The 144179-nt window shown below is 43.6% G+C and overlaps 1 protein-coding gene across 1 annotated transcript; it reads left to right on the top strand.

Annotated features, from left to right (window-relative positions):
- The first annotated feature begins 49627 nt into the window (after positions 1-49627).
- Positions 49628-139958, top strand: EPB41L3 (erythrocyte membrane protein band 4.1 like 3). The gene is made up of 22 exons (XM_052660501.1): positions 49628-49813; positions 53418-53615; positions 83232-83336; positions 84820-84862; positions 91695-91770; positions 93914-94132; positions 94727-94814; positions 100457-100609; positions 106421-106518; positions 107520-107695; positions 112022-112242; positions 115776-116339; positions 121419-121472; positions 123676-123711; positions 124448-124639; positions 134359-134481; positions 135067-135450; positions 136239-136370; positions 137647-137745; positions 138173-138253; positions 138523-138639; positions 139823-139958. Exons 1-21 carry the CDS (start codon positions 49628-49630, stop codon positions 138631-138633), a joined length of 3339 nt encoding a protein of 1112 aa, XP_052516461.1. The 3' UTR covers positions 138634-138639; positions 139823-139958.
- The last annotated feature ends 4221 nt before the right edge of the window (positions 139959-144179 follow it).

Raw genomic sequence — 144179 nt, 5'->3', positions numbered from 1 at the left:
GTGGGAGAGACCAGAAGGAACTAAGACCTGGGCTGGAGTCATGGCATGGGGTCATTCTTGCCCCACGTTTCATGGATTATTTCAGCATTTCCTGTATGAACACAGAAAGTCTGGAATCTGAATTCTCATGCCAAATCTGCATTCACTCTGGGACTGTATGAAAGGCATTTCTTTGACCCAAGAACTACTTTTCTGTAACCCATTGAAGCAGCACCATGAGGGGTCTTACACAGACAAGAATATCAAATTCTCTGGGGGTAGAGTGGCTTTATTTTTGATAGCTGGAGGGAGGCAGAGTGTTTATTAGTGTTTTATGAATAGCATCACCTTACCTTCTTTTTGCTTTCCCCTTCTCTTTTCCAGGTGGAAGAGCTCCTTATTTTATTTCCGAAAGAGAGTTATAATTCCTAAGTGTAATCTTTACATTATTGTTTTTACTCAGCAGGTGTTAATATCTGATGGCTCAGTGGTAAAGACCATGCAGGAGACATGGGTTTGATCTCTGGGTTGGGAAATGGCAACCCACTCCAGTATTCTTGCCAGGACAGAGGAGCCTGGTGGGCTATAGTCCATGGGGTCACAAAAGAGTCAGATACTAAACAACATTAATATGTGATAGCGTCTTTTTATTTTGTGGAACCCTATTGTCCACCTCATGCGAAGAGTTGACTCATTGGAAAAGACTCTGATGCTGGGAGGGATTGGGAGCAGGAGGAGAAGGGGACAACAGAGGATGAGATGGCTGGATGGCATCACTGACTCGATGGACGTAAATCTGAGTGAACTCCGGGAGTTGGTGATGGACAGGGAGGCCTGGCGTGCTGCGATTCATGGGGTCGCAAAGAGTCAAACACGACTGAGCGACTGAACTGAAGTGCTTTTGAAACATAAGCATTTTGGAAATAGTCCTTTATTTGTGAGGAAAAAGAACCGTCCAAGTGACAACTTAGTTCTTTATTCCATGTCCATTTATTCATTTAGCAAGTGTTCACTGCTTGCTTGCAATGTACCCAGTGAGGCACTGTGGGGAGACAGATGACTAGCAGCGGCTTTGGCATGATATTCACAAGGTAGAAAGAAGAGTGTTTATTACAGAGATACAAGCAAGTACTGATGAGCTAGCTCTGTGATGCTCCTGAATTTTTGTTTGGCCTTTCTTTTTCTCCACATGTGTGCTAGGAAAAACAAAGAAGAATACCATAGAGCCTTGGTCAAGCCCAAACAGTTTCATAATAATCGCTTCCCAGGTTAACTATTAAACTATGAAGCAGTATGGTTTTTACTCCAAATTTTGAATTCATGCAGTATTAGGAAGAATAGTTAGGTACTTCTAACTTTTAAAACTAATGTTTAGTATTTGAACATTTTCTCCCAAGAAAATAGACCTTCATACACTATTGCTGATTTTTTCCATCACTAGAAAGATCCAAGATTCATCAGTCAGGGAGAAAGCAGTTCACTTTCAATTAAAAAAAAATAGCAAAAATACTGCAATAAAATGAATGAAAATATGAAACCATCTGTATCTCCAGTGATAACGCCAATGCAGTGTATACTGTAAACAATACAATTTGTTCAAGTCCACTTTAAAGGAAAGTGGTTTAGTGTGCATATATAAAATAGGAAAAGAAATCCTTTCTTTATTCACAGATCTCATATGCAACACACACCACCATATATGCACAGATGTTACATATATGTGTATATATATCTCTGAACACTCTTGTGGCCCCCATAGGAAATGAACACAGGTCATCACCAAACACAACCAGTGTTTGAACTGTCACCTTTGTCACTTAAAAGACAGTTCAGGTCTTTATCTCTGGTCCTTGGAACAATGCCATACTCACCTCCTGTCTGCCCATCCTTTCTAGTATTTGCAGTGTTATCAGAATGTTTTTCCTGTGACATGACTCAAGTCACATTTTCTTCCTCAAAATTTCCCAAAGCTGCAAACCTATAGAATGCAGGCCCATAAACTCCACAGAAACACAGGAACCACAGTTTTCCAACTCTTGTCTCTAATACAGTCTGAAAAATGCCCCTCCCTTTTATTCTTTTCCATCAGGTTTATTACAGGACATTGAATATGGTTCCCTGCACTGTATAGCCCTCTCCCCTTTCTATTGCCATCTTCCCTGTCCTGGAAACACCGGGTCACGGAGAGACCCGGTTCCGAAGCTCTGCCGCAGCCATTTAACTGTGCACCACGTATCTGGCACTCGATAGTAAACGCAGTACTTGTGTTCATCCATTTTTTCCCTCCCTGAATGAGTCGGTGAGCTCCCAGAAAGGTGACTAGGAGTATTTGGAGAAGCCCTTTAACATTTTAATAAATGTGCCTTGGTTACTTGGCTAGGGCTGTGATACTGCGAGACAAATAGAATAATTTCTTTCGCCTGCAAACCACTCCCCCCCGCCCCAACCCCGCGCCATTTCAGTGGGAAGCGTTATCAATTATGACTTCCCATTAGGCCGGGAAGACCACCTGTAACTGCAGCTTTACGTTGGGGATGGGGAGACGGTGGGGAGCAAGAGGCTGCCTGAAAAACAGGAAACCTCCCTCAACCTCTAATTCAGATGTTCTCCATTAACTTAGTCTTTCTGGGACACCTACCCGATGCAAAATGCCGCCAATTTGATTTTTTTTTTTTTTTCCTTTCAAAAAGGTGTGTGTGGGGGGGGGGGGGGACGTGCAGTCCCCAAGCCAGTAAATAACTCACCTGAAGGTCAGGTACGCCCTCCCCCCACTCTCCCGGGGGTGTCTGGGAGGGGTGGGGGTGGGGGGCGGATAGAGAGCCCGGCAGGGATCGCAGTAGAAACCCGGAGGCTCAGGCGATTGGCAGCGGTCTGGGAGGCGTCCTCCCCAGCCCGACCCTGCGCCGGGATGGAGAAGGCGGAGGCGGCGGCACAACGGCCCTGAAGTCCCCAGCGCCCCCTCCCCGCGGCCGAGCCAGGCCGGGCGCGTCCCTGGGCGTGTGCCCCGCCGCAGCCCGCGGAGCCTCCCGAGTCTCCTGCCAGGGGGGCGGGGAGCGCGGCGAGCGCCCGCGTCTGCGGCTGCCTCCCCACGCCCGAGCCTCCGCGCCGCGCCGCGCCGAGGACGCGCGCCCCAGCCGGTCCCCCCGCCGCCGCCGCCGCGCGCCCGGGCCCCCCGGCCCAGCCCAGGTAACTTTTCTGCCTGCGGGGCCGCGGGGTCCGAGGGAGGTGCAGGGTCGCCGGGGGCGCAGGGCTGGCCGGAGGCCGGGGGCAGGCGCATGGCTGCAGCGCCGCTCAGCCGCGCGAATCGCGGGAGCCGGCACCCTCCCCGCGGGACCCCCGCGCGGACCCCCTCCCAATAGCCTGGCCGAGCCGGGGCGCCGCGCCGGGGGACGTGCCCACTTCGCCCGCCCTGCGCTGCAGCATCGCGGGGCGGGCGCGCGGCCCGAGCCCTGGCCTCCGGCCCCGGGGGCCTCCCCCGGAGCCCCGGCCGAGAGGGGCGGCTGGCCCCTGCTCCGTCAGTTTCCGAGCCCTCCCCCCGTCCCGGGCGCCATGTTTTGAGTTACCCCTCGGGGTGGGGTGGGGGCGGGGGCGACACTGCGGCGCCGCCCGGGGCGCGGGGAACGCTGCGCGCGGCGGCGGAGGGTCTGCGCGGGGCTCGGCAGGCGCGGGGCGGGTAAGGTGCGCTCGCACAAAAGCATCTGCGCTCCAAGCGGCCGCCGCTTTTATGTAACTTGTCCGCTTCGCCGAAGTGGGGCGGGCGGCGGCCCCCGGACGGCGGCGGAGGCTGCAGCGGGGTGGCCGGGGAGGGGGAGGAGGCAGCGTCCTCCTAACGGAGTGCGCAGTTGGGGTAGGGGGTGCTCGGGCACCTGCGGGGCCGGGGACCCGGGGGCGGCGCAGCTCACCTGGCGTCCGTGAGGCTGCGCTGCCCCGGGAGGCGTGTGCGCGGGCGGCGCTGCGGCGGCTGGGGGCGGGGAGGCCGGGGCGCGGGGCTCGGGACCCCGGGAGTCGGGGTCTCCGCCAGTTCCAGGCGAGTGTTTCCCGGCTCCTGCCGCGGGCCCCCCCGCTGTCTGGGGTCTCCCCTCTTCTCTCGCCCTCCTTCCCCTCCTCCCCACCCCGCAAGTTCACGGCTTCTGCAATGCGGTGGGTGTGGTTACCTATTCCATTGCCCCTGTGGTCCTTCGCCGCGGGAGCGGTCTCTCCTCGGTTTCCAGATTTCCGGATCCCAAGTTGTCTAGGGTTTTTTTTCTCCTTCAGTCCCAGCCCAGGGTTAAAGTTGAGATGGTTGCAGAACACATAGAAAGATAAAGAGAACATGTGTTGTTAATTACGCCTGGAGGCCGGCCTGAGAAATCCTGAGAGGGCCAGGCAGCCCTGTCACGCGTCGCTTGCATTTCGGGTTTAACTTGGTGTTTCAGCTTTTTTTTTTTTTTTTTTTAACCTCAGTCTGGCGGAATTGTTTTTGCAGATATCCCGCTCGTCCTTTTTTTTTTGGGGGGGGGGGTCCATTTTAGGGTCTCTGGGGCGGCCAGGTGTGCGTTGGAGTTTATCCTGGTAGCAATAACTTTCCTAGTAGAAGAGCCATCAGATCAGACCAAGCACTAAAAAGTCTTTTTGAATTTTACACTGATTTTTAATGTCTCAAACAAAAATGGTAAACCTCCATTTATCATCTGGGAACCCTAGACGCAGTAATTATACAGCAAATTGAGCAGAAAAGCCCTATTAAGGAAAAAGAGCGCATCGAGTTTGAGTAAACTCTGGGGAATGGGAGGTGATTCGTATCTTGGATCAAACAGCGTTTTTTAAAAATGCACGTTAATTTTGGTATCAGACTTTCAAAACTTTAGTTGGAGTAATAAAGTCATTTCGAGAGGAAATGAATTCCATATTGAGAAGCCTGACTTTAATTTGTTAATTTCAGAAGGCATTGATGAAAATAAAATAGCTGAATACTAAATAGTCTCATTTGCATTATGATTTTCTAGTGGTTTAGAAAAGCAACGTACCAGATGCACCAGTTACTGCAGTTTATCGAGCTAATACACTTTAGGCAAATAATTTTGGCAGCGCAGAATGTGTTTTCTGAATGATTTCTCAGTAGGAAAGAGTGGCCGCTTTATTTGTAAACCCCTTGGAGCTGAAGGATTGAGAAGATGGAGGTCAAAGGTCAGTATCTCAGTGAGCTGTTTACATTTCATTTTTAAGTCATTTCTTCTGTACCAATGCTATTTAGGTTAAAAGCAGGTTTTGTCAATTCTTGTACAGTGCTTGGACTTGGGCCAACTTTGAATTTTGTTGAAATAGGAGACCTGGGATTTTTTTTTTTTTTACTTGATCAGAAGCTCTCTTGTCCATACCTTGATCTTAAAACATTGGTCAAATGCATTAAGGGGCTGCCGAAGGAGAAGGGAGGCAACTGTTCATGGACCAAGAGATGTTATGATGTCAGTATTTTGTGAATCCTTCCTTGATTTACAGTTTGTTGGATTATTATGGCAGGGACATACTTTCCAGGGTATTTAAGTTAGTGATTTTTTGAAAAAAAAAAAAAAAAAAAAAGCCTTAAAATTCACAAAATAGAATTCATGTTCTCTCCAGTAAAATAGAACTCCAAGAGTGAGCTGAAAAATAAAGACATGTTTCTTTTCCTTGAGAATTTGACTCTCATGGAGAGAGATTACTTAAGTCCTGGAGTTCCTTGGTCATCTTTCCTCCCCAGCCTCTTCTAAGGATCCAGCCATTGTTTTCCTGTGAACGTCAGCTTTATCGTGAAATAGAGACTTACTATGGAAAACCATGACTCAGGTTTATCTCTGGCACCGCTTCCTTTAGAGAGATCTCTGATGGTATCACTGCAGCATCTTTCTTTTGGAAGGCTACACAGCTGCTAGCTTGTTGAGAATTCGGCAGGCACTCCTGGAGAGCTCTGCTCTCATTTGATTCCTCTTGGCTGCAGAGAATTGTGTGCTCAGAAGCAGGGACTGGAGCCGTGAAGTCACTGCCCTGCCCTGTCTGGTGTTGTGACATCACTATGGCTCAAAGGAAACAAGGGTGGGGCAGGCAACACCAGACGGTCTGAAGCATCTGCCGGCGTTAACTTTGCCTGATCCATGAATGAGGCTCTCCTTTCTCAACTTGAACTGCACCATAAGGTATCGTTTGAAGCATGAGATATGGATGCCAGCCTGCATGGGAAAGTGTGTTTCAGAGATTAAGGAAGCAGAGCGTTTGTGTGTGTGTGTGTGCAGTAGTAGAAATGATTGACTCTTCCTCCTATTAAGGAAAATATTGTTAGTTTTTTAGGAGGGCCATTGAGAAATCATACTTAATTAACGAGTATCTATCATTGCAGAGAATAGAGCCAGTATATTTCTTACTCTTTTTGTACCTAAGTAGCATTCTTGCTAAATTCTTTGTGTAGGTGGTTAGTCTTGTCTTTCAAAAGTGTGTGGTGTGGTGTCTGTCGAGATACAATCTCTTTCTGGGTAGACAGTGTTCTATCTGATGTATTTTCCAGTGATGTGTTTGCAATTGGAAATTAGAAAAAAAAAATGGGGAAAAGAAAGCAAGAGGTTTCACAAGTGTAGAAAATAACCTGCAGTGATTTGGGGTCATTGATTTCTATGTAAGTTTTTGGTTTATGTGTAGACGATTTTATAATTTATCACTTTTGAATTCTCTGAACTGAGCATTCTAGTGCAGAGATGATCCCAGACAGGCCGCACCCGAATTTGTAATAAATCAGTTTCCTGTTGTGATTCCTGACTTGAATGTGATGCGAGCATTAAAGGAGACCCACAGAACAGCTGCAGCCTGGGGTCTTCTTGCCACCTCTTCAGTAAGATGACTGACCTTTTCTCATGTGAGAATATTATGTACGTGGGACCTGTGAGCAGTTCTCATTTAACCATGTCACTGTCCAGAACACATTGCCAACGCAAAAGGGAAGGAAACCCCCCCCCCAAAAAAAGGAAGGATAGCCCAAATAGAGAAGTTGAAATTAAGTACCAGAACTGCAGCTCAATTCGTTGAAACGTCTTTGGTGTTGCATTTTTAGACTTAACCATGATTGGCTAAATTGCACACTTCACAGTTGTAAGCTTCTATTAGCGCCAAACCCCTAATTCTTTGGTAATTTGCAGTACAGAGGAAAAAGCTGACAACTTAATTTTTAGATGGCTGACATTTTGATGCACTGTTCTTATAACCCTTCCTTACAGACTTGAAAAAAGAAAAGAAAAAGCAGAAAGGTTTGTATTTAATCTAGAGAACAGTTGGGATACTTCCTCTGCCTCATGCACTGTTTTTTTCTCTCCACTTAAACTGAATGAATGCCTGTTCTTTGAAGGGACTAATTTTCCTTTTGCTCGGAGTTTCATTCCCAGACCAGCACAGGTCTAAACTCGTAGGGTATTGAGTAAATATTTATGGAATTGGATTAAGAAGTGAGGCCACATGTGACTTATGCTTCACTATTAAAAAATAGTCGACAAGGCTTAAAAAGCATGGCCACTTCCTTAAAAATGAGAATATTCAGGCTCTTGTATGCAATTGTTTCTAACCACACGGTCCTCTTCCTAACGAGTTTGCTGCTCTGGCCACAGCTCAGATTAGGTAGGTTCTAGAGGTTTTGTCTGATCCAAGAAGAGAATACTGCAGGTACCGTGAGAAAAAAGGACGGCTTCTTTGAGAGAAAATGGGCAGGCAGCCTGCTTCCCTTCCTGCCATCTCTAATTGGTGTCATGGGGACATCAGTAGAGCAGATGTACTCAGAAGAAGGGGAGAAGGATCAGATGGAGGGAGACAAAAGCTGAATGAGGGCTGGGCCATGATATTGATCTTCATGTTGAACTAAGAAGAGAAAAACTATTTTCTCCTTAAAAATTTTTTATTTTAATGTTTTTATTGGAATATAATTGCCCTAAGATGTTGTGTTAGTTTCTGCTGTACAGTGAAAAGAATCAGCCATATGCATACACATCCCCTCCCTTTTGAGGGGTTATATACATACATATATCCCCTCCCTTTTGAGTCTGCCTCCCACCCCACTCCCCCATCGACACCCTTCTAGGTCGTCACAGAGCCCTGAGCTGAGCTTCCTGAGCTTTATAACAGCTTCCCATTAGCCATCTATGTAGATCTCTCTTCTTTGGTCATTTTTTTATAAATGTTGTATTTACATTCTCCAGTAGTGACTTTCTCTGTGTTTTAGTCAAACCCCACATTTCATCCTTTCTCTAAAACAAACCTTTTTTTTTTTTTTTTCACATTTGCACATCTCTGAAATTGAGATATGTCTTACAGTTGCTCTCAGCCATATGGCAGAAAGAAAACTGGCAACTGAATTCATTGATAAAGACGCAGACATCAAAAATTGGAGATTGGGTGTCAGTTGATTGGAAGGAAATCTTGGAGACATAATGGAGCATGCATAAGAAATAGCGCATCACCCATGAAGAAACATAGGTGGTATTTACTGTGTAAAGGCATAGACCATGGTAACTGAATCAGCATGCAATTTGAGAAAGTTGGATTTTGACCTATAATAGAATTTTTTTGAATACGTTGGCTAGTTTATTTTGTTTCTCTTTGTGCATGCAGAGAATATGTAATTAAGTGTAAAAGAGTTATCTAAATAACTAGAAAATTAAAATTCCAACATATGAGTCACCACTTAATTGGCAGAGTGCTACGTATTGTGTTATTTCTTGGAATTAACGGTGTCATGAATTTTATCAAGTAGGGTTTGTCACTTGACTACGCTAATTTAAAAAATACTCTGTGATGTTCAGTGCTTATTCACATGCCCCCTTCTATGTATTTGGTAACTGAGGTGCATCCCATTGTAGGAAAAATCTATTGACCGGTCTTCATTTTCAAGTTTGGCTTTTCCATTTGGGTCCTTGGAAGATAGTTGGACTTTGACTAGTCATTGAGAAGACATTCCAGATAGAACACTCTGAAAGTTAGGAGGCCTCAAGGTAACTGGAATGTAGTCTTTACCCTGCGGAGTAATAGGAGATGAGTCTCAGGAGAGTGTGTGGCCTTACAGTGAATATGAGACTAAGGAACATTTTGCACTTTGCTAGGTACTAGGGAGCCATTGAGAGTAGTGGAGTAGGAAAGACAGTGTTCATCTGGTGATCAATGTAGGGTGTATTGGAAGAACAGGGGTCTGGAGACAGATGACCTTTTGTTAAAAGAGTAATCCAGAAAATTTCAGAAATTGTATGTAATGCTAGTTCCTTCAGCGATTGGTATTTTGGCAACTCACGACATATTTTTTGTGATCATATGTAGTCGAAGCTTAATTATTACTTTTGGACTGATTAGGGTGGAAAATGAAATGTTCAGAAGATGGAATGATTTTCATTCCTATTTATCCTTCCAGTTAAAACCTCTCTGTTATTTCAGGTATTAAGAACAATGCATACTCCCGGTAAAATATTTTCTAATAATATTGAAAGACAAGCAGAAGAAACTGCACTGTCTAGAGGCTACTGTTAATAGTTGTGCTCAGTTGCTCGGTCGTGTGCTCCTCTTTGTGGCCTCATGAACTGTAGCCCGCCTGGCTCCTCTGTCCGTGAAGTTTTTCTGGCAAGAATACTGGAGTGGGTTGACATTTCCTTCTCCAGGAGATCTTCCTGACCCAGGGACTGAACCCTCTTCTCTTGTGTCTTCTGCACTGGCAGGCGGATTCTTTACTGCTGGCTCCACCTGGGAAGTGACTAAAACAACAGCAATAACAGTGTGTGTCTTGGAATCTGACAGCCCTGGGATGGGCTCCTCGGCTTGCTGGGTGGTTACTGTGTGACGTAGGTCAAGTCTCTTAACTTCTTGACTCTATTTGATCACTTGCAAAATGGCCATAATGTTTAGATCCCGAGGTTGCTGCTGCTGCTGCTAAGTCACTTCAGTCGTGTCTGACTCTGTGCAACCCCATAGATGGCAGCCCACCAGGCTCCCCCGTCTATGTAATTTTCATTTCAGTTCAGTTCAGTCGCTAAGTCGTGTCCGACCCTCAGTGACCCCATGGACTGCAGCCTTCCAGGCTCCTCCGTCCATGGGACTTGCCAGGCAAGAGTACTGGAGTGGGGTGCCATTGCCTTCTCCGAGATCCCACGGTTATGAGGGTTAAACGATGCAGTACGCGCAAAGCACTGCACATAATACCTGGTACATCACAAGTGTCTAGTTAACAGACAGAGACTCCTGTCATTGTTTAGCTGATGAGTCATGTCCGACTCTTTGCAACCCAATGGACTGTAGCCCGCCAGGCTCCTCTGTCCATGGGACTTCCCAGGCAAGAATACTGAAGTGGGTTGCCATTTTCTTCTCCAGGGGATCTGCCCAACCCAGGGCTCAAACCTGGGTCTCCTGCACTGCAGGCGAATTCTTCACCACTGAGCCACCAGGGAAACCCTATTGGCTAGTGTCTTAATAAAGATAATACACTGGAAATAAATAGTCCTAATGATTGTGAGAATGCTTAGTGTGGAGGAAAGACCCTTGTCTGGGTTTCTCTATGGCTGATCCATCACTTACCACTTTTGTAGCCCTAGGAAACTAATATAAAATTTAAAACGTTAAGGAAGTAAGATTAAGGGTTAGTTTTCTTATCTGTTAAGTAGGGATGATAATCATGTAGTGTAGTGGTCTGGAGTATGAAATGAGTGTCTAATTGAAAATATGTGGCTCTTTAATACATCTTCAGTTGAGGTTAGTTTTCTCTCCTTATGATGAATAATAGAAAAATGGAGTGAAGTCAGTGAAGCAGAGATGCTTCTATGAGAAAATGTGATCTGATCAAAATCAGGCTGAGTACTTTGGGTCTTAGAGATATTTTCAAGATATTGTGAGATTCTTAACTTTCATATGGGGACAACAAAACAAGGCATCAATTTAATAGGATCTGAAAATGAATTCATTGACTCAGCAGACATGAATTTGAGCAAATTCGGGGAGATAGTGAAGGACGGAGGAGCCTGGTGGGCTACAGTCCATGGGGTTGCAAAGAGTTGGATACAGCTGAGTGACTCAACAACGAAAGCAACAGCAAAGAAAAATGAACTCAAGAGGGAGCTTCCAGGGGACTTCCCTGGTGATCCAGTGGCTAAGACTCGGCGTTCCCAGTGTAGGGGCCCGGGTTTGATCCCTACTCAGGGAACTAGATACCACATGCCACAACTAAGAGTTTGCATGCTGCAGCTAAAGCTCCTGTATGCTGCAGTTAAGACCTGGCACAGTCAAATTAAAAAAAAAAAAAGAGGGAGCTTCCAGTCCTTGGACCTACAGTTGCGATGCAGCCTAAGGGTCTTCAGAAGCTTGTCTGACACTATGGCCCAGTCTCAGTAGAGACCCAGCAGGTCGCCGCCCCCATCAGATAGCCTTTCAGTTCTCACTGTGCCTTCTGCAGGTGCCTTCGGACAGCATCTTGGAGTCACCTCTGCTCTCCTGGATGTGTATTTCAAGCTGGGGGACCAGCAATACACAAATAGGATTTCAGATTGGGATGAAAGTTCTGAAGTAGAACCAGGTCACAGTGTTGATGGGTGTAGAGGACTGCTTCAGATACTGTCGCTTGGGGATGGTTAACATTTAGTTAAGTCCTTCCTTCTTGTTTGCACCCTTCCTCTGCAAGTGAGACATCAACCCTTAGGTAGTGATCGGTGCCAGGCAAGAATCACATCTTCCATCAGCTGTGTGTCTTTGGGCCTCGTACAGCACCTGGCTATGGTCCCATGCAGGCTCCTCTGTCCATGATTTTCTCCAGGCAAGAACAGTGGAGTGGGTTGCCATTCCCTTCTCCAGAGGATCTTCCCAACCCAGGTATTGAGCTCAGGTCTCCTACATTGCAGGCAGACTGTTAACCATCTGAGCCACCAGGAAAGACTAGCTACTGAACACATAGATTTTATACTCACCAAGCCCTCTTTCTTGTACCTTACCTTTCTTGTGATATGATTTTTACCGAGACCATGTATTCTTTTCTTTCTCTTAAGTTTGATTTCTTGAACCTTCCCACTCAGTGTGGGCTTAACCATGCATGAAACTAATGGAGCCTATACTTAAGTTTAAATTCAAACTATATCATCTTATTCTTAGAGAAGGTTTCCCAAATTTGTGTAAGTGTCAGCGTTTATGAAACCTACACCTGCCTCTGATCTCAATCTGTATTAAATCCCCCCTTTTCTGAATTATTATTGCAACTGTGGTTCACCCGAACCCAGAACTTTACTGTGTCCCAGTTCATCTTCTCGTGGGTGCACACAAAAGGTGTCCAAAGACTTGGATTTGTGATTTGACTAAAAAGCTTCTGGACCTCTCAGAGATGTAAATTCTCATGTAGGAGAGTAGAACAACCCTTCCTTGCTGTGGAATCACCCTCATGTTGTTCAGTAGCTCAGTTGTGTTTGATTCCTTGCAACCCCGTGGACTGCAGCATGCCAGGCTTCCCTGCCTGTCCTTCACTGTCTCCCGGAGTTTGCTTAAACTCATGTCCATTGAGTTAGTGATGCCATCCAACCATCTCATCCTCTGTTGCCTCCTTCTGCTTTCTATCTTACCCAGCATCAGGGTCTTTTCCAATGAGTCGGCTCTTCGCATCAGGTGGCCAAAGTGTTGGAGCTTCAGCTTCAGCATCAGTCCTTCCAATGAATATTCAGGGTTGATGTCCTTTAGGATTGACTTGATTGATCTCCTTGCAGTCCAAGGGACTCTCCAGAGTCTTCTCTAGCACCACGATTCGAAAGCATCAGTTCTTCAGCACTCAGCCTTCTTTATGGTCCAGCTCTCACATCTGTACATGACTACTGGGAAAAGCGTAGCTTAGACCAGATGGACCTTTGTCGGCAAAGTAGCGTCTCTGCTTTTATCACCGTCATGAGCCAGTGGGGATTTTCCATTGACCCAATCCAATTTTCAAGCTGTAAGATGTAGAATATGATGATAATCAGTGGGTTTTCTTTTAGTGAGTTAGGGTAGCAGACTTTAGTTGAAGGAACATCTTGGATTTCTTCCATGCTTTGCTCCCAGCATCCTGTGCCTTCATTCCTTCTCCTGATGATGAAATACATCCTGAGGACTTTGCATTAGCACTGTGCCAGTGTCAGCGACAGAGCAAAAAGGAAAATAAGCAGCAGCCACTCGCTGGGCTCCCCCAGGGCACAGAGCTGTCACTGCCTGTGAAAGGGGCATCAGGCTCCAAGTTCTCCCCAAGAAGCTCACCACCCAGACTTGGGATGTGGTCCTGGCAGAAGGGAGTGAGGTCTGACCTGGACCTGGACAGTGGCCAAGAGTCAGCATGTGGCGGAGAAGAAGGGAGGGTCTGGTAGGATCCAGAGTGGACTAGAGAGAGGCTGTTTGTGGGGTGACTGACCAGCAGGTACAAAGGCCAAGGGGGAAAGGATGCTTAGTCAGACATGGCACAGGACTAAGGGATGAGACTGGATCCAGGAAGAACCCTGGGGAGGTGACGGTGTTGCAGAGGTCCATGGGGTCCTCAGGACATGCAGGGAGAGATGTCCGGTAGCCTTCACGCCAGAGCGGTCCAGCTTCTGGATCAAGATGGGGACTCATTAAAAAAGGATGCTATTAATGCCTAGGAAGCTGAGGCCCGGGAGAGGGTGAGTGAATAGGGTGGGCGGAGGAGGAGGGAGATAGGGGACAGACACACCTGGAAGCGTGTTTAGAAGGAGCAGTGCTCAGGGCTCCTGGGCACCCAGGAGCACCAAGGCAGTCTTGTGCCTGCGACAGCTTTGGTTCAGCTGCTGTGACATTGGTGCCTCCTCACAGGGACTCAGAGAGCAGGACTCATCTCCTCTGGGAGCACCTGGTGTTTCTACTTCCTTGCTTTCCTTGGTTTGGAGGATGGAGCGAACTGCTGGAGGTAGAGGTCGGGGTGGGGGCAGCAGGAATTGGGGGAGCCCATGCCCCCAGGAATCTTTGCCACATACAGGTGAGGTATGAATTACACACCTGTATATGTGAGGTCCTGTTATCCACAGTGTTTTATTTATTTTTTTAAAGAAGTATATTGAGAAGCAAAGGTGACATTGCTAAAAATGCCCGCCTCCTACGTGGATGAGGGGCTGTGTCTAAGGTGATACTGGTGACGGTTTAAAGCATTGAACATAGATTTGCCCTCTTCTATGCAGCCCTTGTCTGTGGACCCTAAAAGGCTCTGATGTGTCGTTTGAGAGCTAGGAAAGTGATGGCAGCTTTTCCAGTCCCTTAATTTGTTTCCTGGCTCCTCGTACCAGAAACGTTTCCACCAGTGGTAAAATATTGTTGATCACAGCAAATTAGAAATACTGGACCGCCTTGTCCATTATGTAGAGATGCATGTCAGGATGACCCATGGATGGGTCTTAACTCAGATCTCAGAGAACGTCGAGATGGGGTGACGATCTCTCTTAGAAATAGTGTGTGATATTTCTAATACCTGAAAAAGTTGAATAGTAGATACAGTGACCACCTCTGTATCCCACATCCAGTTTGAAGAGAGAAAGCATTATCCCAGATTGCTTACTTTCCCTGTGTTCTGCTCTGCAGTTGTACCTGCCTCCCTCCTAGGAGCAGCCGTTTTCTGTGGCATCACTAAATTATTTGTGGTGGTGTTCACATTTAAGCAGCTTTAAACAGCGTCTTGCACCTGTCGCTCTGCAGCTTTGTCCATCCTGTCGGCTCCATGACTTCCAGGAGCCCATGGTGTAGTTCTTGGGGGTGAAAACTGATGCTTTAACCAGTGTTCATGGCTTCCTCCCCAGGCCTTGAACAGGATTGTGCTTCCCACCTCAGAACATGGTACAACCCTGTATCTTCATGCTCTGTATCCCCGGATTCAGCCAACCATAGATTGAAAAACACTTTTTCAGAATGCTCTAGAAAGTTCAAAAAAAGCAAAATGTAAATTTGTCCCCAGCAGCTATTTACATAGTACTTGCATTGTATTTACAACTATTTACATAGTATTTCCACTGTTAGGTGTTACTGAAAAATATTTTTTAAGAATGTTCCAGAAAATTCCAAAAATCAAAACTTGAATTTGCCCCCAACAACTATTTACATAGCATTTGCATTGTATTTACAACTATTTACCGAGTATTTCCGTTGTGTTAGGCATTGTAAGTAATCTGCATGCTCAGTCACTTCAATAGTGTCTGACTCTTTGAGACCCTATGGATTGTAGGATCTGCTAGGCTCCTCTGTCCATGGGATTTCCCAGGCAATACTGGAGTGGGTGGCCATTTTCCTCCTCCAGGGATCTTCCTGAACCAGGGAATGAACCTGTGTCTCCTACATTGCAGGCAGATTCTTTACCTGCAGAGCCATCAGGGAATCCCATAAGTAATCTAGAGATGATTTAAAGTCTGTGGGAAGATGTGCAGGGGTTAAGCAAATACTGTGCCATTTTACAGGCTTCCCAGGTAACGCAGTGGTGAAGACCCACCTGCCAGTGCAGGAGATGAGGGTTTGATCCTCGGGTCAGGAAGATCCCCTGGAGGAGGGCGTGGCAACCCACCCCAGTATTCTTGCCTGGAGAATCCCATGGACAGAGGAGCCTGGCAGTCTACAGTCCATGAGGTAGCAAGAGTCAGGCGTGACTGAGTGACCGAGCGTATGCCATTTTACATAAGAGACTTGAGCTTCTGTGGAATTTGGTATCCGAGTGTGTCCTGGAATCAATCACCCCTCCCCAAAACAGACACCGAGGGACGAGTGTCCTTGCTGCCCATCAGCCTGGGACATCCTGCCCAGCAGGTCTACACAGCTGCCTCTGCACCTGCGCCCCATCACCCCTCACCCCACCCAGCACTGACTCCCTGCTCTGCTTCCATTTTCTTCATATGAGTACATGTTTTACTTGTTTGTGTCTGCCGTGCGCCTCCCCCAACCAGAGCATCTGCTTCATCTGTTCTAGGACTTAACATCTCTTCTGTTCACCATGGACCCCAGCTTTGAGAACAGTGCTGCTCAGTACCCAGCTAACTGAAGGAGTCTTTCAAGATACGATGTGTTAGGAATTTGCCACGTTTTTATTGTGGACTTTTTAGTTGTGGTGGTTTGTCTGTTATGAATAAACCTACATTGTACATACGTGCAGAATTCTTTTCTTTTTTTTTTTAGAAAACAAACACATTTCATTATCAATCCAAAAATAAAAGAAGATGTGAGCTTATGAAGGAAAATTTTTTATTGATCCATCTTTAGCCTTTGATCTAGTGGATACGGTTGTGTTCAGAGTGATTTAATGCTGAATTGTAAATATAGCTTCAGTAAGTGAGGCCCCCTGATGGGAAAAGCTGGCCTGTGTGGCCCAAGGGATCTTGCCAAGAGGTGAAGGAGCCGGTATGTGTGCACCAGGTCGAGACCATCCTGCTCTGAGCTGTGAGTTCAGCCATGGTTCCCAGGGCGACAGTTGGGTTCCAGTCATTTTCAATTAATTTGGACTTGCAGTTCTTTATGCTCATTAGAGTATCGTAATTTTCCCCCTTCTCAAGAATTAGCACTTCCACAATCACCTGTACCATCTCAGACATGCCATCTGGCCTGCCCCCTTCTTTCCCTTCCATTATTAGCACAGTCGAAGGTAAACACGTTTTTTTTTTTTTTCCCCTCTTCCTTACCAATGAATATTCCATTTTCTTGTAATTTGGAAGATAATTCGTACACCACTCATTTTCACTCTTTGTATTCAGTGCTGGAAAACCAAAGCGTGCTTGGTTTCCTGGGCTCTTTAATGAAGCATCAAGTCGATAGTGAGGTTTTATTTATTTATTTTATTTTACTTAACAATACTGTATTGGTTTTGCCATACATTGACATAAATCCGCCATGGGTGTACATGAGTTCCCAATCCTGAACCCCTCTCCCGCCTCCCTCCCCATATAATCTCTCTGGGTCATCCCAGTGCACCAGCCCCAAGCATCCTGTATCCTGTATCGAACCAAGACTGGCGATTCATTTCTTACATGATAGTATACATGTCTCAATGCCATTCTCCCAAATCATCCTACCCTCTCCCTCTGATAGTGAGGTTTTGATTAGATGTGCATTCTAATTAAAAACATAAATTTCCACTTGGACTGCCATAGAAAATGATTCCAACATATAAGGATAGATAGTCATGGTATCCTATCAGCAAAATCATTTATAACTTGGTTTTGAAGAATTTCTTATCCAAAAGAAAGCTTTCATGACTGTCCTTTTCTCTGCTTCTTTTATTGACAGTATTTTTCTCTGAATCTGTGTATCATGTCTAGTCTTGCGGAGGGTGGAGACCTGGAATTTCTCTATCCAGGTATTCCAGAAGTGTTGGTGAGATGGAATGGTCTCCCTCCATTGGGAAATTTGTTTTCCGTTATGTTCCTTTCTTCTTGATGCCAGCAATGACATGTTCTTGGATGAGCCTTTGAGTTCAGGATGGTGAGTTGAGTGTGCCTGGTTGATAAAGGGGAGCTGACTGAGTGGTAAAGCAGATCAGTTCAGTTCAGTCGCTCAGTCGTGTCCAACTCTTCGTGACCCCATGAACCGCAGCACGCCAGGGCTCCCTGTCTGTCACCAACTCCCAGAGTCCACCCAAACCCATGTCCATTGAGTTGGTGATGCCATCCAGCCATCTCATCCTCTGTCGTCCCCTTCTCCTCCTGCCCTCAATCTTTCCCAGCATCAGGGTCTTTTCAGATGAGTCAGCTCTTCACATCAGGTGGCCAAAGTATTGGAGTTTCAGCTTCAGCATCAGTCCTACCAGTGAACACCCAGGACTGATCTCCTTTAGGATGGACTGGTTGGATCTCCATGTAGTCCAAGGGACTCTCAAGAGTCTTCTCCAGCACCACAGTTCAAAAGCATCAATTCTTCAGTGCTAAGCTTGCTTTATAGTACAGTTCTCACACCCATACACGACCACTGGAAAAACCATAGCCTTAGCTAGACGGACCTTTGTTGGCAAAGTAATGTCTCTGCTTTTGAATATGCTGTCTAGTTGGCCATAACTTTCCTTCCAAGGAGTAAGCGTCTTTTAATTTCATGGCCACAATCACCATCTGCAGTGATTTTGGAGCCCAGAAAGATAAAGTCAGCCACTGTTTCCACTGTTTCCCCATCTATTTGCCATGAAGTGATGGGACCAGATGCCATGATCTTCGTTTTCTGAGTGTTGAGCTTTAAGCCAACTTTTTCACTCTCCTCTTTCACTTTCATCAAGAGGCTCTTTAGTTCTCCTTCACTTTCTGCCATAAGGGTGGTGTCATCTGCATAACAGGTTATTGGTATTTCTCCTAGCAATCTTGATTCCAGCTTGTGTTTCTTCCAGTCCTGCGTTTCTCATGATATACTCTGCATAGAAGTTAAATAAGCAGGGTGACAATATACAGCCTTGACGTACTCCTTTTCCTATTTGGAACCAGTCTGTTGTTCCATGTCTAGTTCTAACTGTTGCTTCCTGACCTGCATACAGGTTTCTCAAGAGGCAGGTTAGGTGGTCTGGTATTCCCATCTCTTTCAGAATTTTCCACAGTTTATTGTGATCCACACAGTCAAAGGCTTTGGTATAGTCAGTAAAGCAGAAATAGATGTTTTTCTGGATAGCAGCTTAGGTATTCTCTGATGACTGCGGGCGTGGCTAGCTTGCATCCCCCACCCCCATCAGCCCCCATCGTCATTCCTCCTGACGTGCATCCATGCATGACCACACGATAGTTCTCAGCAGGACGCACAGGTGCCCTGCCTCTGGTTTCTCTAGTTTTAGGCGGTCTGATAACAGCCATTACTCAATTTGAAGCCATCATTTCTCAGCATAGGCAGTCTGGATTCTGTCTCAGACCCAGATTAGCAAGTTGGATGCTCTGAAACTGCTTTAAAGAGTTTGCTAATCATTGTTATGGCTTTATAAAAAGTGAAATGGAATTACCTGATAGACCAGTCTTGTTTCTTGGCATTCTTTTATCTGATACTGGAAAGAGGATGATGTTGAAATCCCGTTCAGTAGAAACAGCATCACCACAGTCCTCAGAAGTGTTAAATGTGCATTGACTGTTTCTCCTATGGAAGGAATCTTCTTGGGAGATGTGCTGAGGACAGTGTGGTTATTTAAATGCATTTGTTTCATTTAGGGTCGGTGATTCTGTGGCACTTGCTGCTGTGGTTGTTCAGTCGCTCAGTCGTGTCTGACTCTTTGCAACCCCATGGATCACAGCACACTAGGCTTCCCTGACCTTCACTGTCCCCAGAATTTGCTCAAACTCATGTCTGTTGAGTTGGTGATGCCATCCATCCATCTCGACTTCTGTCGTCCCCTTCTCCTCTTGCCCTCTATCTTTCCCAGCATCAGAGTCTTTTCCAGTGAGTCGGCTCTTTGCATCAGGTCACCGAAGTATTGGAGTTTCAGCTTTAGCATCAGTCCTTCCAGTGACTATTCAGGGTTGATTTCCTTTAGGATTCACTGGTTTGATCTTGCTGTTTTAACCTATTTATCATTAATTGGGTTTCACATGACCAATGTTTAGATAGTTCCTTTTTAAAGAGCACTTTGATCGTGGAAACATTGGGTTTGAATTCCTGGAAGATACTGTACGTGGAAGAACAATTTTATTATTTGTCTTATTTGATGGGCAGTGACCTTGATAACAAATAATACTCTGATGGAAAATGAATTCTTATACTTGGGCCTTTTCTAACCACAACAGTTTAACTCCTGGGAGGTGCTTAACCACTCTGACCTGGCTCCATCCTTGCCCTTGTGAGGCAAGCAATTAGCTTGATTGTCTTCCGTGATTAATGCTCTGTGACTCAGAAACATATCCAACTTTTTCAGCTCAGAAATAAATCTGCTGACCTAGTTTATTAGGCCTCGATTGCTCACTCCTTGATTTGAAGCATCTTTCTTTGGGGGGCATCTCTGGTTTGACACATTTGAAACGTCATTGGTTACTACCTGTTGCTAGTGTGTCGGGACACCCAGCAGGAAGTAGGAAGTGCAGCTGAAGAGCCGGGACAGGAAGGACCTTGACTTACCGCAAAAGATGAAGCAATCTCGTTCCTGAGCTGTGCTTGAGGCTTTCATCCCTGAGGACATTGTAGGTTGGGCTATGCTCATTTATGACACTTGGGGAGCACAGTGAAAGGGGTGAAACCCTCCCTCCCGGTGTTTCCCTGAAGCCCAAAGAGCAAAGCTGGGGGATAACTAGCCACGGGAGGAAGGGACCAGGTATGCTCAGCTGAATCCCCCTCAATGCAGGGGAAGAAGGGTGAGTCCTTTCTAAGGAAAAACAAAAACCATCCTGTGTGTTGGATGGACCTCATGGTTGAAGCTAGGACGATCCCACGGTCAAGTGCAGCAGTGGTCCTGCAGGAACTCAGCGAGGAGGCACCTGCGGAGGCCTCCTCCGACGTGGGATGTCCCCAGTGCTCTGCAGAGCCTCCTTAGGGACCTTGAGCAGGGGAGACACAGCTGGTGGCTTCAGTGCCTTCTCTTGACAAAGCCAGGCAGAGGCCCCACCCTCTGCTCTTAAACATACGGGGCATTGGATTTGTTGTCTCACAGTTCTTGGTTGTAAATGCTAAGTGACTCTTTTGCCTGAGAATTTTTGAAAAGGAAAAACATGGGAAACAGCCTGACGTATCAGGAGTCCCTGAGATGTAGGGTGGATAGGAGAACAGGGCTAAAGAGGAAACGGTTTCTTCCTCAGCAGTCTCCCCGTCTTTACTGGGAGTTCCGGGCTGTGTCACCATCTTCCCAAGGGCTTCCCACAGTCATCTACCTCTGCAGACGGGTCAGGCTGCCACGTGGACGGGCTTTCCTAGGCAATGAGCTGTGTGCTTTCACCAAAAAACAAAAACAACTGTTGAGGGTTTGTTGTTGTTTCTGCCCTGTTTTCCTCTCTCAAAGCCTAGTGTGAGTGGTTCTCCCTGCAATTTTTCTCTCTGATCAACCCTATAATTTTATTGTAATAATTCTCCGCGGGCTGTCACTCGACACACATCCAAGCAAACACGTTGCCTGCTCGATTGCCCAACAAATGGGTTCAGACACTTGAGCCTCCTCTTACTCGTGTCAGCTTTTGAGATATTTGTACCAAAAGGAAAAGCTCAACTCTTTTCGTTTTAATCCTCATTTTTTATTTGCAAATGCGTGTCCGTGTAGAAGGGTGTGTGTTTGTATTCTTTCTAAGTAGTGAAAGAATGTTGTTGTTCAGTCTCTCTTCTCAGCCCCGTGGACTGCAGCACATCAGGCTTCCTAGCCCCTCACCATCTCTCAGAATTTGCCCCGGTTCACGTCCAGTGAATCGGTGATGCCATCCAATGATCTCAGCTTCCTTCGCCCTCTTCTCTTGCCCTCAATCTTTTCCAGCATCATCAGGGTCTTGTCCAATGAGTCAACTTTTCAGATCAAGTGACCAAAGTATTGGAAGTTCAGCTTCAGCATCCGTCCTGCCAATGAATATTCAGGATTGATTGCCTTAAGGATTCACTGGTTTGATTTCCTTGTTGTTTTAACCTGTTTTATCATTAATTGGATTTCACATGACCAGTTTTTAAATATTTCCTTCTTAAAGAACATTTTAATCATGGAAACACTGAATTTGAATTCCTGGAAGATATTGTAAGTAGAAGTATTGAAGCTTCAGCATCAGTCCTTCCAGTGAATATTCAGGATTGATTTCCTTTAGTGAAACAATGGAGAGACCCTAAAAGGTCCTTTCAGAGGGGACTAATTGCATAAATGCTCACTCTCCTAGGCTAGGGTAACAGGCAGTATCAAATACAAGGAGATCATTTTCTCCACCTAATAAGGAAGCTGTTAAGCGATAGTATTCAAAACATGTTGCTTATTCGTTATTTCATTCAACAAAGATTTACCAAGTGCCTATCATTGAGTGCCAGGCGTTTTTCTGGGAACCAAAGATAGAAATAGAAACAAGCCAAGAAAAAAAAATCCTTGGTGTCCTGCAAGTTATACTCTAGAGGTGAGAAGTAGAAAATAAACCATAAATTTGTTGGTGATCAGTTGCTCAATCTTGTCCAGCTCTTTGTGACCCCATAGACTGCCGCCTGCCAGTCTTCCCTGTCCTTCACCGTCTCCTGGAGTTTGCTCAAACTCACGGTGATTCAGTGATGCTACTTATCCATCTCATCCTCTGCCACCCCCTTCTTCTTTTGCCTTCAGTCTTTGCCAACATTAGGGTCTTTTCCGCTGAGTCAGCTCTTCTCATCAGGTTGCCAAACTATTGGAGCTTCAGCATCAGTCCTTCCAATGAATATTCATGGTTAATTTCCTTTAGGATTGACTCGCTTGGTCTCCTTGCTGCCCAAGGGACTCTCAAGAGTCTTCTCCAGCACCACAATTTGAAAGCATCAGTTCTTCAGTGCTCAGCCTTCTTTCTGATCCAACTCTCACATCTGTATATTACTACTGGAAAAACCATAGCTTTGACTATATGGACCTTTGTTGGCAAAGTGATGTCTCTCCTTTTTAATATGCTGTCTAGCTTTGTCATAGCTTTTCCCCCAAGGAGCAAGTGTCTTTTAATTTCATGGCTGCAGTCACTGACCGCAATGATTTGGGAGCCCAAGAAAATAAAATCTGTCACCGTTACCATTTTTTCCTCTTCTGTTTGCCATGGATGCCGTAAATTGCAATACTGTAGGATATTCAAGGGCTGATGAGTGTTTTGGACATAACAGGGGAGAGAAGGCAGGGGGTGGGAGGTGGACCGGCAGTTTTGAGAGCATGTAGCACTCTGGGAAGCCTTCAGGGAAAGATGCAGTTGAGCAAAGCCTGAAAGGGGAGTGGGGCATGGAAGCCGATGGTGTGGAGGAAAGAACATCCCAGGATGCGTACGCTCCTCATAGACTGACTGTTGCTGGAGAAGAGCAGAGCTTGTCCAAGCATGAGCCCTACGGCTCCCCAGGGTCTGCAGACCACTGAGCAGTCAGAGGGGAAGGAGAGACCGGGAGCCTGGGGCCAGGAATCCTAGAGGAGCCACTGTTTGGGGGGTGGCAAGACGGGGCAAGGGGGAGTGACGGCTGTTCTCTGCGTGGGCAGTGGAGACAGTGCAGTGCCGAGTTGTGTGTCCAAGGTGCTTCCGTTTTGTTTAAAGGCAGGAGTTGGCATCCATGTCGGTGTTTGATTCTGCCTGGGGCACTTCTGGGGAAGTACCCAAAACACTTGATATGTGTCTTCCGGGGAGGCCAACCCCCTGGGGCTCCAGTCAGGGGAAAAGGAGACTTTTTCAGTTTAAAAAGAATCAGTTTTTAAGCTGTTTCCATTATGAGAATATTTGAATGGACAGCAAGCCTTGCCTTTCCCTCCTTGGCTCTGCTTTGAGGGGTTCTTCTTGTTGGATCGTGCCAGACCCTCACGTGTCACACTCTGGGGTGTAGCGGGTGCCTCCTCTCATTCATTCATTGCCTCATTCATTCATTTACTCACTCACATGTGCCAAGGACTGCTTCACATGTGTGGTCGTGGTGTTTAGTCACTCAGTTGTTTCGGACTCTTTGTGACCACAGGGACTGAAGCCCACTAGGCTCCACTGTCCATGGAATTTCCCAGGTAAGAATCCTGACATGAGCTGCCATTTCATTCTCCAGACATGTTTGGCGATGGAGCCATAAACCAGAGACAAAGCCACAGTGTTTGTCTTGAGAGCAGTACCCAGACCTCCTCCCTACGCTCATTCCCACTGAGTTTAAGGAGTCCGAGGGCCCTTTGGGATTCCACTAAAAATGTTCTCGTGCTTATTCTGCTTTCAAACTTTTATAGGCAGTCCTTAAAGCCTGACTATAATTTAGGGTACTAGTATCTGTGTGGAAAAGGTTCCCGGGTGGCGCTAGTAGTAAAGAGCCTGCCTGCCAATGCCGGTGACTTGAGAGGCAGCTTCAATCCCTGGGTCACGGAAGATCCCCTGGAGGAGGGCACAGCAACTCACTCCAGTATTCTTGCTAAGAGAATCCCATAGACAGAGGAGCCTGGTGGGCTACGGTCCATAGGGTCAAAAAGAGTTAAACGCAACTGAAGTGGCAGCACACACGCATGCATCTGTGTGGAAAATGGGATTGGGGGCTTTCAACAACCAGTTTACAGGTTCCATTTTGGAATGTGACAAATTGGCTGTGGGCAACTGCCCATACACTGGTTTTAACTATTCCAATCAGCAGATTTTGTTAAACAGTCTACTCTTGGTGATCTCTGCCTATGGACATTTGTAGTAGTGTGAATATATGAATTTTGATGGCTGAATTAAAAAAAATAAAATCTATCATTCATTTTTTTGCTTAGGCAAATCTTTCATTGTTATTAGAGTACAGTTGCTTTATAATGTTGAGTTCAGTTCAGTTCAGTCACTCAGTCGTGTCCGACTCTTTGCCACTCTATGAATTGCAGCACACCAGACCTCCCTGTCCATCACCAACTCCCAGAGTTCACCCAAACTCATGTCCATCGAGTCCGTGATGCCATCCAGCCATCTCATCCTCTGTCATCCCCTTCTCCTCCTGCCCCCAATCCCTCCCAGCATCAGGGTCTTTTCCAGTGAGTCAACTGTTCACATCAGGTGGCCAAAGTATTGGAGTTTCAGCTTCAGCATCAGTCCTTCCAATGAATACCCAGGACTGATCTCCTTTAGAATGGACTGGTTGGATCTCCTTGCAGTCCAAGGGACTCTCAAGAGTCTTCTCCAACACCACAGTTCAAAAGCATGAATTCTTCGGCGCTCAGCCTTCTTCACAGTCCAACTCTCACATCCATACATGGCCACTGGAAAAACCATAGCCTTGGCTAGACAGACCTTTGTTGGCAAAGTAATGTCTCTGCTTTTGAATATGCTATCTAGGTTGCTCATAACTTTCCTTCCAAGGAGTAAGTGTCTTTTAATTTCATGGCCACAATCACCATCTGCAGTGATTTTGGAGCCCAAAAAAATAAAGTCTGTCACTGTTTCCACTGTTTCCCCATCTATTTCCCATGAAGTGATGGAACTGGATGCCATGATCTTCGTTTTCTGAATGTTGAGCTTTAAGCCAACTTTTTTGCTCTCCTCTTTTACTTTCATCAAGAGGCTTTTTAGCTCCTCTTCACTTTCTGCCATAAGGGTGGTGTCATCTGCATATCTGAGGTTATTGATATTTCTCCCGGCAATCTTGATTCCAGCTTGTGCTTCTTCCAGCCCAGCGTTTCTCATGATGTACTCTGCATGTAAGTTAAATAAGCAGGGTGACAATATACAGCCTTGACGTACTCCTTTTCCTATTTGGAACCAGTCTATTTCTACTATACAGCAAAGTGAATCAGTTATACATATACATTTGTTGTTATTCAGTCGCCAAGTAGTGTCCAACTCTTTGCGACCCCATAGACTGCAGAACACCAGGCCTCCCTGTCCCTCACCATCTCTTGGAGTTTGCCTAAGTTTATGTCCATTGAATTGGTGATGCCATCCAAGCATACATATATCCCTTTCTTTAGATTTCCTTCCCATTTGGGTCCACAGAGCATTGAGTAGCATTCCTTGTGCCCTACAGAAGGTTCTGATTAGTTAGGCAAATCTTGAAATGAATTTACATTCCCTGGCTTCACAGGGCTTCCCAGGTGGCGGTTGTGGTAAAGAATCTGCCGGCAATGCAGGAGACGCAAGAGACGCGGGTTCCATCCCTGGATTGGGAAGATCTGCTGGAGAAGGAAACAGCAATCCACTCCAGTATTCTTGCCTGGGAAATCCCATGGACAGAGGAGCCTGGTGGGCTACAGTTATTGAAGTTGCAGAGAGTCGGAGATGACTGAGAACACACACACAAATTCACAGGCTCTGATACCCAGGACGATAGTCTAGTCACATGCTGTGGAAAGCGGTTCCTGGCTGTGCTGCTGCTGCTAAGTCACTTCAGTTGTATCTGACTCTGTGCGACCCCATAGACGGCAGCCCACCAGGCTTCCCGTCCCTGGGATTCTCCAGGCAAGAACACTGGAGTTGGTTGCCATTTCCTTCCCCGGTGCATGAAAGTGAAACGTGAAAGTGAAGTTGCTTAGTCATGTCCGACTCTTAGTGACCCCATGGACTGCAGCCCACCAGGCTCCTCCATCCATGGGGTTTTCCAGGCAAGAGTACTAGAGTGGGGTGCCATTGCCTTCTCCTTCCTGGCTGTGCAGTGATGAGCATTTCTGGTTTAGGGAGCCATGGAGTGTGAGGAACACTAACAGTTATTTCCATCAAGGATGGTTTTAGACCTCTTTTGGGAGACTGGAAAGAAAGAGCCTCAGTTTATAGAAACATTCATGTGGGAAGCAGCTGATAGTGTCAGAAACCAGCACAGACTTCCTAGTGCCTCCTTGACTGCGTGACTTCTGGTCAATAAAGTGAGAACAGGAGTCCCCAGGAGCCCCTACCCTTCCTAGAACACGGGTGGTCAGCAGGGTCCTTGATTGCATGGGAGGGCTGGTCCTCACGTCCATTCCTTCAGTATCTCCTTAAAGTATCGTCTTAATTTTGTCTGGCATTTCAGAAGCCCACAGTGTGGCTGAACCTTTGGTCTTAGCTGTGGTCTTGAGCTTTCAATTTGAAGAAGCTGGTGGCAAGTCCAGTTCTCAGCTGTGGCCAGGTATCAGTCGCCCAGGAGGAGAGCATCCATAGACTGTGTGAATATCCACCCCAAAAGTGGGGCTCCGGTGTGGTCCACAGACCAGAGGCACCTGCAGCATCCAAGATGTTTGTTAGTCGGGAGCATCTCGTTGCCCTGAGGACCCTGCCTGTACCAGCTATCAGCTTTGGGGGCATCTCACTTTTTATGGGCACTTGAGTTCCAGTCCATTATAACAGTACTTTCTCTAGGCAAGGAAATAATGGTTTTCAGGAGTCTGAGGATGACCCTGGACACAGGCTTCCCCCTGCCAGGACAGCAGGTTCTTCTCCTTTGGGAAAATCTGCTTCTGTGCCTTTGTTTCCTATGAATATTGGACCAGATCAGAGGGTTGGTGGATGGTCCTCTGTGTTTGGAAAAAGTTACTTATTTTCTTGAGAATTAGGCTGCTTTTTGTTTCAAAGACTCACTCCAGTGTAAAGCTTGCTCCCTCTTTGACTTTTTGACTTAATATTCTCGTTTCTGAGACAGTGAACCCGGATGATTTTGAAATAGGGTGGGATTTTCATCTCCCTTCTCTTAGTTCCTCCTTGCTGTGCTGTGTTGGTTCATCTTGACGATGGTTCCTGGAAAGGAAAATTATATAGAAGGCCATGGGAGCTGTGGTATCGGCTCCAGTGCTGATGCTCTCTGCAGCTTTGAATCGGAAGATCTCTCCTATGGTTTTGCACTTCCCCATTTTTCATGCTGAGTCTCAAGTCCCCACCCACGTGACTGGCTCAGTACATTTGAAAGCAGACACTGCTCTTAGAACAGATCTGTTCATAGCTAGTGGTGGAAGAATTCCTGTTTGCTGCCCAGGCCAAATTCCAATCCGTGTTCTTCCAGCAGCTCCATCTTGAAGAGGACATTTTAGGGGCTGATATAAAGCACAGCCCTCTCAGCTCCCCTAGCAGCCTCCACTGAGGCAGCTGGGGAGTCTAATTATAGGCTGGGAAGCCCCTGAGGAATTACAGAGTGTTAGCAGAAGGCTGGCATGTAGATGACAGCTGTTTGCCTGGGGCACCAGGGAACCACAGTGTAGAGAGAAGAAAAACGCAGTGTCCTGTCCAGCAGATGTTGGCCTTGGACAGTTGTAATAATTACCCTCCTTGGTGTTAGCGAAAGTGCATCCGTGGTCCGTCACTGTAATGGTTCTGGCTCAAACCTTGTGGGCAAGAGAACACACCCCTTCCCTTGATTGTTCCAAACTCTGTGTGTGAGACATTTGACTCTTCCGTGTCTTGTTGATTAAAACATAGTGTAGGAAATCAACGTTCTAGACCTATAATTTGGAATGTCAGGATATTCTGGGTGCAGCTGTGCCCTGCCTACACTAATAGATTCTCGGACCTAGGAAATCCCACTTTCTTGTTGGAAGCATATGGTGTGAGAAATATTCCCTCTATTAAAAAAAAAAAAAAAAACCACCAGGCCCAAAGTCATGCCAAGAAAGTGCTAATGAGTTGTCGGAAGGAATACATTTCTCAGGCTTAGTGTTTTTCCTAAGAGGGTCATATGAGAATATATTGTTTCTCTGTAACTTTCTTTAGTATTTTGACATTTCTTGATAAAGATAAAAGGGATACGTACACTAATAACATGCGATGCAAATAAGGCAAGGTTTGGCTTTTAAAGAGGAGAAAACTACTTTGGAAATGAAAGGAATGATTATTTGCAAGTAGACTATAATGCTTATGCATGGGTTTCCCTGTTGGCTCAGCAGCAAAAGTGCAGGAGGTGCGAGAGACGTGGGTTTGATCCCTGCACTGGGAAGATCCCCTGGAGGAGGAAATGGCAACCCACTCCAGTATTCTTGCCTGGAGAATCCCATGGACAAAGGAGCCTGGCACGCGACAGTCCATAGGATCACATAGAATTGGACGTGACCAGGCAGCTGAGCACACGTGCGCCCATAAAGGGAGGAGGAAAATGTTTTTGAAGCGTGATCTTTTCGTATAATGTATATTTTTTACTATTTATGTAAAGACATACATAATGTCTTATGCATGTCTTATTTTGGTTATGTTGTTGAATTACTCTTACAAAAAGTGCAAGAACACTTATGCCATTTTTGGTTGGCCTCAGATATAAAGATATGTATTAACTTTTCCTGTTGTCTTCTCCCGTAAAGGGAAGGCGAACCCCACACGTACTCAGCAGCGAGGACTGTCTCAGCAGCTGCTCTGGCGTTCTGCTTCAGTTAGGCTGAGGCAAGAGGGAAGAAGTGCCTCATACTGAAATAATCATCGCATAAGGATTTATGTCAGCAATGTCACTAAGAGTTGTAATTTAATACCCAAGACACATGGAGGGAAATGCTCATTTTCTTCCTCTTTTGTAACCTTGTAATTATGCTTTTGCCTCTGTATTAACCAAACCGGAGTCAATAATGACTCTTTTATTGAAGTGAAACTCAAGTTTTAAAATGCAACTTTAACTTTGCTGTGTCTTTTTTTTTTTTTTATCATCAGATTTGTTGTGCATGAAAATTATCTTGATTTTCTACTTGGCATAAACCATTAAAACTATAGATGCTACATTCTGGACATACTGGGCCTAGGAATCTGAACTGTGAGTGATAAATAACAGCTACTGTTTGAGTACCTAATGTGGACTTGTATGTGCCAGACTGTATAAATCCTATGAATTATCACATTGAATTCTCATAAGCTGGCGAGATAGGCAGACAAGATTAATATCCCTGTTTAGTAAACTAAAACTTAGAGAGGTTAAGTAACTTTCCCAAAATTACACGGCTGATTAATCACGGAGCCAGCTGAATCCATGGTGGAGTTTGTCCCCTCTCTGTTGCATTGGGTCTTCATTACAGATAGAGACCCATGAATGGTGTAAACAGTTGGGAAAAGTCTGACAATTTTCTAGGCTGCCCCCTTCAGTTTTATCTGGTCATCCCATCCTTTCTGTTTTCCTAGGTCCTTGCAACCCAGCACAGACATCCCTGGCCTTCTCTTCCCTCAGTGCACCAGATGTGCAGCCTTTATGCTCTGGGTTAGGAGAGGTGAGGCGATGCTGCTTTAACAACCCCAGATCTGCACCTTAAAGATTCACTTTTGCTTGAGCTCCATGTGCGTCGTGGTTTGGCAGGAGGTCGTTACCCAGGGTAGTAACTGAGGGACCCAGGTTCACAAGGACATCCTACAATGTGCCTAGAAAGAGGTGGACAAGCGTGACTTGGGGGAGAGTTCTGCCAACTGCGCAACCCAGTGCCCAAACAGGAGCCCCACACAGGGCGCCCACTGATGCCCGGGTGCCTTTCCTGATGTGATATCCCTTGTCCCGCCACAGTCTGTGGATCCTTTTTCTGAAGGATACGCTCCTGTCCCCTTACCAGAAGCTCCAGTGTTTTTATATAGGTGTGGCATAAACGGGCAGGCTGTTTGGAACTTGGGGGCTAGAGGTATGTCTTGAACCTGCATTCGCGTAGCCAGCCCTTTCTCATTCAGGTTATTGGTGGGAGAGTGTGATGACTCTGATTCAGCTTCTGGTGGGAGTTGTAAATGATGGAGGTGAGGAGGAGAGCTGATGCTTCCCATCCCGACTCATCTCCATGATGCCGTGATTATTCGGGCCCTCATTATTTGCTTGGATTGCCATAAGATGGTCTTCACTGGGTCTTGGTCTACTCCCTAACCGATTCTGCACCTTCTAGCCTCTATGATGTGTCTAATACACCAATCTGGGCTGTTTACTGCAAGGCTTAACACCTCAAAGTATTTTGTGGCAGCCTGGATGGGAGGCAAGCTGGGGAAAGAATGGATACATGTATTTTTATGGCCAGGTCCCATCACTGTTCAGCTGAAACTGTCGTAACATTGTTAATCCATTATATGTGTGCTCAGTTGTGTCCTACTCTTTGCGACGCCATGCTCCTCTGTCCATGGGATTTCTCAGGCAAGAATACTGGAGTGGGTTGCTACTTCCTCCTTCAGGGGATCTTCCCGACCCAGGGATTAAACCCATGTCTTCTGCATTGGCAGACAGGTTCTTTTCCATTGAGCCACCTGGGAAGCCTAATTGGCTATACCGTAGTACCCCCATAAAAGATGGAAAAAACTGATACTACAATCCAGCTTCCCCTGACCTGTATTGTGGGTTAAGTGTATGTGTTCTAGGAGTGCGGGTACCTCCTGACCCCAGTCTGGGTTGATGATGGTGAGCTGTAAGTAACTTGTTTGATGTACTTAGCTTTTTTTTAAATGATTATCGTGTAGGTACAACATGTTGTTTAATGGTAAAAATCAAAAGTAGGCCAAATTAACATGAAAAGGTGCTCAACATCACTGATTATTAGAGAAATGCAAGTCAAAACTACAGTGAGGTACCACCTTACACTGATCAGATTAGCTGTCATTAAAATGTCTACCAGTAACAAATGCTGGAGAGGGTGCGGCGGAAAGGGAACCCTCCTACGCTGTTGGTGGGAATGTGAATTGCTGCAGCCACTGAAAAACCTTTTTGCCTTTGAATAGTCTTAGCACTTTCATTCGGAGAAGGCAATGGCACCCCACTCCAGTACTCTTACCTGGAAAATCCCATGGGTGGAGGAGCCTAGTAGGCTGCAGTCCATGGGGTCGCTAAGAGTCAGACACGACTGAGCAACTTCACTTTCATTTTTCACTTTCATGCATTGGAGAAGGAAATGGCAACCCACTCCAGTATTCTTGCCTGGAGAATCCCAGGGACGGGGGAGCCTGGTGGGCTGCCGTCTATGGGGTCGCACAGAGTCGGACACGACTGAAGCGACTTAGCAGCAGCAGCCACTATGGAGAAAAATATGAAGGTTCCTCAGAAAACTAAAACTAGAATTACCATACACTCCTGGGCATATATCCAGAGAAAGTGAAAGTCGCTCAGTCATGTCTGACTCTTTGCAACCCCATGAACTGTCGTCTGCCAGGCTCCTCTGTCCATGGAATTCTCCAGGCAAGAATACTGGAGTGAGTTGCCAGTTCCTTCTCCAGTAATCCAAAGAAAACTATAAAAAGATACATGCACTCCTATGTTCATAGCAGCACTATTCACAGTAACCAAGACACAGAGACAACCTAAATGTCCGTGGACAGATGAATGGATCAGAAGATGTGGTATACCATTATACACGTGATAGACGCACTTAGAATGAAATATTGCCCAGCCATTAAAAAGAATGAAATAATGCCATTTGCAGCAACATGGATGGACCTAGAGATGATCATACCAAGTGAAGTGAGTCAGAAAGAGAAAGACAAATACTACGTGATGTGGAATCTAAAATATGAAACAGATAAACTTCTATATGAAACAGAAACAGACTCAGAGAGAAGAGACTTGTGGTTGCCAAGGGGGTTTGGGGTTGGTGAGGGAAGGGTTGGGAGTTTGGGATTAGCAGATACAGACTTGTTAGGCTGGCCCCAAAATTTGTTTGGGTTTTTCCATAAGATGGTGCAGAAAAACCCAGATGAACATTTTGGCCATCCCAATATTATATATAGGATGGATAAACAAAAAGGTCCTACTGTATAGCACAGGGAACTATATTCAGCATCCTGTGTATTCATCATCCTGCAATAAACCAGGGTGGAAAAGAAAAAGTAGGCCAGGTCAAAAATAAGGGATCAGAGCCTCATGTTTTCAGGACTCAGCATATAGTAAGAAATGTTACTGAATGAGGGGATAGTTCGGAATGAAGGGCGATTATAGAAAATGATTTGAATGATTATCTTACAAATGGAAACAAAGCAGACTAATGGCAGAACAACAGAAATCCTATTAGTAAAAATTTGCCCGAAGTGCTTTGGAATGGAAGGTGAGCAGCTTGGTGCTAGTGCCCCCAGTTAAGCATATTCAGTTAGGAGCCTGCGACTTGACTTTTTGATCTCCTTCAGCTCCTTTCAGGTGAGCGTGATTCCCCAGTAGCAAACTGTGAAGTAGGAAGATTAATGCCTCCAGTCCCATTTACATTTCCAACTGTTCTTTCCTCTTGCTACATTGAACTCTCTTCCCTGCCAGTTCTCTATGTCTGAGTCTGTTTCTCATAATGGGGTATGAGGAAATCCATGGAGAAAATAGAAAGATGAAAACAGGAATACTCTGCAAAAGGTTTAGCGCAAACAGAAGAGATTTTAGTGGGAGGTGTGTCTTCTGCGATGGTCAATGTTAATAAAATATTAGACTTAGTGAATTGGTCTTGTTTTCCCCATGACCAGGAGGAGAACATAGCTTGCAAAGTGGTATATTTTTCTTTTTTCTTTTTTTGCTTGTTTTTTTCATGACTTTTGGAAGCTGAATGAAGAAGACAAAATATTTTTAGGACCTGATAAGGAGAGAGAGAGAGAGAGAGAGAGAGTGTGTGTGTGTGTGTGTGTGTGTGTGTGTGTGTGTGTTAGTTGCTCAGTTGTGTCTGACTCTTTGTGACCCCATGGACTGTACCCCACCAGACTCCTCTGTCCGTGGGATTCTCCAGGCAAGAATACTGGAGTGGGTTGCCATTCCCTTCTCCAGACCTGATAAGGATTAGATTCTCGTAATTATGATTTAATAGTTGTGGTTCCTAGATTACCCAGGACACTTATTTTCACCGTCTCCCTGGCTGATGGAGGGCCTCATTGTCCCGAGTAACCTTTGTCTGAATTCCTTTTCCTTATCTGCCTCCTGAGAGAGTCCTGGGAAGATAATTATCTCCCAGGCCCAGGTTTTCAGCGGAGTTCACGTAAGCAGGTTACTGGAAATGACAAGTGCACAGAAATGATATATGCAGCTGTGATTTTTTTGACAGACTAGCCAGGAGAGCGTTGAGCCTGTCCCTTAATTTGGTTTATTAGTTATGAATAGATTAGCACTAGCGATCCTATAAAACTCTAAAGGAAAAGATAGTATTTCTATAAATTTCAAAGAACTTTGCCCAAGTCCTCTTTGGATTTTAACAAAATTCTTTTTTTTTTTTAACTCCCTAATATTGGAGTACACTCTAACCAGGAAATAGTAACAACAGGAATTGATCCACTGGTTTAAAAAAGATGGTCCATTTATTGAATGCTTCCTATGTGTGTTGAGCTGTGTTAAATGCTACTCTATATACTTTATTTTATATAATTCCAGCAATCATAAGATGTATTTTATCTATGTTTTATAACTGACTAAAACTGGATTCCTAGAGTTTGAGTAACTTACTGAAATTCACAGAGCTGCAATAAGCGACAAAGCTCAAATTTTACATTATCCGTTAGGTTTGAACAACCTTAGCTAGAGATCAGTAACTGTTCCCAGTTGGCAAAAGTGATTAACTTGAGCTTATTAATGTCTCCAAAGTATCTTAAATGCTAAGGTTGTTTTGCCTTTTTTTGGTTAACCCCCTTGAAAGAGAGGAGACTCCTTTCGGATCGTCAGTGCTGAATTTGAGGTGGCTGATGTTCAGTCAGTCACTCAGGGGTGGGTTATATTCTGCCTCTTGGACCTCATGCTGATGTTCTGGGTGAGCTTTGGTTGCTCCATGGTTCTTTACAAGTTTTGCCCTGGATGGATCTCTCTTCAGCAGAGCCTCATAAGGGAGGCAGGTCTGGATGTGGGAGGGGTGGCTCATTCTTCACAGCACTTTTTTGGATATCGTGGACATTTTTGACATCTGGATCTTACACAGAAAGGAGTGCTCCTTTTTAGATAGACATGGAGCAGGTGTCTTCTGCATGAAACAGGGGTCCTGGTTAGTGTACAAGACACTCTGCCCTTGAATAGCATGGGTTGGAAGTACTCAGGTCCACTTACAGGCAGATTTTTTTTTTTTTTTTTTTTTTACTTTATTTTACTTTACAATACTGTATTTGTTTTGCCATATATTGACATGAATCCACCACGGGTGTACATGAGTTCCCAAACTACAGGCAGATTTTTTTCAGTGGTACATACTACTATTTCGGGGTTCCTGGTGGCTCAGCTGGTAAAGAATCCACCTGCAATGTAGGAGACCTAGATTCAATCCCTGGGCTGGGAGGATCCCCTGAAGAAGGGAATGGCAACACACTCCAGTATTTTTGCCTGGGAAATCCCACGGACAGAGGAGCCTGACGGGCTACAGTCCATGGGGTTGCAAAGAGTTGGACATGACTGAGTGACTAACACAGCAACTTACTGCTGTTTCAGCTGAGGTTGGTTGAATCCAGGGATGCAGGACCCTGGATGCACAGGAGGAACCCAGTGTACGGAGGGCTGACTGCGGTTATGTGTGATGGGGCAGGGCCCCTGTCCCCTGCATTGTTCAAGGGTCGGCTGTCCTTTTAACTCTAGCCACACTCCTGGGTTGTGCGGTGGCCTGGTCTCCTTCAGCTCCAGCGTCCAGACTACCCTGCAGACTCCAGGCATTTGGGGACCATCTTCAGAGGTGGACTTGAGGAGGAGGAGTGTCTAAGAACATTCTGAGAAATTAATAAGAAAAACAACAATCACGATTGCTATTGTATATTGAGGACCTACTACATGCCAGGTGTTGTATATACATTTTTAGTCCTTATGGTGACCTCGTAAAACAGATGTTCACTCATTTAAAGATGAAGAACCTGAAATGCGAGAGGTGACGCTACCCAAGCACTCATAATTAGGAGGAGACTGAACTAAATCTTAGCCCAGGTCTGGTTTTCTTGACATTCAGGATTGGGTAGATACGAGGGTTTTAGTCATGAGGGCTCTTCTTAAGTAAAACGTTGATATATCTGTGACCTCTTCTGTTAGGCAACCAAGACCCTGACTTAGGGTGAGGACTCTGCAATTTTTGTGGAATTGAATTGAAAGCACAGGCTCAGGGCTAGTAGGTGGTAAGATTTCATGAAGGCAAGATCTGAATGAGGTCTCTGAATTGTAATTAGCAGGGTTTTTCTTCCTCCCTTTTCTGTCCACCCCTCTCGTGTCTGTCAACTGTCCTCTCTTCATGGGGACCCCATTTCAATTTAAGGGAGGTGCTTTTTTGGAAAGAAGAGGAAGTAGGATTTCCTCAACATTGAAGAAGTCAGTTGTTCTCAACCTTATTTCAGTCATCATCATCACGAATACATACAGATGAAATTATTTCCATCAGTTATTACTTAATAGTCTGTTGGAAAGAAGATTGAGCATGACTGAGGCAGAAGAATGTTAACTGTTGTGGGACAGACCTTGGAATGAATCTTGCTTTATTACTGAAGTGAAGATCTTAACGTTTGAAAGCATACAGTCTGCATGTACACTTTGTGTAAACCAGCGAAAGCAAAATAACGTGTACATACGGGAGATGTGAAACACAGTAAAGGTGCTTCGGCTTACACGGGCCAGAGTAAGCCGAAACTGATGGCCTTGACAAGGGCCAATGACCTGGCGTGATGTATTGTCATTTCTGCCTCCAGATAGAGTTGCTTAATAACTTTAGGGGCTTCCCTGATAGCTCAGTTGGTAAAGAATCCACCTGCAATGCAGGAGACCCCCGTTCGATTCCTGGGTCGGGAAGATCCGCTGGAGAAGGGATAGGCTACCCATTCCAGTATTCTTGTGGCTCAGCTGGTAAAGAATCTGCCTGCAATGTGGGAGACCTGGGTTCGATCCCTGGGTTGGGAAGATCCCCTAGAGATGGGAAAAGGTACCCACTCCAGTATTCTGGCCTGGAGAATTTCATGGACTGTATTGTCCATGGGGTCGCAAAGAGTCGGACACACGTGAGCAATTTTCATTTTCACTTTTCGCTCTATGACTTTAGTGCTGTGAATTTTCTGATTGGGCCACTGATTAACAAACTTCAGTGTGGCGATGACCTTGGTGCTTATTAAAACTACAGAAATGCTAGCTCACTATTCTCATTCCGGTCTGCATTTTAGAATCCCAGAGTGGCGTTTAAAAATTAGCTAGGCTTAAGCCCGGCCACCAGAGATTCTGGTTGAATTGGTGGTCATTGAACCCAAGCATCTTGTGAGGAAGATTCTCTGCACCGGTGGTTAATTCTGAGGACTATGGAAATTTACCAGAGCCCCAGATGATTCTGATACATGTACATATAGTCTGAGTATCGTCCTGTGCTTTAAGCCTTCACTGGTTTGCCCTATCTACTGAATGGTGGCACTGGGTTATATTAGTGGCGGGTAAATAGGCATATTTCTGAAGTGTTCAATTATTTTAGGATGAGTGCTTTTTTTTAAAAAAAAGCTAATTTAAGATACTAGGATAGTCACCTAGCGGACAGATTATTTTAAAGATGCGATAAACATATTTTTAAGGGACTTTCCTGTGGTCCAGTGGTTATGAATCCCTTTTGCAATGCAGGTGACGCTGCTCCCATCCCTGGTCAGGGAACTAAAAGCCCACATGTCACAGAGCAACTGAACCTATGCACCCCAACTAGAGAGTCTGTGCGCCACAGCAAAGACCCAAGGCAGCCAAAAAACCCCACATACCTTTAAGAAACAATGCTTTGGGAATTCCCTGGCAGTCCAGTGGTTAAGACTTCACCTTCCAATGGAGAGGGGTTGTGGGTTCAATCTCAGGTAGGGGAGCTAAGACCTCACATGCCTCAGGGCCAGAAAACCAAAGCATTAAACAGAAGCAATATTGTAACACATTCAATAAAAGCTTTAAAAAGGGTCCATATCAAAAAAATCTTTTTGAAAGAGAAGCAGCAATATTTCGTTGATTTGTTTTCTTCTGGTTATATAAATCATACTTTTGTACAAACTCTGAGAAAGACAGAGTCGGCCATCTAGAAATGATCCCTCAACATTGTGGTTTCTCTCTTACACACGTCTTCGCTTGGTGAGCCTAAATGTTGGAAGCCGCAGGCTTCATCCGCAGCCTCTCCAGGGTTAGTCATTAGCGCTACCCTCTCCAGCTGTCTGGCTTCTGTCGCTCGCCCATTGCTTCCAGCAGAAAGCATTGCTTCCCTGCTGTCAGAGAGCAGTTTAATCTATCTTCCTCTGTCCTTTCATTTTTCCTACCCTACTTCAGAAGCATCAGTGGCTCAGCTGGTGAAGGATCATGCTGTAATGTGGGAGACCTGCGTTCGATCCCTGGGTTGGGAATATCCCCTGGAGAAGGGAAAGGCTACCCACTCCAGTATTCTGGCCTGGGAAATCCCTTGGACGGAGCGTGGCGGGCTACAGTCCAAGGGGTCACAAAGAGTTAAACACGACTTAGGGACTAACCACCAACAAGAGTAATTTTCACAACCTGACCCTGGCAGAGTCTGCTTTGAGAAAACCCTTTTTATTGTAGCTTCTTCATGTATAAAGCTGCCAGTTAGATTTATTTTGCTTTCATTTTCAACAGACAAGCGAAAGGATTTAAAACTAATTTCATTGTGAAAAGTGCAGTAATTAAAATGACCAACTTTCGAAGTGGAGCAGGTTTGCCTGTGATTAAACCTGTTCTGGACACCTAGACTGTAAAGAATGTAGGTAAATTTTTAAAGATGAACTTCGATTCAACCTTTCTGTTTCTCTTCAAATGTATTTTTGTCTGTAGGGTTTTAAGTTAATCCCCATTGGACTGGAAATGTGTGGATTTAAAAATTGAAAGAGCTGTTTATTGGCTTAGTTCCCCCTTAGAGAAAAAGCATATAAGTGAAACAGCACACCTGTAGCCATTCAGCCTTGTTTTAGTACATTGGGTGGGAAATTCAATCCCCCTAATTGGAATCTGGAATGCTGGAGAAGACTCTTAATGAGAGTCCCTTGGACTGCAAGCAGATCAAACCAGTCAATCCTAAAGGAAATCAACCCTGAATATTCACTGGAAGGACTGATGCTAAAGCTGAAGCTCCAATACTGAAGCCACCTGATGCGAAGAGCTGACTCACTGGAAAAGACCCTGATGCTGAGAAAGACTGAGGGCAAGAGAAGAAGGGAGTGACAAAGGATGAGGTGGTTGGATGGCATCCCCGACTCAGTGGACGTGAGTTGGAGCAAACTCTGGAGATGGTGAAGGGCTAGGAAGGCTGGCATATTGCAGCCCACGGGGTCACAAATAGTTGGACACGACTAAGCGATTGAACAACAGCAGATCAGAATCTGCCATTAGAAGGCAGCTCCACTGGGCTGCGTTTTTATCTGCTGAGTCACCTGAGGGAGGGGGGCAGGAGGGATGGTGGCTGAGCCAGTCTCTGAAAGCTTTAATTACAAAGGATTCGAGGTGCAAATGGAGGACCTCTTCAGTGCTACAGGCACCAAGGGAACAGCCCTGGAGTAAAGAATCCTCTTATCGCTCCTTCAGAAAACTGGACCAGACACTGTCTCTCAGCAGCTCATTTGTGTGCCAGGGAGGTCTTTTAAGAACATTGTTTGTAGTCTCCTTCCATTGCTAGCATAGAGATAAAAGCTAATGCATTATGGTAAGAAACAGAATAATTCAGTACTTGGCCTCACATTTGAATTGAAGTTTGCAAAGACTCAACAACCTGTCAAAACTCCCAAATGTAGAAGGATCCAGAATGCCAGAGAAGCTCCCATTTCCTCTCTTACAAGAGTTCTGAACACTTAGTTAATTAATGGGGTGGGGGTGGGGGGTGGGGCAGAGACTCTATGATATGGAACTGTGGTGAAAACCAAATTCTATTAATTTGGCTTTGGAATACCTAAGTGTCAAGACAATGTCAGGATTAAAAAGGGAAGCTGGTCGAATTTAGCATATTCTACTCAGGGAAGAGCTGAAAGCTTTCAACTTGTATTTGTTTCTGTTCTTGGCAATAAACCACAAAAACAGCCCCGGGTTTTAGGAGCCAGACTCGATTGGATCTGAGTTCCCAAGACATTGTTTGTAGACGCAGGACTTAGAGGTTCAGTCATTGTTCACACGTAGGCATTGTTGCAGGGTGGGTTCCAGACACACAATAAAGCATGTCACACAAGTTTTTTGGTTTCCCAGTGCCCTTAAAAGTTACGCTTATACTACACTGTAGCCTGTTAAGTGTGCAATGGCATTATGTCTTAAAAATATTATACAAAACTTAACTAAAGACACTTTATTATTAAAAAGTGCTAACCATTATCTGAGCCTTCAGTGAGACATAATAGTAATATTAAAGATCACTTATTACAGTGTTGTTAAACTCAGGTTCAACTGCTCGCCATTCAAAACCAGTCATTTGAGAAGCGTTAGTAGAAAGGAAAAGCGCTTTAAGCAGACAAGTCAGCAATCTGGGGAGAAGGTGGACTCTTGTCCACAGACCAACTACAGAGATTCTGCTTAGCCATGATAGTGGTAGTTTGAATCACTTGTTGTTCAGTTGCTAACTTATGTTCGACTCTTGGATCCCATGGACTGCAGCATGCCAGGCTCCCCTGTCCTTCACTATCTCCCAGAGTTTGCTCAAATTCAAGTCCATTGAGTCAGTGATGCTACCTAACCATCTCATCTTCTGTCGCCCCCTTTTCCTCACTTAGATGGGAGGATAAGTGAATCACTTAGATGGGGCATTTCTTTTGGGTTTCCTTCGGCCAGTCATCTTTCTTTGCCCAATTCTCAGTCTGTGTTTGGTTCATCTCCAGGTCCTTCCACGTGCACATGCACCTCTTTAGTCAAGATGGATTCCAGCGAAGAGGGCTTTGGGTAGGTTGGCATCACTCCTTTCTGACCTCCACAGCGCCTTTCTGTTCATGTGTAGTCAGGAAGGCCTCCCTGACCTTGACTTTCTTGAGAGTGAGGAATGTGTGGTCTTGTTATCTGGCCAAGATTCAGCTGCTTCTCCTCTTCAGCTTAGAGTATCTGTGCACAGAGGACAGACTTTAGCTTTTCTGCCTGGGCCTGTCTATCTCCTGCCTCAATCCCTAAAGTGCTGACAACTCTAAAGAAAAGCCTGAACCCTCGGCCAGGTACCCCCAGATACCAGAGGGGATGTTGTCCCTCACTGAGTGCAGAGGTTGGGAGTTTTAGCCATGACCTTTTCCCTGTTTTGAAAACGCATGGTTCTAAGGGAGAGAGACCCATTTCAGAAAGAGCTGGGCAGCTCTCCTGGGTGGTGGTTTAACGGCGCAGAGTCTGACTCTGTTTTAATTTATTCACTCTCTCTGGTTCACACCTCATTTCTCACAGATGCAGAATCAGATGCTGGGTAGTAGAGAAATATGCTCCCTATTTAAGGTGCCAAAGATATCTTTTTGCTAATAAGTTCCTCGTCGAGGCAGAATTGGCCAGAAGAAACACGCCATCTCCTTTTCTTTCCTATTTAGATTGTAGCCGTGGAATTCTGGAAAGTTTCAAACAGTGGAGTCGGACAGTATGTTGTTGGTGTCTTGTCCATTTGAGGCCCTCCACGAACAACACTTTCAAAGTTGGAGCTGGTTACAGTCTAGGCTCAAATGGATATTTGAGGCTAAAGCCACTATCAGTGGAAAGTCACAAATTGTTGAGAATCTAGAAGCAGGGTCAGTACCATTCATATTTTCTCTAAAAGCAACAATGATCGTTTTGTTTGTTTTCCAGAAATAAGTTGGCAACCTGGTATAGAATTCTAAGAGCTTGCAGTCGATTAGAAACTAAAATTGTGATGTTCCATATATATACACACACACACACACACACACACACACACACACATACACATATATAGAGATAAATTAAGTAGTAAAGATAAGTGCAGAAAGACAAGTAAGTAGTAGGGAAAATAGTCTGTAAACCAAAATGTAATGTTACAGAAGTTTAAATTTATTAATGTTTGATTTGCAATGAGTAAAGGAATAAAGGAGCATTGTGGAATTGTAGACAATCACAGAAAAGAATGGCTTTGAAAAGCTCCCTTGTGGAATTGTAGACGATCACATAAAACAATGACTTTGAAAAGCTCTCCAGTTCTGAAATAGGGACAGAAGGCTAAGGGTAGGTTTAATTGCTGTCACTGAAATGCAGAACTCGTGTAGAATAAAGAGGTCTTATCCGAAGCAGAAACTCAGACTAAAAAACAAAAAGCTCATTTCTGCGTTTGGGTGCATCAGGTCTTAGTTGCTGCACGAGGGATCTTTGTTGTGTGGGCTCAGTTGCTGCACAGCATGTGGGATCTTAGTTCCCCAACCACCGATCAAACCCGCATGCCCTGCAGTGCAGGGTGGGTTCTCAACCTCTGAACTACCAGGGAAGTCCTCCAAAACTCAGATTTAATTGTTGGCCAGTGGTGGTTATTATATGACCTTGGGCAAGTATGACTTGCCCGCCTCCATCTGTCCTGGGAGGCACCATCCACTGCATACCTTGGGTTCCCTGTGAATAAGTTCCTTTACTTTCTCAAGCACCACACCCTGTTAATTACAAAATATTAGGGAAAGCACAGAAAGGCGATAAGAAAGTACTCCAAACTCAGGAACCTCCTATGCATTTTGCAAATTGAATCTTCCTTTGAGGAAGCCACAAGGCAGTATTTTCTAATATTGGCATAGAGGTGAGAGTTAAGAAGCAAATGATGCTGTTTGAATGGCGATCCACACATACAGGATATAATGCCAGTTTCTTCCTTAGAAAGAGTGATTTATGCTTAACAGTAAATGAAGAGAATGTTGCTAAATTTAGCTTGCTCTCTTAGACTTTACAGGATTCATATTGACATAAGGGCTGACTTTTTGCCCTTTCTGATGTATTTCATTGGTGGCTGAAATTTCCATTTTGATTTAATTTTTTCCCTAGAACCCCAAGGGTTCTGTGGGAGCATCTCTGGCTGAGGGAAATGAAGCCGTGGTCAGTCCTGAACTCTGTTTCAGTGATAGGGAACACAAATGCATGGCTGTAAACAGAGCTCATAGGAAACAGAATTCAAATATTCTAACTCCTAAAAATAAATAGATGTGCTTGGCACTTTCTTATCACAGGAAAGCTCCTTAAAATATATCTGCTGTGCATTGACTAATACATTCAAATGCTTGTCCAAGTGAAAAAATGTAAATATGTTGTGAAAAGCGCTGCTCTGTGCTTGGTAAGGTGGTTCTAGATCCACCCTGGGCAAGAGAAGGTTCATAGGTCAACAGCTTAGTCATTTAAGTTAAACCCTTTGATAGGAGCAGAAGTGTTCTACAAACTTACTAGCACCTCTTTGCTGACAATGACAGCGTCTCGGTGATAATCACATTAAAATCTCATGGAGACTGAAATTCTTAGCCAGGTTATGTGTGAAATGAGCGTATAGGTCCAGATGCCCTTTAGCTATGAGCTCGGTACCCAAATGAAGTCTAGAAAGCCATGCTCTACGCCCAGGGCCAAAGCTTTTCTGTGTTAATCTGCTTTGCTAGGAAGACTGGAGCTGTCACTTAGACCAGAAGAAGACATTCATTACACATGCAGCCAGGCGTTGCGTCTCACCTGAGTGTGTTTAGAAATGATGGATAATGCCGTTGGGTTCCCTGAAGATCTGCATTAGAGATGCGGCAGCACCCAGAAGAAGGACTGAAGCCTCATCTTTGCGTGTGGCTGGGCTCCCTGCCTAATGAGCGCAGTGTGTGGGCTTCTCACCCCCAGGGATCCCCGTGTTTATAAGAGACCTAACAATGCTAAGCGGTTGTGTCTCCCAGCTAGCCTGTCTCCCCTGCCTGCACAAGGCTCAGATCGTAGCTTCCAATACCCTAGAAGGCACCCCTGCCCTTCCTTCATCTCCTCGCAGCACCTTCTCTCACCTGGACGACTGTAACCTGCTCACTGCTCCCCCTGCTCCCATCCTGGCTCCCTCACTCCAAACCCAGCATGGTCTTTCTCTCTTTAAAAAAAAAAAAAAAAGCCCATTTCTTTCTTGTTTTTGGCTGCACTGGATCTTCATTGCAGTGCACGGGCTTTCTCTAGTTGCAGCAAACGCAGGCTACACTCTAGTGGCGGTGCACGGGCTTCCCTTGTGGAACCCACGCTCTAGAGTGCTTAGGCTTTTTTAGTTGTGGCTCAGGGGCTTAGTTGATCCCCAGCAGGTGGAATCCTCCCAGATCAGGGATCGAACCCTGTCCCCTGCATTGTCAGGCAGATTCTTAACCACTGGACCATCAGGGAAGGCCCTGAGTCGTCTCTTAAAAAGCATCAATAAGACCCTCTGACTGCTCTCCTTAAAATTCTCCACTGCCTTTAAAATAAAACCCAGCTTCATATGATGGCTTAGCAAGGCCCCAAACCCCACTTACATCACCTACTTCATGGTGGCCCTCTCCCTGCACCTTCTGAGTCCCAGCTCCCGACACCAGCTTTTTGTTCCTCAGCCATGGGCTTCTCATTGCAGTGGCTTCTCTGTTGTGGAGCACAGGCTCATTTCATCCTTAGAGCCTGGGCACTAGGCTTCTGGAAGGCATGGTCCCAGCCCCCGTGCCTGATATTGGAATGTCCCCTCCCTGGAGAAGCCCTGCCTGACCACCCAGCGTCAGCAGCCACCCACCCACTTGGTGTGTGCTCTGACTCTCTGTGGCCCCATGGACTGTAGCCCACGAGGCTCCTCTGTTCATGGGACTCTCCAGGCAAGAATACTGGAGTGGGTTGCCATTTCATCCTCCAGGAGATCTTCCCAACCCAGGGACTGAACCCAAGTCTCTTGAGTCTCCTGCATGTGCCATCTGGGAAGCCCCACCCAACTTCAGATTCACTCATCTAATACCGCCTCCCTGGGGCTGACATCTTTCATTTCTCTGTCTCCTTCAATTAGAAGGTAGGCTCCCCTAGAGCAGAGACTTGTTTGTCTTCATCTCATGTGTCCCCAGGCCTCACATTCAGCACATGTTTGTGGAAGGGATGGATTCATGAACGAAACAATAACGTAGCCAGTATTTCTAACCTTAGCTGATAAATACCCAAGCAGAAACAGAGAGACTTGGCCACTATGTGCAGCCGCGTCATTTCTGAATGTACAATATCCTTGGAAGTATCCAAGCAATCTCTCGGACCCTTTGGGCCCCTTTCCTCACTGTCTGGAGTTCAGGAATCCAAGTTTGGGGCCGTCCTTGCTTTTAACACAACGGTCGTAGTGCAGGGGTACTAGAGCAGAACTGAGATTGGTTGTTCTGCCACTCACTTTATAGACAGACCTCACTTGCCAGCAACTTCATTGTCTTGGGAACTCGGCCTCTCCTCCCATCAGTGGTGTCACTGAATTCTGTTAAACTCCTTTACCAGCGCAAGTCCCCTTTCCTCTAGAGCGGGAGCCAGCTGTTCCCTTGGTTTTATAGAAATGTATTCAGAGGACTATGGAAGCTACACAATATCCTGGTATTTCAAAGATATATTGGAATTTTATACCCCGGCATTTCCCATCAGTTGGATTTCAAAATGTGGACACATGTTGATAAAATGGACACTTCAATAATCACCATATCTATTTTCTTTTTTTAAACGTTTTATTTTGTGTTGGGGTATAACCGATTAACAATGCTGTGATAGTTTCAGGTGAACAGCATAGAGACTCTGCCATCCCCGCCGTCCATAGACATGTTTCCATTTTCCCCCAAACTCCCCTCCCATCCAGGCTACCACATAACATTGAGCAGAGTTCCCTGTGCTATATACAGTACATCCTTGTTGGCCATACATTTTAAATTCTGTTTTCTAAACTGTATTTGTTTTTCTGCTCACGCATAGAGGTAAGCATCTTGGAACTTGAAAAGCTAAAAAGTTGCTGAAAAAATTATTTAGGGTTTTCAAGTGTATTCAGTAAACTAAGAGATTATTTCAGTTTCTTAGGATTATCTGGGTAATGTCTTGCTTTGGTGAATTAAATCAGACTTGAAGAGACTCAGATAGCTGATGAAGCCTTGCACTTGTACAGTGGCCAGGAGGCTGGTTTTCCCACCAGAGTGTGAGCAGTTGCTGCCCTAGGAGCTTCCTGTTCTTGGAGATCAGTTAGTCTCCGTCCTCACTTAAAGGACAAAATTTCCTTAGACCTCATTGTTAATGGGCTTCCCTGGTGGCTCAGCAGTAAAGAATCCTCCTGCCAATGCAGGAGACTGGGGTTCAGTCCCTGAGTTGGGAAGTTCCCCTGGAGAAGGAAATGGCAACCCACTCCGGTATTCTTGCCTGGGAAATCCCATGGACAGAGGAGCCTGGCAGGCTACAATCCATGCAGTCACAGAGAGTCAGACACAACTGAGTGAGTACAGCCACCGCCACCATCACGCTGTTCATACAACAGGGTCTCAGGTTTCAGGAATCCTAGAATTTCAGCCTCTTAGAACAGAAGGAGAAGCCAGGTTCTTTGAGGTCACAGAACCTGTGGGAGGGTTGAGGGTGGTTGCTGCATGGCTGCCTGCCCCTCAGCGTCCTGCCTCATCCTTGCTCTCATTTATCCCGATTCCCCTTGTGTCTTCCTGAAGTAGCCTGTGATCTTTGATTGCTGCTAAAGCTAGTCCTTTAACTTGAGGTTGAAGGTTAGCGATTATCTTTTTTACCCAAGGTGACTTCCCATGAGCCTGCCCCGCGGGCTGGTGGACAACTCTCAGCTCGAAGCAGATTTCCTGCAGATAAGAAAATTCAGTGACATTTTATAAAAAGACACAAACCTAGGATTTTTCCTGTAGGAGAATGTTAATTACTGCTTGAGCCTTTTTTTTTTTTTTTAATAATTCTTTCCAGAACATGACTGTAAAGAAGAGTAGAGAGGTAGCCATCCTGGAGGAGCAAAGATGGGGTTGCAGAGGGTAGAATGCAAGGTCAGGAGCAGTTGTTAGGTGTGTGTGGGTGTGTTTAGTGGATACTGGGGCTTTTTTTTTTTTTTTTTAATGAAAATAGACTCCACTATAATTACCATTTCTTTTGGGAGTCATGGAATAAATACAGCCTTGAAAAGAGGCATCGTGGAATACAGTTTATGTTTCTTGAAAAAATAAAGAAGGCTTCTCTCACCATCATCCCAGTGCATGTAGTGAAAGTCCTTATACCAGTTTTGAAGATTTAGAGTTTCTAGGATTCCAAACTTTTTTAAGCTGAAGCAGAACACAGTTAACAAGGTAAATTTAATATAGAGAAAAGGCACAGTTTAGCCAAAGCTGAGTATAAGCGTTTTTGTGCCACTTTCTGCTTGTGATCACAGGTGATGCTGTTCCTTCCAGTCACCGAATGGTTGCTAATTATAGGTCATACAAAATTAATCTATCAGAAGAGAAGGGAGCATTGGAAAATAGTCATCTTTAGTGAGTTGGCAAGGATAATGTACAATTTTAAATGGCAGGGGTCATCTAGAAAAGCAAAGAATCGAGTATAAGAAAAAGAAAAAAGCACTGTAAAAATCATGCAAATCTAATACTAAAGAATGTTTTGGCACTTGGGTTTGATGGAGATGTACATTATAGAATTATTAAACTAATGACCTAAAGTAAGAAGGACCATATTAAGAAGATTTTATTTTAGTTGTTTACTATTGAAAAATCAGTTTATTGCTCACTTATATTGGCATGTGAATAGGGAAGGAAGACTATTTTCAAAGTTCTGAAATTGAATTTGCAGGTTGAGGCCATTGATACAGTTTGCTCATAGGTACAATTTGACCTTATGCCCTCTCAGATATTGGAATTAAATAGTGATTCTAGTGAGATTCCAGAATTTTAAAACCTTACATTTTTAAAGTTTCTTACTTTACTGTCTCTCAACAGCAAGGACATTTTATTTTATTAATATTAATCAAAAAACAGTAATGATTTATATTTCTTATATATTTAGTGTTAGGGGAAATGATATGACGAGGAAATATTTGACAAGGGTGTAGGATTTTATTTGAAGTGCTGTTCTATGATAAACGTGATATATACCAGGTCAGGTATTAGTTACTCCTAGGCAGAAAACAGTGGTAGGTTATTTCACTATTTAAATAGCGGATAGGTGATTCCTGGGCTCTGTCCATTTTGCATTTTTATTCAGCCTTTGTGGAGCTGGCTCTTTGCCTTAGGGACAAGACATGGAATTAAAGACAAAAACCAGGTGCTGAGTGATTTCATGGCTAGAATAGTAGCAGTCAAAATTGGGATATTTCTTTATGAGTTTTACTTTTCTGTTTCATATAGAGTGAATCCCAGGCTAATTTTATGTTTAAAAAGATTTTTATCTTAACACATATTTGAGAAGATTTTCAGCTCAGAGAGTGAAGAACCTGCCTGCAATGCAGGAGATCCCAGGTTCGATTCCTGGATCAGGAAGATCCCCTGCAGAAAGGACTGGCAGTTCACTCCAGTATTTTTACCTGGACTATCCCATGGACACAGGAGCCTGGCAGACTATAGTTCATGGGGTTGCAAAGAATCAGACTCAACTAAGCGACTAACATACTTTCAATTCTAGAGTGCATTCATATGAGCTGTATATACCACAGTTACATGTGTGGAGAAAAACCCTTACATTTAAAAAATAGTAAGGAAATCCGGAGAAGATAGTCAAAGAGGTGGCAGAGGGTTACAACATGTTTATCTCTGCTTCTAAACCAAGAGCAGGGCTTGACTCATATCTGGTACTCCCTGAAGGTTGGGCAAGTTGAATTGATTATTAGAATGACTCCTCCCCTTTTAAAAGGAAGAATTCTGCTATAGTCTCTGAATTACACAATCACCACCTCTCCCTCCCCCTCCACTGTTTTTTCTGTAGACTTGACACTTTGTATTATAAGCTTAAAAATGAGAATATCATATTTACCTTCAAGATTTGCTTGAAAATATAAAATGTAAGAAGGAAAAAAAATGTATTAGTTTTATGTAGATCCCTGGGTGGCCCTGCACTTGGACTTGGTTTTTACGTTTACATGGTAGCTAAGCAAATGCCAGGTTGACAGGTCTTTTATTCAACAGGCAGAATAGCTGGTGATGGTTAAAAGTAACCGAAAATAGAAAGCACCACATTTAGTTTATAAAGATAGATTAGTATTTATAATGTCTCCCTCTTCAAAGTGTTAACCATCTTCCCATGTGTATTGTAAGAATAGGAATTAAATGATGGTTTTACTATGGTGTTTTATTGGGCATACAAATTCTACACCATACGAGCAGGTGTATTATTTGCTTAAAGTGTGACACTAATTCTTTGCTTGAGATATTTTTACCATAAAATTGGGATTAGGAAGGGAAATTATATGATGACCTGCAATATTCATTTTTGAAATATTTACCATACACCTGAGATGAGAAATTGCTGAAAATTACATGGTGACCAGTGGTATAGCAGCTCTCTTGCTTAGAGCAAAAAAACGGCTCTAACTAGAGCAGCATGTCTATTAGTAGTAGGGAAAAGGTAACAGCAGGGAATAGCTTATTTAGATGTGATCATGCTCAGTTCTCCCACTTGGCAGATGTGGAAACTAAGGCACAAAATACTAGTGTCTTGAAAAGTAAGTTATAAGAACATGGCGGTTATATTTTAGAGCTTCTTTTTTAGGATGTAAGAGCAGATTATTCTGTATCAAGATCTGTTGTTTGAGTTTCTGATGGAATATGAGACAGACTTCTCCTTCAGCACTCAAGGGAAATGAGGGGGAGCTGAGAAGAAACCTTTGAGAGTCAACTTGTGATGAGCAGGAGAGGGGATGCTGTCTGGCTTCCCTCCAGCCATGGCCAGGGCTGGGGTGGTCCAGTGTGGGACAGGACCGGCAATACTTAAGAAGCTGCTGTTGTACTGTGGTCGCTCTTTCAGAAGGGCATAACAGTTATGGGACATTACAGAGGAAAGACATTTGTTCCAGGAAGAATGGATGGATTCAGGGCTGTGGAGGGGCAGAGCAGGGTCCCTGGGGATGAGGAGAGAGTGAGAAATTGTACCTGCTTCCATTATTAGATAGATATCCTTCCCAGAGACTAAAATGTGTCTTCAGCTGATACTGCAAATTCATGTTTCTGAAATTAAACATATCTAAGTTAGGTAATTATTAGGATGGTAGTGTCGTTTCCCTGTCATCTGTGGTGAAAATCTAATACGGAAACCCGTGATGGCCCCAAATCAACTTGACTACTAGTTAAATGTTCATTTTGCACCGTCGACGGGCACCCTTGTCAGTGGTGAACTTGACAAGGCTGCTGGGTCTGTGTTGGGTTCTTAGCCTGTCTCCCTCTTCTGGGTGCTGGTTCCCCGAGTGATAGGACCGTCCCTCTCTTTGCCTGCAGAACAATCGACCATGACCACCGAATCGGGATCAGACTCGGAATCCAAGCCGGAGCAGGAGGCCGAACCCCAGGAGGCGGCGGGGGGCCAGGGGGCGCAGCTGGGGGCGCAGCCGGGCCCCGAGCCGGCCGAGGAGCAGCCCCAGGCGCCGGAGCAGTTCGAGGAGGCTGCAGCGCACAGCACGCCTGTGAGGAAGGAGGTGAGCCCGCATCGCCCCGTACCTCTGCCATTCCAACCCAAACCATGAATGAATGTCTGCTGAGCTTTTCCAGGCTTTGCTCTGACCTGGATCTCTTAGCACTAGCAGGAACATGGAGGGTGCAGGGGAGGGGAGGGAATCATCTGCTTGTCCTCTTCTGTTCCCCGGGCAGATGGACACTTAAGCTGTTTTAAGACTTCCAGTGAATGACATTCCACAGCCTTGCTTGGTAACGCCTTCTTTTGATGAAAGCACTTCAGCTCACACTGAAATCTGGACTGCGGGTCCACGGTTTTATCTGAGTTTACAGGGAGGCTAGACCCTGAACTGGCAGGTCTACTTATGCTCCCAGTTGTTTATTTATGCCTCTGGTGGCTCAGACAGTAAAGAATGTGCCTGCCATGCAGGGGACCTGGGTTTGGTCCCTGGGTCCAGAGATCCTCTGGAGAAGGGCATGGCAACCCACTCTAGTATTCTTGCCTAGAGAATGAATCCCCATAGACAGAGAAGCCTGTTGAGCTGTAGTCCATGGGGTCGCAAAGAGTCGGACATGACTCAGCGGCTAAGCATGTACACACTAATTCAGAACTATTCTAACGTTTCCCTGGGGGCTACTCTGACCTTAAGGTTACCAGCTGTCCCTAGTAGGTGTTCAAGCTGCTCTCTTTCTGTCTGCCATGGACATATTCAACTTTGTTACCTAAATGTGTTTAAGTTGTCATAGATAATGTGATTATTCCCTTTAAAAATTTTCCTACAAAATATAAAGCATGATTTATACCTGGGCCTTGAATGAATCCATATTTAAATTTTTTTGTCTTCAGACTTCAAACCTGGAATCCATATGTTTTAGGATGCTGACTCATGGGTTAAGGGAATCTGGGAATCTCTACATATGGTTGACCTTTTACAGGTTGAAAGTGTCTATGTCAAGCCAGAAATTCTAGAGGATGTCAAAAGGAGACATGGAGTCCCCATGCCTTTTTTAAAAACACAACACATAATTCTAACATTAAATTATGTGTTGACAAGCCTGATTATTTTCTTTCTTTTCTCATGGTACTTAAGTTCTGCTTTTAAACTCTATAAAGAGTCATGTTGGAACTTCCTTGCAGTCCAGTGGCTGACTCTGCACTTTGAAATGCAGGGGGCTTGGGTTCGATTCTTGCTCAGGGAACTAAGATCTTGCATGTGGTGCAGTAGGGGGTCAAAAGGAAAAGAATAACATTTATTTTCATGCTCTGTCTGATCTCACGTTTTGTGAAGGGAGCTGTGGGTTACCCTTTACCTTTTGTCAGGTAGACTCTAAGGAGCAGGTGTTGTCACCCCGGCTTCCCTTACCTTTTCTTTTTGTGTAGACATGATGGTGGTAAGGTTTTGTTTGTTTGCAGATCTTCAGCAATTTTAAATTATTAGGCTGGATTTTTCTATCCTCTTCACTCTGAAGTGAAATAAACATGAAAGTGGGAGAAGAGTTTCTATACCCAAATATAATTAGACATACATAGTTAATAAATGGATTGACTTTCTATACTTAGACATTGGAAACTAAAGAGAAATGTGACTCTAAACCACTTATCTTCTATGGTTATCTCAGTGTTTCCAGAACTCTTTTCAAGTCCTCTGGACGTCAGCTTGCTCATTTACAAAATGGAGAGGTCAGAAAAGAGAATTTTCTAAGAACATATCTGTCTTTGGACTTTTGAGAGTGTATTTGCAGACCAGTAGAAGCAGTGGTTGGGCCCATGGGTTGAATACGCATTGGTGGTAATCTAATAGATAGAAGAGGGGTTGAAAAAGTCACTGGAGAGCAGGGCATGGGGAGATTCCAAGGGGATTGACTCAAGGGAGAATGTTACTGTTCTGTAGGATCGCTCCCTCTTAAAGTTCTGAGTCTAGCTTGGACTGGACTGTTAGGCTTTGAAAGAAGATTAAAGCCTTTGAACAGATTTGATATTTTCTTATACTGGCTCTTCACAATGAAGAGGCGGGGGGGAGCAGACTTAAAGGATTATTTTTAATTAATTTCAGTACTGCTAGCTTCATTGAATTGCTGCTGCTGCTGCTGCTGCCAAGTCGCTTCAGTCGTGTCTGACTCTGTACAACCCCATAGACAGCAGCCCACCAGGCTCTGCTGTCCTGGGATTCTCCAGGCAAGAACACTGGAGTGGGTTGCCATTTCCTTCCCCAATGCATGAAAGTGAAAAGTGAAAGTGAAGTCGCTCAGTCGTGCCCGGCTCTTAGCGACCCCATGGACTGCAGCCTACCAGGCTCCTTCGTCCATGGGATTTTCCAGGCAAGAGTACTGGAGTGGGGTGCCATTGCCTTCTCCGTCATTGAATTGAGTTAGAGCTAAATCAAGTATTTCAACAGTTGTAAAATTACTGAGAAGATTAATACTTGAAACTCTGTAGGCTTTACAGTTTGTAAGATACCTGGTATGTTTATAGAGCAGTGTGGGTCATGGAGTAAAGGACCTGCCAAACAGCTCGACCCAGTGAATGAAAGAAGCAGAATACATTAGATTCAATCTTAGATGATTTAATTACTTTTAAGGCTTATACTAGCCAACGCTTTTGTTTTTTTCTAATTGAAGTATAGTTGGTTTACAATGTCTTATTAGTTTCAGGTGTACAGCAGTGTGATACAGTTATACACACATTTTTTTTTTCAGATTCTTTTCCATTATAGGTTATTACAGGGTAGTGAAGATAGGTTCCTGTGCTGTATGGACTTGTTGCTTATCTAGTTTAATATATATATAGTAGTGTATGTTAAGTTGCTTCAGTTGTGTCTGACTCTTTATGACCCTATGGGCTGTAGGCTTCCAGGCTTCTCTGCCATGGGGATTCTCCAGGCAAGAATACTGGAGTGGGTTGCCATGCCCTGCCTCCAGATCTTCCTGACCCAGGGATCGAACCCGCATCTCTTATGTCTCCTGCATTGGCAGGCAGGTTCTTTACCACTAGTGCCACCTGGGAAGCGTGTATCTGTTAATTCCAAATTCCTAATCTGTCCCTTCACCCTTTCCCTTCTGATAACTATACATCTGCTCACTATATCTGTGAGAGCCAGTGCCTTTTTAAAAAGTCAGGAGCCGGAACTTCCCTGGCAGTCCAGTGGTTAAGACTTCGCCTTTTAATGAAGAGGGTGCAGGTTTGACCCCTGGTTAGGGTGCTAAGATCCCACATGCCTCAGAGCCAAAGAACCAAAACATAAAATAGAAGCAGTACTGTAGCAAATTCAATAAAGACTTTAAAGATGGTCCATATCAAAAAAAAAAATCCTTAAAAGTCATTTGTACCCTTCTTTGCTTGGGCGAAACTTCATGGCATTCACTAAGAACTCAGCACTTCTCAAATGAATACTTAATTCAAACTGAAAGAAGTCCCTATGGGTACGTTCAGGTGGCAGAAATTATTTAGGTGTACCTGTTAGTATTATTTTTGTGTATGTGTATCCATTCCTTATGTCCTAATTCAGACATCCCTCATCCTGTAGGAAATAGAAAATCCTGTTTCTACAGTGTCCTTTGATTGCCTGAGCAATGCAATATTTATTTCCTATCTTGCAATGAAAACTGTCCATTGTTTGCTCTCCACAGGTCACTGACAAGGACCAGGAGTTTGCTACCGGACCTGCCAAGCAGCTCGAATATCAGCAATTTGAAGACGATAAACTTTCTCAGAAATCATCTAGCAGCAAACTATCTCGATCTCCATTGAAGATTGTCAAAAAGCCTAAAAGCATGCAGTGCAAAGTGATACTTCTGGATGGATCAGAATATACCTGTGATGTAGAGGTAAGTGTATATTTAAAATATTTTTTTTGTCCCAGATATTGAGAGCTGGGGCATATTGGTCTAAAGCATGCAGGATGCCTCTTTGTTTTTCTAGATCTCCGGAAAATTACTCAGACCCAGTTTCTAAATACAAAATTATTTCCAGTCTCTCTCACAGGGCATCAAATTACTGAAAATACTTGTCCCCAAAATGTTACAATCTAGAGAAAAATGTGATCTTCTTTAAAAAAAAAAAAAAAAGACAAAATATCTAATACTTTCCATGGTAGGAAAAGCATTTTGGAGGCCTCTAAAAGATCAGGTTTTCTTTAATATCCTGACTGAGCTATCATTGAAATGAATTTTACTTTTTCTATTTGCATTACTTATGGCGAGGTTGTTAATTGGAGGAAACTTACAGATTTCTGTACACAGGAGTGGTAGGGTAATTTGAGTGGTGAATGTCCTTTTCCTGCTTGGACAATGAATAGGATTTGCAGCTCGAGTGTAAAAGGGTTTTAAAATTCACATCTGCAGCTCATGTGTAAAAGCGTATGCTCCTCTGTGCTCTTTCTGTAAAGAAAAAAAAAAAATTCCTTCAAGAGAAAGGGCGGGTGAATGACTTTTATCAGAGATGTGTGGCCAGACCACGTTAACAGCTGCGAGCAACGTGGGCTGTTGAGAGCGGTAGAGACACGGATGGTTGCTGAGTATCGCGAGAATACAGGCTGGGTGAGAACTCGGGCGGGAGCTACAAGTCCGCCAGGTCCACCACCCAGCACCCGCTGCATCTTCTCCCCGCGCTGAGCTGGGGGAGATCCCCATTTTAGGTTTAATATTTTCGTTTAAAGAGCTGTTCCTCTGCCTCCAGCTGCCTGCCCTTGGTCCTTCGCACATCCCTCTGCTTAAACCCCGCCCACCACATGACTCCACTCGTCCCCCCTTCTGCCAGGGGTGCTGAGAATCTGTACCTGTGTGTGTGGTTGTTCATTTCAGACACAGCCAGCACCAAGCCCACCTGAGGCCCCATATTCTCTGCCTGTAACCCCTGCCTCGTTCCTTACAGTCTGCGTAATGCGCTCACGCACCAGTGCTTTTCTTGGAACAGAAGGTTCAAATCCACTTCACATTGATAACATCATGTAGGGTAGGGATGGGGTTGCATTACCAAATCACTACAGATTACTGGGACATAGAAAAAATTTTTTAATAAACTCTTAGATCAAAAGTGATTTCATTTATCATGTTAGAGATTTTTTGTCATCCTGTAACCTGACAATTATTAGTGGGTTGCTTAGTGAAATGGGCTTGTTTGTCACCGACTGGTTGAATAGGAAAAATGGGTAGGGAGTAAAATATGTGTTCTGAGGTTTGCCACACAGAGATTCGTTTGCTGCAAGTTTGCCTGCTGCTTCTGATGTTACCTAATTTCTTAGCCCAAAGTGTTCAATTATTGATTCAGATGTTTATTCTGGAAATGAGAAGATCCAGTAATATTCTCTTACCTGGGCTTTACTATGAAGCTTAAAGCGCTTTTATAACCTTTAGCAACGTTGCATTTTTCCAATGTGGATCTACCTTCTGGAAAAATTTAAGTCAAGAGAAGCTTTCTTCCTTAACTTGAGGGTGAATCTTTCTACTGAATTATATTTATATAATGGAGGAAATAGGGTTCCCCGGCAAACTTCTAGTCAAGACTACTAGAGTTTTCTAAAGAACAGTCTGGAAGAAAGTGGATAGTGTTTCACACAGGGAGAATTCCAGCAGAAAGCACAGGTGCATCTCTGGAAACTAGTAGCTCTGATGCTTCCAGTGCCTTTTCCTGTTCTAAGACTCATGGAGAGAAGAAGCACAGAACTCTGGAGAAGCAGGATTACCACCCCCAACCCCTGTCCCCAACTCAAGCAAGTGAATTAAGAATAGAATGCAGGAGACAGTAAGAGGAATACCCCCCCTTTTTATTTGCGTTGAATAAGACCTCAAACAAGGCATTTTGTTTTAATGAAATCTCTGTGCCTAGCTGTTTTTCCTCCCTGGCTTATTTAATGCCTTTAATGTTTCACCATCAAAATCAACAAGGCTCAGTTTGCCACGACTGTGTCATGAGAATTTATAGTTGCCAGCAAAGGACCCCCTGCCAACACACACACACACACTTTACCTGTACCTGATTCTCTCTTTTGATGGTAGAAGGTAGCTTTTCCCCTTGCCCAGCAGTGCTGCAGCAGAGGGAACCCAGCGACCCTGAAAATCAAGATACAAGAAGCCTTTGCTCTCTGAAAACAGTGACTTCATGAAGTGTACAGATCCCACCTCCACTGTTTTGATGGGAAGCCCTTTCCAATTGTGCTGGATTTTTCAAATTTCCCTCCAACAGTAGCCGTAGATCATTGTAACATTGGGTGTTTTTCCATTTGAGAGATGTATTTCCTCAGTCATTTTTTTCAAACTCTTCATCATGACTATCTAAAATATAAAAAGAACTAATTACACATAAAATATGAGAACAAAAATCTGATGATCAGCAATTTGATATGCATGTTTGGGCAATGTTTGCAGGCCAGAGGATTGTCACATTTGCCAACAAAATCACCAATAGTGCCATTCTTTTCCTGTCATTTTTATTGGACCTTTAGAGAATGCAAGCTACTTCCTATGGCCAGTATGTCACCGTCATCATTGCTATTTAGTTCTTGAACATGAATTTTAAAAGAGAAAATAAACAGAAGTACCAGTCACAACAATAGAGGAAGTGGTGCTTATCATGTTTATTTTATTTTAATTTCACTCTCATTGTTTCCGGGTCTGATTAGCATACAGTGTATTTTCTGATGACTATCCAGTTAGAAATGTTTCCTCTTATTGGACACCATTTTCATCTAGTCTGATTTGGTTTTAGGAAAATAAAATAGACATGGTTTGAACTTTGAATCCATATTTCATCCATCTTTTAAGTCATTTTCAGGTGTAGTTTGGTTTGTTCTCCATAAGAAACCCAACGGGTGGCAGAGTCCCAAGCTTTACCTCAAAAGTGGCAGAAGGTAGACCTTGAAGGCAGACTTTGTTTTTCACAAGGTCCCATTGTGTTGCTGGTTTAGTCGTGAGCAAGACCAAGTGCTTTTGAGCCCCAGGTAATCCCATGTGGGGTTGGAATCCAGGGGATGATGCCCGTAGGTGAAATAACTCTAGCCTCTCTGGAGAGATCTTTCCATCAGATTTGGGCAAACACAGAAGGGACTTAAGTATAGCAGTAAAACCTTAAAAGCCTGCAGCTCAGACATCCCCCCAGGTTTGGCCATGCCCAGAGGCCTGCAGGTTGATGGACTCCATGACTAAGTACTACTCAGATCCTTCCAAAATCCAGAGTGTTTACTCCAAGATGCACTTCTTGCTACTATTCAGAGATGCTTCCAACGGACCAGAGAGGATAAAGGAATATTTTGCCCTCTAAATATGCTTTCATCACCTTCTAACTGTTAGGAAGGGGCTGTTTAAAAAATGTCCAAATACCCTGTCTTGCTTGTGATCCAATTAACTTTCCATATCATGCTTCTGTTTCATGTATTCTACTCACAGGGGTTTAGTTGGAAAAACAAAAGCACTGTCTGAATTTTCCATCTTCTCTAGGTTACATGGTTAAAATGCCTTATGGCCCCTTTAGAAGTTCTTGAAAAAATGTGTGTTAGTTGCTCAGTAGTGTCTGACTCTTTGCAACCCTATGGATTGTAGCTCCTCCACCAGGCCCCTCTGTCTGTGGTATTCTCCAAGCAAGGATACTGAAGTGGGTCGCTGTTCCCTTCTCCCAAGCATCTTCACAACCCAGGAATTGAACCCATGTCTCCTACATTGCAGGTAGATTCTCTACCATCTGAGCCACTAGGGAAGCTCTTAGAAGTTCTTGATTGGACAACAAATAGAATTGCGATTATGCAGAAGGTTGAATAGAACACCTGTTGCCTTTCATGGAAGTTGTAGTTGTAAAAAATAAAAGATAAGAATTTTTTCAAACCAGTACGAGTATCATTCACTCAACTACTACGTAATTCAGAGGTTTTGATTCTGTATAATTGTATAAATTTGGATTTAACCTCTCAGTGGGTTTCTGTTCAACTATATGTTTTACTACATCAAAACATGTTACATGCTGTGACCAAGTGGCCCAATCTTGCAGCTGAACCTTCCATCCTGAACACCAGTGGGCGCCTGACCACAGAAGGGCTTTAATAAACTCAGCTTCCCTGTGCAGTGACTCTTTGAGCAACCGCAGGAACAGTGGCACACAAGGACTCTTAACAGGCACCTTCTTATTTACCTGACATAGTCAGCATGCAGTCTTCCCCACGTGTTCAGATTTGACTTCTTGAAGGTTTAAGAGAAACAAACTCTTTTACTAAAAGTCTTAAAAACTTTTCTCCTAGTTTTCATTTCAAAAAGTAACAGGGGCCACAGCCTCCCAGTCACACAGCTCCAAGCTGATTCAGGATCCCAGGACAGGAGTCTCTGCCACTAGTTGAGCTTCTTTAGCCTCCTTCCTAGAGAAGGCCCTTGATTACAGCTTCCAAACATCTCTTGAGGAGTTGTCTCCACCAGGCATCTCATTCACATCTCTGTATTTTGTAGAAAACATTGATTGATTTGTACATGGAAGGTACTGAAACAGTTTTTAACAAGGGGATGCATCATTTGAGTCTTAATTATGATTTATCTTAATGAGCCTTCTTTTTTCTTGTTTGCAACCATTCCAGTCCCTAGAACTGACATCACACAGTGTGCAAAAGATGACAAGGAAGACATTGATATAAAGCATTTCTTGAGGGCCTGCAATGTTCCAGGCACTGAAAACCAAATGAGGCAAAGACTTCAAGCTTAGACAGGGTGTTCTCTTCCTTAGGACTCACACGTTTTAGATCTGGAAGGATCATTGGAGATAACTTTGTCTCCTGTCCCATTTCACCGAAGAGGAAGTAGGCCCAGAATAGTTAATGTTATGCCTGAGGATACACAGCCTGGAAAGGACCATGAAGGGCTAGAGCCCAGATCTCCTGCCCTCTGCTCCAGAACTCTTTTTGTTGTTGTTCAGGTGCTCAGTTGTGTCCGTGAACCCATGGACTACAGCATGCCAGGCTTCCCTGTCCTTCGCCGTCTCCCAGAGTTTGCTCAAACTCATGTCCATTGAGTCAGTGATGCCATCCAACCATCTCATCCTCATCTAAGAGACAGGTTGAGTTGATGGAAAGGATGTCATCTTCTTAAGAGTTCTTAAACCTAATTTCTCAGAAGGACCACCAAGGCCTTGCTTCTGGCTATACTATCATGAAATAAGATGCCCTGAAAGATACCTGCACCCCTATGTTCATAGCAGCACTATTCACAGTAGCCAAGACATGGAAACAATCTAAATGGCTATTGACAAAGGAATGGATAAAGAAGTTGTGGTATATATATACAATGAAATACTACTCAGCCATAAAAAAGAATGATAGAATGCCATTTGCAGCAACATGGATGGACATGGAGATTATCATACTAAGTGAAGCAAATCAGACAGAGAAATACAAACATGATATCACTTATATGAGGAATCTTAAAAAAGATAGAAATGAACTTATTTACAAAGTAGAAAGAAAATCACAGACATAGAAAGCTTATGGTCACTAAAGGGAAAAAGAGAGGGGATGAATTAGGAGTTTGGGATTAAAGTATACCCATTACTATATATGGGTTTCCCATGTGGCATGATGGTAAAGAATCCACCTGGCATTATAGGAGATGCAAGAGAGGCAGATTCGATCCCTGGGCTTGGAAGATCCCATGGAGAAGGAAATGGCAACCCATTCCAGTATTCTTGCCTGGAGAATCCCATGGATAGAGGAACCTGGTGGGCTACAGTCCATGGAGTTGCAGAGTTGGACACAACTTAGCAACTGAAACAAAAACAGCAACTATTACTCAGTTCAGTTCAGTTTAGTTCAGTCGCTCAGTCGTGTCCAACTCTTTGCAACCCCATGAAGCGCAGCACGCCAGGCCTCCCTGTTCATCACCATCTCCCGGAGTTCACTCAGACTCACGTCCATCGAGTCCGTGATGCCATCCAGCCATCTCATCCTCTGTCGTCCCCTTCTCCTCCTGCTCCCAATCCCTCCCAGCATCAGAGTCTTTTCCAATGAGTCAGCTCTTCTCATGAGGTGGCCAAAGTACTGGAGTTTCAGCTTAGCATCATTCCTTCCAAAGAAATCCCAGGGTTGATGTCCTTCAGAATGGACTGGTTGGATCTCCTTGCAGTCCAAGGGACTCTCAAGAGTCTTCTCCAACACCACAGTTCAAACGCATCCATTCTTCGGTGCTCAGCTTTCTTCACAGTCCAACTCTCACATCCATACGTGACCACAGGAAAAACCATAGCCTTGACTAGCCGGACCTCAGTCGGCAAAGTAATGTCTCTGCTTTTCAATATGCTATCTAGGTTGGTCATAACTTTTCTTCCAAGGAGTAAGCATCTTTTAGTTCCATGGCTGCAGTCACCATCTGCAGTGATTTTGGAGCCCAAAAAAATAAAGTCTGACACTGTTTCCACTGTTTCCCCATCTATTTCCCATGAAGTGATGGGACCGGATGCCATGATCTTCGTTTTCTGAATGTTGAGCTTTAAGCCAGCTTTTTCTCTCTCCTCTTTTACTTTGATCAAGAGGCTTTTTAGTTCCTCTTCACTTTCTGCCATAAGGGTGGTGTCATCTGCATATCTGAGGTGATTGATATTTCTCCCGGCAGTCTTGATTCCAGCTTGTGTTTCTTCCAGCCCAGCGTTTCTCATGATGTACTCTGCATATAAGTTAAATAAGCAGAGTAACATACAGCCTTGATGTACTCCTTTTCCTATTTGGAACCAGTCTGTTGTTCCATGTCCAGTTCTAACTGTTGCCTCCTGACCTGCATACAGATTTCTCAAGAGGCAGCTTAGGTGGTCTGGTATTCCCATCTCTTTCAGAATTTTCCATTTTCTTGTGATCCACACAGTCAAAGGCTTTGGCATAGTCAATAAAGCAGAAATAGATGTTTTTCTGGAACTCTCTTGCTTTTTCCATGATCCAGCAGATGTTGGAAATTTGATCTTTGGTTCCTCTGCCTTTTCTAAAACCAGCTTAAACATCTGGAAGTTCATGGCTCATGTATTGCTGAAGCCTGGCTTGGAGAATTTTGAGCATTACTTTACATTTCATCTCACATACTAGTAAAGTAAAGTAATGCTCAACTACTACTATTGCATATAAAGTAGGTAAACAAGAGCACCTACTGTATAGCACAGGGAACTCTATTCAATATCCTGTAATAACCTATAATGGAAGATAATCTGAAAAAAATATTTTTTTTCAGTTTGCATTACATGAGAAGCTAACACAACTTTGTAAATCAATTCTACTTCAACTGAAAAAAAAAGATATTCTGTAAAGAGTAGAACTTGGAAGCAGCACTTTTTAATTTTGGGTAAGAAGGGGAAAAGTGTCTTACAGAAGCTCTTCAAAGTGGGGAAGGGACCAGAGCTCCAGCTGATCTCCACTCCTTGCCAGAACGAAATGACTGGGAGCCAGTTGTATAGTTGTTTCGTGTCCTACTCAGAGTGGAAAGGCAAGTCTGATCTGGGACCCTCACCATCCTTTCTGGAGAGAAACACTTTCCACAATACAGTGATCTCTTCCCCCAATCTTCCTGATCAATTGCCAGTTCATTTCATAATTACAGCATTTCCCCCATGAAAGACAGGTTATAATTTTCAAGATTATAGCTCGTCTCCTTTTTGTTAGCATTTAAATTGATGCCTTTCTTTTTCCGGCCATAGTCTGGGCTCTGCGGGAAGTTTAGGGAGAACGCTACTGGCATCAACCACAAAATGAGAAAAGTCTTTTCAAAGTTAGTTCATAACCTGGGAAAATGTCTACATGGTGGATCATCTCTTGAATGTGATACCACTTTTTGTTGTTGTTGTTACCTTCAATGTCAGAGGCAGGTGTCTTTGACCTTGTCCCTTCTTGGACAGCAGAGCTCAAGTCTTGTAGAAGAGCAGGTTCTTAGGGTCGGAGGACGGAATAAACTCTAGTTCAGTCCTGCACTCACATTCTAACAAAATGCAGAGGTAGGTTCTGGAAGCCTGGGGGACAATGACATTAAAGTCCTTGTCTTAGGGACACAGTAAAATAGTCACAGAAAACCAGCTTGCACACAATTTCGTGGTGTCTGTCCACATACCAGCTGATCTGGTCTTAGAGGGAAGTGCACACAGTCAGGCAGCAGTTAGTGTCAGGATTTGACTGCCATGTACACCTTACAGTCCAGCGTCCAGTTGGCACAGGAAGAGAGCTGAATATGAGGATTGTAGTTTGAAAACCCAGAGAAGGCAATGACACCCCACTGCAGTACTCTTGCCTGGAAAATCCCATGGACGGAGGAGCTGGTAGGCTCCAGTCCATGGGATCGCTAAGAGTCAGACATGACCGTGCGACTTCACTTTCACGCATTGGAGAAGGAAACAGCAACCCACTCCAGTGTTCTTGCCTGGAGAATCCCATGGACAGAGGAGCCTGGGAGACTTCAGTCCATGGGGTCACAGAGTCGGACACGACTGAGCACACACGCACAGCACAGCTTATCGCCTAATAATACAGTAAACACTGGAAAGTATTTCTTAAATCTGAGAAAGTGAATTTCATTTTGACTCTCCCTTTCTAGGCTTTTTGTCCCCCAACCTGGAAAGAAGATTATCAGTGTTTCCATATGAGCTAATCATTTATCTGGCAGTTGGGGAGATGCTGAATGATTTTATTAAATATGAACAGGAAGTAACTGCACTCAACACCCACTTGTGAGGACTGAGACACTGACCTCAAACAGGAAATTTGCTTTTCTCAGGCTGCCCGGCTTGAACCTGCTGAGATCAGACAGAAGATGTGGCTAAAGGTCTGTTGCTATTATGCCAGAAATCAGTAGGTGTTTAACAACCCTGAATAGGTGCTGAAGATAATTAAACATACTCCGTATCTGGCTTTCAGCACTAGCCTCCTCTAGTGAGCCAATTCCCACTTTATGGTGAGTGAGGAGGCAGTGGTCCTTGGCGTTGATGATGAACTCCTCAAAGTGGGTAGGAAAATCTATTAGAGAAGGTGTCCGACTAAGTCACCCACTTTTCTTTCACGCTTGATCCCTTCAGAAGTCCCTTGTTCCACTTAGCCTTAATTCAATATAGTTTCCAGTTTCTTCCTTGGTAACTCTGAGTAGTGTTATTTGAAGAGGTTTCTTTACTGTTTTTTTTTAAATCAGAGTTTAGTTGCCTTACGATGTTGTGTTAGTTTCTGCTGTACAGCAGAATGAATCAGCTGTACATATATGGTGTGTATGTTTGTGTGTGTGTTAGTCGCTCAGTTGTGTCCAACTCTTTGTGACCTTATGGACTATAGCGTGCCAGGCTCCTCTCTCTGTCCATGGGATTCTCCAGGCAAAACTACTGGAGTGGGTTACCATTCCCTTCTCCAGGGGATCTTCCCAACCTGGGGGTCAAACTGGAGTCTTCTGCGCTGCAGGCAGATTCTATACCATCTGAGCCACCAGGGAAACCCCATACATATACATAATATGCCCTCTGTTTTGGATTTCCGTGCCATTCAGCTCTTTACCACAGAGCATTGAGACCGCACAGTTTTGAACGTCTTAAAAATGCAGGTTTCCCTGGTGGCTCAGATGATTAAAGAATCTGCTCGCATTGCAGGAGTCCAGGTTCGGTCACTGGATTAGGAAGATCTGGAGAAGGAAATGGCAACTCACTCCAGTATTCTTGCCTGGGAAATCCCATGGACGCAGGAGCCTGGTGGGCTACAATCCATGGGGTCGAAAAGAGTCAGACGTGACTTAGCAACTAAACAAGAACAACAGCAACAAAATGCAGGTCATCTGTATTTGTCCTTCTGTAGCAAGTAGAGAATAGGAGAGTCTTTGTGAGCCTGTTATCCTTGAGGAGTTTTGTGCTGTGCTGGGTTTTAATGCAAATAACCAGGGACAATAGGAGCAACTCAGAAAAAGGGAAGAATTGGAAATCTAGTCAACTCACTTCCATGTCATGCTGAGACAGATTCTCTGCTTTTGTAGGGAACTTTCTCTCTTGCCTGAAGAAATTGGGAGTGGCTGCTTAAGGCACGTTTCTTAGATTCTTCTTTCTTTTTTAGGATCTAGGTTTTGAAATAGGGCTGCTGTATAAAAAGCATGACTCCAAATCTTTAGCTGACTGTAAATACCTCCCCACGAACAAAGATTCCTCCGCAGTGGTTCATGCTGTTAAAAATGGTATGCACATGTCCAATCATATTTTTGGCAGATAATTATTATTAGAATGTGTTGGCTGACTTTCCCTGCAGTGATACTTAAGTCTAGTACCATTCACTTATTTTATTTACTTATTTTTACATTTCCAGAATAATTCTTATTGTACTCAGGATATTTACACAGTTCTCTTTAGAGTTTTGGCAGATGAGGAGATGAGAAAAGCACACAGGGAGAATTTGAAACATCAGGAGCAGCTGAGAGTAGAAAGGGAAGGCCAAGGGCCTGCCAGGAAGGATGGGCTTGACCCACTAACAAGGTTGGGTACTTGCACATACTGGTTTTCTGTGCGTATGGATGCTCAGTCTTGTCTGACTCTTTGCGACCCTATGGACTGTAGCCCACCAGGCTCCTCTGTCCATGGGATTCTCCAAGCAAGAATACTGGAGTGGGTTGCCATTTCCTCCTCCAAGGGACCTTCCTGACCCAGGGATTGAACCTGCTTCTCCTGTGTCTCGTGTACTGCAGGCGATTCTTTACTGCTGAGCCATCCAGGAAATTGGTTTTCTAGCTGTACAACACGTTACCATAAACTTGGAGATGTAACACATCTCATCTCACACTTTTTGGCTGGATTGTTCAGCATCTTATAGAGGAGAAGTCATGTACTTCACCGATTGCATCTTCATCTAGAGGCGGGTCTAGGGGAAGATGCATCTATGTGCTTTCTGGTGCTGTTGGTGGAATGCATTTCCTTCTGGTTGTAGGACCGAGGACCCCTCTTGCTGCCTGTCAGCCAGGGACGACTCAGGGCTGCTGAGTTTGCTGTCAGTCCATGAGGCTTCGTCTGTCCCAGCAACAGAGAACCTCTCCCACCTTAGAGTCCTCTACATTCAAGTCTCTCTATTCCCCACCTTCTGCTGCCAACTGGAGAAAACTCTCTGCTTTTAAGGGCTCAGCTGATTAGGACAGTGTTCCTATCGAAAGGTCACTGGTGCCAGCTAGTGTAACCTGTTAGATCTACTCTGTCTGAAACCCCAGGGATCAGGCGGGGTGTATACACCAGGGAGATGAGAAATCACAGTAGGTGATGGGCGCTTCTAAGGGGTTTTGCTTTGGGGACTGGTTGACCATTTGTGTTTTTAAAAGGTACTTCTACTAAATAATAATTGAAACAGGGATGCTAGTTGGCAAGAGTTGCTGAGGACCAGAACCAAGACAGTGACCAGTGGGACAGAGGGGAGAGGATGGATTTTGAAGAACTACCCTGAACATGAGCAGACATGATTAACTGCACGTGTGGGCAGGGATATAGGGAGGGGAAGAGAGGGTAATAGCATCCTGGTAACGGCATCCTGATAATGGCATCCACATTTGTAGACTACAGTATAAGAAGAAAAGTGCGTCGGGGGAGACTAATGTAAACCTATTGAATTTGAGATGCCTGGAATATGAAAGTGGCAATCTACTATTGCAGTTGAATACGTTGTTTGACCTTTGGAAGAGCTGGTAGGCACTGTGCGAGCCGGTACCATTTACAGTGAGTCACACAGGGGAGTGAATGAAATGGTGCAGATGGCCAGTGAATGAGTGGGAAGACCATTGACAGTGGAGCTCTGGGCAACGCTGACGCTTGAGTTGGGGTGGGAGTGCCTTGTCCAGCTTCCCCCACCCCACCCCCAGACGCTCCTCTACATGCAGCCCCAGCCTCTTCGGGCTGAACCCCTGGCTTAGGAACTGGATGTGCTCAACCCCGTGGGGACATTACAATAGTGATTGTGATTGAGCGTTACGGCTGTTCAGTTGCTAAGTCGTGTCTGACTCTTTGCCACCCCATAGACTGCAGCGTGCTAGGCTTCCCTATCCTTCACTGTCTCCCGGAGTTTGCTCAAACTGACGTCCATTGAGTCAGTAATGCTGTCTAGCCATCTAACCTTCTGTCACCCCCTTTTCCTTCTGTCTTCAATCTTTTCCAGCATCAGGGTCTTTTCTAGTGAGTCAGCGCTTCTCATCAGGTGGCAAAAGCATTTGAGCTTTAGCTTCAGAATCGGCCCTTCCAGTGAATATTCAAGGTTGATTTCCTTTAGGATTGACTGGTTTGATCTCCTTGCAGTCCAAGGGACTCTCAAGAGTCTTCTCCAGATCTATCATTCGAAAGCATCAATTCTTCAGTGCTCAGCCTTCTTTATGGTCCAATTCTGACATCTATATGTGACTACTGGAAAACCCATAACTTTGACTAGATGGACCTTTGTCGGCAAAGAGGTGTCTCTGCTTTTTAACATGTTGATTAGGTTTGTCTTAGCTTTCCTTCCAAGGAGCAAGCATCTTTGAATTGTGGTTGAGTAGTGGGTCTCCTTCAAAAAGGTTCAGGAGAGACTCTCCACAGAGAAACATTCCCAGTATCACTTTCTAACTGCCGTCAAGGCATGGCGCTACTGAAAGCAGAGAAGAGGAGGCCATGGAATGCTGCAGGGACCGTCCGTGGAGAAATAGTGTCATTCACTGTGATTGATTCTTCTTCTCCCTCCTGTCCGATGCCAGTTCTCCCTTTATTTCTTTAATTTGGCTTTTTGCTGTCCTTTGTACATTAGAATTTCAGTTACACAGAGTGATAAGGACAATAACGTTACATTTCCTCTAAGGAATGCCTGATCCCTGTTTCTTGGAACACTTGAACAAGACAGGGGACTTCCCTGCTGGTCCAGTAGTTTTGACTACATCTTGCAATGAAAGGGGTGCAGATTTCGAGCCTGGCTGGGGAGCTGAGATCTCACAATCCTCAGGGCCGAAAAAACCAAAACATAAAACAGAAGCAATATATATGTAACAGATTCTTTCAATAAAGACTTTTAAAATGATCCACATCAAACTTAAAAAATTTAAACAAGACTGTTAGGACTGGGCTTCCCGGGTGGTACTAACGGTAAAGAACCCACTTGCCAATGCAGGAGACATAAGAGACACAGGGTTCGATCCCTGGGTTGAGAAGATCCGCTGGAGGAGGAAATGGCAACCAGTATTCTCCAGTATTCTTGCCTGGAGAATCCCATGGACAGAGGAGCCTGGCAGGCTACAGTCCATGGAGTCGCAAAGAGTCAGATATGACTGAAGCAACTTACCACACTGCACTCTGGACTAATTTTACTTCAGCATACTGTGTCATCCTGTGATCATTCAGTAACTGTGAAGAGGTGGTGTTATTCAGGAAGTTCTTTTAACTCTTTAAATCTCAAATTAGGAACCAGTACCCTCTCCCCGCCCCCACCCACCCAATGCATAGTCTGCAGTTTTCAGTTCAGGGTTGTGGTCATGGCCTGCTGTCCATTCAGGAAATACCACCTCCTCCCACGTCTTCCCCCTCCTCTTAGTCTAGGGCAGATGGACATCTAAGCTGAGCCCAGCTTCCTTCTCTCAAGAGCTGTAAAACCACGGATTCTTTTCCTCTTCAGTTCTGTGGTGTGTAATGACCAGCCAATGCACTTTCAGGTTTTTATTTGCTTCTTCTAGACTAGATCACAGATTTTAAATTGCGGGATTCTCGCTGGAATGCATCACAGTTCTATCAAGAACGTTAGCTTCTCATAACCTGGTATGCTATCCCTTGTTGGATTTCTATTGTGGATGTTTTATCTCTAGATAAATGGAATTTGGGTCGTCCTTTTGCTTGTCCTGCCAAGACTCATCTATTTTGTTAGTGTTGTCTAGTGACTGTTTCCTGTGGTTTGGTTCCAGGATTAGATACTAAATAGCCAGATTAGATACTAATTCATGCAAGGTTTTGATCAGTGGGGGGTTTCTTCTCCACAACAAACAAGGCATCTTTGCTGTATCAGAGTGTATGTGTCTTGTGTGACAGACAGCTGTGTGTAACTGGTATGCACATTTGGGGTCACTTTCCAATAAGGCTGAAAGAAATGCCAATCTCGAAGTCCTATTTGCACTTAGGAATGCACTTTATTCATCCCACTGCTGCTTGTAGGCATGAGTGATGGTATGCGGACAGACAGTGAGCACAAGGAACTGGTTCTTAGGATGGTGTTTGGAAGGAATAAAGAGACTTGTTATTTCTTATGGAATGCCATGGTGACAGCAAATGAAGTCCCTAAAGAGCCGCCACGTTCTTTGGGGAAGTGCCCCCAGGCTGAACTTGTCAAACACATGGGATGCTTTTCAAGGATTACCCGAAGCAAAATGCTTCAGTTCAGGTCTCCAGTTATTCTTTAAAAAAAAAAATCTCTGTCCAAAATATCTTGTTTTGACAAGCTTCCTTAGTAATATGAGGTCAAGAATTCATCATGATGGGGGGGAAAAAACCCCACCCAAATTCTAAAGGTACTTTGTTTCAAAAATACATTTCATTTTAACTTGGGGTTTCTATGATGTATACTCAGCCATGTTCTTAAGGTATTTTACAGACATACATGTAGGCTTCCCATGTGGCTCAGTGGTAAAGAATCTGCCTGCCAATGCAGGAGACACAGGAGACTCGGATTCAATTCCTGGGTTGGGAAGAGCCCCTGGAGAAAGAAATGGCAGCACACTCCAGTATTCTTGCCTGGAGAGTCCCCAGGAAAGAGGAGCCTGGCGGGCTACAGTCTGTAGGGTCACAGGGAGTTGGACACAATGGAGCACACACGCATACAGAGACATACATGGAATATAATGAGAAGAAAATAAATAAGCAGAAAGCGGCACCAAGAGAAAACGAGAGGAAGAAGGTGGGAAGAGATGAATCCATCAAACCCATGTTTTGAACACTCGCCTCACAGTGTCCATATGATAAAAACACCCCAGTTGTTCACTGGAAGCCCACTTCTTCCACTAACATTACTCAAATCAGCAAACCAGCAGGAATATGCCACCCTGACAAGTGCGATGCAGGAGCTGTAAAAAACGTTCTCTGGGACTTGGTCCTGGAGGAAGGGATGCTTGAGAAGCTATCTGAAGAATGAGGGATGGTGTGATGCGGGGAACCAGAGTGTGAAGCTGGCTTGTGCAGACTTGTTTGCAGAAGGAATCCAGGGGGAGTGGGGAGGAACTGGAGGAACGTTGTGTGACGGAGCAGGAGGTCAGGGGCTCCTCCGCGCCATCACGGGCTCTGACTTCATCCTCACGCTGGCTGGCTGTGCTGCTGGAACTGAATCCGATAGCCAGCTTCTGCTCTTCCCATGTGGGTTTATTCTCACAAAGATTTTGGGGGGATATAAAAGCAGAAGTGAAAATACACTTGATAACATCTTGGGGTGACCTCCTTGGAATTTCACTTCCCGTCCCCTCCAAACCCCTCAGACCCCAGGCATCCTGCTGCCCCACAGTCCTTATTAAGCCAGGAGGGAGCCGGCAGGACTGGCTCCGAGGATCAGCCTTCAAAGAAGGGGGAGCAGGGTTACCTGAGTCCTGAAGAACTTCCCAAAGTCCCTCAGCCCCGAACCTCCCAGTTCAACCCCGAATGCTAGTAAGGTCCAAGAAAGATGGCTGCTTTCAGGCGAGCATAGGAAAATAAGCAGAATCATCTGAACAAAACTGTAATATTTGACTTTTTGCTTAAATAGAACAGTTTTAATTTTCCTGTCAGTGAAAGAATGTTATAGCTCTTTGTTGGGGTAAAAGCCTGTACCTACTTTAAAAGCCATTCATCTTCTGGATTCAGTTCGCCTTGTCATTTCAGTTTTTCTGTGATTGTTGTTTTGTTACCATTTGCTAATGCAATTCATGCTTTAAAAATAAATACAACCACAGAATGCAAAGAAATCACCATCTGAGGTTCAGGTGTCAGCAGAGTGACATTCTCTGAGGTTCAGTGAGCTCTTAGGATGGCTGCAGGGTGTGGGGGGACCTCGTGTATCCCAAGGGGGCAGGGCAGGCCTGGTTCTAGACCAGTCCTGGCCTCTCTTCTGTGCAGAGCTGAGCAGGCTCCACCCGCCCCTGCCCCCAGGAGCGGGAGCTGACAGGCCAAGGGATTAACGCTGGCTTTTCACGATTGCTAGCTCAGGAGCATTAAGCCAGGATGTCCCTGATCCAGAGCGGATGGTCCAAACCATCTGACCTTGGGCGTGTAGACCTGGCAGTACCCAGGGAGTCTACACAGACTACTGCTTGTGTCCAACAGAGCTGGAGAACATATGTACGTAGGGTCAACAAGTTTGATGATTGCAAAGACTTTTCCCCTGCATCTACTGCATTTAAATGCTAATCTGAAAGATGATATGCTTTCAGTGAAGGCCAGACTGGTCCTAAGGATAGTTGAAAGTATGATCACCTATCCTGTTTTTTTGCCAGACATTTCTATTTTCATTATAGCTTTTTCATAGGTTACACAATTATTTTAATTTAAACCCACAATTTTACTGGTGAAAGGATATAATTACATTTTTGAATTATGAGAGTGCGTGCATGCATGCTAAGTCACTTCAGTCATGTCTGGCTCTTTGTGACCCCCTCACTATAGCCTACTAGGCTCCTCTGCCTATGGGATTGTCCAAACAAGAATACTGGAATAGGTTGCCATGCCCTCCTCCAGGGAATCTTCCCAACCCAGGGATCAAACTCTCATCTCTTACATCTCCTGCATTGACAGGTGGTCCTTTACTGCTAGCGCCATCTGGGAAGCCCCAAATTATGAGAGTAGTTTCTGTAATAACCCTGAAATCTTCCTCTGTGTGCTTGCTCACACCCTTGTCCTGTTAATTGGAGGAGACAGTTGGTGAAAAGGACACTGGTTCACTTAAGACCTATTTATTTAAAGCACTGACTGTTATTATTCAAGTTTATTCATCTCTACCTTAGCAGTGATTCCCAGCCATTTTGGCACCAGGGACCAGTTTCCTGGAAGATAATGATTCCACAGACTGGAGGGGTGGAGATGGTTTCAGCACATTCAAGCACATTACATTTATTGTGCACTTTATTTCTATTGTTACATCAGCTCCACCTCAGATCATCAGGCATTAGATCCTGGAAGTTGGGAACCCCTGCTGTATAGATTTGAAAAGTGACCATTGTACAAATTTATACTTGTTAAATGTATAGTATGAAAAGTTACATTTTCACTGTCAGCATCTGCGTTGCCTCCAGGTTTTTACTTGAACAAATGAGTTATAAATCACAGTTGGGGATTTTGTTTGATTTTTCTTATTTTCGGAGAATTGTCTTGGAAAGTAGTCATATATAGATGTGAGTTGGACCATAAAGAAGGCTGAACACTGATGAATTGATGCTTTTGCATTGTGGTGTCAGAGAAGACTCATGAGAGTCCCTTGGACAGCAAGGAGATCAAAGCTGTGAGTACTAAAGGAAATCAACCCTGAATATTCATTGGGAGGACTGATGCTAAAACAGAAGCCTCAATACTTTGGCCACCTGATGCAGAGAGCCAACTCCATTGCAAAAGCTGCTGATGCTTGGAAAGACTGAGGGCAAGAGGAGATGGGGTGACAGAGGATGAGATGGTTGGATGGCATCACTGACTCAGTGGACATGAATTTGAGCAAACTCAGGGAGATGGTGAAGGGAAGTCTGGCGATGGTGACCGGGAAGTCTGGCATGCTGCAGTCCATGGGGTCTCAGAGTCAGACACGACTTACTGACTGAACAACAACGATGGTTCCCAGAAAGTATTTCTCAAAGTCCCCTGTCGTTCTGAATTAGGGCCTGTGGTTCTTTTTTGTGATTCAGGTTTAAAAGTTTGTGTCTCTCCGTCATCCCTCTTCCCCAGGCTTCCTTCTCTGCATTCACTTGGCACTCATTGGCTTAGTGACTTGAATCCCTAGCAGATTAACAGCAGGAAATGTTGTCTGACAGTTCACTGCCAACATCTCATACGTGTGATGTGAAACTCTTTGTACAAAAGCGAGCCCAGTGTTTTTGCTGGCCAAGAAAAAGCGTGCTTCACCGGGAAGCTATTATCGGCCACGGTACTCGGCTCTGAGCACAGAAGTCTGATTTCAAACAGAATGAAATGGCTACAACAAATGAAGGCAAAAACAGATTGTGGCTGAAAGAAAAAGACATCTTTCTAAAAGCAGTGGAGGAGCTTCATATGCACGAAGGGCTTCTTGTATATGTGCTGAACGTGTTTTTGCAGAGAATTTCAGTCAAACCTAGGTGGGCTCTCCGCATGTGAACTCTCCCTTCTTGCTCTGGCTGTGCTGCAAGCTGTATCTATGATAATTCGTAACTCTCATGTTTGGCCTAGGATGTACCTAAGTGTGCCAGTATACCCAGTGTATGTTAAAAACAACTTTGTGTTTGGGTTTGCACAGGGTAATGGAATGTTCCCTTAGTTTACTGATAATGATACTACTTTCAGCCATTTCCCCCTTTGACCTGTAGAGTGAGATTTGTTTTTCACGAGAGATAGGGGGTGATTTCACTGCAGATGAAAAGGCTTCAGTCTCTCTCCCAAATTTCAACATTAGAAACCCTGAATTTGCAAAACAAAAAAAAACAAAAAAAAAGAAAAACAACAGAAAAGAACCCTGAATAAATTGGATTCCCTATGATAAGGGCCAACTGATAATCACCAGCATTGATTGGTAATGGCTTCTCCTGGGCTAAGCAATCTGTATGCTTTCCTGTGTTTCTTGTTTTTTTAATAAATTTTATTTCTGTTTTATGGAAGAGGATGGAAGGTCTGCATTCAGTGCTGCTGTGAAGGTACCTTGGTCATCAGGTCGTTTTATGTTTGGGGTTTTTTGCAGGGGCAAGGGGCTCGAGGAACATAGGATCTTAGTTCCCCTACCCAGGGATGGAACCCACACGTCCTCCTCTGTAAGTGCAGAGTCTTAACCACTGCCAGACCTCCAGGGAAGTCCTTTCCTGCGTATTAATTAATGCGACAGTCTTATGAGTAAGGACCAATATTATTACCATTTTTAAGGAAGGCAGTGAAGTTCAGAAAGCTTCAGCGACTGTCTCACCTCACAGCCAGCTAGTTGTAGAGCCGGGGTCCAGCGCTGGGGCTGTCTGATGAGCCTCATTTAGAATGGAATGATAGGGAAACAAACTTGAATTGGATAGGAGTAATGTCTTTAAAACTGCGTCCTAAAGATATTTAAATAATGCTAGATGAATTCCAGTCTCTAGACAGTTGAGACATTAGACAGTTGTCTAATGTCTAGACAATTGGAAACAAATTACTGTTTTGTTTAAAAACTAAGCAACACCAGGATGTGGTTCCGAGTTCCTGTTTGCACAGGCCTTTCCAGATCGTCGCTGCTAACTGAGCCGAGTTTAAGAAAATGACGTAAATAGAATAACTATTGATGGACTTATTAATGTTTAAAAGAACTGTCATGGTTTTCTGAAAAGCTGATTGCCTGTGAATTTAAAGAACACGCTAGTGAGACACATAACGTCTAGGCAGAAAAAAATTCATCTCTGCCTCTCACATAGCTCTCCTTGCATTTGCTGTCTGGATCACACTTGGGATTTGGGCTTCCCTGGTGGCTCAGCTGCTGAAGAATCCACCTGCAATATGGGAGACCTGGGTTCTATCCCTGGGTTGGGACGATCCCTTAGAGAAGGGAACGGCTACCCACTCTAGTATTCTGGCCTGGAGAATCCCGTGGACTGTATAGTCCATGGGGTCGCAAAGAGTTGGACACAACTGACCGCCTTTCACTTCACCTCACACAGGCTGGAAGTTTCCATTAAGTCCTGCCCCTCGGGGCATGGATTCTGGCAGTAGTGATGGGGATAATGGACTTCCTGCTGTGCTTATTAAACTTGGCATTGAAAGCACACTTGAGACGGAATGCCCCAAATGGAAGTAGATGCACACAGGGCAGCTGGGGCCACGTAGCTCTTCTCAGACCTTCCTGGCCTCAGAGCTCTCCCAGGGACTTAAGACTGTTGTCACAGGCCAGACACCGTCATCATCTTTTATTCATGAGTTGACCACGGACTCTTGCTATTTTCTAAATGTAGATTAAAAAAAAAAAAAACAACACTTAAATTTCAGGGCAGACAGTATTAGAACATTTTTCAAACAGAAAAGGGAAAGCTGAGGAAGAAATGACTTACATAGAGTCCAGGTGTCCGATTCAGGCTCAAGCTCCAGCCAGGTCAGTTTGTGGAGCTCTTTCAGATGCTCCTAAATACCAGGCAAGTGGTGATGCTGTCATTTAGAAATTAAGAGAATTCCATTTGAGCTTTAGAAGTGAGGAGAATGGAGAGGCATTCAGTGAGGAAATACGCAATTACAGAAGGAAGCATGAAAAAAGAGATGGCATTTTGCAACAAGACTAATCCAAGGTAATGTGAGGAGAAATTCCTCCTTCAGATTCATGCCAGGAGCACTTATTAGGCACATATGTTGAATGCTTTTGGTGTTTGGGGCATTCTGCTGGGGACATTAGAAAGGATATCCAGTTTCCTGTCCTTGGGGGGCAAAAATGCAAGTTCACAAAGTGCATCAGTCCATGGGAAGGTATAATTTGCAGGAGAAAATCAGCAGTCTGTTTGAGGAAGATACATGGTGGAGAGATAGAAGTGCTTACAGGGCTGGTGCACCCTCAAATTTCAAACCAGCTGAAACAAAGGTACGGAAGTGTCAATTTCTCTGTAAGTTCTCAATATCGTATATATTTCCTTGTATTAACACACGTGGTTTAGCCTAAGCTATGACAGACCTAGAGAGCATATTAAAAAGCAGAGACATCACTTTGCTGAAAAGGTCCATCTAGTCAAAGCTATAATTTGTCCTAGTCATGTACAGATGCAAGATCTAGACCATAGAGAAGCCTAAGCGCCAAAGAATTGACTCTTTCAAACTGTGGTGCTGGAGAGGACTCTTGAGAATCCCTCGGACAGCAAGGAGATCAAACCAGTCAATCCTAAAGGAAATCAACCCTGAATATTCATTGGAAGAACTGATGCTGAAGCTGAAACTCCGATACTTGGGCCACCTGATGCTAAGGGCTGATTCATTGGAAAAGACCCCGATGCTGGGAAAGATTGAGGGTAAGAGGAGAAGGCGGGCAGCAGAGGATGAGATAGTTGGATGGTGTCACCAACTCAATGGACATGAATTTCAGGAATAGTGAAATAGGGAAATAGTGAAGGAGAGGGGAGCCTAGTGTGCTGCAGTGGACACAACAACCAAACAATGAAATGTAACAAGACTTTTTTTTAAGTGACAGTTTATAGAAATGGACACACAGATCCTGAGGAGGCTCAGGGATGTACCCGCAACCTTGGTGCTGCTGGCTTTGTCCCCCCACCCACCCCGTGTCCCCCTTCTGAGAAGTAGGGACCACTGATTAGCTACACTTCTCAGGCAGGACGACAGTCTCTGCCTCATTTTCTCCGTGATCGTGCAGCTTCAGAAAATAAGAGCTGCAGCCCATCTTCTCAGGCGAGGACATTATGCTTGACTTTACAAATTTCTCTAATTTCAGTGTTTAGCCTTTCTTACCGGCTGACTCATAGCTTTGTGAGACTGAAAGAAAAGACAAATTCTATTGAAGTTTTGTACTGAGATTTAGTACAATTTGGGCTCATGTTTGGGAGCACAGACCAAGCCACAGTTTCCAGGGACTTTTAGGAGGACGTGTGCACAGGCAATGGCACCCCACTCCAGTACTCTTGCCTGGAAAATCCCATGGACGGAGGAGCCTAGTAGGCTGCAGTCCATGGGGTCGCACAGAGTCGGACACGACTGAAGCGACTTAGCAGCAGCAGTGCACAGGTGTGGGCTTCCCAGGTGGCGCTAGTGGTAAAGAATCCACCTGCCAATGCAGAAGACATAGGTTCAATCTCCAGGTGAAGGAGGGCATCACGACCCACTCCAGGGGTCGTATTCTTGCCTGGAGATCCTGTGGACAGAGGAGCCTGGCAGGTTACAGTCCATAGCGTCACACAGAGGCGGAGGCTACTGAAGCAACGCAGCACGCACACACGTGCACCGGGAGCAGCTCCTCCCTCCATCCTATCCCAGGCTCAGAGCCCTGTGTGTGCTTGCTCCTTCTGGTCTCCTCCCTGACGTGCTGGGCAAGATGTGAATGCCTCTGCTCAATCACAAAAGAGGAAATCAAGATATTTCTTAACCCACCTGGGTCATTTTTTAGTATGGTATCAGGTTCTTCAGTTAAAGTCTATATGTTTTGGCTCTCCCAAGGGAAAATGCCACCACTTAAAAAAAAAAAGTCAAACATTTTTAATTTTGTGTACCTTCTTCATAGTTTTCAACGCAAGTTCACTGTTTGGTTTGTTTACTGGTTGGTTTTATAGTTTGGTGATTTAACATTGCTCGTTTGTATCATTTTATTTCAGCATTTGACTGGTTTTTCATTTCTTGAGAACTTAACGTTTTTTAAAAAAATTTATTGGAAAGGATATCTTAAGATTTTAAGACTGTGTCTGTATGTAAATAAAGTTTATTATCATGTAGCTATCAGTGTTGGTCTAAGAGGCCTGAAAAAACTGTTATGAAAAAGTTATACATTTCATCAAAAAAGAAGCATTGCCTTGGGGTCATCCTATTTAAGAGTTTTTAAATTGTAAACTTAATTTAAGTGTACCTTTCAACCATACCTGCAAACCTTGAAAACCTACAAAGACCATGCTCCCACTTTCAGAAATTCTGATTTCTTTGTCCTGACATGGGTTCCTGGATATTGGTATATTTTTTACTGTTCCCAGGATCCAAGGTTGAAAACGCTAGGTTAAATTATTGCTTCTGCAACATTGGTTATGATATGCTGGCAAGAAAAATTTTATGTAAATTTTCATCACATTACCTTTTTAATCTCTTGATGATATTTGACCAAAATGAGGTTCCATAAAAAGTGTAGGAGAGACTCTCCTGGAAGTCCAGTGGTTAAGACTCCATGCTTCCAATGCAGGGGCATGGGTGTAATCCTTGGTAGGAGAACTGAGATCCCACTTGCCATACAGCATGGCAAAAAAAAAAAAAGTATCACTGGCTCGATAGCATGAAGAATGTCTTTATAGTCGGTCAGGGTAAAAGGTGATGCACAGACAGACGGCTGCAATGTAAGGTGGAATGTGGAAAGTGCCCTTTTGGTACTAGAAGTGCTCGAATGTCCAGAGACGAGAGACATCACATTTGGCTGGGAGGACAGGGAGTGCTATAAAGAAGTGGTACTAAAGAAGTGTTGTGAAGGGTGAGAGTTGACAGCAAAAGGCCAGGCAGAGCATTTAGGGACATTCAGAGCTTCACTAAGGGTAACACCCGTAATGGACTGAAACACATCAAGCCTGATTTACCCTCGTGAGTTCATAGTGATAACATAAGACAAAAATTCTAACTAGTGACTTTTAGATGATGCTAGGGAGCCAGCTTGTCTTGAAATTGAACAGAGGAGAAGGTGCGAGTGTTGATCCTGGCTTCATCAAACTGTCACTGGATACATAATTTTGACAAAGAGACTCTCTTCATAGACATGCTCCAGCTGATCATTGGGGGAGCAATGATGAGGATTAGAATATTCCCATCTTGCCATCTCAAATCGATGGGTCTAGGGCAACAATCATTAGTGACTGTGCTTCCGAGATGGCTCAGTGGTAAAGAATCCACCTGCCAATCCAGGAAACATGGATTCAATCCCTGGATCAGGAAGATCCTCTGGAGAAGGAAATGGCAACCCACTCCAGTATTCTTGCCTGGGAAATCCCATGGACGGAGGAGCCTGGCGGGCTATAGTCCTTGGGGTCGCAAAGGAGTTGGACATGACTTAGCAACTAAACAACAACAAAATATTACAGAAAAGGCAGGAGTCACGGTATGCCTCCTCATGAAATTTCACAGCATCTTTTATAGAAAACAGTCAAATAAGAATTCTGGTCAAGCTTCTAGATTTTACTGTCAGTTTACAGGAAATACAAAAGACAGAGGAATATGTTAAATTACACCATGAAGATGCAAGCAGCAAGTCTAGACTGACGGACCTCTGCAGGCAAATGACCTGATTTCCAAAACAAGTTAATTTCAACAGGAAAACCAGGATAAATGGAAAGCTTGCAGATTCAGAGAGACTACGGAGATATGACAGCCTATTGCAGTGTATGGGCTTATCAAAGAAAATGAAAAGAAAATCTTTGAAACAATTGGAGAAATTAAAGTCCTGACTACATATTTGGTGATAGTATGGACTGATTGCTAATTTTGTTTAGATGTGATGAAGGCATTGCAATTATATTTTTTGAAAGAGCAGAGTTACATGCTAAGATAAATAGAGACAAAATTATTTGCTTAGATGCTTCCAAATAACTGGAGGGTAGGATGAGGGGAGCAAAACTCAGATGAACCAAGGTTGCGATCTTCAAAAGGCATTTGTTAAAACTGGGCGATAAGTACACAGGGTTTCATGATACTGTTGTCTCTACTTTTGGAACTGTTTGAAATTCCCCAGTCCTGAAACATTTTGAAGTTAATTTTTAAAACTTGTTCCTCTAAGCAGACAAGTGAAAGTGAAAATAAACATTTTAATGTAAACTTCCCAGGTGATGCTGATTGATAAGCTATGCCTTGAGAACCAGTGTTTTATAGATGTAAAAATCTTGGAGTAACTTTGACTTCAAGAAGTTTCATTAATGTTGCAGAAAGACTTGTTTCATCTGCTGTGTTTGAGTGGTGATGATGGCTGTATCCTCATCTTCTCCATTAGAAATCCAATTTTAAGAGGAAAAAAGGGTCAAGAGAGGGCCCTTTTTGGTTTGTTGTTGTTTAATCACTAAGTCGTGTTCAACTCTTTTGCAACCCCATGGAATGTAGCCCACCAGGCTCCTCTGTCCATGGGCTTTCTCAGGCAAGAATGCTGGAGTGAGTTGCCATTTCCTTCCCCAGGGGATCTTCCCAACCCAGGGACTGAACCTGTGTCTCCTGCATTGGCAGGGAGATTCTTTACCCACTGGGCCATCTGGGAAGCCCATTGGTTTGTAACTGCAAAGCAAACTCTGCATTTTGTGATGTTCATGTGTTAATAGTGAAGGGTTACATGAACTATGAATGCATTTGAGTCAGAGACATGACTTATCAACTCTCAGGAAACAGCAAATGAGATTTAAAAGTGTTGTGTCTTCAGTTAAGTAAATTATCCATTGATTTTAGAATAACTCTGTCCAAAAAAACTTTTCCTAATCTACTGAATTCTTGACTCATTATGGCAATATATAAATACACCCCATGAAAATTAGGTGCCTAGATTTGATCACTTCATGAACATCCTTTCTCTGGGAACCAAATATTTAACATAAATTCTCTAAAAGTTCCGGGTGACTGTTGAGCTTTAGTCATATTTTAGATATTGTTACCCAAAGATGCACATGATGATTTCTCAAACATGGAGAAATAATTGACTTGAAAAACTTGAATAATATGCTAGAAAAAAATTATCTGCGTAAAAAGAATCAGTTTAGAGGAGGTGAGAGTGATTACAGAGGGGATCCTGTGTGGGGCTGGAAAATAATCCTGTTTTGTGTCCTGTCTCGACTCCAGCCGTTGCCAGGGTCTTTCCCTTTATGTGTGCAGAAGCCATGTCTGGGCTCTGAGGCAGTGAGCTGTGATCATAGTGATGTTGGCCATGAGCACAGGGGCCCCATAGCCTCGAGTCTGTGATCACCTGGCTCCTTATGGAGTCTTTCATTCTCAATCAAGGATGAGCAGGAGAAGGCCCACATAACATGAGAGGCCTTTCTGGTGTCATCGAACTGGCTGGCGGCTATGGTGAGATTTAGTAGATAGGAATTTCATTGTTTACATATAACCATCTGTAATGAAAGTGAACGTCACTCAGTTGTGTCCAACTCTTTGCAACTCCAAGGGCTATATGCAGTCCATGGAATTCTCCAGGCCAGAATACTGGAGTGGATAGCCTTTCCCTTCTCCAGGGGATCTTTCCAACCCAGGGATCAAACCCGGGTGTTCCGCATTGCAGGCGGATTCTTTACCAGCTAAGCCACAAGGGAAGCCCAACCATCTATAGTAAGAGAGATCAAACCAGTCAACCCCAAAAGAAATCAACCCTGAATATTCACGAAAGGAACTGATGCTGAAGCTCCAATGCTTTGGCCACCTGATGTGAAGAGTCGATTCATTGGAAAAGACCCTGATGCTGGGAAAGATTGAAAGCAGGAGAAGAAATTGACAGAGGACAAGATGGATGGATGGCATCACCAACTCAATGCACATGAGTTTGTGCAAACTCTGGGAGATGGTAAAGGACAGGGAAGCCTGGCATGCTGCAGTCCATGGGGTTGCAAAGAGTCAGACTTGACTTAGCAACTGAACCACAACGACGTTATAGTAGATTCTAAACAAACCATCTTGGTTCTTAGAGCCAAAACAGAGAGAAACAAATTCCCCCAAACCCCTCAGGGTTAAGATTGGACTACTATGTTATTGTCTTAAAAACTGTTTATTAGTGAAAGAAAAAGAAAGTTATTTTGCCCTGAAGCTGGTTATTTCTATGTGGAAAAAAAAAAGAAAGGACAAACTAATATGAATATAGAAATTTGTGGAAAAGGAAGCCTGAAAAGAATTTTGTGTGTGATTAAATTTAATTGTGCACGGGGATGATCCCGAGAGATGATATGGGGTGGGAGGTGGGAGGGGGGTTCAGGATTGGGAACTCATGTACACCCATGGTGGGTTCATGTCAATGTATGGCAAAACCAATACAGTATTGTAAAGTAAAATGAAGTAAAAATTAAAATTTAAAAAATAATAATAAATAAAATAAATTTAATTGAATGAATGAATTTTAATACTGTATTAAAGGTGTAAAATAGTGGAAAACTAAAAAGTATATGTATGTGTGTGTGTGTATAGAAATATATAGTGTTCAAGTATGTTTAAGAAAAATAGTCTATTCAAGAGAAAGCTGTGGGTCACTGTTGTTCAGTTGCTAAGTCAGATGACCCCATTTTTTCACCCCATGAATTGCAGCACGCCAGTCTTCCTTGTCCTTCACTATCTCATAGAGTTTGATCAAATTCATGTCCATTGAGTCAGTGATGCCATTGAGCTATCTCATCCTCTATCACCCCTTCCCCTTTTGCCCTCAATCTTTCCCAGCATCAGGGTTGTTTCCAATGAATGAGCTGTTTGCATTAGGTGGCCAAAGTATTGGAGCTTCAGCTTCAATCCTTCCAGTGAATATTTAGGGTTGATTTCCTTGCTATCCAAGGGATTCTCAAGAGTCTTTTCCAGTAGCACAGTTTGAAAGCATCAATTCTTCGGTGCTTAGCCTTCTTTTTGGTCCAACTCTCACATGGGTCATTAATAGAAATCAAATGGTGAGGAGCCAGAAAAGTAAGAACCAGCTAGCACAGTGGTCTCTGCCTGAGCTAGCCTTTCCACCTGTTAAACAAAAGGAAGAAGACAGATCATTAAAATGATGTCCAAGGCTGCCTGCAGTATGATGAGAATAATTCCTCCATTGAGGGCCTGGCCGAGGTCCGCTGGGTCAAAGAAAGTAGAAGTTTCTGTAGAGGAAGGTTTATTTATTTATTTGTGTTTGTTTTGTTTTTGCTCATTGAGAAAGTACGTGGCCAGACACTGGTGTTTATTTGTGTGTGTGTGTGTTGTGTATATTGTGTATTGCTTAAAGCAGTTAGGCAATAAACATAATTGGTATCTAAAAAAAGAGCAGGGTATTTTTTTAATTGTTTATTTATTTTGGCTACACTAGATCTTAGTTTTAACATATAGGATCTAGTTCCCTGACCAGGGATTGAACCCAGGTCCTCTGCAGTTGGGAGTGGGGGTTCTTGGCCAGTGGACCATCAGGAAAGTCCCAGAGCAGGATATTTTAATGTTGTGTGTGTGGTGAGTTGCTTCTATCCTGTCTGACTCTTTGCAACCCTGTGGACTGTAGCCCACCAGGCTCCTCTGTCCATGGGTTCTCCTAGCAAGAATACTGGAGTGGGTTGCCATGCCCTCTCCAGGGGAATCTTCCTGACCCAGGGATCAAACCTGCATCTCTTATGTCTCCTGCACTGGCAGGCTGGTTCTTTACCACTAGCACCGTTTTAGTACTAAGGATGTTTATCAGCCCCACAAGGAGCCGTGTTTGTTCTCCTACAACAAAAAGGCAAACTGAGTCCACATTACATATTCTGCCACTTGTCAGTCACTGAGGCTGATAACAGCTGATGTTTGTGGGATGCTCGATGTGTACAATCATTGGACCAAGTTTGAATGCTTTTGTTCTGGGAGATAGTGAAGGACAGGGGAGCCTGGCATGCTGCAGTCCCTGGGGTTGCAAAGAGTCAGACATGACCAAGTGAATGAACAATGGTGCAAAGAAGCAGATGGCATCAAACCCATTTTACAGATGGAGAGAGGTCTGCACAGATGGAGGGGACATAAGGAAGATTCAGAATTAGGTTTATCTGTTAAAGCCACTGACATAGGCAGCAGCGAGACTGCCTCTCTCATCTAAGTCCTCTGAGCCTCTCTGTTCTTCTCTTAAATTGGAGATCTTACCAATGGAAGCATCAGAAGAACCAGTTTGTTTTTTGTGTGTGTGTGAAAACTTTGTAATTTACTAAGAATTTTTCAGAAGTAATATGCCATTATTTACAAATATAAGATTAAAACTAGCAGGCGACATTTTGTTGTCATACCATTTATTCATATCTGTTGAGTGTTAAGCAGTTTTGCTAACATGTAATTTATTTTCATACATTATCAAACTTTATTCAAATACAACATTGATTATTTAGCTAGCTATAAACCAGGCTTCATTTTTCTATCCTAAGTTTATCTTTTCTCCTAAATAGTCATGCTTGAGGGGGCTGAGTAATTTCCAATATATTTGCGGTTGCACAGTAATACATACCACTTACAGATCTTCTGAATACTTTCTCTTTTGGCATGCCCATTGTTTATCAGTTTTCTTATTTTTCTCTTACTGCATTAAATCTTAAAGACAAATATGCTTAATGTATGAGATGTGAAATGTTGCTACTATGCAAACAAAAAGTAGTTTAGCTTAATTGCTGATGGTTAATCCATCTCAGATTCCAAGGCCAAGTTGAAAGAGCTTTGAAGTCTTACATGAAAACATAATAGATACTGTGTATCACCATAAATTAAGCTGATGGATTTTTTTCCCCAGATGATTGCCTGTTTTCCAGGCAAGAAAACTGGAGTGGGTTGCCATTTACTACTCCAGGTGATCTTCCCAACCCAGGAATCGAACCCACATCTCTTGCATCTCCTGCAATGCACCCCACTGAATTGATCACACCCACTCATCATTTACTGAACAGTTACAGCAAGCAACATTTTAAAGTGTACCCGTTTTAATGGTAGCAATTGAAGAACTTTTTTGGTAACTTGTTTTTCTGTTTTGTTCTTCATAGAAACGCTCCAGAGGCCAAGTGCTGTTTGATAAAGTCTGTGAACATCTGAATTTGCTAGAAAAAGACTATTTTGGGCTTACATATCGAGATGCTGAAAACCAAAAGGTGAGTGGTTCAAAGCAATAGAGAATCTTCTGGCTTCAGCTGCCCTTCACTGCAAGAAAGGGAACTGAAACTGAATCGGTAGATCATCTTCTCCACCCGCCCCTCACACCCCTACACCTCACATTTACTGTCTGAGGCCCTAAATGCTGTTTATCACCTTATTTCTTCATGAAGGAAATTATCAACAACTTCCTTCAATCTTGAGTCTTTTGGAAACAGGAAGTCAGTGTTTCTGCTCTTCATGCTTGAGTTCTTTATGCTTCCAGAAAAGCATTTTATATAGTGCTTTGGGGAGGGTATGATAATATTTCAGTGGATTTGAGCCGCTGAGAATCAAATACATTGATACACAGAAAGCATGTTCACTGGATGCTGTCTTATTGTTAATTCATCTTATTATGCTTTCATATTCTGGCTGCACCACAATATGAGATGGGTCTTGTCTTAGGTATCCAGTCTACCTCTATAGACTCACAGCTGATGCAGCCTCTTTAGGCCTTTTCCTCATTTATCCTCTCAACCACCTGAAAAATGAGGAAGAAGAAATTGTCTCCTTAACGCTGGAAACCGAGCCACCACAATCGTGTTCATAAATGTTACTTGTTTGGTTGTCATTCTGTGAATCATACTTAATCTTGACTGGATTCACTGGATGATGTCTTAACTTCATCATTAGATGCCTGAGTGTTCTGATGAAGAAAATCATAAAGTCTCAAACAAGTGTTTATTTGTTAGGAATGCATTTAAGAAGGTGCTTTAAAATCTGTAATCACAGAAGTCACTACATGGGAAGCTGACCAGCTCGGACATCAGTGGGGTCACGTTACACGTAGCCAACTCTATGTGTTCTCAGGTTCTGTATCTGCAGATTCAACCAACAGAAGATCAAAAATATTTTTTTAGAAAATTCCAGAATGTTCCAAAAACAGAATTTTAATTTGCTGGTGTGCCAGCAGCTCTTTCTATTGCATTTCCATTGTATTAGGTGTTAGAAATAATCTAGAGATGACTTCAAGTATGTGAGGGGATCGCATAGGTCGTATATAGATACTGTGCCGTTTCATATCAGGGACTTGAGCATCCCCAGATTTCAGTGTCATCTGGGGTCCTGGGACCAATCCTCTGCAGTGACTGGAGGATGGCTGTATCTTCAGTTTTTTCTCCTCATTTGTTTGAACATAGGATCCACCATCTTTTCTACTCTGTTTCTATGCTAGCTTGAATCCCTGAAGGCACTTGTAAAAGAATTTTGTCCAGCCTAAATCCTGCACATACACACATCTTCTCAAGAGACAAGAGCCTGGGCCCTCTCGGGACGAGTGAAGGCAGCTGGACATATTAGGGGCAGGACCCAGCTGGGGCCCTTTCCAACAGCCATTCCCTGCTCCCTCCCAAATGCACTTAGCACATGTCTCTACCCACTCAACACGAAATCATTTCTGTTCTTCTCTGATTCATATTCAGACTCTCACTTCTTTTTCAGAACTGGTTGGATCCTGCTAAGGAAATTAAAAAACAGATTCGAAGTAAGTTCTTTTGGATTATTTTGTGTAGAAATGGGAGGGAGATTTTCAAACCGTGGGCTTATCTGAATTAGTACCTCATACCCACGTGGCTGGTGTGGATACAGTATTTTGAAAGACAGATTGAGATCTCAAGTTTTATTTTTGGCAGATTTGTCTGGCTCAGATACCCATCACCCTTTATGAATTATTACAACCTGGGAATAAAATGACATGACTTTTGACCTAGTCCCTTGCCTGTACACAGATGTGAGATATGATTTAATCAAGTGGTGTCCCCGTTGACAATCATTTTAAAGTTCCAAACTTAATTATTAATGTTATATTATGCCTAACCAAAGTATGAAAGGCAAGCAGTCAAGCTAGAAGTAACAGTCATTTAAAAACAAGTCAGATTGAGTTTTATTATCTGATGATAGCTTCTTTCCTTAGCCCCTAAAGGCAAATTAAGAAATGCACATTTCACATTTCCTAATGGACAAAACAACTACAGGAGCAACACAGAAAGTTTAAAGCAGGTAACTAATAAGTATTAGGGTGCTAAATCTTAGTAGTAATTAAATGCTAATTAAAATGAGACATTTTTTCACCTATTCAGTGAAAATGGCACTGTAGCATAGGGAGTTGAGAATGAGGAATTTTTTTTTTAACCCTTTTCTATAGCTGTTGCTTTTTGCTATGGATAAATGGTAAAAGATAGATATTCTTTATACTTTCAAATAACTAGTTAATTTTTTCAAGCAGTTCATTTTTTATCAATAAAATCTAGTTTAATTTTCCAGAGCGAAGATTTTAAAATTTTAATAATTCCCTGCACTGGCAATTTTGTACTTAATTGGGAGAAATATAACCCTTTAAGAAGACACTTTTTGTCAATATTTATTAGAATTTAAAAGGTGCTTATTCTTTGACCCCTAATTTTACTTGTAGAAGTGTTATCAGTGTATGCGTTAGACAGGAGTATGTGCATATGTACATGTAGGAAAGTTCATTGTAATACTACTGGCATAGCAGAAAACTGTTTCAACTTAAATATCCATGTATAAGGAAATGAGTAAATCGATAATGAAACAGCCATAACTTGAAATACTAGGTAGCTATTAAATAGAATGAGATAGAATATAGTTTTAGCTCTCATTAGTGAGACCTTAAAGAAATAAATCATATTTGTTCAAACAGAATTATGCATAGGGACTTCCCTGGCAGTTCTGTAGCTAAGACACCACACTTCTGCTGCAGGGGGTGAGGAGGGTTCAGGGAACTAAGACTCCAACGTGCGGTGCAGTACGGTGCAGCAAGACAGACTTATGCATGTATATAGGTATGTGGATATTTGGGAAGAGCATGAGTGTTACTAGTAGTAAATACCCCCCAGAAATGTCCCTGCAGGGTAAGGGGTTGAGAACAACTAATTTTTTCTTTAACCCTTTCCTGTAGCTGTTGCTTTTTACTATGGATAAATGGTAAAAGGTAGATATACTTTATAATTTCAAATAACTAGTTAATTTTTTCAAGCAGTTCATTTTTTTTTTGTCCATAAAATCTAGTTTAATTTTCCAGAGCAACTGATTCTATTTGGAGACAAAATTTAAGACCAGTTTATTAATAAGAACATCATTCCCATCGAAGTTTTCAACAGTTTACTATTAAAAGAGAAACACATCTTTCTAGTGCCTTTGAATGTGTTGAGACCTCCAAATACCCTACATGCAAAGAAAAAGTAATTAGTAGTAAGCAGTTTGAAATGGTTTAATGCTAGGTAATATCTCAAAATAGTGAATTTTTCCTTAGGTAGTAGAGAGGCTGGAATTATTTGTACAATGAAAACATCTTTACCACATTTTTGAGAGGAATTTGGTGTCATTGCTAACAAGAAACTTGATAATGAAGTAGTTTGATGGAAATAAATTGGGATTGAAACCAGGGAAAGTTACAGGTGTGATAAGTAGGTAAAAACACACCTTTATCCAGAGAGGTCCAGTAAAGACTTTCAGATGATGAATATGTTCTGAGAACCTTTTTATGGAGTTATTAACAGCAGATGTGCTGAAATATATTTTAGCATTTTGTGTGCTTTATTTAAGTTCTTTATAGTCACCTAATTAATAAATTACTATTTCATATTGGGTGATTTATAGTCACAAAGCACTTTGAAAATGTATTAAATGTTCAAGGATAAATCATAGTACTGTTGCAGGAAAGGCTGTATGTATCAACAGGTAGGTTTTTTGCTGTTAGTGGAATTCTTTTTGTTTTTTCCTCTCTTTATTTCCCATTTATCCCTTCTCCTCCCTTTCTTTCTAAGAGACAAGCTAAAGGGGCAATCAGACTTGAGATTTGAAGGAAATTTTCCTCGTGTAGATTAGACAGTGTTCGTGACAGCAACATGAAACCAAGAGATAATCGTGCAGACAGAGGAGGCACAGACAACTGGGATTGGGGGGAATGGAGTTTGGTGTTTTTATCTATATTTCTCGTTGTTTCCTGTGTACTAAATACCTTCTTTCCACCAGAGTTACGTTCTGTTAGTATCAAGGCAGGAAAGTATTATCAGACCTCATGTAATTATTGTACAATCACCTTCTCTTCTAAACACACATAATAAAAGGATAGTTCCATTATTTTTATGTTGTTAGGCCCACAGTAGTTCTCTAGCATGAGATTTTTAAGATAATGGCAATCTAGCTGATAGAGATTTTAAGTCACAAATTTATGAGAAATAAAAAGTTCTGAGCCTGTAGAGTTTGTGCTTATAAAAAAATTCTTATTCCAGTCATCTCTTACGCCTAACAGATCTAAAATTTCTGAATCTACTATCTTAGGATATAGTGTATTTACAATATAGTGATTTCATGATATAGAATGTATGATAGTCATTTATGCTATAAACATAGTATATTTAGACATTTTAAGATTTGGCAGGCATGGAAGACTAAAGTTAGAATTTTTGCATAATAATGAATTCTCTTTAGTTTCACAGTTTTCTAATTATCATAAATTTGTAATTTAAAAGCCTATATCAGTGTTATAGAATGTCATTTTTATGCATTGAGACTCCTCCAATTCCGAAGTTTCTAACCAGAGTCATCATCTGAGCAGATTCAGGCTCACAGGCCTATTTATGGCATAACCATAGCTTCTCAGTGATTTGTTCCTACCAAACTCTCTATGGGGATATGTATTTCAGTTTAAATCTGCCTTGCATATCAATTTCAAATTTTATGCCTCATTTCACTGGATTTTTTCCCCTTGATTATGGTATAGGTTATATTTTCTTTAAGCTTTCCCACTTTTCAAAATAATGTCCTATGAGACCTCATTGTCATTTGAGTTACAGTCTTCAGTTCAGTTCAGTTGCTTAGTCATGTCCAACTCTTTGAGAACCTACGGACTGCAGCATGCCAGGCTTCACTGTCCATCACCAACTCCCAGAGCTTGTTCAAACTCATGTCCATCGAGTCAGGGATGCCATCCAACCATCTCATCCTCTGTTGCCCTCTTCTCCTCCTGCCTTCAATCTTTCCCAGCATCAGGGTCTTTTCCAATGAGTCAGTTCTTCACATCAGGTGGCCAAATACTGGAGCTTCAGCTTCAGCATCAGTCCTTCCAATGAATTCCTTAGGATTAGTGATTTTCAAAGTGTGGTCCCCAAGACCAACTGTATGAGAACCATAAGGGCATTTATTGAAACCATAAGTTCCTTGGCTGTGTTGCAGATCTCCAGAATAAAAACCTCTGAGTGTGGAACTTGTTCTTCAGTCACTAAGTTGCGTCTGACTCTTTGTGACCCTATGGACTGCAGCATGCCAGGCTCCTCTGTCCTTTACCATCTCCCAAAGTTTGCCCAAATTCATGTCCGTTGAGTCAGTGATGCTACCTAACCATCTCTTCCTCTGCCGCCCCCTTCTCCTGCTGCCCTCAATCTTTCCCAGCGTCTGCGTCTTTTCCAGTGAGCCAGCTCTTTGCATAAGGTGGCCAGAGTATTGGAACTTCAATTTCAGCATCAGTCCTTCTAGTGAATATTCAGGGTTGATTTCCTTTAGGATGGACTGGTTTGATCTCCTTGTGGAGATCAGAGCTATGGAGTGGAGTAGAGTGGAGCCTAGGGATTGGCATTTTTACCAAGCTCCTCAGGCCCACAGTCCTTTGAAACTCACTTTCCTGTAATGAGGATTTTTGCATTGAAATATCTTGCTTCTATTTTTATTACCTCTTAGTTTCCAACTTACAGTGTTTACCCTGAATTTATTATGAGTTTGTTTAATTACGTTGCTAAATGATTCATTGGATTCACTTTGAAGTGGATGAAAATTATAAAAGAGCAATAAATCCATTTCCCGTAACTAATCCATTAGCTTTCATTCCAGTTGCTTGGGGGTGAGCCAGCTCCCATTGTAAACTTCACTGTTGGCAAGTCTTCTGTTTTAGCAGGAGGTGAACAGGGATCAATAGGAGAGTAAAATCAAACCAGATTATTTTTAGAATAACAGGAGGACTTTTTCGAGAACAGGGGGAAAAATAATCACTAAGAATATATTTGATTGACAGATATGTTATGACTTGTAACTCTTAGAGCCGGTGTTTTGGGAATATTTTCTGGGTGGTTTAGAAATGACATGAAACACCCAGTAATACCTGGTCCCATACTAAGTCCTTTGTAAGTCAACTGAAGAGGGATCCTTGCCAGGTGGAAGTCTAAATGTAATACGAGTGATAACGTCAAGAACAAACCAGAATTAATAAGTGGACCATGCCATCGGTGACAGAAACACAGGTAACCTGTGCAGCCTGACATGTGCTACTCAAGCAAGAGAACAGTGCAAAAGCTAGAGCTGGCACGCACTTTTCATGCTGGCACTTTTCTTGTGAATATTTGGGAAGAACTCTGGGAGAGAACGGAGAAAGCAATGGCACCCCACTCCAGTACTCTTGCCTGGGAAATCCCATGGGCAGAGGAGCCTGGTAGGCTGCAGTCCATGGGGTCGCGAAGAGTCTGACATGACTGAGCGACTTCACTTTCTCTTTTCACTTTCATGCCCTGGAGAAGGAAATGGCAACCCACTCCAGTGTTCTTGCCTGGAGAATCCCAGGGACGGGGAGCCTGGTGGGCTGCCGTCTATGGGGTCGCACAGAGTCAGACACGACTGAAGCGACTTAGCAGCAGCAGCAGCAGCAGCAGCAGCTGGGAGAGAATGGAGTTTCCAGGAGTCATGGAATGAGGCGGCAAGGTGGGGTGTGTTAGAAGTCTAGGAAAGAGCTTCCCTGGTGGCTCAGTGGTAAAGAATCTGCCTGCCAATGCAGGGGTCATGGCTTCAATCCCTGGCCCGGGAAGATCCCATGTGCTGAGGAACAACTAAGCCCCTGCGCCACCCCTGCTGAGCCCGTGCACCCCAGCTGGAGAGTAGCTCCAGCTCAGCACAACTGGAGAAGGCCCATGTGCAGCAGCAAAGACCCAGAGCAGTCACAAGAAAGAAAGTCTAGGAAAGTGTGTGAAGCATAAGGGTGGGACTGCAAGGACACGAATCACAGAGCAAAAGGAAGAGCAAGGCTCAGAGGAAATGCCTCCAGCACCAAAGCTGGGAGACCAAGAGGCTCTTCTCTGCAGCCATTAAGAACCAGCAGGCCCTTACAGTGTGCTTACTGGGTGGAGAGAACAAATGAAAACAGTTCCCAGGCAGGAGCACCCAGGCCTCGGTAATGTGCCACATTAAAAGGTCACATGGAAAGAGCAAGATGAAAATATGTGACAGGGTGACCACCGAGAGAGTAAATGTAGAAAAGAAGAAAAAAAAATGTGATTTTTTTTTCCACATTTAAGGTAATAAACCCAGTTACGTGTATCTAAGTAGTGAAAGTGTTAAGTCGCTCAGTTGTGTCTGACTCCCTAAGACCCCATGGACTGTGAATCGCCAGGCTCCTCTGTCCGTGGAATTCTCCAGGCAAGAATCCTGGAGTTGGTAGCCATGCCTTTCTCCAGGGGATTTTCCTGACCCAGGGATCGAACCTGGGTCTCCGCATCGCAGGTGGATTCTTTACTTTCTGAGCCAGAGCTCAGGGAGGCTTGTGATGTCTCACATAAGTGTGTAGACCGGCCCGAGAGCAGGTACCAGTGAGCTGATGTCTGGTTGACCTGCTTCCCTCCCTGGAGAGGCCAGAGGAGATCCTAGAGGAAGAGGAATGGCAGCGTGCAGTGAGGACCCTTCCTGATCAGGGGATGATGAGGAGGGGTGGATTTGGGAATGCACAGAAAATACCCTCAGTGTCACTTTAATCAGAAATTTCCCCGAGGAAGAAGAGAGCTTTCCAAATGACCCATAGGGCAAATCATCCCTTAATATGGGGACAACAGACCTTCCTTGTAAAATAAAAATGTTTTGAATAGTCCCTTGACATGTATTATTGAGGATCTGACCTGTAGAAAAAAAGCAGGCAAGACAAGGGAAACGGGGTTATCTCTGCAATGTTGGTATGTGAGCTCCCCAGAACTTCAGAGGGTAGATCCGGTCAGCTCCAGACTTGTCCAATTGAGGCCTTTCCATACCATTTACTATTTTTCCCTCTTCCCAAAGCTTACCTTCGTCCCTGAGAAAGGGAGCAAGTTTAGTCAATTTCCTTGCTGGTTAGAAGCTCCAGTAAAGGATTTACTGGGGGAGAAGACTAGAGACTGAATGAAGTTGCCGCGTTACCTGCAACAGAACAGAAAAGTCACCATTTTCCAGGGATGATTCAGAGTTGCCAGCGAGTTAGTGCTTAGAGTTAGGACAGCTCTAGCTATCAGTATAAGTACAAAGGGATTATCTGCAATTTTGTTGTAAATTTTTTCTCCTCTCCATAGGTGGTGCTTGGCACTTTTCGTTTAATGTGAAATTTTACCCACCAGACCCTGCCCAGCTCTCTGAGGATATCACCAGGTATTTGAAAGTTGGTTGTGAAAAAGGCAGTCATGTTGGGGGCTGTGCTTCTGTTAAATTCCGGGGAAGGGAGCAGGCTTACACCTGGTGAGCCTCCTAGTCGTCCGCGCCCAAAGGGCAAACAGAAGACAGCTGAATGGGAGCAAACATCTGATAAGAAGATTTGCTGAATGGTATCTGTTCACAGTTGAATCTTTGGTGTTAAGCTGATACTTCTTCTGCCTGACCCTGGTGGGAAAACACACGGAATTGAGATGCTGTCATCCTCCCACTACAGTCAAATTGGATGGGATTCAGCCTGAAATAATATGGCAACTCCTGGTGCTCCTGCTTTAAAACTGGGAAATGTGTCTTCAGATGCGTATGCCTTTGTATATAACCAGTCTGATACGTTGGTGGGTGTTTCATGTATTTGTGTATGTGTACACACAGGCATGTACACACACACAAATACACATAAACACACGCACATTTAAGAGTTTACCTTCCATGCCTTCTGTATACGAGGAAAATGATTCATTTGTTTTGGGGAAAGAACGTTAAGAAAGGAATATCGGTCTGGCCCGGTGGCTGAGCTTTGAGTGTAAGGAAGAATCTCTTTATGAAGTGATCCTGGGTTTGCTGCATGTCTTTTTAGGCCTCTTCGGGTGCTTTCTGCTTTGAAATCCCAGGTCTGCTCACTGTGTTTTATAGTAAGTTTATAAGCAGTCAGAGTGATACTGCACAGTGTGGCTATACATCCTTCTTGGCAAGCTTTTCAGGAAAGAGAAGTTACTCAAAAAGTTTCAGTCACTTGCTATGATGAAAAATAATTCCCGTAGACGTGTTGGAGAAGAGGAGAAACTAGTTCCAGAAGATTTCTTTTATATTTACATTAAATCAAAGAACAATTTATAATTTCTTACTTATATATACTTTCTAGTAATGTTGAGGGACCATTTAATTGTGGCTAGTTTGTGGTTGGACAGCCTGTATATACTTGGATATGGAATCTAGTGCAGGATTCCTTTCTACTTACGTCATGTTTGTTGTTGTTCAGTTGCTAAGTCCTGTTCAACTCTGTGACCCCACGGACGGCAGCACGCCAGGCTCCTCTGTCCCCTACTCTCTCCTGGAGTTTGCTTAAATTCATGTCCATTGAGTCGGTGATGCTGTCTAACTGACTAGAACCTCTGAAATTTGTAGAAATGTTTGTATCTAGATCACACAGCATTTATATCATCAGCTTTTAAAGCCATATTGAGAGAGGACCTTAAGACTTAATCATAGCCCTCAGCTTCAGCAATTTGTTTCTAATGTGAAAAGTGCAAGGTATATTTTTTATCATTTATACTCATATGCTGGGCCGTGAAGAGTATCATTAAAATTCATCAATGTTCCCATTTACCATGGAGTCTTCTGCAATTAGTGTTATATCTGTAACTCTTAGAAGCAAAATAACAGAAGATAAAAATCAACTATTAATGGAGATATTTAATATTGGCAAAATTATACAGAAGGTGTTTGGGTTTCCCCCAATTTAAAATTGTTTACTTTTAATGATGAGATTTTAAGTATAAATTCTTCAAAGTTAGTCTTCATAATAGTTGAATAAGTTCTCTACATTTTTAAAAATGAGACTTTAGCACAGGAGAAGGCATCCACTATAAAGAGACCCTCATTTCAGGATGCAGGAGGTGGCAAGCCATGTTTGTGATGGCACAGCCATCCTATGCCTTGGTCCTGTGGCAGGACCTTTCATCTAGATAGCAAAATGAGTCTTCCTTTAGGCTTTGGGGTCTCATCATTATATTTAAGAGCACTGTTTTAATATTAGAATTGCCTTCCCCCTACCCAGAGAGTTTGACCTTCAACATTATCCTAATGTTAGAGGAACAGTCTGTAGGTTTCCGTTACCCTGTGCATCATGAATGCATCTGTGTTTGATGACAAACGTGGAGTTGCCACTAGATGCCCTTAAATGTTACATTTTGTGGCCAAGTATATCTTCCCTTGGTATGGAGAGCCAAATAGAGATGCTGGACAGTGTGTCCCAGCGGGTCGTTCCGTGGGGAGAAGTTGCTTGCTGCCCGCTTGGGACTATGCGGGCTCCTCTCCAGTCTCCTGACTCTGACTTTCTGCCCCCCGCCCTGGCCCCCGGAAGGTACTACCTCTGCTTGCAGCTACGTGACGACATCGTGTCTGGCAGGCTGCCCTGCTCCTTTGTCACGCTGGCCCTGCTGGGCTCCTACACCGTCCAGTCGGAACTGGGTGACTACGACCCGGACGAGTGTGGCAGCGACTACATCAGCGAGTTCCGCTTCGCCCCAAACCACACGAAAGAACTGGAAGACAAGGTCATCGAGCTGCACAAGAGCCACAGGTGAGCGGCAGGGGCCCCGAGAGCATCCTGTCTGAGCTGTGCTCGGTGGGTGGGCGTCCCCTGCACCGCCTGCTTCTCCTGGGACCTCCAGGTTAATGCCTTGAGGATGGGACACAGTGGAGTGAGGTTCTGGGTCTGATACATTTTGGGTGGTTGGTGGTTCCACTCCCACTTGGGATGTCCTTGTGCTGTTTCAGCTAAAAATCATTTTTCTGATACTCTACCCTACACCCTACCTCCCTTAGAGCACAAATCAGTGTCTCTGTGGGAACTTGCATGTGAGCTAAGCGGGAAATATTACAGCCCCACCAGGTTCAAAGGCTTCCCTGGTGGCTCAGACAGTAAAGAATCTGTCTGCAATGAGGGAGACCCAGGTTCGATCCCTGGGTGAGGAAGATCCCCGGGAGAAGGAAATGACAACCCACTCTGGTATTCTTGCCTAGAGAATTCCATGAACAGAGGAGCCTGATGGCCTGCAGTCCATGGGATCACAAAGAGTTGGACACGACTGAGCAACTAACACTATCTTTCACCAGGTTTATTTAAAAAAAAAAAAAAACAGTGTTGTAATGAATACTTTTCATTTCTTATCAGAGGAATGACGCCAGCAGAAGCAGAGATGCATTTTTTGGAAAACGCCAAAAAACTCTCCATGTATGGGGTCGATTTACACCATGCCAAGGTATACAGTTTAACACTCCAGACTTTCTGATTTCATGGAAGTGTGTACAAGGCCCAGTTGTCACAAATGTTGTGTGCTAAGTTGCTATGTATACCCTTGTTCTGGACGTCCACCAGGCAGTCAGTAAATTCTTGTTAAATTTTTAAAACTCTCTATAAAGTTTGGGCTTCCCTGGTGGCTCAAATGGTAAAGAATCTTCCTGCAATGTGGGTGACCTGGGTTCGATCCCTGGGTTGGGAAGATCCCCTGGAGAAGGGGATGGCAACCCACTCCAGTATTCTTGCCTGGAGAATTCCATGGACAGAGGCTACAGTCTGTGGAATCACAGAGTCGGACACGACTGAGCTACTAACACGTTTACCTTCATAAGGCTTAGATGCTGTGACAAAGAATCAGTACTTTGAAATAAGAGGATTATTTTGGAGTTCAAGTAAAGTTAGCCAGCAGGCTAAGTCGCTGGGTGAGTTGTTGAGGCTGTATCTTGGTTCCAGGGTCTCGGGAAGAGAGAAGTTGGGGTTGGAAGGTAGGCAGGTTAAGGTTGGGGAGAAAGTACTAGCTGCTTTTACTCCCTGTCACACTTTTTCTGGAATCTTTGTGTTGTTCAACAGTGAGAGAGTGAGCATTGGAATGTTAGTCTGTTATCTAACAGCTATGAATAGAAGTGCTGTGGAGGCAGAGGCTTTCCTGAAATCTTGTATCTTCAAAGCACAGAAGATGTGTTAGGCTCTTAGAGATGGATTCTGGTCCTTTAGTAGTGTTGAAGAGATCCATGCTTGAAATCGGGGGGCAGCTGCTTCTGACTTGGACTGATACAATGACATCCTCCTGAGTGGGGGACATGCCTTGACTTCTGGTGCACAGAGTGGTATGGTCTCACAGTCCAGACATTACAAGAACATGCATGTAACAGGCTGCCAGGCAAGCAAGCATCGTATACAGTGAAGCTTGGGGCCAGTAAATGAAGAGGGTTTTGGCAGGCTCTGTTCAGGCAAACATCTCAACAACGCTGGGGACCCCTGGGAGGGAAATACATGATCTGTACTTTCTGTTGACGCTGCATTTGGAAAGCTGGTGGGTTTAGGATGAGTCTGGACAAGATAATAGTGAGGAGCAAATGAGCTCCGTTCTGATTGGGTTTGTCTATGGATCATTTGTACATCACTCAGGATGAGCAACTTCTGAGGCCCAAAATCCCCAGCACGAGCAGGATCTCTGAGACTTGGCTGGAGCTGCACCGGGGGATACTGGTACAACACAGCCAAGCGCGCTGACATTTGTGCGTAATTACAGCAGCAGGTGTAGCTCTGTTTACTTGCCAGTTAATTATTACAGGTTTTCACTTACTTGGCACTCAGACCACATAGCGTTTTGTAGTTTTATGTCAGCTATAAGGTAGGATGAGGAATTTAAAAAGAAAACAAGGACATGCACTAAGATTGTTTTTCTCAGAGTTTTTCCCTGCATGGCCAAAAGATAAAGAAACGAGACAAAAATGAAGGTAGCTTGGAAATTGGAGTGAATCGAAAGCTATTTTTGATACATACGATGACTCACTCACTACCCGGGGAGAATAAATAAATGAAAGATGAGGGCCTCTGTTTAGAAGGGCAGCTCAGGATGTGTCACTGTTCCTATCGGGAAAAATGAAGCCACTTAGCATGTCTGTAATGACTAAATTAAAATAGATAGCTGGTTTTTCATTCGATAATGTGATTTGAAATTAGGCCAATTAAAAAAGAAAGAATTAAGGAAGTGCCAGTGCCGCCTGTGATAGGATTTCATCTGAATACTAAGTATAACAAACGATATGGTTATGGACTTCATTTTCTGCTGCAACTGCCCTCCATCATTTCAAGGAGGAAATTTACCGAATTACATTAAAGCTAATTTCCGGTTACAAGTGAGATGCTTCTCTTCTGTGGATGGTATCAAAAGGCCCTGAGTTTTAACACCTAGTTAGAAATTCTGAACTGTGATCTTGGACTCAACAGCTCTCAATGAAGAATAAATAACCTACATTAGGTGAAGGTCCCTTGTTTTGGAAAAACCTGATCTTAATGCTTTTTTTTCCTTAAGAAGACTGTCTCTGCTTGTTGGTCATTTAACATCACTCTGAATAGACTCTGTCAGAGGCGTTTACTTCATACAAGATTTGGAAATATAGATATAAATCCATATTGGATATCCTGTGGACCAGGAGATAATAAAGGACGGGGAAGTTGGAACAGTGCTTTTAGATTGAGGGATAGTAGATTTGTTTATTTTAATTGGGACAGGCTGAGACTGTCCAGGTCTTCTGTCAATGCTCCCTGCTAAACATACGTCCCCAAACACATGATTATAGCTTTCAATACAGTTTGTCAAAGTTACTGCCTAAATGCTGTGGGCTGCAGCAGAAACCTAGGTATCAAAGTGAAAGTGAAAGTCGCTCAGTCGTGTCTGACTCTTTGCAACCTCATGGACTATACAGTCCATGGAATTCTCCAGGGGATCTTCCCAACCCAGGGATCGAACCCAGGTCTCTCACATTGCAGGCAGATTCTAAACCAGCTGAGCCACAAGGGAAGCCCCTAGATAGATATCAGAAGTATCCTTTTTTTAACCAACAAGAACCTATTATATAGCACTGAACTCTGTTCAGTGTTATGTGGAAGCCTGGATAGGGCTGGGGTTTAGGGGAGAATAGATACATGTATATGTATGGCTGAGTCTCTTCCCTCTTCACCTGAAACTATCACAGCATTATTAATTGGCTTTACCCCAAAGCAAAAATTTCAAAAGAAAATATAATAATCCATTTTTTGGTTGTCGTGTCTTTAATGAAATGGAACATTCATCCAGTTTTAAGCCCTGCTTATTCCTGACATTTTCTTTCTTCATTTGCTTTTTCTTCCAACCCATCCGTAGTAGTTTAACGTGTGCTAGGCAGGTGCCGTGCTGAGCATATAGGTCACTGAGATAAACAGAGCAAGTTCTCCACCGGCCTGGGTCAGGGGGAGGAGGAGGAGGAGGAGGAAGGGGAGTTTGGGGCAGCACATTTGCCTGGGGTGTGCTGGCTGCAGTAATAATATGGGGCCACAGGAGAAGTGAGTGTGTGTTTAAGGCCCCACAAATAGTTTCCCACCTTCTCATGGTTCAAAGACATTCATGAGTGATGTAAAACATAATAATGGAAGAGGTTGTAAATGTCCAAAGACGTGTTTCCTAGTTCTTCATCACAAAGACCGTGACTCAGGAGACCTTATTCCGGCAGCCCTGCTCAAGTACGCACGTCTCCTTGAGGCCTGAGGGGTCACCTGGGTGGTCCCGAGAGCAGATCGTCTGGATCTAAGCATCCACCCTGCCCACTACGTCCAGTGTCAGGTTGCAGCTCTGTAAATTGCTCTTACAGTTACAGCCCTTGATAAATGGTGGGTGGTCTCTGGTCTCTGAATTCCCCTGAAATCTGATTACGTTGTCATATCCTGCCCTCAGTTCCTTCCGCCTCTGTAGACTGAGGTCGTGTCTAATGGAGCGATACGTTTCCAAGGAGAAATGTTTCGTTTTAAGTCAATTAGATTGTATGTGTAACCTCACCATGCCCAGAGAGGCACCAGAATACTTATTTTTGACTCTGGAAATGTTCCTCCTGTGCTTTGTACTGGCGAGACTTAGGATGTCGGTCCACCCACCCCCATAGGGATGAGTCAGAAGCCCCTGTTTGGATTCTTTTGCGTCTCTCTCCCCACTTTGCTGGGGCTGCAGTGACTCAAAGTGAGACCGCCCTGACAATGACATGTCCCCAGACCTCAGCTTTGCCTCTCCGTGACCCTGTTTTCCAACAGCCAGTGAAACGGGTGGGGGGCTCCGCCTCACACACAGCCCCGCCTTCTGAACTTTGTCCTTAGCCCACGTAGGACACCACGGATACTCACTTATCCCTGATTTCACCTGAACACAACATTGAGGGGACACAGACGGGTCATGAGCTTCACATAACATCTCTGATGACCCCCGGGACCCCTCATCACACCTCCCTAGGAGATGACCTAAAGATGTAGGATGCAGGTAGCTAAAGCAAGTTGCAAATACAGCATGATCCCCCTTTTGTTTTAAAAGAAAAAAGGCCTAGGACTTCCCTGATGGTCCAGTGGTTAAGACTTCACCTTCCAATGCAGAGGATGTAGGTTCAATTCCTGCTTGGGGAGCTAAGATCCCCGCATGCCTCACAGAGAAAAGCAATAATGTAACAAATTCAATAAAAGACTTTAAAAACAATCCACATCAAAAAAATCTGTTAAGAACAAACCAATACATATATATTAAGTGCATCTATATGTTTTGTATGTGAACCAAGTGATTAAGAGAGCACAACTGGGCAGTGAGTGTATGTTGAGGGCCTGTTGGGGAGGAGGTGCTTTAAAAAAACTATTAAAAAAACTTTAAAAAAACTATTTTATACTTTAAAAAAACTATTAAAAAAACTTTAAAAAAACTATTTTATACTCAAATTTTATAATGGTATATTAAAAAATCAAGGCTCTTTTTAAAGCAACAAACCCTAAAACACTCATAGGAAAGGATGGGGCCTGTCTGCTAGTGTCCATATTAGTTAAGTACTGCCCCTGGAAACAGGCTGCCCATGTTCAGCTGGGATGGACAGCTAACCTATCTGTGCCTTGGTCTTCTTGTCTGGAAAGTAGGAATAATAAGAGCAACTAGCTCAGAACAATGCTAGTGAAGATTAGTAATGTATGTAAAGTGGTCCGGCCAGGCCTGGCACCCAGTGATGAGAACCCAGGCTCTGAACACCACTGCGATTAACACACCTTCACCTGGGTGACCTCCTCTATGTGCAGTGTGAACGTCGTAAGTCCAGGATACCTGGGTGAATAGTTTCCACTAACAAATCTCCACAGCAATGAGTATCTTCATCACAAAGCTGTTATTTAGTGGTAATGTGTTTTAAATGGCTGCAGTATTTTTCATACTTAAATCAGAGCTACAGGCAAGCCTTTTTTTAGGTTCCAACCTGGAGGCTTAAATAGTGTACCCAGCCATAAATGGAAATAGATGAGTTGCTCATCCTTCATTTTTTTTTTTAATCTTTTCTTTTGTACTGGAGTACAGCGGATGAACAATGTTGATAGTTTCAGCTGAACAGCCAAATTTAAAGCAAAAGTTCCTCAATTGTGTCTGACTCTTTGTGACCCCATGAACTATGCAGTCTGTGGAATTCTCCAGGCCAGAATACTGGAGTGAGTAGCCTTACCATTTTCCAGGGGATCTTCCCAACCCAGGGATCGAACCCAGGTCTCCTACATTGCAGGTGGATTCTTTACCAGCTGAGCCACCAGGGAAGCCCAAACAGCCAAGGGACTCAGCAATACATAGACATATATTACATTTTAACTGTTTTTTAGATGACCATTTTTGTAGATGCATTATTATTTTTCTCTATGGCTTTGATATTCTAACTTTGTGTTCTAAAAGGTAGCATGTTTTTAAATCCAATTTAGGCCTCTGTTATCATTCATTGATCTCTTTATTCTTGTGCCATGTGTCACATGATGCAATTGCATTTAATTTAAAATATACTTTGATACCTGATAAGCCTAGGACTCCTTCATTACCATTCCTTGTTTCTTGCTGCTATTTTTCAGGATTCTGAAGGAGTCGACATCATGTTAGGAGTGTGTGCAAGTGGTTTGTTGATATATCGTGACCGACTTCGCATCAACAGATTTGCCTGGCCAAAGGTTCTAAAAATTTCATACAAACGGAACAACTTTTACATTAAGATTCGGCCAGGAGAGGTAAGTAGACCCCAATTTGCATGTACGTTGGGAAGAAAGTTACCAAAGAACCGACAGAAAATTTTTCTAAATTTTTTTAGTAGAAATTTACCTGGTCAGCAGCTTTATTAGGATAACTTTGTGACAGTAGATAGTCAATAAAAGTATTTGATGTAAATCTTTAAGAAGAGTTCAAAAGTGAAAATTCATAATTACGTAGTTATTTGCACCCATGGACGTTACCGTAGCGGCTCAGTGGTAAAGAAGCCGCCTGTCAATGCAGAAGTGGGTTCTGTCCTGGGTCAGGAAGATCCCCTGGAGAAGGAAATGGCAATCTACTCCAGTATTCTTACCTAGGAAACCCCTTGTACAGAGGAGCCTGCCGGGCTACAGTCCATGGGGTCTCAAAGAGTCAGACGTGACTTGACGACTGAACAACAGCAACTCTATTTGTAAAATATTTAATAATAAAATAAAAAATAAAAGTTTGTCTATTTAATCCTAAACCAAGAGGTTTTAAGACTTTTCTGATAAGATTAATGAATGTGAAAGACAAAAAAAAAATGATCAAACAGAAGTTTAAATCCCCTGCTCACATGTTTGGAACTTGGCAGGACATAGTGAGTTATCGCTAACTGCCTAAGAGAGTTTATTGTAGGTTTGTCCAAAAAACAGTAGTGCATACAATCTTATCTTCCCTTTTTATTGTTTTGTTCTCATTTTTCCCCACTGCATACATTAATTGAATGATTTTTTTCCTTTTGCATATTTTAATGTAAAAGCAGAATTCATGAATAATGTTTTGTATATTTTTGTCCTGTGGTAGAAAAGAAACTTAGTTGCTAAACCTCGTTGTGAATAAAGAATAGATTTCTTCCCCATCTGTCCTGTTGTGCTGTCTCTGCGTCCTCTGTCTTTGTCCTCCAAATCTGCCTCCTAAAGGGAATAACATAGAGGTAGTGTGCTTCAAAGTAGAAGAAAGATTAGAGCAAGCAAAACTGGGTGTAAATTATGCAAGTTCAGTAGCCTGATACATTTCTCCTCTTTCGTTTTTCAATCAGAGAGACTAATGAAAGAATCAGAATTATTAACTCATCTTTGCTCCTTAGGCAGAAACATCCATGGTTAACTTACAGCCTCCTTAGTGGTTCCGTATCTATTTCTTGCCAACACTGTGCTTGTTCAGTCACTAAGTCATGTCTGACTCTTTGTGATCCCATGGACTGTAGCATACCAGGCTCCTCTGTCCTCCACTGTCTCTTGAAGTTTGCTCAAATTCATGTCCAGTGATGCCATCATGTCCGGTGATGCCATCTAACCATCTTATCCTCTGCCGCACCCTTTTGCCTTCAGTCTTTCCCAGCATCAGGGTCTTTTCCACATAATATATAGTAAATATCTGCTATTATCACATAACAGGTAATATATATGTCCAATTTCTAATTAAAGTAGTTAATATAATGGAAGTAATCCAAGCCCTGATTTCAGCTCATCTGGTCTCTACATTTTCTGGTAGAGTATAGAATTACCTCCTGTCTTCAAAATCAACTTCTCCACGGGTGGAAAATGTAATTTCGAGCATCACTATATGGAGTATAATGGTTACAGTAGCTCATAACACTATACTGTATATTTGAAATTGCTGGTAGAATAGATCTTAGAAGTTCTTATCACAAGAAAACAAGATTGTAACTCTGTGCGGTGATGGATAATTAATTTGCCTCATATGGTAGTCATTTCACAAAATGTACAAACATCAAAACATTATGTTGTACATCCGAAGCTAATATAACGTTATGTATCAGTTTCGTTCTCAAAAGTTTAAAGAATCAGACTATAAAGCAGGCAATCGTGTTTAATGTAAATATAGAGTCAAACTTTTATTTGAACTGAAATAATCTACAAGCTTTTCATACTAATACATGAAATTAAAGTCATTTTTTATATTTCCTTAAGACTGCATGTTATGACCAAGATATATTTGATTTATGGAGCATTTATTAAGTGAGAATCTTTTTATTGCCAAGAACTGTGTTGGGCCAGCGCTTCCCAGGTGGTGCTAGAGGCAAAGAACATGCCTGCCAGTGCAGGAGACGTAAGAGACTCTGGTTTGATCCCTGGATCAGGAAGATCCCCTGGAAGAGAGCATGGCAACCCACTCTAGTATTCTTGCCTAGAACATCCCTTGGACAGAGGAGCCTGGTGGGCTACATTCCAAAGGGTTGCAAAGAGTCAGACAGTACTGAAGCGTGAATATTCACAACCCTGAATATTCATTGGAAGGACTGATGCTGAAGCTGAAGCTCCAATACTTTGGCCACCTGATGCAAAAAGCCAACTCATGGGAAAAGACCCTAATGCTGGGAAAGATTGAGGGCAGGAGGAGAAGGGGACGACAGAGATGACTGGATGGCATCATCGACTCAATGGACTCGAGATTGAGCAAACTCTGGGAGATGGTGGAGGACAGGGAAGCCTGGTGTGCTGCAGTCCATGGGGTTGCAAAGAGTGGGACACAACTGAGTGACTGAACAACAACTGTGTTGGGCATTGAGAATAGAAAGAAAAATGTGACCTTGTTCCTGTCCTGTTAGGGAGTTTCTGTTTCACAGAGAAACAGACTGAGACAGTTGAAATCACAGAGTCATGATCCAAGTGTGATGATATTCCATAGACTAGGAATGAGTGTAGTGAGAGGCCAGAAGGGCAAGTCTGAGCAGTGCATCTGGGGACCGCCATGAGCCTTGGGAGCTTTAAACTGGGATGTGACATACTCGGTGGATATTTTGGGATGAGATTCAGCGACTTAGTAATGTGATGTGATGGGACCTAAACTAGGGCGGAGGCTGTGGGAATAGACTGGAAACAGCACATTTGAGAGAGAGAGGTTTCAGAGGCAGAGGCCATGGTCCTGCAGACAGGATGCAGGAAGGATCAAAGGAAGAAAGAAGAGAGTCCAGGAAAATCAGAGGGCTTTGGGTTTGCATGAGCAAGGTTGATGGCGATGATATTATTAGATAAGAAAGAAAAGTGGGGAGAATTTCAGAAAAAAAAGAAAGATTGACATTTCTTTGCAACAGAGTTTTGGGTGATGGTGATCCTTGCATAGTAAGAAATAAAAGATTTGAAGAGTGTCATCAACTGTATAATACATTTTATTTAAGGCCTTAGGCCCAGAAGAAATTACCAAAGAACAAGTAATTCTTGTTCAACGAGGACGAGCCGGGGAAAGACCCTAAAACAAAAATTATGGGTAGTGCCACTTTTTCTTGGCCTTTTTAGCTAAGATCAAGTGTCGTATAGGGACTTCCCTGGAGGCTCAGTGGTAAAGAATCTGCCTGCTAATGCAGGAGATGCAAGAGACACGGGTTCGATCCCTGGGTGAGGAAGATCCCCTGAAGAAGGGCGTGGCAACCCACTCCAGTATTCTTGCCTGGAGAATCCCATGGAGTGAGGAGCCTGGTTGGCTACAGTCCATCGGGTTACAAAGAATCAGACACAGTTGAACAATGGAGCGTGCGTGCACATTCATGCGTGCGCGCACACAAACACACCACTTTTTAAGGGAGGGGTTGGCCGAAGAGGACCAGAGGCAGATGAAGAAAAGCATCCAGAGAAGAAAAGAATAGCCAGAAACAGTCATGGCTAATAAATAAGGATGATGAGATGCAGTGACTGTGGTTCACCAGCAGTACCAAATGGGGCAGAGGAGCCTCTCAGATGGGAACTGAGAAAAGTGGGTTGAACTTGACAGGCAGGTCCTGTTGTGACAGTAAAAGCTCAGAAAGGAGTGAAGACCTGGCAGATGGCAGCCAGGTGAGAAGTGGACTACAGCGGCTTCTCCTCCTGCCCCTCAGCCCTGATCCTGGCTCTGCAGAAACAAGCTCAGAGAACGTCCTTCCCGCCCTCACTTTTTACAACCATGATTATAGGCTGAGAAGAAAGGATGAGAACGAATTACTGGTGACACAAAGGCTCCGAAGAAGTTGAAAGAAATGAATCCAAGCCCAGAGAAAGATAAACACTCAGAAAGTGCCGGTCCTCTCTCATCCTTGTGCTGAGGAGACTCTTCCTGTAAAACCCCTGCCCTCAGCATTGTAGTGTGTGGTCCTTCAGCATAGCGTGTGGTCCGTGTGAGATGCAGGATGAACACGTGGAAGGTGGTTTAGTCGAGGTCCCTGGTCCTCTGGTCTGTCGGTTGACTGGGTCCACTGGGTGGGGTGAGTTCCATGACCACCCCGTGACCATCAGAGGGAAGGAGAATTTGGGGAAAGCAACTGCATTTACAGTCACCCGTGATGTTCTCCCCATCTCCCCTACCTACCCAGTCCCACTCAACGAACAAGGAAGAGAGGTCCAGCATAAAGAAAGCTCACATGCCTTGCACAGGACCCCTCCCTTGGTTCTTTGCCACATAATTTCCTTTTGCTGCTGATTATACCAGTAGTCTGGTGGGTTTGAGCTTTTTGGGGAAGGCTTTACTGTTTAAGATGATTGCCCTCTGGTGGCCTGATGGAGCCTGTCTTCAGAAAAATTTTTTTAAATCATTGAGTATCTGCCATAATAATATGAAAATCTGTTACTCAGGAAATTAGCTATTTCACTTTGGAGTGAGTGTCATCTCAAGTCTACATGCTGAAAAATATGAAAATACGTTCTCCCAATTCTTGATCTTATGGGGCTGGGCCTTCTTATCCCAAGGTTCTGCATCTGTGGATGCAACCAATCATGGATCAGAAATATTCAGGGAAAAAGATCCCAGAAAATTCTGAAAAACTAAACATTTGAATTTGTTGCAACTGTTTCCATAGCATTTTACATTGTACTTAAATTCTTTCCCTAGCATTTACATTGTGTTTGGCATTATAAGTGATCTAGAGATGATTTAAAGTCTGTGGGAGGGTCGTGTATGTTATATGCATATACTAGGCTAGTCTATGTGAGAGACGTGAGCATCGATGGGTTTTGTTATCCAGGGCGGCCTGGAAGCCATCCCCTTGGATCTTGAAGGACGAGTGTAGATAGTGTTGAGATGTTAGCATCTAACATGGTAATCCATGTTGTTGCTGTTGTTGTTCAGTCACTCAGTCGTGTCTCTTTGAAACCCCATGAACTGCAGCACACCAGGCATCCCTGTCCTTCACTATCTCCCAGAGCTTGCTCAAACTCATGTCCATTGAGTCAGTGATGCCATCCAACCATCTCATCCTCTGTCACCCCCTGCTCCTCCTACCCTCAATCTTTCCCAGCATCAGGATCCTTTCCAATGAGTCATCTCCTCGCATCTCCTCGCATGAGTATTGGAGCTTCAGCTTCAGCATCAGTCCTTCCAGTGAACAAATAAAATCAGCAATATGTATCATCAGATACATAGAATATATGCATATTTCCAGACCAGATACAAGGAGAGAATATCATCCTGAGGGTGCTGTAGACTCTAAATGTTTTATTCATTTCTGTGTGTTCCAGCTGACGTCATGATGTCAGAGAGAAACCATGAAAATTAGGCTTAAAAGATCAGGACAAATTGGTCTCTGGAAGGAATACAGATTCTCTCCTTTTCTGCATTTAGTTTTCATAAGATTAATCCTTGTACATGCAACATTTACTACATGCATAATGTGGTTGCCTGAACCTGCAGTGTTTTGAGATTGATATAAGAAGACTTTTTTTAATGAATGAATGTGTGTAGCATGAAATCTGTATATAGCAATTGATTTAGGGAGTAGAGAAAAACTTATGGGTGGTATTTTTATTTTGTATGTTATTTGCTTTCATGTTATTTATGACTCCAAACTTCACTCTGCTCTCCAACATTTTTTTAAAATTTAGTTTGAACAATTTGAAAGTACCATCGGGTTTAAGCTGCCAAACCATCGAGCCGCCAAGCGTTTATGGAAAGTATGTGTAGAACACCATACATTTTTCAGGTGGGTGGAAATCACTTTGGTTTTGTCCTAAGGAAGTAGGGTGATTGGAATCACCTTACTGAAAAAGGTGGTTAGAAAGAAGAACACGGCAGCAAAATTCTTTCTGTCGTTCAGGTTTGTTGCCATCAGATGCCTTGATAAATCCTAAAGATCTTCTGACTAAATTTGAAGGGCTTTCCTTCAGCTGTCTTATAGTTACCTGTCTTATCACTCCCTTTATTATCTTTAGTGGCTTTCCCGATTTTTATAGGATGTCTATTTCAGATGACCAGTCCATTCCTTGCTATTGCAATAACTTTTCAATACCCTCAACTCCTCTGTTCACACCCAGTAAAGCTGTCAGATTTGTGTCTACAAAATAACAAATTATCACCGTTCACCGATATCACCTACTTAATTGCTCACTGGGTTTGTAGAACCACAGACCCTCCAGTTCCATGGGATGGTCAAGTTCACCTAATCCTGACTCCACCCCCATAGCATGTCTACAGCATCCCTTGTTGATACACACTGTGTAAATTGACTTTTTTCCTTGCAAAATCAGATTCATTGAATTGCAGGTTGGCTGTTAAGCCTGTGGTGCACAGAGCACTTTTTAACTTTCAGAACAGAGTAAGAAATTAGCATTCTTGGGGCTTCCCTGGTGGCTCAGTGTTAAAGAATCCTCCTGCCAATGCAGGAGACACAATTTTGATCCCTGCTGCAGGAGGATCTCACTTACCACAGAGCAAATGCACCGAGCCCATGCAGCACAACTATTGAACCTGTGCTCTAGAAGCTGGTAACCAACTGCTGAAGCCTGGGTGTCCTAGAGCCCATAAGAAGCCGCCACAATGAGAAGCCCGTGCACTGCACCTAGAGAGTAGCCCCCTCTCCCCGCAACTAGACAGAAACCCACACAGCAAGGATAACCCAGCACAGCCAAAATAAATAAAAATAAGTTAGCATTCCTAATACTTAGCCTAACCATCTTTCCGATGCTTTTCTTTGAATCTCTGTAGACTGTTGTTACCAGAAGCACCTCCAAAGAAGTTCCTCACCTTGGGTTCCAAGTTCCGTTACAGTGGCCGGACACAGGCCCAGACCAGAAGAGCCAGCGCGCTGATAGATCGTCCAGCCCCGTACTTCGAGCGCTCGTCCAGCAAACGTTATACCATGTCCCGCAGCTTGGATGGAGGTAGGCACCACTCGTAAGGACTACTAGTGGCCACCAAGTAGTGTGAGACCATCGTGAGCCTTTCTTTGATGGACATCGTTGCTCTGGGATAGTATGGAATGAAAAGCACTTGTTGGTCTTTGACCAAATGGAAAATTTTAACTAACCCCTAACCTCAAAAAAACTTGAGGGACTTCCACTGGCAGTCCAGTGGTTAAGATTTCATGCTTCTACACAGCAGGCACAGATTCGATCCTAGTCAGGGAACTAAGTTCCCACATGCCACATCGCATGGGCCAAAAACAAAGGTGCCTATGTGAGTCTGGTGTCTGCTGTGCTATGCTTAGTCGCTCAGTCATGTCTGACTCTTTGCAACCCCATGGACTGTAGTCCCCTGAACTCCTCTGTCCATGGAGGATTCTCCAGGCAAGAATACTGGAGTGGGTTGCCGTGCCCTCCTCCAGGGCATCTTCCCAACCCAGGCATCAAACCCAGGTCTCCCACATTGCAGGCGGATTCTTTACTGTCTGAGCCACCAGAGAAGCCATGGTAGGTTTATGTAAAATCACACAAAAGATGGTACTTGGAGAATGAGTCAGCTTTCGTAAGCTGGCACCCTGAATTTGGAGAAGGATGCTCTTATTCTTCAATATAGGAATCACATACTTATACATCATTTGCTTCTCTCACCAGCAGATCCTAAATGATTATCAAGTTTATTTTAGATCATTTGGTTTAGAAAGAAAACTGCATTACATGTATCTCTTGTTCTTTTAGAAATGTCAGCAGTGAAATATGACTTTTATCTGTCAGTGAATAATAGCTTATAGGAAGGGTGACATTCAAATAACAGTGAAGGGCTCCAAGTGACCTCCTCCTGGTTTATATGAATCACTCCAGCAGATGGACTGGGAGGGTGGCTGTAAATGCTCTCCATCTTTAAGTCAGGTGTGTGAGTATGGTGGGGAGAGAATCACTCAATCACTTAAGCAACATTTTTAAGGCATGAAAGGGAGTCTTTAGCAAGTTTCTGCGTCGTGGGGCAGTTTTCTGTGACCATGTAGAGTTACACACTGGTGTGCTTTTCTGCTCTAAGACGTGGCAGCTGAACTCAGAATATCTGTATCCTCAGAAGTGAGATCCACAGAGGAGAGGCCAAATATAATTGCTGTGCCGCGTACAGTGTTTTGTGTCAGGGAGTTGAGTATCCACAGCTTTTAGTTGTCCTCGGAGGTCCTGGAACCATCCCCTCCATACTCCACGGGATGACTGTGAGGCTTGACTTAGGCCCCAGGCCTCTGTCTCCTAACCCAGAGCTCCTGGACATGAGATGTGTTATAGGGACCTTGTCCTGGACACATACAAAGTGATGTTTCTAGAAGCATGAGTATATGATTTTAATAATAAGCAAAAGCATAAATAGAATCACAAGTTATTATTACAGATGCCTGGGATCACCTCCCCCTTGACCTTCTCTGCCTTCAGCTCACTATAAAGTCTCAGTCCTTCCTTCCCTTTCATCAACCCCTGATGTGGCTGTTGGGGTGACATACTCCCCGGATTTCTTGACTTAAAAGGCTATATTGCATTGATGTTGTTAGAAATCCTGATTCTGACTGCAGAAGAAGATACAAATATGAATGAAGTGAGATAAAGAATCCTATAATGCTTTATCTGAATATATCTGTCCATGGAATTCTCCAGGCCAGAATTCTAGAGTGGGTAGCCTTTCCCTTCTCCAGGGGATCATCCCAACCCAGGGATCGAACCCAGGTCTCCTGCATGGCAGGTGGATTCTTTACCAGCTGAGCCACAAAAAGAAAGCCCAAGAATACTAGAGTGGGTGGCCTATCCCTTCTCCAGCAGATCTTCCCAACCCAGGAATCAAACCGGGGTCTCCTGCATTGCAAGCGGATTCTTTACCAACTGAGCTATCAGGAAGCCCAACAACATGAAGTCATAATTTATAACTTTACTCTTGGCTCCATCCGCTGAAGGGGCTAAGAAGCCATGATATCCAGCAGTACTGAGCACACTAAGTGCCTACATCTTACTTTCCCAGTGTGTCCCCTGCCCCCGCCACCGTGTTCTGAGCTTATGCTTATGTGGATAGAGAGAAAGTTAGAAAGATATATACCAACGAGTTTGCAGTGACAGTGGAATAAGGAGGGTGGGCAGTGAGCAGACTGAAGAAAAGAAGAGAAAGTCTGTGTAAATTGACTTGCTGCCATGACCAAGAGCTCCTTTTGCAGTTTGCAGATTCTAATGACGTGAATGAAAACAATACACATAAAATGAAAAAAGACTATATTTTCCCAATGGAGTACTTTATAAAAAGTTTATAGAGGGAGTCAAACCTGTGCTATTAGTGCTCTATTCTTCTTATAAGTTCTGTTAGTGAAGTGGGAAGAATGCTCACCTGGTGTAGATAAACCCAGACCCGCGTCCAGACCCGTTCCCTGTACAGCAGTGGGTGAGTGGCTGCCCGTCTCCAGGTCCCAGGTTTAGGCGCCGTCTGTCAGGTGGCATCATGGCCACCTCTGGCAGGGCTGTCGCAAAGAGTGAATAAGACGCTGGTGAAAGCGGTCCTATTCCAGATGTGATCCTGAGACCTCCGCAGGTATATTGAGGGTCATTCTTCAGGCCCTTGTGAGCAGGCCTAGGAAGGTCAGTTACCTTTCCCTACCTTCTAGAACAGTGTTCCATTTTTAGAATCTCCGAGAACCAAGCTTTTGGGAAGCACTGTTTACTAGGACTGTTTGAAGCTGAATTAAGTTCTTTGAAAGTTTGCATTCACAGTGGCACCTTTTCTCTGTATCGTCTCATCTGCTCTTCTTTAAAGCATCTGGGTAAACTGGTGTGTGTTCTTTAAGTCAGTGCTGGAGGAGCTCATGTAGAATCACAGCTTTTTCCCCTGAATGTCCTTCACGTGGTTCTGTGATGTGAACCAAAGGGGACACATTTGCTGTGAATGCTGTTTTCCTTGTGACCCTCTGTGCACTGGGGATTGCTGAGAAGACGGAAGCCAAGCGTGAAACCAATGTACTAATTCCGTGCTGTGTCTCTCTCTCTCCCCCTGCCCAAAAGTGACGCTAGTATGTGTTGTCTCACTCTCTGGGGTCCTGCCGGTTCTCGTATGTTTTCTGTGCTGCTGCGTGGGGGACCATGGCTGCATGTTGCAATAGCTACTGCTTTTTGCAAGGTTGCATCTTCTATGAGAAAAGCCTAACAAGCCTTTTTAGGATATTGTGTCTCATACAAGCTTTTTTGTCACTAGATGGAGATGCAAAATATCTTAGTGAAGGTATTTTAGTGAAATGGTTTACTAGTCAAAGGATTTCAGAGTTTTTTTCTTAACGTTTATGTCTTAAACTCCCAAAAATATGAAAGCAGATTAAATTTTGCCTGTGATTTGAAAAGCAGCCTTTCTAAATTTTAGTAAATTTTATGGTACCTAAACCCTAAAAGAATGAGTAACAAATTTAAAAAATTTAACTAAATCAGGTATCTCTTTCACTAAGACATTTTAGCTGGGAGGAAAGGCTGGATCTTACATCTCTTACGTTTGCATGCTTTGCAGTTGCACGAGTTTCATTAGCAATGTTTGTCTTCCTTTCCCCAAATATCAGAGGTGAATGAATGTATGCACATTATGGCAGTCTTTTTAAAACGCAGTAAAAATTAAACCATTTCTGCACTTCAGTTGAGCAGAGTTGCCATCCAAATTGTATCATCTCTGCTGAGATGGCTACTTTTCAGTATAACTTAGGTAGCTTTTATATTATAGGAGAGAGAGACTTTTCAGCCACTAATAACAATAGTAGTAGTAGCAATGGTAATAACACTACAAAAAAAGTTCAGTGCTCCTCAATGACTGGCACTTCCAAAGATGTGTTTAAAGTCAAGTGTAGTAGGGCAGTTGTCTGTCTGCTGTTAGTTCTGAAACTTGCCTCTGAGTGCCGCTGCCCAGCTGGTTTACTCTGTGGGTAAGAGGCTCAGCAGTCACTCAGTGCTCCCCTCTTTCCACTCACATCCACCCTCACACACATCCTTACCAGAGAGCCTGTGAGTGGATGAACATTGTGCTGGTGGCTTCAAGAGATGAGCATTGAAATCACGCTTAGACGCAGTTACAGGTGACAGAAGTATGAAACTGCGGTGTTGCTTAGATGAGAGTACCTGCAAGGCTGATGTGTCTTTTGAAGAGAAACCTGGTGCTTTATGGGGTTTTTTTTGTGGTTTTTTTTTGCCTTTTTTTTTTTTCTGTAATAGGACAATGGGTGGCGTCCATCCTTCTTCTGACTTAACTATCTCAGACTTTATTTCTCCAATTGTATCTGCTTTTAGCGTCAGTGAATGAAAACCATGAAATATACATGAAGGATTCTGTGTCCGCTGCAGAGGTTGGTACTGGCCAGTACATCACCACAAAGGGCATGTCTCAGACCAACTTGATCACCACTGTGACTCCGGAGAAAAAGGCCGAGGAGGAGCGGGACGAGGAGGAGGACAGACGGAAAAAGGCCGAGGAAGCCACGCCGGTAGCTGCCGTCCGGCACGAGGGAAAGGTACATCTCCCCTCTGCCTCCCAGGGCTCCTGCAGATTCTAAAGAACTCCTGAATGGTGCTGAGAATGTGAAGCAGGAATGTGTGCATAAGACTTAGGCTGACTCGTAGCTCAGCGTTAGTCACATTGATACAATCAGTCTTTATTATTTCTTCTGTCCACAGTTTTCCTCTGAAAGATCCCTTTTTTAACTTTTTGAAATTTCTTGTTGAACGACTTAGGTGCTACATAAGACTTTCAACAGCTGTCCTGTCTGTAGATCTTAAAAATACTTTTGGTGGCATATTAACCCATTTATTTGTGTTTGGGCTTACAATTCAGAATTGCTGCTAAAGCTGTTTTGTTTCTGGCCCCATTCTCCTACCCAAGGGCTGTGTATTTTTCTAGACATATAGTATTGACTTTGACATACTCTTGACTGCAAGTAACTGAGTGACCACAGCTTGCATATTCGTACACTGTTTTCTCTCTTAGTCTTTGATTTTAACCTCATCATCAAAGTAGCTAGTGGATATATTTTGGAAAAGGGTTAAGGCAGACTTCTCAGGGGAGATGGAGGGTGAACTTGGCAGTCATTTCTCTAGGGTGCTTGATTTGCTGAATTCGGTCACTTCATTTCATCTGAAATTCAATTTATTTTTTAAAAATAAACATTATGATTATTTCTGGAGCTCCAACACTACAAAGCAACTTTTTGAGAAAATGAAAGTCAAAAACACATGTAGATAGCATCCTTCTGGTTCCGGGTTATGTATCTTGCAAAGCAGTTCCCATAAAAGTCAAAAAACACAGTAGGTTTATATGTATTAATCATGGAAACCCAGGAATGTACAGGGAGAAAGGAAACCACAGAATAAAAATACTGTATAACTTAGAGGTGATGCTAAAATTGGGGTAAATTTGACTCAAAAGTGCTCTTTTGCAGGTGGGCTCTTCAGATGTAGAGGTGGGAATTTCCCCTGGGGTCTGTAGAAAATACTTTTGGTAAGAACGTAACAGTGACTTCTGAACAGGCAGATTGGCAAATGTATCATCATTCTGTTTATGATAGAACATCCCAGTAACCCAGTGCACATCCCTTTTCTTAGGGTAAGATTAACCTATTTGCCAAACTCAAAAATAAAGACAGGACATAACAACAAGGATATCTGGCTCACTTTAGCTACGAAAATGTGCATTGTTTTGAATTTTGTTTTCACACACCTCCTTTTCAGTTAAGATGGGTTTTAACTAGGTCTTAATCAGAAGATGATGATATACTTGAAAACCAGTGCGTCCCATGATTTTTGGAAGTTGCCCAGGCTAACATTCCACTTTCAGGGATGTGTAAATAATATGAAAGTATTAGTCACAGTCGTGTCCGACTCTTTGTGACTCCATGGACTATAGCCCACCATGTTCCTCTGTCCATGGTATTTTCCAGGCAAGAATACTGGAGTGGGTTGCCATGCCCTCCTCCAGGGGATCTTCCTGATCCAGGGGTCGAACCCAGGTCCCTTGCATTAGCAGGCAGATTCTTTATCCTTCTGAGCCACCAGGGAAGCCGAATAAGATGAAGTGCACTATAAAAGTAAATGACTTGTCCTTTGCTCCTGAAATGATCCACTCCTACTTTATTGATTTTAAAAGATCAGGGATTTGTTTATGTGAGATGGAGCCCTAAGCCGGTGTCACTTGGTGCTGTTTGTGCCACTGGAGAATAGAAAGACAGAGGAGACTGTGGCTGTCAGAGTCGGAGCACCATGACCCAGATGCCTTCTGAGAGGCTGGGGCCCAAAGCTCCTGCTGCAGTAGCTGCATGCTGCCTCCATCCCCCCACCCCTGCCACCGCAACGCTGTTTTTAAAAACCACTCTTTAAAAAAAAAATTAAAAACCCACTCTAATCAGCCATGTAAAAGATTAAGCCATAATTTCATTTTTCTCCATCTTCAAAAAGGAACACAGCACTCTTTTTATTTTTTTAACCAAAATGAAAGTGTGTTACTGAAAACAGTACTTAAACAACTGGTCTCTGATTCCTTTGAGAGTGTGTTTCCCCACTGATGATCACTGCCGGTGACGGGGGCAGCCTTCTGAGGGCGGACAGCAGTTCTTAACTTTTGCATTATCCTCAGTTCAATGAGATTTGTGCAGGGTCTTGTGTAAGATACAATGTTTAACATCAAATGTGAGTATTAGGAAAAGACATATTTGTCTGATATCAAAAAAGAGACACTTCTGCATTGTAGTAGGTCCATGCTATCATTTTATTTGTGCCTTTTCTTACCCTCTGCCTCTGTATTTACCAAGTCAGGGTTGGATAACCGCCACAAAGCAAGCTGGGTAGTGTCCATGCTATCAGGACACTAGGCAAAAACACACATGTGCGTATATTCATGCACACACACACACACACAGTGGAAGTGCGGTCATCTTCAGGCTCCAGGTGGCCTTGTCTTGAACTCCTTGGTGGCAGCAGCCTCTACACTGGACCCCAGGTCCTGTTTGGCTTTTGCCTGCTTCCTCTCCCCTCACCTGCCACCCACCCTACCACCTCGCTCAGCAGTCTCCCACCACCTGCAGAGAAAGCTGGCTGTGGTCACAGAGACCATGGGACCCGGGAAGGTGTGAAGAGCCTCACATGCCCACAGAACCCTGCACAGCCCTCCCTGGGAGCAAGCTCACAGTGATGCTGGCCTAGATCTTCCTCTTAAGGACTCAAACCAGGCAGATGAAGCACACCACTCCTCTGCTAAGAAAATGCAGAAGACTGAGAAATTGTGTCTTTCTGTTACTTATGGATCACAAATAATACAAAGTGAACATTGATAAACCACATCACAAGAAAGCACAGTCTTTTTGGCTAGTTAGCTTATTGAAACCACTTCTTCAAGCTCCTCCGTGTACACCATGGGTAAATGGAGCCAGAAGAGGAGTTTTCAGAACGGAGACTTTTGTTCCTACTGTGTTCACTATGGATTTCTTACAGATAGGAATGGGGCCAGAAACTTCTTGATTTGGAAACCCACCTTGTTTTGGCTATCATTGAGTAACCAAGGAAAGGTGATGCTGGAGATTTTGCTTTAAAGGACTGCGAATTGGATTCACTGTCATTTTAATCCAGTTGAACCCTCACGACAGACCTAGTAGCCGGACATCAGGAGAAGTTATTGAAAGTCTTGGTTTTAAGTTATCAGAGTTATATTTTCTCAGCATCTTAACCATTCATGGAGTTGTTGGTCTAAACACAAGTTTTGAATCGTATGAAACATGTAGATATTGAGATTTCCCACAGATATCTTGCCCTCCAACCTTTTTTTAAAGCCTACCCTATGTTTGGCTTGAGGGTCTAATGGGGAAAACGATGCCCTTTGTGGGAGCATTGGCATGCACCTCGAATGCTTGAAGATTCATGAACGATCCCAGTGCTGAAATTCTTGTTTTGACGATTTTATATCGGTACCCATAAGAAAATTAACTAATTGCAGTTTTCTTTTTGTCCTTTTGCACCTCTGTTCGCTGCTTTCTGTCTCTCTCGCTGTCCCTCACATCAGTCACCTGGGCTTGGCACCGACTCATGCCCCCCGCTCCCCCCATCAGCCCACCGTCCCCCTGCATCCCCCACAGGGCTCCGCAGGAGGTGTAAGGAGAACGGGCAGCCCCCGCTGGGGGTCGAGCTGGCCCGAGAACCCTGGTGCCAGCACGGGGAGCCCGCCTCGGACCCTGACGGCCGAGGGAAGCCGTGCCCGGGGGACCGCGATGTGGCTCTCGGCTACAAACCGCAGCCGGGCAGAGGGGCCACCCTGTTTTCCTTCTCCCTACAGCTCCCTGGGTCCTTCCCCTCTCTCCTGGATGACGATGGCTACCTGTCCTTCCCCAACCTGTCCGAGAGCGCCCTCCTGCCCCAGAGCCTGCAGCATTATCTCCCCATCCGCTCGCCCTCCCTCGTGCCCTGCTTCCTCTTCATCTTCTTCTTCCTGCTCTCCGCCTCCTTCTCAGTGCCCTATGCCCTCACTCTCTCCTTCCCTCTGGCTCTGTGCCTCTGCTACCTGGAGCCCAAGGCGGCCTCCTTGAGTGCCTCACTAGACAATGACCCGAGTGACAGTTCAGAGGAAGAGGTGTGTACCTCGGCATAGAACACACGTCCCTGTCATGTTTGGGGCTTCGGTCCGAAACAACTTGGTAGACGGCTGCTGCGATAGTGGTCCTCCTTTCAGAGCCTCATTTACCGTCTGTGCCACTCCGTGCAGAGGTTTTGTGTGCCGGGGATGCACCCCCCCAGCCCCGGGGTTAGGCACAACACCATGTGGACGCAGCAGGCTAAGCCCGGCCAGAACCGTGCTGCCACCCACCGCCTCCTGCGAGTGGGAAAGGACTCAGCCACGAGGCAATCATACATAAATAACCCATGTGCTCTGTAGGAACTCAGGGGCAAATAAAAGGCTCTGTTCAGTTACCGTTCAGTGAAGGAAAGGACACAGAAGACAGATAAAGTAACTTTTCAGCTAGATGAGGTGAGGTACCAAAACGTGTCCTGATGCATTGATGCTCTGTGCTGATACGCACCCGGTAAAGGATGCCCCAGGTGCGGGGAAGGGGCACCACCCTCAAGGGTGCATCACCACCAGGGTGGCTTTCCAAGGTTGTGAGCACCTCCCTCTCCTCCCTGGAGGTTCTGAAATGCCCCCACCACTCTTTGACGGTCATTGCCAGACTGTCCTTGTGACTCCCGGAGGAAAGTCCAATCCTGTGGTTGTGTTGAGTCAGAAAGACAGGCTGGAGCCATTTAAAACACCCAGTGACATTAGTCATTGGCAGGGTCAGAAACAGGAGCAGAAAGAGCTGAAGTTGAAAACAGCGGTTTTCAAACATAGTTGGGGAGAGACTCATTTTAGGTTTCTATATACCATAAAAATGGGCTGAAATTCCTTGAGCACCAGCAATGCCAGATCAGGTATTGGGAAGCAAGTGTGCTGTCAGGCCAGCGTGAGCCCCAGATCCACCCACATGGGGACAGTCTAGTTGGTGAGCCTCTGGGGCTGGCAGCCAGGAAAGGACTTGAGCCTTCCACCTCCATACCTGAAAGCGGGCTGACCCCCATCCCTCATCCAAGCCACTGGGGGAGGTGACGTGGTAGCTGGTAGTTTTTCCTTTTAATTGCTCCCCTTCCCACCACTGTACTGGCATGTGAACAGCCCAGCGGTTTCCCTTTGTGCAGCCTTCAATAGACGCCAGGGAAAAGTACAGAAGCTGCCAACAGGCCTCTGGCTGACACCCCTCCTCCCCCGCCCCCACCTACACCTGCCCCCAGCTTCTCCAGCAATTCTCTCCCCACAAAACAAGGGTTTTGTGGCAGGAGACAAACTCGATACACCTAGCAGTTTAAAAAAAAATCACAAAGCAGCACTTTAAAAAGGAAGGAAAGTCTATTCAGGTCTGTGCTCAGCTAGAATGATAATTCCAGCACACCTGTGAGTGTATAGCATTGCGAGGTGCGTGAGCATCTATATTTAGTGGTATTATGACCATTTCTTTGCAGCAGCAGGGAAAAAATGGTAATGATCTGAGAGATGTTCTAAAGAAAAGTTTAGTCTTTCAATTTGATATTGCCTAAGAACCCTTTGCAAGCTTCTTGGATCCTATATGACTTCGATCCAAATCTTATCTGTTATAGAGCTATTTTCACACATGGAAAATATTTTAAGAGAAAAACCACTCTAAATCCTAGGCTTAAATATCTGTTTCTCACAGTAGAAGCATTATCAAACAATGTAGGTCTAAACGTATAGCCTTTTAAGAACACAGTATCTTCTACAGAAGCTGTTTGTACTATTAACTGGTTTCCAACCTGGACATCATCTGTTCCTTTAGCAATGGAGTTAGTCATCCAGCTCACAGAAGGCAAAAAGATTGCCATTTTATGTTCTTCTGCATTGTTAAATAACAACTTCTATGTAGCCAACCACACAGATCTTGTGCCTAATCCAGGGTATACATCTTGTTGTAATCAGTGCATGAAAATTAATGTTCCACTTGGGCATGTCTGCGTTACATCAGCAAAACAAATCACAGCACTTAGTCCTCGCAAGCTGGTGGCAGCGTGGCTGGCGTGTCATAAACCCTCCTTGTTCCTGCAAACCCCTGAGACCGTGAACCAGCTCTGGCCTCGGCAGCCTTCCCGGCCACCCATGACAGCCTCCTGCCACATGACCTTGTATTTGGCCATCTGTTCAGTGTCGCCTCTTAACCCCAAATGTTAAGAGCTATGTGCTCTGGTTCAAGCTGAGCTAGAATACTCAGATGTAGGTCATTCAGTTAAAAAAAAAAAAAAAAAACTCACCATTTGTTGGCACGGCCTGTTTTCTTCCCTGGGCCTCAAGCACTTTGGCAGCAAAACCGGGTGACTTTGTAACATACAGTTCAGGTCTGTCACTTTCGTTTTGCAAAATCACTAATGACTGGAACGCTTTTTAAATATTTTGACATCCCTGCTTACATTTGTCACGTGTGGCCGTGGCTTCATTAGTCCCAGACCTTCTCAAGAGTGAAATCCAGTGTAGAGAGTTGTAATCCTTTCAAACTGTAGAGCAGTTGGCCAGTTTTTTCTTTTGTCCTTCTAGAATTTGGCTCAAATAAGGAGGGGCTGAATACTAAATCATCTCCATCTCTCAAAAGATATAAGATGAACCTAGTTCACCATAAATTGTGTGTCAACTTGTGAAGAATTTTTTGATGATGCCAAAAAAAGGAAATGGATTAAATCTGGAGGAAAAGATTGGTCACCTGATTTAACATTTTAAATTGTGTAAACACATCATATGATAGTCGATGGTACACCACACACTTTGCAGTTTTACTTAGTCATGCTCAGTTGGTCAGTCCTGTCCAGCTCTTGGCAACCCCATGAACTGTAGCTCACCAGGCTCCTCTGTCCATGGGATTCTCCAGGCAAGAATAGTAGAGTGGGTTGCCATTTCCTGCTCCAAACAGTTGCTATAAAAGTTGTTTTATTCAGCCTTTATGACTTCAGTCGTTAACTGTTTATTGATCAGGTACTATGTTTGTTGAATGACTGACTGACTAGGTTCTAAGTAGAAATTTAAAGGAGCTTAAATGTGGCCTAAGCTACTATTTATTTGTGTACACCTAGGAAAAATAACAGTAATAATTGTGACACGTTGGGTTGGCCAAAAGGTTTGTTCAGATTTTTCCATAACATATTACAGAAAAACTCAAACAAACTTTTTGGCCAACCCAGTATTATATTCGTAGCAATATTTAAGATTTCATAGGCATTTTTAGCTCTGTGTGTGTCAGGTAATATATAAAGACTTAGTATCAATTACCTGATACAGTTAGGGCTATTAATTTCCCCATTTTCCAAGAAGGAAATGGGAATTAAAATATGAAACATTCACCTCATACCGCAGAGTTAAATAGCAAGAATTAGAGCTGGTGTCATTCTGACATGAGACCCCTCCCTCTTATTATTAACTGTGGTGCTAATTCCAGTGCTAAGATGCTTGGAATGCTGCTGAAGTGAATTCTAAAGGCATAGGGGGAGTAATGTAAGGGGGAAGAGAAATACTTTGAAGAACGTTTGAGGCCTTTGACACAACTAGTTAGCCCTCTGAACCAAGTCATTCTTACTTGTTCTTGAAAGCCTAAGGTTTCCTTGAGTTGTTCCATACCTTTCAACAACAACCTGCCTCTGTCTTCCTAAATCAGACTGGCCTTGTGCTAGACTGTCAGTTGAAGCCATGCTAATGTGCCAGCAGGGATCACCTGATAAGAAAATTAATAGCCACCCACCGCCAGGTGTTGCCAAGATGGTTAGGTCATGACAGCTGTCAGTGTGGTTTCTTTACCAACCTATTGGAAAGGGTTTCCTGCCCCGCTTAGGCACGGGAGCATGTTGCCAGGATGGAGACTCAGGTGCCCAGGGCAAGCATGAGCTGACAGTTCCTTTTCTTTCAGGAATATAGGAATTGAAAACTTAGGAGCAGGTCAAAAAGTCAAGCCAGCCAAGAGTTGTGTCAACTTAACTGTGCCCCAGCCCTCCCTCTTGATAACCCATGGTCTTTGCAGTGAAAGATCTAAGAGACAGATTCACAACCTTAGAACCCCGAGTTTTGATTGTCGTTTACAAATTATTAATCACACAGCTTCATTCAAGGAAATTTTAATAGTTGCTAGTTTCAAAGGGAAGGTCAGTTGATATTATGTGAGATGTTTAGGTCTCCATTTCAATGGCCATGCCTCTTCTCTCCTCCAGAAAAAAAAAAAATTAATAAAAGTGTTTGTTCTAAATCATAAACATCTATAAAACAGATTAAAAGTCAGTCCTGAAATTCCTATTGTAATTCTCCTGTGAAAACCTAGGCTCTGTAAAATGCTGTGCTTTGTTTTATTTGTTTCCAACTAAATGTCTCTCTCCCTCCCTCTCTCCTTATTTTTCATCACTATGATTATTATTTGCTTCATTTGAATGTTTATTTTGGAACAAGATATTCAAATTCCATACTTTTATATACCTCTTTCTATTGGAGGGTGGGACAAAGTAAACAATATATAGTCTTAAAAATATCTAGTTACCAATGCTGCTTGTGAGTTAAGTCACACTTTCCATACGTAAAACATAGGCCAGAGTCACTGGCATGTGCTTTTCATAATTAAAGGGTAATGCAGATAGCCTGATGGTCTTAGAGGGATGTAAATTATCAAAATGATATAAAAAATGAGGGGCTGAAAGTCCAGTGACTATTACAGTAGCTTTTTATTTAAATGTACTTGTTTATTTACCTTTCAATTGTGACCTATTGCACTAGAATTTTTTAAAAATATATAAATTGCAATTTTATTTGCATTTAACAGTTTTAGGTCTTTCTTGGGGTTTCTGTTAAAAGGGCGGGAGAATGACGCAGCAGCAGACATGGCACCCTGGCTGACGCACGTCCTGCGGTTCAGGCCGGCCGTGTGCCGCTGGTCTTCCTCCGAGTGTCTCTGCTGATGGAACCTGGCTCTGGCCTTCCTTTGGCTTTTGTTTGCACCTGCATTCTTGTGGGAAGGTAGTGCGATTTTACAGGGCACAGAGAAAGGGACTGGGCTCTCGGACCTGGACATACCCGCTTTGACCAGATGATTTGTTTTCTCTTCCTGCCTTTCTCCTGGAACCTGGTCACCTCTGCCATCCACAGACGGACAGTGAGCGCACAGACACGGCAGCTGATGGGGAAACCACCGCTACTGAGGTTGGTACTCTAACTGAAGGGCTCGGCCAGTTGCCTGATGAAAATGCTCTGAGGGCTAGCTCTGTGTTTATTAGCAGCTTGCATTTAGCATTTTGGCATTTAGAGTGGAGAGAAATGCTACCTTAATAATGGGAGTTAAAAATATTCTGCCGCCTAGACTGCTGGTTCTTAAACTCTGGCCTGCATCAGAGTCACCTAGAGTTTTCTATTCGCGTTCAGAAGAAGGTCTGGGGTAGGCTTAAGAATTTACATTTCTAACAAATTCCCAGGTGACAGTGACTCTGTCGGTTGTGGAGTTGCATTTTGAGAACTCTTGGCTAAACTGATAATACATTTTAAAAAATGTATTCCCTTAACCCACAAGTTTAACTATGATAGCCATAATAGGAGGGGAAAAATATGGGGGGAGGGTCACAATTAATTTAAGTAGCTTGTTGACTGAATACAAATACATTTTAAAATCCTAAATGGTCAGTATGCTTATTAAAATTATAATACTTCTCTTAACTCATTTTTTGTAGGCTGGATATAGTCTAGGTTACTCAAAAGAAATGAATTCCCCAGGGAAGAGAAAATTAGCAAATTACTGTTAGTACTTTATGGGAAAAAAGAAAAATTATCATATTGACCAGTGATAGGAGAGAAACTGTGCTATTATTTAACTTTATTAATTTTTAGGGTTCATTAAATATGTATATGACTTGTTTTTTAAATCTTCTCCATCAGCAACTAATTAAGATATCTGTAAAAAACAATATTTATTTCTAGTAATGGAAATCAAGATGTTCATTTCCTAAAGTGCTAACAGAATTTATTTTTCACTTTGCTGTAGTGTTTACATTAGGTTGTTTTTTACATTATCCAATCATAATATTTTCTAGTTAGGTATTTAGGAAGAAGTAAAAATAAGTAGTATTTACACATCATTTCATTGAAAATATGTTCAGGAAAACATTTCAAAATGGAGTTTAATTGTTTTTTTCCTTTGGAAATGCCAGAGTTCAATTCAAAGCTTGGAAATAATCATTTGTTAATTTAAAGATAATGCTGGAGAATTATTAGCAGTTTCTTTGAGGCAGTCACATATAAACTGATTACAGTATAATCATTTTCTATGCCAAATATCCCAATTGCATCTTAATTTTGTGAGAATTAGTTACAGGTAGCTACTGATACATTCAACAAATTTCATTGTAATCCTAACATATGCTATAAATGAAAAATATTTTAATAATACTACTTTAAATTTTCTAGCAGTTTTAAAATTTGTTTGTATTACATTTGAAGCATGCAAGTGAAGACATGTAACATAGATAGATTATGCATTTTAAAAATAAAACGAAGAGCTATGAACCCACCACCATTGTAGAGTCAGCATGCCACCAGCCCTCTAACGCTTTTTATAAATACTTCCTCTTCTTTTTTCTGGAGCTGGTTGTAACAGTAGTGCAGAGTGGGGCGTTCAGGTTAGACAGTCTAGTCCCCATTGAAACCAGACAGACTCATCTTGAAGGCAGCCTGCTCCAGTATCACCCGCTTCTCATCCATAACTTCACTCTGGACCTCCTCTTGTGGTTGATTTTGGACTTGAGGGAGGTTTACTTATTTATTTATTTTAATTTTCTTAGTTACCCAGTATCAGCCTTCTCCTCTTCCTAAATTTGTTTTAAAGTACGTGGGCTCAACAAATACAAGGTTTAAAGAAATTTTTTAATGTGAGAACCTTTGTGTTAAGTTGTTTGTGCCTTACTTCTCTAGTCTACAGATTGGGGATCTTAATAGCTAACCTCATAGGATTATGGTAAAAATTGACTCAGAGCACTCATCATTGGGTATTCATAGCTGTTTGGTGAATTTTAATTTTGATGTGGCCACTCACACTTCCTGAACCGTTTCTAATGTAAGGACAACCCGTCAAGTCCTAGTGGTCACCTCCCACTCAGGGTGTATGCTTGTCATTCTTGGAAGTCTCCAGGTTGAAGCGTCCAAGACCCACCGAGCAAGGAGTCCTTTGCTTTCATCATCTTATTAAGCTTCATAATTAATAAGAGAGCATTGTGGTTCACATATAAGAAAGAAATGTCCTCCAGTGTAAGCGTAGACAAGTGTCCCCACGTAGCTGGCTTATCTAGACCCCATCCTTCCATCTCAGAGTCGATGGCATGGTAAGACTTTATCTCCCACTCTTTCTTGATGCTGGCAGTCGGACCAGGAGGAAGATGCAGAGCTCAAGGCACAGGTAGAAACTCAAAATGGAACAAAAGCCAAAAAAAAAAAAAGCAGCGTGCGATAAGTCACTGTTGATCTCCAGTGTTCAGATCTTCCAGCATGCTCCGTGGCGGTGACCGTGTGTTGATGCCGTGCGCAGGGTGGCACTTGTTTTCGTGACTTATCATGTCCCTTACCTTTCCTTTCTTTTCCACTTTTTTCAGAATAGTCTGATTAAGCGAATAAAGGGTGAAAATGTGTATGTCAAACATAGTAATCTTATGTTAGAGGTTGGTATTGGTATATACCAGTGCATGCTCGTGTGTGTTGGTATTCCTCCAGGGGCACACCTGTGGGCTCGTACCATGATGCATGAAGGGTGTGTTCTCACCTGTGACTACGTGCGGTTGACTTCTCTGCTTCCTTTGATTCCCTCCTGTCTCCCCAGATATAGATCCCCTTTCCTGTGTGTGTATTTATTTTAATTCTCTGGTTCCGTGTGAATTACACTCTTTACAGTTGACCTTTGAAACTTTTGATTTTTATGCTTGTGTGATGTAGATTTTGTTTTCCCTCGCTTTTCCTTGGAAATATCACATTTTCACCAGCGTGTTTGTGGTAGTGTCATGAACCCTGATCAGAATTTTTTTTTTTATTTTGACTACTAATGAGATAACGACCTTGCTTTTAAAAAGAGAGCGAGCACGTGTGGAAAGGAAATCAAGTGTAAAACGTTGACTGTTGGATTCTCTATGTTCTGAATATAGGAGCTAGATAAAACCCAAGACGACCTGATGAAACATCAGACCAATATTAGTGAGCTGAAAAGAACCTTTTTAGAAACCTCCACAGACACTGCCATCACGAACGAGTGGGAAAAGAGGCTTTCCACCTCCCCCGTGCGACTAGCCTCCCGGCAGGAGGATGCGCCCATGATCGAGCCGCTGGTACCCGAAGAGGTCGGTATTCAGGCATCAGGTTGCACTCGTCTTCTGTTGACTAGTGTCGCTCCTCTACAGGGTCTTCAGGGAAGGGATCTGGAAGACTTCTGAGCATAGACTCTCACCCCTTGTCTGTGTATAACCTGTAAAATGGTTGGGTGGCCAGGGAGCGAGTAGTCTCATCCCACGGCGCCCTGGAAGGACACTCTGGTGCAGGGCTGCTTGTTCAGATTGCGCAGCTAAGAGACTGACCTACTGTATGAATTAACTCACGGTCACTTTTTCTGAATGTACTTTCGCTGCCTGAAGAAATGCCCTGAAGGCCCATAACTGTTTCTCATCACTTGCAAGATGAGGCCTGTTGAGATGGTCTAATGTTTGACTGAACATTGTTCTGGAGTTGATAACATTTCAGGACATGTTTTCCTCTGGGAATACTATACCAGCCTTGTACTGGTGTTTGATTTTTATTTATAACATATATATACGTATAGTTTTTTAAAAACCGGTTATTTTAACTGACATATGTAAACATTTACATTATGATTTATAATCAGTTTTTATTTAATTTTTAAAAGGGAAAGTAAAGGCCAGATTTTTGTTTATAACATATATATATACAGTTTTTAAAAACTGGTTATTTTAACTGATTTATATATATAAGCATTTATATTATGATTTATAATCAGTTTTTATTTGATTTTTAAGAGGGAAAGTAAACACCAGAGGTCTTTTTGAGTAAGAGCTTTCCACATAGAATGAATACTCTCTTTGAATGTTCAGCGAGAAGATTCAGCTGGTGTGACTTCAAGGCGCCCCAGTGTAGGACCCAGAGCGGCAGTGGTACTAATCTGACTGTAGACTAGCAAACACGTCATCTTTCTTTGTCTGTCTGTCAAAAGAAGTCATTTTAGAAATCAACTTCTTTCTAGCATCACATTGATTAACTTCTTTCTTACCAAGATTCCTTTCTTGAAAGACATTTGTCCAGGAAGATGGGATAGAACAGAATAAAATTAAAACTTAGGCCCTTATGGTAGAAAACTCCTTTTTAAGCAGGAGTCTATATGCAATGCTTAGATATTAGTCATTTTCTAAACTTCCTTTGAAAGCTATTTATCTAAAGTGACCATAATCATGACTTTCTTGACAGTTCCAGTCCCACTTTTTAAAAAATGACAAGGTGTTATCTCCATTTCAGTCATTTTGAAAAGGGCCTTTTTATGCAGAATAAATGAAAAGTCCGGTGACCAAAATATTCTTGTACCATTGGTGGTGGTGGTGGTTTAGTCACTAAGTCATGTCTGACTCTTGCGACCGCATGGACTGTAGCCCACCAGGTTCCTCTACCCATGGGATTTTCCAGCCAAGAATACTGGAGTGGATTGCCATTTCCTTCTCCAGGGGATCTTCCCAACCCAGGACTCGAACCCAGGAATCGAACCAGGTCTCCTGCATTGCAAGTTTCATTCAGATTGTTTAGAGTTTCACCACAAAAAGTTTCAGATTTTCCAGATTGATTTAAATATTTTAGTTCCTGCATTAGTAAGACTGTCATTCATGAGTTATGGTCAGATTAGTTTTATCATCGTTAGTCAAGTTTGATTTACCCTATTTCTTTTTTTCTTATTAATTTTATGGGTTTTTTTAAATTGGAGGATAATTGCTTTGTAATGTTGCATTGGTTTCTGCCATACAACAATGTGAATCAGCCATAAGGATACATATGGCCCCTCGCTTTTGAGCCTCCCTTCCACACCCTACCCCATCCCACCACTCTAAGTTGCCACAGAGCACCAGGAGCTCCCTGTGTTTTACAGTAACTTCCCAGTAGCTATTCTACATATAGCTTACCCTATTTCTATAAGGGCTGGAAATAAGGAAGGACACATTGGCTCTGAAGATGACCGATACTGGATTAAGTTACAAAAGCACAAAATAAATTGCCACTGAAAATGTCAAGCCTCTCTTCCTCTGCTGTCACTTAAGGACTTGGGAGGTAGCAGGCTCTCTGAATGGAGGTTCAGGTAGTTTGCTTGGAAAAGTTAGAGTGGTGATAATAAACCAGGGACTGTAGAAGTCTAGGCCATTAGACTAGTAAAATAAAATTTTTTCACTTATTAAATCCTCTAATTCTTAGAGAATAGCATTGATGATCCCACCAGGCTCCTCTGTCCATGGGATTCTCCAGGCAAGAAAACTGGAATGGGTTGACATTCCCTCCTCCAGGTGATCTTCCTGACCCAGGGATCAAACCCGTATCTCCTGCATTGCAGGCAGATTCTTTACCGCCTGAGCTACCAGGGAAGCCCATTGATAAATCCAAAGAACTTTGATGACTTGAAGAGGTGATGGTTGGAAATACTGAACTTGACATGGATATGGCTGCATGTCCTTGCCTTGTCCTTGTTGATGCAGAGAAACTACAATAGACCTAGAAAGGATTTTTTTTTAACTAAAGGATTAAAGGATGGAGGAAACATGTCCTCTGCAGAAGAGCAAGTGCTTGGTTTCCATAGCCCAGGCATCAGCAACTGACTTAGTAACTGCGTTTAAGTGTCTGTTAGATGAAGACTTGCTGGATGTAAAGAAGAGCTTCTTAAAAACAGGGTTATCAACTCTGTTATCAAAGGGGCTCTGAGAAAGCAGCTCTAAGTAGCCTGAAGTCCCAGAAGAGTGGTCCTTCCTGGGCTGGGCAGTCAGGGCTGTGCCCACTTCTCTTGCCCTGGGGCCTTCCATCTAACACTCCTCCCCAGTAGGATGACACCCAGTTTACACTCATTTGAGGGCCCCGAAGACAGCCCTAAGAACTACCCTGCAAGTTCTTATCCTTTAAATTCTTCTTCATTTCTATATTCAAACTTAACATGGCTTTCATTATTGGTTGTGTGAAAAGCACAAAAGATAAATTGTGTCCTCCCAGCCAGCTAGGCATATGCAAAGCATATTTGTTTAAAAACACGTAAACAGAAGATATTCATCTTAGAGGCGAGGTATTTTTCTAGATAAATTACTCATTTGATTTTACCCATTCGTTTAATGTATCTCACTTTAATTAAACAGTAATTGGCCAGTTTTAAAAAGAGGTCTAATTATTTCTAAAAGGTATTTAACTTAATTTTTTAAAGTGACATCTCAAAGTAATACTATTTGTGTCAGAAGGGTAAAGGAACTTTGATTTAGTGACCCCAAGCTTAGTTGGATTTTTTTTTTTTTTGGCAATCTCAGTGATGCAGTGTTGTTTTGGAAAGATAATATAATGACCCCTGATTTTTAATGAACCATCTTTTTTCTTTATCTATGGTGGTCGAACCCTAAGTAAATCTATTTTGCTACCAATTTATGAACAATTAAGCAAATTAGGGGTTGGAAATAAAATGAGTTAGTAATGGGATCATACTCTTAGAATATAATGTATGTTTAATGTAAAGTGTGAATTTTATTGCCAGTTGTTTCGCATTTCAAATGTTTGAGTTCGTAGTAGACAAGAGGCCACAATGTCCCAAAGAAGCAAATGATAGCAAATCCTCCTGAACTTTGTAAAACAGACAAACCCGCGCATAGAGCCCATGGAATGGAAGGTAGATGGATGAGATGTGAAGGGTGTCGGGTACATCTTCTGTCCACAGATATGTCCCATGGCAGCCTTTTTGTGATGCAGTCACAGGCCTAGTCCATATCAGGGGAATAGTGAAAGTGTTAGTGGCTCAGTTGGGTCCGACTCTTTGCGACCCCATGGACTGTAGCCCGCCTGATTTCTCGATCCATGAAATTTTCCAGGCAAGAATACTGGAGTGGGTTGCCATTTCCATCTCCAGGGGAGCTTCCTGACCTAGGGATTGAACTCTGGTCTCCCACATTGTAGGCAGATTCTTTACCGTCTGAGCCACCAGGGGAATATTCCTTCATGGTTATATGAATACTGAGAATTTCCACATTCTAACCACAGTGCAATACAAGCTAACACTTATACATTGCCAGTGCTGTCCCCTTTTCTAAGGTGGCGGGCAGTTTTACTGATACATAAGCTTAGCACAATCAACCCTCCCTATTCATGGATTCCAGATTGTGCACATTCACCTATTCACTGAAATTTATTGTAATCCTAAAATACTAAACATTTTCATGATAATTTGCAGACAGGTGCAAAGTGGTTAAAAGAAACAGTTGCTCAAGGCATCCTCAGATAAGGCTCAACAGGTAACAAGTCTCAGGTCTGATACTGTAAGCACCCGTCCTTTCCATAGCCTGTTGAATGCCACGTTTCTGCTTTTTTATGTTCTTGTTGGTGATTTTCACTGTCTAAAATGACCTCCAGGCACAGCACTGAAGTGCTCTCTAGTATTCCCAAGTACAGGAAGGCTGTGATGTGCCTTATAGGAAAATATGTGTGTTAGGTAAGCTTTGTTCAGGATTAAGTTACAGTACTGCTGACTGTAAGTTCGATGTTAATGGATCAATAATATATATTAAAGAAGTGGTCTTTAAACAAAAACACACATAAAACAAGGTTATGCATTGATCAGTTGATGAAAATTTCATGACCAGAGGCACCCAGGAACCTGACCCAGTCTTTCCCCTAGGAGCCATGGTTCAGCATTCACTAGTCCAGTGTTCACTGATTCAGTGTTCATGGCAACTTTATAGACCATAATTGTCATGAATACCTAGAATCAGCTCTCTTTATGCATTTTTCTGCTTTCTTGTCCAAGTTTACTTTTGCTATTCAGGTCTCAGATGGCCCTTAAATTGGGCAAAAAAAAAAAAAAAAAATCCATTCACCATGGATCATCTATACATGCTAGAGAGAATCATCTTTATTATCTGAATCTGACTTCTGTGACTTTGCATTTCGACTTTGGGGTGCAACTCTGGATGCATATTACAATCACCTACAAGACTTTTAAACTACTGATACCTGGGTTCCGCATCAGAGTCTGATTTAATCAGAGGTGCACCTCACACATTACTCTTACTTAAAAGCTCTCCACAGAATTGTAATGCACAACCAAATTTGAGAACCCTCAGCCCAAGCAGAAATGAAAGTCACAGCTCTATAGAGACCCTTATGAGCGAGTAACAGCTCTGTGAATTTTGCAGGCCACTATAGGGCCTTGTGTCCCAATTATGACATAGACATGAATGTTTAAGTAACTAAATGAAATAGAGTGTGCATCTGACTCTGTCTTGAAAGTGAAGTCACTCAGTTGGATTTGACTCTTTCAGACCCCATGGACTATATCCCACCAGGCCCCTCCATCCATGGGATTTTCCAGGCAAGAGTACTGGAGTGGGTTACCGTTTCCTTCTCCAGGGGATCTTCCCTACCCAGGGATCAAACCCTGGTCTCCCGCATTGCAGGCAGACTGTGTCTTAACCCCTAGTAAATGTCTCAATCATTAGCTTTTCTTCATCAATACCTCTTCACTTCTCTTTAGTCAAACTCACTGGGTTGGAGTCGATCATGCATAGCGTTAATGGTAACATTTGTCCCCTCATGTTACCCTTTTCTGTTACAGGGTATGCACAGTTCTGAGTGCGGACCATGTGGACATTTTTAATTACAGACACAGAAGTTGTTAAAATTAGTTGATGTCAGATAACAGGATATGCTGAAAACCACTGTTTTCCTGCTGCTGGGTCTTTTTTTTTAAGCTTTCATCCTAGGAAAAACATTTAGCTCAGTGATTATAATTAGAAGCCTAGTCTTGGTATTCTGATAAGTACCTATAATTTCAACCTTTCCTTCCTGTTTCTTATTTCTGTTGGAAAAAGAGGCTCTGATTGAAAGTTTAAAGCATAAATCCACATTTAATGATTCCACAGGGTACAGTTTATCTCTTCCAATATCTTTCTCCAAAATGGGGCAGGACAGAAATTTTTTTTCCCCTTCAGAACGTCTTCTTTGTTCCTTATTTAAAAGGAGCATCTGAGAGCAGCGCTATCAGACTGTCAGCAGGCCCTTCTGGAGAACACTCCAGATGCTCCTGTATAACCTCTTGCAGGAAAATGATTAAATAGAGCACTGAAAGCTTTGTAAACACATACACAGGAATTTTAAATACCTCTGATAAAATTATACTGTTTAACAAACAGCAAGAAGGTTTATTTTCAAAGTTCCATTCATCTCGATGCTCTGAACTCTGTTATTATTTTTAAATTGCTTCACCAAAATGTCCTTTCTATCACTATTCTGTGGAGTTTTATTAGCTACTGAGCCTGTACAGAGAGACAGGCTCAATAATTATTGCATTGTCCCTTGAATTACACATTTTTAATACTAAAGAAAGAAATTAAAATAGATGGAAGGAAAATACCTATTTTAACATGACATAATGCAGTGTTTTTCTTAAGTGTATATGTTAAAGACGAGTACGATTTGAAGTACTTAATTCTTCACCAAGATATTCTGAAGCTGACTTTTCAGAATTACTCACCATGTTATAAAAGTTTAAATAAAGCTATAATCTTGAGTATATTTTATGTTTATTTGTAGAATAAAGACCTCAAGCTAGGCTGGGTATTTCAGATTAGTAGGGAATACAGTGATCCATATTCCCTGCCTCTGCATCAGGCAGCTCTTCAGTGCAGAATGTGATGAAGAATTTGTCAGAAATGGAAGTGAGGATTTATTCCCAACTTATTTTTTTTAATCTTAGCATTTTCATTGGAATACTCATTTCTACAGTATTGCAGATGACAGCCATATAAACACCTATTGAGACGCCAGGAAGTCCTTTATTCCACTCTTGCATGTTCTGTGTTTGTAGAAATGAGAAATGTTCAATTTCTAAAACCACCAGAGAGTCACAGAATAATCTGTTTCACTTTGGAAATAATTATTCAACTTTGACATTAATTTTCCAAATTAACAGACAGTAATTCTTCTGGGGAAAAAAAACGAATGACTATTATATGTGTAGCACAAGAAAAGAGCTCTCTTCCTAACTTGTTTTTTTGGAAACTGTCTGCTTCCTCCTCTCCCATCCAACACCCTTTATTCAAACAGACTGAAGAAGAAAGGGAGATTTCAGAAAAGGTTCTATTTTTGCAGCAAGGAAGCTCTCCATTCTTTGAGTCTCAGGTAAAAAACAAACATTAAGGAATCAGAGGGAATTGCTCCTCAGATTTCAGTGTCATTCAAATATCTTTAGTTTTTTCTTTCTTTTTAAAATTTACCTTGCTTGCCACCAAGGTAGGTATATCATTTTTGCCTAGATTCCTGGGAGGGAAAATAGGGAATTTTCTTACTATTTTAGTTATCCGTTAGCCATCATTTCTTTGTGGCCTTTGCTTCTCAGTGATTATGTCTGTGTTTGGTCATTGAAGCATTATGATTATAGTTTGTAATGATATTACTGGGCCTTTTTGCTGTCTCTCTCACCCATAGAGCCATGGTAATTCAGATGACCTTGATTGACTTTGAAAGTTCTGAACTTTTACTGGTTTTCCCACTAGCAGAGTGTGACACAGAAAATTCAGGAAGGAGACTCAGCAATCTCTGTGTTTACCTCTCGCCAAATCATTTTCCAGAAAACTGTCCCGTCGACCCTAGAGGTTACTTTTCAAGTCATTTCATTTAATCCAGCACCACTCTGTAGATGGGTTTGTCATCTTCTTTCTTAAGCCCCGCCCCCTCCAATTTTAGCTTCAGGCTTTCAGGCAAGGATAAATAAGAAAGTAAAAAACATCCGAGATCAAGATGTAAAGCAAGGCATTCCCCTGCTCTTGGCTTGGTTTCTCTTCCCGCTGTAACCTGTTAGACTAAGTCACCTGCTAACCTCTCCATAGGCTTCCCAAATACAGAAGTTTCATAACTCCCATTTCTTCTGCCTTTTTGGAACTAACACTAAGGAAAGTGGCAAAGAAACTCCTGAGACAATGAACTTTGGTTGTAAATAAGTTCGGAACAATGTGCAGACAAGTATAGCCTGTTTTTTTAAGAGGCTCTGAACAATGTGCTAACGGTGGGAAATAGTTCATTACCATACCTGGAACACAAGTGCACTCAGTATTTATGGATAATAAGTGCTAGAGTGGATTCCAGCACCCATATAAGGAAATATAATTCACAAACACGGAAAATGATTTTCACAGAAGTTTGTGGAAATGCTGGCACGTACTTTGTGAGAACAACAGATGTGAAGTGCAGTGTTCTATTTCGCATGGAAAACAGTCTTTTCTGTGTCCACCTAAGTAAAGCTGAATAACATGTACAACAGCTTCAAAAAGGTTTTATAATCTTGAAATACAAAATGACCAGACATTGAGTACAAGATCAGATATATTCCTTGCAAAATTTACCACTGAAGTATTTCAAGAAATCTGAAATTGCAGGTCTACAATAGATCATACTCTGAGTTGAAGGCTAGAGTTATCAGATGAGACGAGATTGCAGCTGTAATTAATAGATCACAACCCCTGCCCTGGACACTCACCTCCCAGACCGAGTGTAGCTCTCATCTAGATTACCTTTTTTAGAGCATTCTTATTTTAGAAATGAAATACCATCAGAATTTCTAATTTAGCTTTTATATTTCAAATATAGGGCACAGAGGATTGGGTTATTGTAGACAAAGTGCCCACTGAGGTAGCTGATGGTGATTCGAAAAAGACTGTGACGTACAAGGTGGTGACCTTGAGCAGTAGAACTGGTGACATCCCCACCGACCTCTTGGGATCGAGCACCGTGAAAGTGCAGAGCTTCGAAGACTTGGCCCAAGAAATGCACTTGAAAGAAGAGAACAAGCAGAAGATATACACTCTCGGAAAGTCCTATGACACCGTGTCGGGAAAAATTGTCACGATGACCGGAAAAGGCAGAGAAGGCGAGAAGGTACTGTCGCCCTCCACTGTGGAGCGGGGACTGGCTGAGTCCATAAAGACCCCCCTCGTCCTGGCCGAGTTCGAGGTCCTGGGAGCTGTGGCCGAGGACAGGGCCAGGAGAGGGGCCGAGGTCCACACCCCGAAGCGGAGGCTGTCGGAGTCGCTGGCCCCCATCAAGGAAGCCGAGTCCCGACGGCAGAGCCCAGAGGACGATGCTGTGGGAAAAGCCCAGGTGCCCAGGAGGGATGCTGGCCTGGAGGGCCCACGACTGGGCCGAGCGGAGCCCGAGGCCGAGGCCTTGAAGGTGGGGCCCTTTGGTCCCCGCAGGAAGAGCCTGTCCGAGTGGAGGTACTCGCAGGAACCGGCCGTCACTGTCGCCACTGCCCGTTATGTCGTCACCAAGTCGGCCGCATCCCAAGTCGTGGTAACCGGGGCCGCCTTCAGGCCGCTGTTTCCGATTCCAGCATGACTGTTTGCAGAGGCAGCCCTTCCACCCCAGCCTTTCCGTTTCTCTGGCTGTTTGGCTTATGTTGAGAGCCGCCAACCCAAGCTTTTTGGTTGTTTTCATGGTTAAAAGTCACCACGCGGTCCGACGTGCACCTTGAGACACCTGCCGTTTTATTTCAGCTCTTGTCCCCGAGGTGGGGTGGTGCTGCTGGCCTTGCGGGGCTAGGAAAGGATCTGCTTCACCCAGCACCGCCCCAACCCAGGAACTCTGTCCGCTTTCCCGAACCAGAGCCCCTGCTCACCCCGATGACTGGCTGTTTTGAGTTCCCCTCCCTTTCTGTAGCTCCCGCCATCCCTCGCCCTGGGTCCTACACCCACCGTTGTGTCTCACTGGCTGTGAATGTGTACATGCTCACGTGTGTCCCAACCACTGTGCCTGACTCTCCATTTCTCTGTTCACTCAGACCAAACAGACCCCTGGCGAAAAGCTCATGGACGGCTCAGAAATCCTCAGCTTATTAGAGTCCGCGAGAAAACCGACAGAGTTCATAGGCGCGGTCACTTCCACTTCTCAAAGCTGGGTGCAGGTGGCCGTTTGTTTCCATGCCCCATGTCTCTGCTCTGCCTTTTTGCCTTTTCTTTATGCCTTTTTGATGTGTGTGTGTGTGTGTTTTCTATCCAGGTGGCTTTGCCTTGAAGACCCCTGAGAGGGTCTTCACTTCCACCCCTCGGTGCCTTCCCCACATATACATCACATGTCTTCAGTTCCATTACAAGAACATACTTCAGATGTTCAGAAAGTAATCTTGCTGACACATTTTAACAGCATTTAATTTTTAAAGCATCTTATGTCATCTGTTAGGTCTGAAGAAGCCGCCGAGACTGATAGGCATGTGCCCCCATGCTTTCGTTTTGTTTTGATTTTTAAATTGCATTTTATACCGCACTCTTTCTTTTGCAACATCCCAGAGGAGTAGCACAAGTTTGAGTGTGTGTTTCGGGGTATCAGAGATTCTGGTGGGGGGAATGAAAGCTAAATTATACTTTCTGTAAGTGCTTCTGGGTATAAGCACAGATACCCCAGTGAGTGGCTTCTTTTGGTTTTTTTTGCCTTTTGACCTTTGCTTGGTGGAAAGTCATACTGACGCCACAATTTTTTTTTTTCCATGCAGAAAACAGAAGTCAAGACGGAGTCCAGCGATATAGAGACAGAAACAGCCCAGCAACCCCAGCCACCTAGTGTGGAGAAGGTTGTGCAGGAAACGGTGTTGGTGGAGGAGAGACATGTGATGAATGTGCATGCGAGCGGGGATGCTTGTTACGCAGCTGGAGATGACGCAGACACTGCGACCCAGGCAGCACCTGCTGATGCTTCTGGCGCAAAAGGGAAGGAGGGCTCAGCTCTTACTGAGGGGGCAAAGGAGGAGAAAGGGGAGGTGGCCGATAAAGTTGTTGTGGAGCAGGACGAAATGGCCACTGTTTCCTGTGAGCCAGAGGAGGAGCAGAGTGCAGCCGTCCACATTTCAGAAACTTTGGAACAACAACCTCATTTTGAGGTAACTAATAGTTAATATTCCTTGTATCACTAAAGCAAGTCCCTAAAATTTAGTTAAGTGTAAAGGCGGGGCTACATGTTGATAATTTTCTTCCTTTTCCAAGAGCAGTTTGTTTCTCCTCTTAACTGCCTTCTTGCATGGCAACTGTGGGTCTCCGTGCTAGTTTCCATCTTTGGGATCACATGCAAACATAGATAATGATGATTAATAATCTACAGTTCCAGGAAATGATTCTTACCGTTGTAATTACTGTAATTGGCAGTAAACCTGGGAGATGCATGGCCAGCCAAGATATTAGAAAACTTGATAGATCTATTTCTGATCAGTGTACTTATCCAGAAGGGCCACAGCCAGGCTTGCCCAGGCGCCAAGTGCTAGAGTTTATTCTTTCTTTTCTTTTATTGAGATCTCAGAAGTATATATAGGCAGGGGTGGTTCAATGTCTTATTACTTGCTCCTTTTCTCTAAGAAGTTATGGAATAAAAGGCTAATTTATGGTTTTTAATCTATTAAAATTAGTTCTTGAGATAGAAGAGAGGGAATATAAAAATGTGGGTGTTTTTTCAATTTGCTTCAAAATGTTTTCCTTTACCTGGAACATTCCATGTGAATTCTGGGAGACTCACATATATCTGTTGTATGCCTCATTCCCCAACGTACCCCCATGTAAAACATAAACATTTATTTCATACTAACCTGTGCTTATATAGCCACCAAGAGGGGAGGGGGAAAATATATGTGTCTGTGCAAAATTTAAGAACCACTCTGCTTCCTTCCCGTTGGTGTAGTCTTCAACTGTGAAGACAGAAACCATCAGCTTTGGCAGCGTTTCACCAGGAGAAGTAAAGCTAGAAATTTCTACCAAGGAAGTGCCGGTAGTTCACACAGAAACAAAAACCATAACGTATGAATCAGCACAGGTAAGACAGTCTATGAAGCCCAGAGCCCTGGCACCTGTTTCACCCCGTGCATGCCTTCGTGCACCTAAGTGTAATTAATGAAAGTGTTACTCAGTCATGTCCAACTCTTTGTAACCCCATGGGTTGTAACCTGTCAGGCTCCTCTGTCCATGGGATTCTCCAGGCAAGAATACTGGAGTTGAGTAGCCTTTCCCTTCTCCAGGGGATGTTTCCAACCCAGGGATTGAACCCAGGTCTCCCCACATTGCAGGTGGATTCTTTACCAGCTGAGCCACAAGGGAAGCCCAAGAATACTGGAGTCAGTAGCCTATCCCTTCTCCAGCAGATCTTCCCAACCCAGGAATCGAACCAGGGTCTCCTGCATTACAGGCGGATTCTTTACCAACTGAGCTATGAGGGAAGCCAAAATGTAGAAAGAGGCTCAGAAATCTCATCTCCCTCACTGTTTAGATAAGGAAAAGCACTAGTTCCACCGGCCCCTGCTTACACTTCTGAAGTCCTGCTTTTTTGTGTTTTTGTTGTTTTTAACAACAGTGACCATTTAGTAAGCCTATTATGTACCACATACTCTACAAACATCCCACATAAATCTCATAAATAAGGCGGTGGTGGTGGTGGTTCAGTTGCTAAGTTGTGTCCAACTCTGCAACCCCATGGACTACAGCACACCAGGCTTCCCTGTCTTTCCCTGTCCACTCTCTCCTGGAGTTTGCTCAGACTCAACATCTGTTGAATCAGTGATGTCAGCCAACTATCTCATCCTCTGTCGTCCCCTTCTCCTCCTGCCTTCAATCTTTCCCAGCATCGGGGTCTTTTCCAGTGCATCAGCTCTTTGCATCAGGTGGCCAAAGTATTGGAGCTTCAGCTTCAGCATCAGTCTTTCCAGTGACTATTCAGGGTTGATTTCTTTAGGATTGGTTGGGTAGAATTTTTTTTTTTTACTTTTAATTTGGCCACACAGCACAGCTTATAGGATCTCAGTTCTTCTTCCAGTGATTGAATCTGGACCACTGCAGTAAAAGCATCTAATCCTAACTGCTAGACCACCAGAGACCTCCCAAGAAGGATTTTCTTATATTTTTATCTTTTGAAGTCCTGGTTTTAATGATAGTTCACAGCGGCCGTGTTTGGTCCAGTCTAGAGTCAGTGGCAGCTCTCAGGGCTATCAGGAAAGCACAGTGATTGTGCAGATAACTAAGTCATCACCATGCCCTCAAGCAACAGAGCGGGCATCCTGGAGAGGTAATGTGTCATGTCTCCCACTTGGCTTGCTTAGGTCGATCTCGGTGCTGACTTGGAGCCAGGTGTGCTCATGAGCGCGCAGACCATCACATCTGAAACCACCAGCACCACGACCACCACCCACATCACCAAAGTAAGTGGACTGGGAACAGATCCAGGGAGGTGTCTGTGCAGAACCCCCAGGTTGCGCTGCACCTGCAGGCACCTGCATGAATACCAGGATGCCAAGCACTGCCTTGGAGCTCTCACAGCTGCTGTTTATGATGCCTCCATCCTCACCTGCCGAGTTCTGCTTAGGAACATGCATTCAACACCCTTGGCGTAGCACTTAGCTCCATTGCTTCGCATATGACAGACGTTTCAGAAACACCAGCCAGCCAAACCCAAAGGAATCTATTCTGTCTTTGCTTCTGAAACTAACAGTTGTAAATAACTGCCATAGGAGTCCATGTCCACTTTTAAAGAATGAATGAAGCTACTTAAAGCCGAGTCAGCATTTTCTACCATTTCCCCCAGTCAACAGGGACGGTAACGTCGTAACACTTGTCTGTTGCTTTCAGACTGTGAAAGGAGGCATTTCAGAGACGAGGATTGAGAAGCGAATCGTCATCACTGGAGACGCGGACATTGACCATGACCAGGTATCTCGTGAGAGAGGGTGGATACCCTGGCAGGGAACCTCGAGAAACACCGGCTGGCCCTACTTTGCCCAGAGCCGTCCTCCTAGTCCAGCCTGTAGTCAGTTTTCCGAATGAACTTTCCAGCTCACAAAGTATAAGCCGCTTGGCAGTCGTTGTACTCCATTTGTGAGTTCTGTAGATAGATCTAGCTCATGAGTCTCCTCCTTGCTCTGACCATGCATGTTCCACCTCCTTTTTGTCTCTGCCCTCCTGTGATTTCCCGGGGATAGGCGCTGGCTCAGGCAATTAAAGAGGCCAAAGAGCAGCATCCTGACATGTCAGTGACCAAAGTAGTGGTCCATAAAGAGACAGAGATCAGCCCGGAGGATGGAGAAGACTGAGCCCAGGTAAGAGGTGGGTGCTGCTTCTCCAGGCTTGGCCTTGGCTGGCATGTGGCCCGGGGCCTCCCTCTCTCCCTCCCCTCACCTCCTCCTTTCCTCCTTTTTCTCTCACTGGCATTTGCAGGGCTGGATATCAAGAGGATGGAGAATTGGTGAGCGGATACTGGTTGGTTTCAGATTTAACAGGCTCCATACTATGGACTTTTGATGTCCCCCCTGCCAGTTAGAGGATAAAGAGAAAGCAGAGACTGCTTGCATGGTCCTGCACGTCTTCCCTTTCAGTCCATGCTCCTCTCATTAGCCAGGTCTGAAAGGTCATGTTTGTTGGATTTCACTGGCCATGTAGCCTAATCAGCTCTAATATGGTTTTGTTCTGAGAGGTGCAATTTGTGTGTTCCAAAAACTAGGGAAATAAAATGATGCCCATTCTGATGCCAGCATTATCCCATTGTTAGCTTCCTCTTCAACTGTGTTTGGTTCCAGCCTGTTTATGCTTTTGTTTTGCTTCGTTTTACAATTTGAAACCAAACCACTCACTCTCACTGTGGATGTCATCTATTTTCCTATGTTCTTTGGGATGGTTTTTTTTTTTCCCCAGAGTGTAGCACTGTGTCTCAGGAGGAGGCAAAAATGCAGTCTTGTGGTCCTGCTTTCCTTCAGGAAACGCATGCCTTTCCAGCTGCTGTTTGGCCAGCATCATAAGCAGACAGCATCTCCTGTGTGTACTCAGACTTGTCATGCATACTAACTCACCTGCGAGAACTTGATGAACACTGAACATGCTTGGAGGGCTTTGAATGCTGAATGCAGCTCCTTGCACACTTGGTTATATAATAAAAATCTTTTAAATGCTCTACCTGTGTAAAGGAAGTTAGTTCTCTAACATTGGTTTAGAAACCTAGATTGATAAGTGGCCTCTCTCAAAGGAAGAATATAAAAATCACTCATCATATTCAAGTTAAGAAGGAAAGCAAAAAAAAGAAAAAGTTTCTTTTCAGTGCGGTCAGCCACTTGGGTAATGATGAGGTTATTTCAGAAGAAGCTTGTCCATGACATACACTGGTGTTTTACAGTATCTTGTCCAGAAGAGCATTTAATAACCTTGTAAGATACTTGCCACCTGACTTCAGTCTGAGGGAAACTCTCATGTATTTTCAAATGAGTAACTGATCAAATCTCTCTTCTACAGGAATAACCTAGGCTGCACACGAAGCCAGTTATGCAAACCATTAGGAAAAAACAGTCTATATGGCGTTCCCTCTTCTAACCCACTGACTTGTATCTGCCCATGGACAATTTCAATCCAGAAGAACTGACTTTGATCATTTGATAAAGACACTGGCAGAGAGATCTTCCCATAATAAAGCAATCTGAATCAGCACCACTAAACCGATATTGCATGAAGCAACGATACAGTTACAAAAAGAGCAGCATTTTTACTTTTCACACCGTGTCTCCGTTTTCGGCTCCACCTGCACGTTCATAACCAACAATAGAAACCGTGATCTCATGTAACACATACAGCAGTCCATGCCTTTCATAGCTGATGATGATTAAAGTCTAAACAAAATTGCAGTTTCTTAGGTGGCAAATCTTTTGTTTACAGATCAACGAAGATTACCCTCAACTGCTAGAAGCTGTCTAGGTCCACTGTGTCAGGTTTTTCCCAGATTAGATGTGCCAATAACCGAGTTTATTCAGTAAACAACTTGAATCTTGTTATTTGTTTCCTCTGGTTTATTACTCTCACCCATCAACGGTAATGACTCTCCGGAAATATTTAATGCTCACAATCCTGCTTTGTGTAATCTAATTTAATTCGTTATAAGGTAGTACTGATTTTAGCATATTAATGTGATTTCTTCCCTGTCATCTGCTTTGGTCCGTGTTCAATCTGGAAAGCTTCCCAGGGTACCCTGACGAGTCCTAAATATGTAAAATGTCATTATTTTGGAAAGAAAACCTGTATTTTTGTTAGTTTACCATAATGATGAAACTTCACTCCAGGAAAACTCGTTGGGCTTCAGTTGCTTTTGTTTCCTTTCTTCATTTCTCCTTCCTTGTATTTTTTTTTTTTTTAATTTTCTTTTTTTACTTGAAAAAAGTGTTTTATTTCCAAATCTGGTCCATATTTACAATCTAGTTCAGAGCCAAGCCTTAAACTGTACAGAATTTCCACTGTAATTAAACTATTTAGCATTGAGTTATAAATAGCCTTCAAGAAGATATATTCTCCATTTCACTGTCAACTGCATCGCACAGCCCCTGGTGAATGTATGTTTCCGCATAGCAAAATAAAAATGGTCAATGCATTTAAATCTCTAATTCTCTACGTGTAATACTTTCAGGATCAGACGCATTTGGCCCAGAGCTAACATTTGCATGACATCAAAGGCCTCATTCATCTGCAGGATAGAGAGAGCCTGTCTTTTTTCCAGGATAAAAAGTACAGAGAGATGGTGAACAAAATACGTGTAGATAAACGTTGGATTGCCTATGGAAGCCTGGAAAAGTACAGCGAGTATCACAGAACCTCGTTTTCACCGTTTTTGTTTTTCTGTTAGAAGGGAGGCTCTGTTGAAAACCCAGTGCTTCTGGAGCCTTTTAATTCTACTGGAGAGACACCTCTGTCTTGCATTAGCACCAGAGCTGAGCAGATGAGGAGGCCGGTCTGCAGGGCCCTATGTGTTCCCGTGGCTCATTCACATCGAGCTCCTCGAGTGCTGGGGACTAAGAATCAGACTGTCTGTTGCCAGCTGCCCACCTAACACCTGAGTGTATCCACTAGCACTTCGTCCCTCACTTCCCAACTTTAAAAAAAAAAAAAAAACTCTTGAATTTAAGAAATTACCATCAACTTTTAAATATCTAGGGTATTCTTAAAGATTCTTAGGCATGAATTAATAATTTAAAAAATGAAAAGAATAAATGATAAATGATAAATTATTGGGATGAATTAAAAGAAACTTGACTGTGGTCATTTTTCATATCCTTAAACCTGAATTCACTTCTCTAGACTAAATGAAATAAACACATCTAGAATAGAAGGTAGACAGTTCTTAAGACTCAAATAGAATTTGTGAAAGGTTTCTGTATTTCTCTTTGTGCATGCCTGCGTGCTAAGTCGCTCCAGTCGTGTCAGACTCTGCCACTGTATAGCCCACTAGGCTCTTCTGTCCATGGGATTCTCTAGGCAAGAATACTGGAGTGCCGTGGTATACTGGTTGTGATGCCTTCCTCCAGGGGAATCTTCCCAGCCCAGGGATTGAACCTGAGTCTTTTAAGTCTTATGCATTAGCAGGCAGGTTCTTTACTGCTAGAGCCACCTGGGAAGCACCATTTCTCTTTGTAGATGGATGTAATTGATTTAGCAGTTGGGGAGTAATGGTAAATAGGAAGAAAACCTCTGTTCAAAATGGATTTTTAAAAGTAAAATAAACCCCACAGTGAGTCTGCTAAAAAAAAAAAAAACTCTTCATTAAATTTTTTTTCCAGAAAATTATTAATATGTTTGACCACATTTATTGTGTTACGTTGCTCAGTTGTGTCCAACTCTTCACAAACTCCTGGACTGTGTCCTGCCAGGCTCCTCTGCCCATGGGATTCTCCAGGCAAGAATACTGGAGTGGGTTGCCATGCCCTCCTCCGGGGGATCTTCCCAACCCAGGGATCGAATCTGTGTCTCCTGCATTGGCAGGTGGATTCTTTACCTGGGAAGCCCTATTTGACCACATATCTTAGCCCTACTGAGGGAGTCAGATTCTTATCATTTCTGTCTGAAGTTCTCAGTCTGTCCTTACTGTCAAGACTAACTGTTCATTTTCGAAACTGAAGCATCATTTTAATTGTGCTTGAAGCCAGTCCAAAATTGTCTTGAGAAAAGTTAACACTTTTACTGATAGGAAAATGGCAAGTGGCCTCCCAAAGATGCCAGCACCTGGTCTGCTGACTTTGTATCCAAGTTGTACCTGTGTTCCTGGTTTTATTTATTTTTCTGAAATTTTTATTAAGGTAAAATTGACATTATTTTCAGGGTACAATATCATAATTTCATATTTTGTATATGTTGTGAATATAAATCCCCCCGTAAATCCAGTTACTGCTGTCACCATACACAGCACAATTTTTTTTTCTTGTGCTGAGAACTTTTAAAGTTTACTCTCTTAACCTTTAAATATATGTTAATAATATGGTATTAATTATTACAGTCACCATGCTGTCTGTGTTTGCTGTGTTTACCAAACCTAGCATTTTATGTTCCTCTGCCCTCAGCAGTAAGGGCTTACTCATTTTTATAAAATTATACATTGTCAAGGAAGCTACATGTTCTCAGCTTTCTTTTCCTTCTATCATGCTTCTCAGACTTTTTCCAGCTTCCTTCTACTATTCCAAATCACTGTCACATACTGCTGTCTCTGACAGCAGTGCCCACTTCTAGTACCAAAATCTGTATCTGCTTTCCATTGCTTTATAACATGACAAACCTAGACAGCATATTAAAAAGCAGAGACATCACTTTGCTGACAAAGGTCCATATAGTCAGAGTTATGGTTTTTCCAGTAGTCTCATATGGATGTGAGGGTTGGACCACAAAGCTGAGCACCGAAGAATTGATGCTTTTGAATTGTGGTGTTGGAGAAGACTGTTGAGAGTCCCTTGGACAGCAGGGAGATCAAACCAGGCAATTTCTAAAGAAAATCAACCCTGAGTATTCATTAGAAGGACTGACTGTGAAGCTGAAACTCCAATACTTTGGCCACTTGATGTGAAGAGTCAACTCATTGGAAAAGACCCTGATGCTAGGAAGAATGGAGGGCAGGAGGAGAAGGGGACGACAGAGGATGAGATGGTTGGATGGCATCACCAACTCAATGGACATGAGTTTAAGTAAACCCCAGGAGTTGGTGATGGACAGGGAGGCCTGGCGTGCTGCAGTCCATGGGGTCACAAAGAGTCGAACACAACTTAGTGACTGAACGAGGAGTCTAAAAGACCCTGGCTATCACACTTGCAGAAACTGAAGAATTCCACTCCAGTTACCTACTTGCCTCCCAGAAAATAAATGCTTGCTTCTCAATTTGCTCAAAAATTCAGGTCCAGGGTCATAAGAAAACAGGAATTTATGAATCTCAAATGAGCAGAGCAAGTTACAAACCTGAAGGCATTGTGGTCCAGCCCTACTGGTGACCTGTGTACAAGCCTGTGTGCCTGCTCACTCAGTCCTGTCTGACTTTTGCAACCCCATGGACTGTCACCTGCCAGGCTCCTCTGTTCATGGGATTTCCCAGATAAGAATACTGGAGTGGGTTACCATTTCCTTCTCCAGGGGATCATCCCAACCCAGGGATCAAACCTGAGTCTCTTGCATCTCCTGCATTCTTTACCAGCTGAGCCGCCCAGGAAGCCCCTTGTTCTCCAGCCTACTGATGACCTGCTACTAAGTCACTTCAGTCGTGTCCAACTCTGTGCAGCCCCATAGACGGCAGCCCACCAGGCTCCCCCGTCCATGGGATTTTCCAGGCAAGAGTACTGGAGTGGGTTGCCAT

This window comes from Budorcas taxicolor, chromosome 22 (assembly GCF_023091745.1).
Source record: "Budorcas taxicolor isolate Tak-1 chromosome 22, Takin1.1, whole genome shotgun sequence".
Classification (NCBI taxonomy): domain Eukaryota; kingdom Metazoa; phylum Chordata; class Mammalia; order Artiodactyla; family Bovidae; genus Budorcas; species Budorcas taxicolor.
This window is presented reverse-complemented; position numbering and strand designations above follow the sequence as displayed.

Coding starts and splice junctions, on each gene's coding strand:
- EPB41L3 (XM_052660501.1), top strand. CDS start 49,628: ATGACCACCGAATCGGGATCAGACTCGGAATCCAAGCCGGAGCAGGAG. Junction 106,519..107,519: donor GAACACCATACATTTTTCAG/GTGGGTGGAAAT, acceptor GAATCTCTGTAG/ACTGTTGTTACCAGAAGCAC. Junction 135,451..136,238: donor AACAACAACCTCATTTTGAG/GTAACTAATAGT, acceptor CCGTTGGTGTAG/TCTTCAACTGTGAAGACAGA.